The 142,212-nt window shown below is 45.4% G+C and overlaps 10 protein-coding genes across 11 annotated transcripts in view; 2 read left to right on the top strand and 8 right to left on the bottom strand.

Moving 5' to 3' along the window:
* ZPR1 (ZPR1 zinc finger) overlaps positions 1–6,800 on the bottom strand; it is a 9,616-nt gene extending 2,816 nt beyond the window's left edge. Inside the window, exons 1-9 of the mRNA XM_069741659.1 lie at positions 6,585–6,800; positions 4,082–4,243; positions 3,821–3,911; positions 3,676–3,746; positions 2,384–2,470; positions 1,218–1,340; positions 1,083–1,136; positions 491–557; positions 181–251 (exon numbers count right to left, since the gene is read on the bottom strand). Of these exons, the coding sequence (XP_069597760.1) occupies positions 181–251; positions 491–557; positions 1,083–1,136; positions 1,218–1,340; positions 2,384–2,470; positions 3,676–3,746; positions 3,821–3,911; positions 4,082–4,243; positions 6,585–6,710 (852 nt within the window). The 5' untranslated portion in view covers positions 6,711–6,800. The remainder of the gene's footprint in view (positions 1–180; positions 252–490; positions 558–1,082; positions 1,137–1,217; positions 1,341–2,383; positions 2,471–3,675; positions 3,747–3,820; positions 3,912–4,081; positions 4,244–6,584) is intronic.
* A 3,024-nt stretch (positions 6,801–9,824) lies between these two features.
* APOA5 (apolipoprotein A5) lies at positions 9,825–18,616 on the bottom strand. Its single transcript, XM_069741006.1, has 4 exons — positions 18,484–18,616; positions 13,022–13,122; positions 12,227–12,332; positions 9,825–11,382 (listed from the first exon to the last, which is right to left on the bottom strand). The coding sequence occupies exons 2-4, from the start codon at positions 13,068–13,070 to the stop codon at positions 10,506–10,508; spliced, it is 1,032 nt and encodes a 343-aa protein (XP_069597107.1). The 5' UTR covers positions 13,071–13,122; positions 18,484–18,616; the 3' UTR covers positions 9,825–10,505.
* An 8,208-nt stretch (positions 18,617–26,824) lies between these two features.
* Positions 26,825–34,414, bottom strand: LOC138651448 (apolipoprotein A-IV-like). Its single transcript, XM_069741660.1, has 4 exons — positions 34,285–34,414; positions 32,155–32,213; positions 31,086–31,215; positions 26,825–28,790 (listed from the first exon to the last, which is right to left on the bottom strand). Exons 2-4 carry the CDS (start codon positions 32,198–32,200, stop codon positions 27,905–27,907), a joined length of 1,062 nt encoding a protein of 353 aa, XP_069597761.1. The 5' UTR covers positions 32,201–32,213; positions 34,285–34,414; the 3' UTR covers positions 26,825–27,904.
* A 10,659-nt stretch (positions 34,415–45,073) lies between these two features.
* On the bottom strand, positions 45,074–50,597 carry LOC138651531 (apolipoprotein A-IV-like). The gene is made up of 4 exons (XM_069741808.1): positions 50,293–50,597; positions 49,955–50,056; positions 47,804–47,921; positions 45,074–46,145 (listed from the first exon to the last, which is right to left on the bottom strand). The coding sequence occupies exons 2-4, from the start codon at positions 49,998–50,000 to the stop codon at positions 45,221–45,223; spliced, it is 1,089 nt and encodes a 362-aa protein (XP_069597909.1). The 5' UTR covers positions 50,001–50,056; positions 50,293–50,597; the 3' UTR covers positions 45,074–45,220.
* Positions 50,598–52,835: 2,238 nt separating this feature from the next.
* LOC138651530 (apolipoprotein A-IV-like) lies at positions 52,836–62,656 on the bottom strand. The gene is made up of 4 exons (XM_069741807.1): positions 62,495–62,656; positions 62,231–62,322; positions 60,566–60,692; positions 52,836–54,140 (listed from the first exon to the last, which is right to left on the bottom strand). The coding sequence occupies exons 2-4, from the start codon at positions 62,277–62,279 to the stop codon at positions 53,213–53,215; spliced, it is 1,104 nt and encodes a 367-aa protein (XP_069597908.1). The 5' UTR covers positions 62,280–62,322; positions 62,495–62,656; the 3' UTR covers positions 52,836–53,212.
* A 14,788-nt stretch (positions 62,657–77,444) lies between these two features.
* On the bottom strand, positions 77,445–83,184 carry LOC138652069 (apolipoprotein A-IV-like). Its single transcript, XM_069742792.1, has 4 exons — positions 82,985–83,184; positions 82,779–82,869; positions 79,500–79,626; positions 77,445–78,686 (listed from the first exon to the last, which is right to left on the bottom strand). The coding sequence occupies exons 2-4, from the start codon at positions 82,825–82,827 to the stop codon at positions 77,759–77,761; spliced, it is 1,104 nt and encodes a 367-aa protein (XP_069598893.1). The 5' UTR covers positions 82,828–82,869; positions 82,985–83,184; the 3' UTR covers positions 77,445–77,758.
* A 2-nt stretch (positions 83,185–83,186) lies between these two features.
* On the top strand, positions 83,187–93,070 carry APOC3 (apolipoprotein C3). Its single transcript, XM_069742793.1, has 5 exons — positions 83,187–83,226; positions 89,220–89,387; positions 90,001–90,070; positions 91,564–91,693; positions 92,694–93,070. Exons 1-5 carry the CDS (start codon positions 83,209–83,211, stop codon positions 92,791–92,793), a joined length of 486 nt encoding a protein of 161 aa, XP_069598894.1. The 5' UTR covers positions 83,187–83,208; the 3' UTR covers positions 92,794–93,070.
* A 3,683-nt stretch (positions 93,071–96,753) lies between these two features.
* On the top strand, positions 96,754–141,947 carry LOC138651345 (uncharacterized). 2 transcript variants are annotated; one of them, XM_069741458.1, is made up of 5 exons: positions 96,754–96,918; positions 98,277–98,366; positions 135,275–135,337; positions 138,920–139,067; positions 141,296–141,947. In XM_069741458.1, the coding sequence occupies exons 3-5, from the start codon at positions 135,295–135,297 to the stop codon at positions 141,831–141,833; spliced, it is 729 nt and encodes a 242-aa protein (XP_069597559.1). In that variant the 5' UTR covers positions 96,754–96,918; positions 98,277–98,366; positions 135,275–135,294; the 3' UTR covers positions 141,834–141,947. The 2 variants fall into 2 exon arrangements, with proteins under 2 accessions (XP_069597559.1, XP_069597560.1); XM_069741459.1 differs by lacking the exons at positions 96,754–96,918; positions 98,277–98,366 and adding an exon at positions 132,911–132,934.
* Positions 99,158–110,718, bottom strand: LOC138652256 (platelet binding protein GspB-like). Its single transcript, XM_069743023.1, has 3 exons — positions 110,644–110,718; positions 102,626–102,750; positions 99,158–101,534 (listed from the first exon to the last, which is right to left on the bottom strand). Exons 1-3 carry the CDS (start codon positions 110,716–110,718, stop codon positions 99,158–99,160), a joined length of 2,577 nt encoding a protein of 858 aa, XP_069599124.1.
* LOC138651103 (apolipoprotein A-I-like) lies at positions 112,975–117,104 on the bottom strand. Its single transcript, XM_069741097.1, has 4 exons — positions 117,073–117,104; positions 116,761–116,831; positions 114,776–114,920; positions 112,975–114,240 (listed from the first exon to the last, which is right to left on the bottom strand). Exons 2-4 carry the CDS (start codon positions 116,801–116,803, stop codon positions 113,658–113,660), a joined length of 771 nt encoding a protein of 256 aa, XP_069597198.1. The 5' UTR covers positions 116,804–116,831; positions 117,073–117,104; the 3' UTR covers positions 112,975–113,657.
* Positions 141,948–142,212: the final 265 nt, after the last annotated feature.

The following is a 142,212-nucleotide window of genomic DNA, read 5'->3' as shown; positions in this document are numbered from 1 at the left end:
CTCGGATCTGCCTTATGAGCGGCGGTCAGGGGGCCAATAGTAGGGGTTTTATTACTTTAGATGCCGCCGTCAATCAATGAAAGTGGCTAAGAGGCTGGACTGCGGATGGCCCCCACCTCGATCGCAGGTGATCGATGGCTCTAGGAAGAAGGGGAGAGGGAAAAAAAACAAAAAGCTCACCTCGTTGGTCCTATGGCCGCAGGCATCACAGTTTGTGGCCATGATGACGACTTCTTTAAAGTGAGGGATTTCTGAGAATTTATTAAGGACATTGTCCACAAGTATTCACTAGCAATTCTCATTGCACACTCAATGTAGCTTGTTGTAACCCCAGACCACCAGTCATGAGATGACTCCGCTGATCCAGTCTATACAACAAAGCTGAAAAGTCCCCCCCAAAAAAATGTCCCACTGTCTCATACACCTTAAATGCCGGAGAAACTCGGCCTATTGTGCAAGTTATAGGGGGGCATTCAGCGGTAAAGGATACGCACTAATTTCATATTGGTCGCCGCCGGTACATTGCACTCGGGACAGTTAGTCTGGAACTGAAGAACCTGTGAGAAGATAAAGGATTAGCAAATATCTCATTGTATGTATGGACACAACACACACTACATGTCCTAGGAGAGGTCATCATCAAGTCCTCTGACAAACCCTTTAAATCTTTTCAAAAAGGCCATCAATATCAGATCGTGAGGGGTCCAAGTCCCGGCACCACCACTGATCAGCCATTATCAGCTCTCGCAGCAGCTGGATGTACAGTGCACGTAGAGGGGGCTCTGTTCTCAATATTGCAGCTCAGATCCTATTCACTGCAACAGGAGCCGAGCTGCGGCATCCAAGGACAGCCACTACAGTGTCTACGGAGCGGAGGTGATTCAGCTCAGCACATTGTGCAGATCGGCCGCTGCTGACACTGCACAAAGCCGGCGTGGTGTCGGGTACCAGACCCCCGGCGACATTATGAGGACATACAGACAATAGGCAAGCGATATCAACGTCCAAAACAACCCATTGAAGTAAAGGGACTTTCTGGACTAGTACAATAGACGACATTAGTGTGAACAGTATGGTCGTACCTCGTCCTTCAGATCTTCGGGCTTCTCTTCTGAAATCTTCTGGCCGTCCGAGGTCTAAATCGGCAAGAAAAACAAATCAGATGAAATCCTGAAAAGCCGCAACACCACAGCCGTAACGGTAAAGCGGCACGTCACCTCTATTCCTAGCAGCGAATCCTGCTCTGCGCTCCTCCGGTAACGTGTGACCACCAGGGCTTCATCTTTCTGCGGAGCAAATGGATTTTCTATAAAACTGTTCCCAGAGGGGTCATCGATGATCTAGCAAAGGGAAGAAAAAAAAAAGCATGCAGTACAAGTTGTTTTTCAGATTTCTGCACTGCCAGGAAGAGGCAGAGAGGAATACCATTTCCAACACTTGACTTTGGGGGGGCACCGACAATGATCAGAGATGTCAGCCCCGTGTCATCTGCTGTTCTCACCATGAAGAGTTGTGGATGGCTGCACATTTCTCCACTCAGGGTTCCTCTTTATCATGTACTATAATACGCACTTTTTTCCCAAAAAATTAGGGAGGAAATGGGGGGTTGGGCGGGGTGGAGGTGTCTTACAGTCCAAATTAAGCTTACCGTCGGGAGGCGTCACAGGAGGCAGGAGCAGGGTCGCCACTGCAGGAATGGGGCAATGCAAGGCAGAAGAGGAGTCTCCGCTGCGCGCATTGACCTTGTGGAGGGCTTCGAGAAAATTGTGTCGGCACATGCGCAGATTTGCATCTCAGCTTAATGAACAGCAGAGATCTCAATTTGCACATGCGCCAACTCTGGCGCCATTTTACTGAAGATCACCAGTAGATGAATGCGTGCAACGGGGACTCCACTCCTGCCAGGACACCCCGTCCTCTCAGCCCGGGCCCGCAGCATGGCTCCACTCCTGCTGGAAAATGACATAAATGTGACCCTGCTCCACCGCAGACATCCGGGGACTGTAAGACACACCGGTGACCAAAGGCATGTCTTATCCAGATGACGGATTAAAAATACGTTTTCCTCCTCTAAACTTGGGGAGCGTCTTATCCGACTGTTATAAGTGCCAAGTCACACACCCATACAGTAGCCACGTCATTCTTATGGCCCAGCCCAACTGCGGATCTCGTTTTCCAAACTAGTAGTTAATGCCTGAAAATTAGCCCCAACGTATATTTAAAGGGTTACTCCAGTGGTGCTGTTCACTTAAACTGCAAGAGGCTGGGGAACGGTCAGCAGGTGTCACGTACATGTCCGGTTCATGCCGACCATACTCGCCTCCTGACAAGCAAAGTCATCAGCACTGCACATCCCCCAATGTCAGTAAACCATCTTACTTACAAAGGTGAAGGGCGTTTCTCCGTCCTTCAGGGTCTGAAGTTTTCTGATGAACTCCTCAATTTTCTCTGCAACTTGTGCATCCGCTGCCTAGAAGACAAAGCCAAAACCATCAACGAGATGACGTTACAGGGGCCGTATCCTAAAGCACAAAGAAAGGCAAATCCACGTGTTGCAGCTGTGAAGCTGCAGCCAGAGGGTCCTAACGAGCATAGGTAGACGCCACAATCCCCTCCCCCAGCAATCAGCCAGGTATGCCCAATTTTAGGTTACATCAATATGGCGTGGATGTTAGTAACCAGCACTGACAGCCCAATGTCAGGATTCAGGGGTGAAACTTTAATCCTGACAAAGTCCTGAACATGTGACAGCGGCCTTACAGCTCTTTATCTTCAAGAGTGAAAATTCTAACAGTTCGAGACTTTTGTATTGATGTCACATCCTCAGGGGAGAGTCAGACATCAGTATAAGGCTACGTTCACATTTGCGTTGTGCGGGGCTGCGTCGGCGACGCATCGCACAACACAAACAAAAACGCAACAAAACGCACGCTAAAACGCTGCGTTTTGCGACGCATGCGTCCTTTTTTGCCGAAATTGGGACGCAAAAAAAAATGCAACTTGCTGCGTTTTCTGCGCACCACGATTGCGGCCAAAAAAACGCATGCATCACAAAACGCAGCACAACGCATGTCCATGCGCCCCCCATGTTAAATATAGGGGCGCATGACGCATGCGTCGGCGCAGCGTTTCCCGACGCTGCGTCGGGAAATGCTAATGTGAACGTAGCCTAAATCGTGCATGATCGGAACGCAGTGCAAGGACTGGCCGGTGGCTCTCCCGAACCGAGCGGGACATCTTCATTTATATCTATGCAGCTATCACATTGAGTCGGGAGAGCCGCCGGCCAGTCCTTGCTCCGATACAGATGGCCATCTCCTAACGACTTTGTCGTTAGGATAGGTCATCACCATGTGATTTGTGGGGGGATGAACACACCGATCGGCTGATCCCGGCCGAATGCGATAAGTTGTAGTACAGCACAGTGGACATGACCTGGTACTACACAGAAGTCTTCTTTTTCAAATTAATAGGGGGCTTACAAGCAGTACCCGGGCTGTGCTGTGCAGCACTTCTGATGATCGGTGGGTATATCCGGTTCGCACCCCCCACCGATCAGATATTGATGACGTATTCTAAGAATAGGCCATCAATATAAGAGTACCAGTATAACTCACAAGTAAATTCTGCATGTTTCCATCACTTTGCCCCCAGATGGCGGCAGCAGATTCTTACCCGTCTGAGCGGCTGCTCCTGCTGCAGACCCACCACAGTCCTCTCTAGGATCCCTTCGATGGTCGTCAGAGCTGGAAAGAGATAAACCATAAGCCGTGGTACGTGTCATAGACGGCACAGATATACCGCCATATCTCCCACTCACCTCCTTTCTGGGTACAAGCAGGAATCTCAAAGTCAATCTCAGGGATCCGCGTGGTGGCGTAGTCGGTCTTCACCACTTCCCGGTTCACATCCTGGATAGAGAGAGAAGTTTGTTGTTACTTGGGCGCGATCGGATACACCGCGATATCGCCGGTCATTTTGCACCAAATCATTTCCATGTGGTGTAACAAAGAACACCATATCGTGTGTTTTCTATCACTTTTGAGACTATACGTGAACTTGCTTTTCTTCGGCTCCTCACCCTCTTGTTTCGGACGCTCAGCGAGTATCGGACCCCCTGGTCCTGGATCCGGCCAGCGCTCTGGATCTCCGTGTTGCTGGAGCTGCAGGAATCGCACGTGAACGAGCTGACGATGATCTCCTTGAAGAAAGGCACCTTGGTGAGCAGAAGCCGGGTCACTCCCTGCGGAAAACAAGTCCTGCGCGTTATCATCCACGGCGTGACACCTTCATGGTGAGAGCCACACGGGGTCAAAGGGTTAAACGTAGACGTGAGAATCTCCAGAAAGGAAACTGGTCTGAATGAGAAATCCCCCGGTAGCTGTGATGGTCTCTCTGGATGCACAGGGTTAACCCCTTCACGTACATACACATCAGGGTCCACGTGTATGGGCAACGCCAAGGCAGCCGAGGGACTGGAAGACCCCTGACCCTCTCCATTGTGGCCCGCTCATAAAAATCAGCCATTTGCTAGGAGAATGCCAGTTTTACTACATATTGCTGTCCTGCAGCATATAGAGCAAGCGATCAAAGGGGCGAGACTCCCGGGGAATACAGAAAACGTAGCCAAGAAAGGTTTGGGTTTAATTATTAAATATTATGTATCATATATTAAAATATTATGTAGCAATAAAAAAAAAAAAAAAAATCAAATAAAAATCCAATATACTGTATCTGAAAATATTTAGATATGTATCAAAGATTCTGCATATTACATTATTAATTACGGCATGTATCAAATATATAAATATTAATGTATCAAATATATTAAAATATTGAATAAACACGTTTACGCCCTTTAAAAAAAAAAAAACCTGAACATATTCAGCGTCGCCTCAAAGTCCAACCTATAAAAATATAAAAATGAACCCAAATGATCAACCACACAAAAAAAAACCTAATCAGAATTTTTTTATCTCCGCACTTCCTCAAAACCTGCAATAACGAGCGATCGAAGCAACCAGCCGTCACTGCGCCAACAATGGAAAAATACAAGTTACGGCTCTCACAAAGTTATTATTTTTTCTTACAAAGTTTAACTTTTTTCTTGGAAAATGACGGTTGAAAAACATCCGGTGTCAACGCTCCGCGATGCCCCCCGCGTCAACGCTCCACCCTGCCCCCGCGTCAACGCTCCGCGATGCCCCCGCGTCAACGCTCCGCGATGCCCCCGCGTCAACGCTCCGCGATGCCCCCGCGTCAACGCTCCGCGATGCCCCCGCGTCAACGCTCCGCGATGCCCCCGCGTCAACGCTCCGCGATGCCCCCGCGTCAACGCTCCGCGATGCCCCCGCGTCAACGCTCCGCGATGCCCCCGCGTCAACGCTCCGCGATGCCCCCGCGTCAACGCTCCGCGATGCCCCCGCGTCAACGCTCCGCGATGCCCCCGCGTCAACGCTCCGACCTGCCCCCCGCGCCAACGCTCCGACCTGCCCCCCGCGCCAACGCTCCGCCCTGCCCCCCACGCCAACGCTCCGCCCCCCGCGTCAACGCTCCGCCCCCCGCGTCAACGCTCCGCCCCCCGCGTCAACGCTCCGCCCCCCCGCGTCAACGCTCCGACCTGCCCCCTGCGCCAACGCTCCGACCTGCCCCCGTGTCAACGCTCCGACCCGCCCCCGCGTCAACGCTCCGACCCGCCCCAACGCTCCGCCCCGCCCCCGCGTCAACGCTCCAACCTGCCCCCGCGTCAACGCTCCGACCTGCCCCCGCGCCAACCCTCCGCCCCGCCCCCGCGTCAACGCTCCGACCCGCCCCCGCGTCAACGCTCCGACCAGCCCCCGCGCCAACGCTCCGACCCGCCCCCGCGTCAACGCTCCGACCCGCCCCCGCGTCAACGCTCCGACCTGCCCCCGCGCCAACGCTCCGCCCCGCCCCCGCGTCAACGCTCCGACCTGCCCCCCGCGCCAACGCTCCGCCCTGCCCCCCACGCCAACGCTCCGCCCCCCGCGTCAACGCTCCGCCCCCCGCGTCAACGCTCCGCCCCCCGCGTCAACGCTCCGCCCCCCCGCGTCAACGCTCCGACCTGCCCCCTGCGCCAACGCTCCGACCTGCCCCCGCGTCAACGCTCCGACCCGCCCCCGCGTCAACGCTCCGACCCGCCCCAACGCTCCGCCCCGCCCCCGCGTCAACGCTCCGACCTGCCCCCGCGCCAACCCTCCGCCCCGCCCCCGCGTCAACGCTCCGACCCGCCCCCGCGTCAACGCTCCGACCAGCCCCCGCGCCAACGCTCCGACCCGCCCCCGCGTCAACGCTCCGACCCGCCCCCGCGTCAACGCTCCGACCCGCCCCCGCGCCAACGCTCCGACCTGCCCCCGCGCCAACGCTCCGCCCCGCCCCCGCGTCAACGCTCCGACCCGCCCCCGCGTCAACGCTCCGACCCGCCCCCGCGTCAACGCTCCGACCCGCCCCCGCGTCAACGCTCCGCGCCCTTTTTTTGTGACACCCAAACCCCCATTTAAAAAAAAATAAAAATAAAGAAACAGACTCGGTCCCAGCCCCGCGCTCTCCGTCCCCCGGACACTCACGTTCTGGTAGCAGCTCATGCACAGGGACTCGATCTCTGCCGGCTGCTGCTCCTCATCGTCCGCGCTGAACTCCCGGAACACCGGAGCGGAGGAGGCTGGAGCCTCAGAGGCGCGGAGGACTGACATTACTGACGGCTGCGTGCAGCACGGTGCCCGGTATATCCCGTACAGAGAAGGAACGTGGCTGCGAGGTGCCGCAAAGCGAGGAGGCCCACGTGACCCGGAAGTAGCTGTCACCAGCAGCACGTGTGTGACTGATGCCCGGCAGCGCCTCTAGTGGAGAAAGCGGGAAGCGCTCAGTGAAGGGGCAGCCAGGACGTGAAGGTCAGGAGGGGGCTGCAAGCGAAACATGGGAGGGGGTGGAGCTAGCGGACGGGCCCCTCCCGGCAGGACAAACGTGATGCCCCCAATTATGTAGCAGTGTCCTCCATCCTGCACTAATGTCCTCCATTCTGGACCCTTTGGTTTATATACCCCCCATCTGGAGTTCCTTCCTGGTATATATGCCCACTATCCTGGTATATGTGCCCACTATCCTGGTATATGTGCCCACTATCCTGGTATATGTGCCCACTATCCTGGTATATGTGCCCACTATCCTGGTATATGTGCCCACTATCCTGGTATATGTGCCCACTATCCTGGTATATGTGCCCACTATCCTGGTATATATGTGCCCACTATCCTGGTATATGTGCCCACTATCCTGGTATATGTGCCCACTATCCTGGTATATGTGCCCACTATCCTGGTATATGTGCCCACTATCCTGGTATATGTGCCCACTATACTGGTATATGTGCCCACTATCCTGGTATATGTGCCCACTATCCTGGTATATGTGCCCACTATCCTGGTATATGTGCCCACTATCCTGGTATATGTGCCCACTATCCTGGTATATGTGCCCACTATCCTGGTATATGTGCCCACTATCCTGGTATATGTGCCCACTATCCTGGTATATGTGCCCACTATCCTGGTATATGTGCCCACTATCCTGGTATATGTGCCCACTATCCTGGTATATGTGCCCACTATCCTGCTATATGTGCCCACTATCCTGGTATATGTGCCCACTATCCTGGTATATGTGCCCACTATCCTGCTATATGTGCCCACTATCCTGGTATATGTGCCCACTATCCTGGTATATGTGCCCCAGCACCGGCCATCGTTATGCCCTGATAATTATATGTTAGATGGAGAGGAAGATTAGTGATGAGTGAATATACTCGTTACTGGAGATTTCCCGAGCACGCTCCGGGGTCCTCCGAGTATTTTTTAGTGCTCGGAGATTTCGTTTTTATTGCCGCAGCTGAATGATTTCCATCTGTTAGCCAGCAGAAGTACATGTGGGGATTCCCTAGCAACCAGGCAACCCCCACATGTACTTATGCTGGCTAACAGATGGAAATCATCCAGCTGAGGTGAGGAAAACAAAATCTCCGAGCACTAAAAAATACTCGGAGGACCACCGAGCATGCTTGAGAAATCTCCAGTAACGAGTATATTCGCTCCTCACTAACGAAGGTTGGTCGATGACACTAATGTGTGTATATATACAGTATATCACCTCAGAGAGCAGTATTGGGTCACAGGACCCTGGTCCAGTCGCCATGTCTGTTGTCTGTGGCCGCTTTGTGACCTTCCTCCTACCTGCGGGATCTCCAGATCCTCCTGTGATCACCGGATCTGATGTGACGTCATTGTTGCTATGCGGCGTACTCATCACGTCGGCCCTACTAATCAGAACCGGGCCCAGGATACCGGAAGATACCGGGACTTTTTGACCTGAGAAACAATCCTTGCTTCTTTCCTGTGGCATGTGCATCACTTTACAGACGTGCCAAGGTGTATACTGCTGTGCCGACAGACGCCGACTCTGGGACTTTCCTCAAAGCCATATTCACCTGGTTTTTCCATCTTTTGACTAGCACTTGCTTATTACTGTGATATTTTTCTACAACAGAGTATTTTTGACCTCGCTGTGCTCTTTTGTGTCTTCACGTTTCTTGGTGGTGTGTGAACAGGTTCCTACAGACTTGTTCATTGTGCAAGTAGCCCGTGTGTTTCTGGTTCTGATAATTTAAGGGGTTGTTCCCTTTCAACTAAATTGCTCCCCTATAAAAGATATCTGGCGTTGGCTGCAGCCCTGACGTCCCCGTGACAGTGTGGCAGCCGCTCGGTGAGTTAGCGGGACAAACCCACAGAGACGGAGCGCTCCGTTCACAGTCACGCGCGGCTGCCACACTTCCAAAGTGATGTCAGCGCCGCAGCCAGTGTCATAGGTAGCAGCGGCGGAGACTCACCGGGGGACCCGGGGAAGGTGACTACAGAGCAATTTTCCTTTTTTTTATAAGGGAGACATTTAATTTAATTAGGGATCATCTTTATTCTCATTTATACGTGGAAACACAAGAAGCAATGGGATGAAACTGAAAGGGAGAAGATGCAGATTACATATTAGAAAAACTTTTTGACAGTGAGGGGGATCAATGAGTGGCACAGGCGGCCACGAGAGGGGGCGAGTTCTCCTTCAATGGAAGTCTTCAAACAGAGGCTGGACAGATCTGTCTGAGATGGTTTAGTGAGTCCTGCATTGAGCAGGGGGTCGGACCAGATGACCCTGGAGGTCCGTTCCAACACTACCATTCTATGATTCTATGAATTGAAAGAGAACAGCCCTTCTGTTCAGCGCGTTGCCAGCGTGCTCTGCGGCCGTAGCTACTGAACACGGTCTGGGGAGGCGTCTCTGTGGAAATAGATCGGGCTGCTCTAACATGAGCAGACTTGCCAACTCTCACAGAGCATATGAGGTGTATCTCCAATGATGGGAGATACGTAGACGATGTGCATTGTCGTCACGCTAGATCTTTGGCATCTAAACGTAACTTTTGGATACTGGAAACGAGCAGCATGCACCTTTTAAAACCTGGTTATGGTTATGAAAATAAACCAAAAATGTATCTCCTGCACCTCGTCAGGCATGTCTATCAACTCAATGTCTCATGCTCTGCCGTTGTTTTAGGCTGCACGTTAGACACAACTCTCTGCATGTGCTGTGGGAATCGAACATATTATTGAAGCACGCCGAAGACACTTGGTCAGCACCCGAGCATGCTCAGATAACACCTTACCCCAGCATCTTCGCTCATCCCCACTAAGCACCTACTGTGTCTACAGGAGAAATTCACCTTTAATCCAAAATTACTTCCAACGTCAGATCGGCGACCAAGATTACACAACAAGACGTCAATCTTTATTTACAAAGGGCTCGTCCACTTTAAAAGCAGTTGTACAGGATCGGACAACCTTGCTGCCAAGCATTACTTACCTGGTGAATACCCTGCAACACCAGCACTCTCTCCTTCTCTGCTGCTGCTCAATGAACTTTGTTTACAGGGTTGGAACAATGAGATCTAGTCTACAAATGACCACTGCTGCCAATCACTGAGTCCTGCAGCCTCATCTCACATAGTTTGGCATCACTTTAGAGAACAATGATTGGCTGCAGCAGTTATGTGTAACTGAAGAGTGACAGCAGCCCTAGAACAGTAGGGGTTTCAACAGGTAATTAATGCTTATTTTGGTAGTTTAATGCATAACCAGCTTTGGCCCCAATTTTCGGACCACCCCTCTTAACAATATTGACCACATTTCAAGTCCCGTAAGGACTGGTTGGTCATGGAGACTTGGAAGATACAACACTAATGCAGTTCACGAGAGCTTGAAATTCTGATTTTCTGCAAGGACATTCTGGAAAAAACATCTCTCGTCCAAAAAGAGAATGATGGGACAAAAGTTGAGGTTGTGGGTCCCAATATGGGTCTGTATATACAGTATATAAAAGTCAGAGAAGAAATCTAAAATAAGTGCTTTCATTATTAGGAGCCAGGAGTCCCATTTTATGGGGCAGGATCATTTTAAGTTCAGTGATATATCCGTCCACAAAGACTCCAGTTTCTCCTGTATTTCCTCTATCGAAGTCACCGTGTCGTGTAAGTCTGACGTAGCCGGAGACATTTTGGACTTCGTCTCCTCCATTTCCATTTTAATAGTATGGGTAAAGTGTTCAATCTGCATCAGGGTATTCCTCTGAAACTCCTCGACTTCTCTGTGCACCTGAGCCGCCATCTCTTCAACATAAGGAGCCACCGGTACGTTGGGTTGACCTTCAGGAAACCTCTCTCTCAAATTTCGAGGATACGTCACCAACTGTTCTTTCAGTGCATCCAGGTTTTTATGGATTTTCTCGTGCAAATTATTTGCGTTCTGAGTCAATTTACGAGATAATTCTTGTACCTGAGCCGTTAGCTTTTCCTGGGAGGTCAAAGATTGAGGAGAAAGGGTCTCATGGAGTTCTTCAACTGCATGGTGGATCTCTGCCAGGAGTCTTTCGCCCAATGGAATTAGAACTGCTCTTACCTTCTCTGTTTGCAGAATGATTTGGTCTTGGATGTTCTCTGCCAGCTTGTGCGGGACGTTATTACTCATGTGATCCTTGCTCAAGCTGAACTGTGCGACCATCTCCTTTGCGCCCCACTCCAAATGGTGCTTCAGCTCATCGGTGTAAGGCAGCAGACGGTTCTGGACCTGTTCGAGATTTTTGCTTATCTTCTGGTGCGCTTCATCAATGTAAGGGTAAATCTTCCGTTGGATCTCCTGCAGTTCCCTACGGATAAGTTTGTGTAGTCCCTCTGAGTCTTCATACAAGTGCTTCTGGAGCCCGCTCTTCCATGGACTAAAGATATTGCCCACGTAGTTGACGCCATTTTGAAAACTGTTTCTCAAGCCGCTAGACAGGAATAAAGTAAAAGACTCGTATTAATTTCATGTTTCCATTGCAGTAAAGTACATGATTGCAAACAGCTCTAGCCATATTGGCCACTAGTCCGGGAGATGATCCATGTGGCGGCCCAAGTTTTGGCACATAGCCATGGTGTTCAATGGCAACGTCTGATGGCGGAGTATTCCCGCGTCATGCAAGGAAATTTTTGGGGAGCAATGTGTTTTGTGAGGTGTTTGGGAGGTTTCGTCGGCACCCTGGAGACTCTTGGCAGCTCTTCCAAGAGTCATGAACTCTCCATTTTCCAGAATCGTTCTGCATGGGTTGGAAAGTATAGCATAACGGGAACCTGTCACCTTTGTAAACACTATGTAATCTGCAGATAAGTCACGTTACAATGCTGGCCGGCCACCTTTCTGAAAGTGCGGGAACCAAGAGAAAATTAACTTATTTCTTCAAAGGAGCTGCCGGCTTTCAGTCATGGCGGAATGCACAAAGCATCTCCACTTACTATCCAGTGAGCGGCGACTGTAAGCACACCACGGCACTTTGATTGACAGCTTGCTCTGCCCAGATGTCCTACACAGCAGGCTGTCAATCATATTACCAGGGCGTAATAACAGCTGCCACTCACAGGAAAGTGAGCGGTTACTGCAGCCACTCTGTGCACGCCTCCATGACTGAAAGCCGGCAGCTCCCGGGAGGAAATACATTTGTTTTTCTCCCAGTAATTTGACCTGCACTCGTTATCCTTGTCCTTAATTAAAGTTTGCCATCTGAGATAAAAAGGTGTTATATTATTTATTGCCATGTAGCTATGCAGATCATATGTTTTAGTTTCAGATAAACCTACCTGACTTCGGTCACCGGAGTTTTATGAAGGTGCCATTCATTTTTCGCATTAGCCACCTGGCTGAAATAATCCCAGAAGCCATTTCTAGTATAATCAGCCTGGCAACCTGACAAGGAAAAAGTTTTGTTAAAAAGTGGAATATAAACATTTATTTTTCAAAAATCAATAGTAAATTTAAAAATAAGAAACTTTATAATATAAGTTGTCGAAGAAACTCTCTTCTTTCTCCTCCTGGATGGATCTTTCATTCTCAAAGTTCTCGGTTCCACGAGTAAAATGCATCTTCATTGATTACAGACTTTCCTATTACTAAGATAGATGACAGTTGGTGCTCATAGAGTTCTATGGAGAACTGCAGCTGAATGTCTGTGTCTGTCTCTATCTCCTCCCCTCTGCATAGATTCTTGTGAGCACCAACTGTCATCTCCTACCTCAGTAATGGGAGACCTGTCCACCGAATACACATTTTACCCATTGATTGAGAGTGAAAGATCAGTCCAGGAGGAGAAAGAAGCGGATTTCTCTAAAGAAGTTGTATTACATAGTTATTACATAGTTGCTTATTTTCATGAAATATAAATTAAATACAGTATATGGTTATAGATCAGGAGAGACGACTGTCAGTCATTACATGTCTCACACTGGTAACTCTCCCTTTCATTTACAATAAGTGTTGAGTTTGTCTTGTGAGATCTATTTTTTTTTGTTAGTTTAGGAAAGGCTGCACTCTGTACATTCATAAAATTGGCTGTCGATTTTGATTTTTGAAGATAACGCACTGTAATGATAACTTACCAGCTATACCCAAAATCAGCAACAGGTAAAAAACCTTCCCACGTGCCATTTGCGAGCCACCGACTTAAATCTCAATTTCCAAGAATGCAAAATGTAGAAACCTTGTATAAAGATAGAATAGTGTTAGTATAATGTTCATACAGGAAATAAATATATCTTGGTATAATGTTCATGAATATGGAAGCAATGAGGGGGAATACATTTGCTGGATCCTAGTCATGCAGCTAGGTTAGTAATCCATGGCCAACGCTTTGGAGCCACAGATTTGCAATGTCCAGGTCAGTATCCCATACCCGCCAGATGGGAGTCATGGAATTGTAGTGGCCAGGTCAGTATCCCATGCCCGCCAGATGGGAGCCATGGAATTGTAGTGGCCAGGTCAGTATCCCATGCCCGCCAGATGGGAGCCATGGAATTGTAGTGGCCAGGTCAGTATCCCATGCCCGCCAGATGGGAGCCATGGAATTGTAGTGGCCAGGTCAGTATCCCATGCCCTCCAGATGGGAGCCGTGGAATTGTAGAGGCCAGGTCAGTATCCCATGCCCGCCAGATGGGAGCCATGGAATTGTAGTGGCCAGGTCAGTATCCCATGCCCTCCAGATGGGAGCCATGGAATTGTAGTGGCCAGGTCAGCATCCCATGCCCGCCAGATGGGAGCCATGGAATTGTAGTGGCCAGGTCAGTATCCCATGCCCTCCAGATGGGAGCCGTGGAATTGTAGAGGCCAGGTCAGTATCCCATGCCCGCCAGATGGGAGCCATGGAATTGTAGTGGCCAGGTCAGTATCCCATGCCCGCCAGATGGGAGCCATGGAATTGTAGTGGCCAGGTCAGTATCCCATGCCCGCCAGATGGGAGCCATGGAATTGTAGTCGTCAGGTCAGTATCCCATGCCCGCCAGATGGGAGCCATGGAATTGTAGTGGCCAGGTCAGTATCCCATGCCCGCCAGATGGGAGCCATGGAATTGTAGTGGTCAGGTCAGTATCCCATGCCCGCCAGATGGGAGCCATGGAATTGTAGTGGCCAGGTCAGTATCCCATACCCGCCAAATGGGAGTCATGGAATTGTAGTGGCCAGGTCAGTATCCTATGCCCGCCAGATGGGTGCCATGGAATTGTAGTGGCCAGGTCAGTATCCCATGCCCACCAGATGGGTGCCATGGAATTGTAGTGGCCAGGTCAGTATCCCATGCCTGCCAGATGGAAGCCATGGAATTGTAGTGGCCAGGTCAGTATCCCATGCCTGCCAGATGGAAGCCATGGAATTGTAGTGGCCAGGTCAGTATCCCATGCCCACCGGATGGGTGCCTTGGAATTGCAGTGGCCAGGTCAGTATCCCATGCCCGCCAGATGGGAGCCATGGAATTGCTGTGGCCAGGTCAGTATCCCATGCCCGCCAGATGGGAGCCATGGAATTGCTGTGGCCAGGTCAGTATCCCATACCTGCCAGATGGGAGCCATGGAGTTGTAGTGGCCAGGTCAGTATCCCATGCCCGCCAGATGGGAGCCATGGAATTGTAGTGGCCAGGTCAGTATCCCATACCTGCCAGGTGGGAGCCATGGAATTGCAGTGGCCAGGTCAGTATCCGATGCCCGCCAGATGGGAGCCATGGAATTGCTGTGGCCAGGTCAGTATCCCATACCTGTCAGATGGGAGCCATGGAATTGTAGTGGCCAGGTCAGTATCCCATGCCCGCCAGATGGGAGCCATGGAGTTGTAGTGGCCAGGTCAGTATCCCATGCCCGCCAGATGGGAGCCATGGAATTGTAGTGGCCAGGTCAGTATCCCATACCTGCCAGATGGGAGCCATGGAATTGCAGTGGCCAGGTCAGTATCCGATGCCCGCCAGATGGGTGCCATGGAATTGTAGTGGCCAGGTCAGTATCCCATGCCCGCCAGATGGGAGCCATGGAATTGCAGTGGCCAGGTCAGTATCCCATGCCCGCCAGATGGGAGCCATGGAATTGCAGTTGCCAGGTCAGTATCCCATGCCCGCCAGATGGGAGCCATGGAATTGCAGTGGCCAGGTCAGTAACCCATACCTGTCAGATGGGAGCCATGGAATTGTAGTGGCCAGGTCAGTATCCCATGCCCGCCAGATGGGAGCCGTGGAATTGCAGTGGCCAGGTCAGTAACCCATGCCCGCCAGATGGGAGCCATGGAATTGTAGTGGCCAGGTCAGTAACCCATACCTGTCAGATGGGAGCCATGGAATTGCAGTGGCCAGGTCAGTAACCCATACCTGTCAGATGGGAGCCATGGAATTGCAGTGGCCAGGTCAGTAACCCATACCTGTCAGATGGGAGCCGTGGAATTGTAGTGGCCAGGTCAGTATCCCATGCCCGCCAGATGGGAGCCATGGAATTGCAGTGGCCAGGTCAGTATCCCATGCCCGCCAGATGGGAGCCATGGAATTGTAGTGGCCAGGTCAGTATCCCATGCCTGTCAGATGGGTGCCATGGAATTCTAGTGGCCAGGTCAGTAACCCATACCTGTCAGATGGGAGCCGTGGAATTGTAGTGGCCAGGTCAGTATCCCATGCCTGTCAGATGGGTGCCATGGAATTGTAGTGGCCAGGTCAGTAACCCATACCTGTCAGATGGGTGCCATGGAATTGTAGTGGCCAGGTCAGTAACCCATACCTGTCAGATGGGAGCCGTGGAATTGTAGTGGCCAGGTCAGTATCCCATGCCTGTCAGATGGGTGCCATGGAATTGTAGTGGCCAGGTCAGTAACCCATACCTGTCAGATGGGAGCCGTGGAATTGTAGTGGCCAGGTCAGTAACCCATGCCCGCCAGATGGGAGCCATGGAATTGTAGTGGCCAGGTCAGTAACCCATACCTGTCAGATGGGAGCCATGGAATTGCAGTGGCCAGGTCAGTAACCCATACCTGTCAGATGGGAGCCATGGAATTGCAGTGGCCAGGTCAGTAACCCATACCTGTCAGATGGGAGCCGTGGAATTGTAGTGGCCAGGTCAGTATCCCATGCCCGCCAGATGGGAGCCATGGAATTGCAGTGGCCAGGTCAGTATCCCATGCCCGCCAGATGGGAGCCATGGAATTGTAGTGGCCAGGTCAGTATCCCATGCCTGTCAGATGGGTGCCATGGAATTGTAGTGGCCAGGTCAGTATCCCATACCTGTCAGATGGGAGCCGTGGAATTGTAGTGGCCAGGTCAGTATCCCATGCCTGTCAGATGGGTGCCATGGAATTGTAGTGGCCAGGTCAGTAACCCATGCCTGTCAGATGGGACCCGTGGAATTGTAGTGGCCAGGTCAGTAACCCATACCTGTCAGATGGGAGCCGTGGAATTGTAGTGGCCAGGTCAGTATCCCATGCCTGTCAGATGGGTGCCATGGAATTGTAGTGGCCAGGTCAGTAACCCATACCTGTCAGATGGGTGCCATGGAATTGTAGTGGCCAGGTCAGTAACCCATACCTGTCAGATGGGAGCCGTGGAATTGTAGTGGCCAGGTCAGTATCCCATGCCTGTCAGATGGGTGCCATGGAATTGTAGTGGCCAGGTCAGTAACCCATACCTGTCAGATGGGAGCCGTGGAATTGTAGTGGCCAGGTCAGTAACCCATGCCCGCCAGATGGGAGCCATGGAATTGTAGTGGCCAGGTCAGTAACCCATACCTGTCAGATGGGAGCCATGGAATTGCAGTGGCCAGGTCAGTAACCCATACCTGTCAGATGGGAGCCATGGAATTGCAGTGGCCAGGTCAGTAACCCATACCTGTCAGATGGGAGCCGTGGAATTGTAGTGGCCAGGTCAGTATCCCATGCCCGCCAGATGGGAGCCATGGAATTGCAGTGGCCAGGTCAGTATCCCATGCCCGCCAGATGGGAGCCATGGAATTGTAGTGGCCAGGTCAGTATCCCATGCCTGTCAGATGGGTGCCATGGAATTGTAGTGGCCAGGTCAGTATCCCATACCTGTCAGATGGGAGCCGTGGAATTGTAGTGGCCAGGTCAGTATCCCATGCCTGTCAGATGGGTGCCATGGAATTGTAGTGGCCAGGTCAGTAACCCATGCCTGTCAGATGGGACCCGTGGAATTGTAGTGGCCAGGTCAGTATCCCATGCCCGCCAGATGGGTGGCAGTTCCCAGAGCTCCCATCCGATGCTGCTAACATTTGTCATCTGATTGCATCTTTTATGAGGCCTTAAAATCATTGTCGATCAGCGGCACATCCCTTCTTGTGAGTAGAAAGCGTGAAATCTGCAGCACAATCCACAGGTGACACACGCAGACGTCGCTGCTGATTCTCTCCGCACAAAAAAAGAGCAATATGTGAACTTCGCCTTCGAGCTTTCTTCCCTCACCAGTGGTCTCCAGCCCTAATTGGGAGTCACAGTCTGATGATAAACTTCAGATGATCATCGTCCAGAAGGCGGCGGATCAATCTACCGTCCGATCATTCATACTGTTAGCAAAATGCCAGACTAACCTGGCAGGCTAAGGGCACGATGAAAAGAGCAAGTGCAGAGCGCTTGCACAATGTGACGAATAATCAGCTATCAACAGCCGATCACGTCAGACGTATCTAATTCGGGCCATGAGATCTGATATTTGGCCATCGGGAATGATTGATCGTGGAGGACTTTAAAAGGACGGTTGTCCAAAATGGTTAAAAAATTTATTTCAGCTTCAGTAAGATGCAGAGATACAATAAAGGGGGATTTAGACTAAATATATATGATGACTATTGGGACCCCCATTATTCTGTGCTTTGCATTCACTTTGATAGGAGTAATGGACCTCAACTAATCATCTGGCGTTTTTTTTTCATAAATAATCCTTTCCTTTCGTCTCCTCTTGGGGGCGCTCTTCCTACAGTATGATATATAGCACATGGCAGCCGGGGCCCTATATGTTACATTGGGGCCCCATAAGTACAATTATACTGCCCCGTTCTATCATTTATTGCAACGTGCAGAAATATTCCATATTTTAATAATCAATAAAAGCCAATAATTAATCCGACATGACAAGTCGCAGACTTACGGAATTTTTTTTTGATTGATTAAAAAAGAAATGTATTAAAAATTGCTATATTTAAAGTAATTAGATTAAAAAAAAGGCATAAAGTTTATTTCTTTTCCTAAAGTCATGGAGTTTATGACGCATTCTGTGCAACTTTTATTCGCTACGTTTGCCCTGAATTAACCCATTACTTGCCAAATTAGACATTTTCATTTTACGGATTTTTTCAGAAAAAGGGCGTCCAAAATATTCAATTCAGAATGACAACGACGTAATTTCCTATTTTGAAAACATTCGTTTTACAAACACAACGCAAAAAATTGGACCTAATTATAAAAATTATAAAACTCTTAGTTGCTGGAAGCTAAAGATTAGGCGTCCCCCCAAAAAAAGGACATTGGTAGATAATGGGTTAATGATTATTGCATGCTAATAACATAGGATAATGCAACTTTATGGAAGTCTTACCTGCAGTAATTTCTTCCCCGGTCAGTGGTAAATCCTGGAGTGAAGTGGAGATCTCGATGGCTTCACGCTTTCACAGAATGATTGGTGCCGCCTCTTCGTCCGTGGTGTAATCTTATGGGACACACACACGACTATTTGGGCTGTGATGTAATATACGCAGTGACCACAAGGAGGCGGCGCTTCCAGCGTAGCGTGATTTTTTTTTTATTAAATCACTAATTATTTGACATTGATTGATTGAGACAGAAGACAAATATCCTACTCTACACGTGATACTTTTACCCAAAATAAACCATAAAAAAATGTTCAAATAAAAAAAAAACACTCTGATAAAAAAATAAAATAAATAAAAATAAACCATAAAAAAATGTTCAAATAAAAAAAAAACACTCTGATTAAAAAATAAAATAAATAAAAATAAACCATAAAAAAAAGTTCAAATAAAAAAAAACAAAACACTCTGATCAAAAAATACTTTATGTATTCATAGCTGTACAGTATACATACTTGGCATCGGCGCATTTGTATAACCCATACGTTACAGTTCACAACGCTCGATGAATACATTAAAAAATATATAATGTCAGAATTGCTGTTTTTTGTTCGTCTTTTTTTTGTAGAATATGAAATGAACAGCAATCAAGAAGAATCATGGAAACATCAATTCATTCCTCAACATATAAGCATTGCAGCCAAACCTAAAAAATAAAAGACCACACCTGACATGTCCTTTATAGTGCTGCTTACAAAAAAAAAAAAAAACTTGCAAAAAATTAAAGGATTTATCTATAATGAATGCTGGGTTTAGACATGTCATGCCGGTAACCACCTATTGACTCCTTGTGCCCAGTGGACTAGTATTTTGCTTGTTCATTGCGGTGATTAAATGACCTAAGGGCGCAGACGGTCATATAAAACGGACTGCAATGGACAGACTGGCCGGCGGCTCTCCCCACCGGAGCGTGGCAGCTTCATATATTTCTATGCAGCTGTCACACTTGGGTAGGGAGAGCCGCCGGCCAGTCTGTCCATTGCAGTCTGATCTTGTTCTGATTTATAGGACAGCGGCAACATATGCAGAGATTGTTTAACAAACAGTGTGTTGTGGTTGCTGAACAGCCGTGAGACATGCAGGCACAAGGGACTCGAACATAGTTTTCGAGCACGCCGAAGTCAATCGGTTAGTAAACGAGCATGCTCAGATAACACCTTATCCCAGCATGTTCACTCATCAGTAATATATCTATATATTGCAAAAATTGAGCACGTTACTAGAGAAGATTCTGATACATTCTGTCTGGATCACTGGGCGAGGATTCGCACAGCTCTGGGCGAGGGTTCGGACATCACTGGGCGAGGGTTCGGACAGCACTGGGCGAGGGTCCAGACAGCACTGGGTGAGGGTTCGTGTGGCACTGGGCGAGGGTTCGGACAGCACTGGGCGAGGGTTCGGAAAGCACTGGGCGAGGGTTTGGAAAGCACTGGGTGAGGGTTCGGACAGCACTGGGCGAGGGTTCGGAAAGCACTGGGCGAGAGTCCGGACAGCACTGAGCAAGGGTTCGGACAGCTCTGGGTGAGGGTTCAGACAGCTCTTGGTGAGGGTTCGGACAGCTTTGGGTGAGGGTCCGGAAAGCACTGGGTGAGGGTTCAGACAGCTCTTGGTGAGGGTTCGGACAGCTTTGGGTGAGGGTTCGGAAAGCACTGGGTGAGGGTTTGAACAGCACTGGGCGAGGGTTCAGACAGCACTGGGCGAGGGTCCGGACAGAACTGGGCGAGGGTCTGGACAGCACTGGGCGAGGGTCCGGACAGCACTAGGCGAGGGATCGGACAGCACTGGGTGAGGGTTCGGACAGCTCTGGGTGAGGGTTTGGACAGCACTGGGCGATGGTTCGGACAGCTCTGGGTGAGAGTTCAGAAAGCACTGTGCAAGGGTTCAGACAGCTCTTGGTGAGGGTTCGGACAGCTCTGGGTGAGGGTTCGGACAGCACTGGGCGATGGTCCGGACAGCACTGGGTGAGGGTTCGAGCAGCACTGGGCGAGGCGAGGGTCCGGACAGCACTAGGCGAGGGTTCGGACAGCACCGGGTGAGGTTTCGGACAGTACTGGGTGAGGGTTCGGACAGCACTGGGCGAGGCTTTGGACAGCTCTGGGTGAGGTTCAGAAAGCACTTTGCAAGGGTTCAGACAGCACTGGGCGAGGGTCCGAACAGCACTAGGCAAGGGTCCAGACAGCACTGGGTGAGGGTTCGTGCGGCACTGGGCGAGGGTTCGGACAGCTCTGGGTGAGAGTTCGGAAAGCACTGTGCAAAGGTTCAGACAGCACTGGACGAGGGTTCGGGCACCACTGGGTGAGGGTTCGAACAGCACTGTTCCAGGGTTCAGACAGCACTGGGCCAGGGTTCGGACAGCTCTGGGTGAGATTCGGACAGCACTGGGCCAGGGTTCAGACAGCACTGGGCCAGGGTTCGGACAGCTCTGGGTGAGGTTCGGACAGCACTGGGCCAGGGTTCAGACAGCACTGGGCCAGGGTTCGGGCAGCTCTTGGTGAGAGTTTGGAAAGCACTGGACGAGGGTTTGGACAGCTCTGGGTGAGGGTCCGGACAGCACTGGGCGAGGGTTCGGACAGCTCTTGGTGAGAGTTTGGAAAGCACTGGACGAGGGTTTGGACAGCTCTGGGTGAGGGTCCGGACAGCACTGGGTGAGGGTTCGGACAGCTCTTGGTGAGAGTTTAGAAAGCACTGGACGAGGGTTTGGACAGCTCTGGGTGAGGGTCCGGACAGCACTGGGCGAGGGTTCGGAGAGCACTGGATGAGGGTTCAGACAGCTCTGGGTGAGAGTTCGGAAAGCACTGGAGGAGGGTTCAGACAGCACTGGACGAGGGTTCGGAAAGCACTGTGCGAAGGTTTAGACAGCACTGGATGAGGGTTCAGACAGCTCTGGGTGAGGGTTCGGAAAGCACTACAAGGGTTCAGACAGCACTGGACGAGGGTTCGGACAGCTCTGGGTGAGGGTTCGGACAGCTCTGGGTGAGGTTTCGGACAGCTCTGGGTGAGGGTTCGGAAAGCACTGTGCGAAGGTTCGGACAGCACTGGACGAGGGTTCGGACAGCACTGGGTGAGGCTTCGGACAGCTCTGGGTGAGGGTCCGGACAGCTCTGAGTGAGGGTTCGGACAGCACTGAGTGAGGGTTCGGACAGCACTGGACGAGGGTTCGGACAGCTCTGGGTGAGGGTTCGGACAGCACTGGGTGAGGGTTTGAACAGCACTGGGCGAGGGTTCAGACAGCACTGGGCGAGGGTCTGGACAGCACTGGGCGAGGGTTCGGACAGCTCTGGGTGAGGGTTCGGACACCTCTGGGTGAGGGTTCTGACAGCTCTGAGTGAGGGTTCGGACAGCTCTGAGTGAGGGTTCGGACAGCACTGAGTGAGGGTTCGGACAGCACTGGACGAGGGTTCGGACAGCTCTGGGTGAGGGTTCGGACAGCTCTGGGTGAGGGTTCTGACAGCTCTGAGTGAGGGTTCGGACAGCTCTGAGTGAGGGTTCGGACAGCACTGAGTGAGGGTTCGGACAGCTCTGGGTGAGGGTTCTGACAGCTCTGAGTGAGGGTTCGGACAGCACTGGGTGAGGGTTCTGACAGCTCTGAGTGAGGGTTCGGACAGCTCTGAGTGAGGGTTCGGACAGCTCTGGGTGAGGGTTCGGACAGCTCTGAGTGAGGGTTCGGACAGCTCTGAGTGAGGGTTCGGACAGCATTGGGTGAGGGTTCGGACAGCTCTGAGTGAGGGTTCGGACAGCTCTGGGTGAGGGTTCGGACAGCTCTGAGTGAGGGTTCGGACAGCATTGGGTGAGGGTTCGGACAGCTCTGAGTGAGGGTTCGGACAGCTCTGAGTGAGGGTTCTGACAGCTCTGAGTGAGGGTTCGGACAGCACTGGGTGAGGGTTCTGACAGCTCTGAGTGAGGGTTCGGACAGCTCTGAGTGAGGGTTCGGACAGCTCTGGGTGAGAGTTCGGACAGCTCTGAGTGAGGGTTCGGACAACTCTGAGTGAGGGTTCGGACAGCATTGGGTGAGGGTTCGGACAGCTCTGAGTGAGGGTTCGGACAGCTCTGGGTGAGGGTTCGGACAGCTCTGAGTGAAGGTTCGGACAGCATTGGGTGAGGGTTCGGACAGCTCTGAGTGAGGGTTCGGACAGCTCTGGGTGAGGGTTCGGACAGCTCTGAGTGAGGGTTCGGACAGCTCTGAGTGAGGGTTCGGACAGCATTGGGTGAGGGTTCGGACAGCTCTGAGTGAGGGTTCGGACAGCTCTGGGTGAGGGTTCGGACAGCTCTGAGTGAGGGTTCGGACAGCATTGGGTGAGGGTTCGGACAGCTCTGAGTGAGGGTTCGGACAGCTCTGAGTGAGGGTTCTGACAGCTCTGAGTGAGGGTTCGGACAGCACTGGGTGAGGGTTCTGACAGCTCTGAGTGAGGGTTCGGACAGCTCTGAGTGAGGGTTCGGACAGCTCTGGGTGAGGGTTCGGACAGCTCTGAGTGAGGGTTCGGACAACTCTGAGTGAGGGTTCGGACAGCATTGGGTGAGGGTTCGGACAGCTCTGAGTGAGGGTTCGGACAGCTCTGGGTGAGGGTTCGGACAGCTCTGAGTGAAGGTTCGGACAGCATTGGGTGAGGGTTCGGACAGCTCTGAGTGAGGGTTCGGACAGCATTGGGTGAGGGTTCGGACAGCTCTGAGTGAGGGTTCGGACAGCTCTGGGTGAGGGTTCGGACAGCATTGGGTGAGGGTTCGGACAGCTCTGGGTGAGGGTTCGGACAGCTCTGAGTGAAGGTTCGGACAGCATTGGGTGAGGGTTCGGACAGCTCTGAGTGAGGGTTCGGACAGCATTGGGTGAGGGTTCGGACAGCTCTGAGTGAGGGTTCGGACAGCTCTGGGTGAGGGTTCGGACAGCATTGGGTGAGGGTTCGGACAGCTCTGTGTGAGGGTTCGGACAGCATTGGGTGAGGGTTCGGACAGCTCTTCGATATTGTCAATGAGGAATGTTACGGTTGTCAGTGCACAGTCAGACCTCAGGGTTACTTTTGTCAGTCACCCAATCGCCTAACCGGGGATCTACTCTTAAGCCATGTCTGGCCCCTTGTTGGGGATGAGGCATCGCACTTGTCACCATTTTTGTGTACAAACATTGAAAACTAGGGCGAAGTTGACAGCTCCTGAGTTTTATCTCCGCTAGATGATCATTATCTGTTGTTTTCATTCTGTCTACAAAATTCTGTCAACGTCAAAGTCCAACGGGCAGCGATATACCTCCAACTATACAGAACTGGATGATCCTGATTAAAGTTCATCTTCATTGCGTCACAGCCGGCTGCATCTTGCATTGTGTATTGGTGATGTGCACTGAGAGCAAGCTGATTAGTACAAAGGGGAAATCCAGTTAAAGTGATCTTGTCACAAATATATGTGAGAAGACCACCCATTCATACGCCACTGATTTCCAGAAGGAAAATCTACTATATAATTGTCTAAGGGTCACTTCCGTCTTTCTGTCCTTCTGTCTGTCCTTCTTTCTGTCACGGATATTCATTGGTCCCGACCTGTCTGTCATGGAATCCAAGTCGCTGATTGGTCTAGCCAGCTGCCTGTCATGGCTGCCGCGACCAATCAGCAACGGCCACAGTCCGATTAGTCCCTCCCTACTCCCCTGCAGTCAGTGCCCGGCGCCCGCTCCATACTCCCCGCAGTCACCGCTCACACAGGGTTAATGCCAGCGGTAACGGACCGCGTTATGCCGCGGGTAACTCACTCTGTTACCGCCGCTATTAACCCTGTGTGACCAAGTTTTTACTATTGATGATGCCTATGCAGCGTCAATAGTAAAAGGATCTAATGTTAAAAATAATAAAAAAAATAAAAACTCATCAAATACTCACCTTCCGCCGCCTTTCCCGCTCTTTGCGACGCTCCGGTAACCGCTCCAGGATGTTATGCAACAAGGACCTGCCATGACGTCACGGTCATGTGACCGCAACCTCATCACAGATCCTGAGCGCCTGCGCGAGAAGAACCTGCCATGACAACACGGTCATGTGACCGCGACGTCATCACGGGTCCTGCACTACTAACCCTGGGGCCGGAAGCTGCCGAGTGCACCATACACTGGCGACATGACTACAAGGGCTCCCTCGGAAGGTGAGTATATGTTTATTTTTTATTTTTTAACCTGTGACATACGTGCCTGGGCAATATACTACGTGGCTGGGCAATATACTATGTGGCTGGGCAATATACTACGTGGCTGGGCAATATACTACGTGGCTGGGCAATATACTACGTGGCTGGGCAATATACTACGTGGCTGGGCAATATACTACGTGGCTGGGCAATATACTACGTGGCTGGGCAATATACTACGTGGCTGGGCAATATACTATGTGGCTGGGCAATATACTACGTGGCTGGACAATATACTACATGGATATGCATATTCTAGAATACCCGATGCGTTAGAATCGGGCCACCATCTAGTACCCCATAAATGGTTTAAAGGCTAAAAGGATAGAAGCTTAAAGGATAAAATGATTTTACATATGTGTCTACCTATGGTTAATAAAAATGCTTAACTCTCCAGTCTTTATTCTTTTCTTCATTTTTAGATCCTATTATATGTAGTTTACAGCCTAATACACATATGCAGAGTGTCTCTCCCAGTAATATAGGCTGGTTGTGAGCTCTGTGTGTCTCTCCCAGTAATATAGGCTGGATGTGAGGTCTGTGTCTCTCTCCCAGTAATATAGGCTGGATGTGAGCTCTGTGTGTCTCTCCCAGTAATATAGGTTGGATGTGAGGTCTGTGTGTCTCTCCCAGTAATATAGGCTGGATGTGAGGTCTGTGTGTCTCTCCCAGTAATATAGGCTGGATGTGAGCTCTGTGTGTCTCTCCCAGTAATATAGGCTGGATGTGAGCTCTGTGTGTCTCTCCCAGTAATATAGGCTGGATGTGAGGTCTGTGTGTCTCTCCCAGTAATATAGGCTGGATGTGAGTTCTGTGTGTCTCTCCCAGTAATATAGGTTGGATGTGAGGTCTGTGTGTCTCTCCCAGTAATATAGGCTGGATGTGAGGTCTGTGTGTCTCTCCCAGTAATATAGGCTGGATGTGAGCTCTGTGTGTCTCTCACAGTAATATAGGCTGGATGTGAGGTCTGTGTGTCTCTCCCAGTAATATAGGCTGGATGTGAGCTCTGTGTGTATCTCCCAGTAATATAGGCTGGATGTGAGCTCTGTGTGTATCTCCCAGTAATATAGGCTGGATGTGTGGTCTGTGTGTCTCTCCCAGTAATATAGGCTGGATGTGAGCTCTGTGTGTCTCTCCCAGTAATATAGGCTGGATGTGAGCTGTGTGTCTCTCCCAGTAATATAGGTTGGATGTGAGATCTGTGTGTCTCTCCCAGTAATATAGGCTGGATGTGAGCTCTGTGTGTATCTCCCAGTAATATAGGCTGGATGTGAGCTCTGTGTGTATCTCCCAGTAATATAGGCTGGATGTGAGGTCTGTGTGTCTCTCCCAGTAATATAGGCTGGATGTGACGTCTGTCTCTCCCAGTAATATAGGCTGGATGTGAGCTCTGTGTGTCTCTCCCAGTAATATAGGCTGGATGTGAGCTCTGTGTGTCTCTCCCAGTAATATAGGCTGGATGTGAGCTCTGTGTGTCTCTAATATAGGCTGGATGTGAGATCTGTGTGTCTCCCAGTAATATAGGCTGGATGTGAGCTCTGTGTGTCTCTCCCAGTAATATAGGCTGGACGTGTGCTCTGTCTCTCTCCCAGTAATATAGCCTGGATGTGAGATCTGTGTGTCTCTCCCAGTAATATAGGCTGGATGTGAGGTCTGTGTGTCTCTCCCAGTAATATAGGCTGGATGTGAGCTCTGTGTGTCTCTCCAGTAATATAGGCTGGATGTGAGATCTGTGTGTCTCTCCCAGTAATATAGGCTGGATGTGAGGTCTGTGTGTCTCTCCCAGTAATATAGGCTGGATGTGAGATCTGTGTCTCTCCCAGTAATATAGGCTGGATGTGAGATCTGTGTGTCTCTCCCAGTAATATAGGCTGGATGTGATATCTGTGTCTCTCCCAGTAATATAGGCTGGATATGATCTCTGATATGTGATATGATATTTGAGATGATGTAAAATAAAATCACATGCACCCCTCCCCTGCTGGTGCTATTTCAGTGATTCTGGCATTATGTAAAGTGAGCACTGTAATCATTCAGTGGCCGCAGACATCACCAAAATCTTCAGCACCCCGATAGCTATGCCTCCAAATATGGAAAAAATACAAAAAAAAATGAATGCATATTAATTTGAGGAAAGCTTTATTTAAGTTTTATTAAATGGAAAATGATTATATAAAGTAGAGGAGAAAAGGTAATGATAGAAGACTATTTAAATTTCCCACTAATACTAAGTCTCATTGCTGTGGCCTGAGCTGCATATATTAATAACCAGCCACTTCACAGGCTCCGTACTGAAGATTGCTAATGAAAGGCGGCAGCACGTTACATTTTATATACTGTATCAGAGAGAATACAACAGTGTAATTTAGCAAAACCATAAAATGACTTAAAATAATATATAGTAATGTTAGAGCAGTAGTTCTGTATCTAAATAAGCTGGCCAAGGCTGAGTGGCTTCTTGGCACCCTCTGCCACCCATGGACACATGTCCCACCAGCCCTGCACCTATGTGAAGCCCCTGTAGTAAAGGGGGAGGTCACTTCTTCATTCTTACATGTATGTTAGAGACAGCATATATAGAGGACCTGTTTATTCCTGCTGTATTCAATTTTTTTTTAATTCACCATTCGGTTCCAGAAATATAGACCTTTTTAGTTAAAATAAATTACCGCAGGGGTGTGGCTCATGGGATCCTCCGGGGCGTGTCTTTAGGCGTCTCTGCATAATTAGCCTGTGAGACACGCCCCCATTAGTAAAGACCAGAATTGCACTGTATAAAAAGGCCCATATCTCAGGAACCATAAGGCGGATTAACAGAAAATTTGGGGAACAGCAGGAATAGAATACGGCCAAAATTGGGCACTTTTGACCTAAGGACAGGTCCTCTCTAACAATAAAATGTTATGGGAAGATTTGCATTGATGTGTTCACTTGTATGCTGACGACCATGGGTTGACTTTTCTCCATCTGGAGCGCATCGCCCAACTTCAACATGGCTGGTCTGGTCACACACACCTTCATCAGATGCCATGTTGGGGCTGGAGTGTGTTGGCGCAGAACGGAGAAAACATAGGGCGGCAGTATCAGTATACATCTGATCACAGTATATTGGTACGTTAGTTACTTTGCTGTTTCTAGCTCATATGGGACAATAAAGTGACCAACCCCTTTAAGTGTAGGGATCAGATGAGCAGGTTTATGCTGTCACTCAGTGACGCTTGCGTTGGTCAGCAAGGTGCTATTGTTAATAAAGTTGCTGATCGTGTCGAAAATGCTCTTTTCTAGAATATCTTTCTTGTTTTGCAGATTCACAGCTGCAGATCCCTGAAGCAAGTTTTGTATGTTCTCAATGCGGAATACGACTGACTTGGTGAGAGTTTCTCCAAAGGGGGTCATCACCGAATTAAACATTTTAATCTTTTGGCTCAAATCGACCAGGCAGGATGTTACTGTGTATCGGACATTCCGGTAGAGAGAGCCCTTCTTCTCCTTTATCTGACTGATACAAAGACTCATTTCCTTCTCCAGCATTGACGTGTTCTCCAAGATCTTGCTCCCAATCAAGATGACGCTTTTTTTCATCGAAAAGTTCAAGTTCCCCAGTTGTTTCCTCAAAGCGTCTTGCATTTCTTCCGCAAAAGGAGAAAGACTTTGATACAAAGCCGCAACTTGCAGATCGATCGTCTCTTTGACTTTTTCAGTGCATGTTGCGACCGCGCTCCTCAGCGCATTAAGGCACTCCGCCATTCTAACGTCCAGTGTTTGGAAGTACAAGACCAACGGCAACTTCAAGTCTAGACTGAAACTTTTTAACTTTTTGATAAATTCCAAAGTAATTTTTTCGACTTGCGTCTGAAGTTCATCAGCGTAGGGATTGAGCGTAATCTCCAGCTCTTCTGTGGTCTTACTTAGCAGCTTTGTCACCTCTTTGGAATAAGGGATGAGTTTGATCTTCAGCTGTTCCAACTCCAACTGGAGTTTTTCCGAGTCTTTTGTCGCCTGTTCATAGACTGTTTTGGCAAAAAACGAGACCTTGTTCAGTAGTTGTGCGTAGACGCTTTTCTCTTCTTCACCCAATGTTAGAGTGCTGCTGAAATTGGAAGCAAGAAAATGATTTACTTGGAAAAGTGCAAGAATTCTGTTTCCTATGATAGGCAAAAAAGTCTCTAAATACGCCCATACACCAAGGACTAATGTTGGCCGAACTCACCGATATCGACAAGTTTGGACGACACTCGTGCGGCTCATTCAGACGTCCGCGCACCTCAGTCCGAGATCAGATGACTAATACACGGACTGGCAGCGGCTCTCCCTACCCCACTGGGACACTTTGATAGAAATACATGCAGCTGTAATGATGTCACCCTTGGCCAGTCCCTGTGCATTAGCGCTCGGATCAGACCGATGTGCTGTACCTTTTGACCTTGCCCATGTCTATCTCTCCTTCCATGCCAATCTTGTCTTTGTGTTTCCTGATTGCTCTTTGATTTCTGTGTTTGACTTGGCTTTGACTCTGATTTGACTTTGCCTCAGGTTCCTGATACTTCTGCTTCTTGTCTGGTGTTTGACCCTCTGGCTCTCCTCTGACTCTGTTACTGTTTTTTTTTCCTTTGTACTGTGTGACAGTCTAGGTTTTGACTCGGCTTGTTTAACTATTCTGCTGCCACCTAGTGGTAGCTTCGCTGAAGCACTGCAGGTCTGCCCTTGCAGACTTGTTACTTTCCTTCCACTCTGTTGCCATCTGGTGGAAGTTGCAGTTACGTGCATAGCTGCAGCGTGACAATTCGCAAATTGAAAACCTCCAGAAACCTTACTCCAGTCAGGGACTGGAGTCAAATGTACCACAAAAAAATACAACATTTCATGAATCTGTCTAAAAAATCTGATAAGCGATGTTGTTGAGAAAAAATATAAAAAATGAAAGACTCAAAAAAGAAAGACAACTTAGAAATTGACACAAAATGTATAGAGAATAAGGAGCAAATACTAAGGCTACTTTCACACTGGCGTTGTTTTGAATACGTCGCAATGCGTCGTTTAGGGGAAAAAACGCATCTTGCAAAGTTGTTTGCAGGATGCGTTTTTGCCCCATAGAGTAACATTACCGACGCATTGCGACGTATTGACACACGTCGCAACCATCGTGCGACGGTTGCGCCGTGTTGTGGCGGACCGCCGAGAGCAAAAACCGTTAAACGTAACGTTTTTTGCTGCCGACGGACCGCTTTTTCCGACCGCGCATGCGCGGCCGGAACTCCGCCCCCACCTCCCCGCACCTCACAATGGGGCAGCGGATGCGCCAGAGAAATGTATCCGCTGCACCCGTTGTGCGGCGCATCAAACGCTAGCATCGGAATCTCGGCCCGACGCAATGCGACGGGCCGAATTCGACGCTAGTGTGAAAGCCTTAAGCTACTAAAAGGTGTCATGATCCAGGTCCGGGTTTGCTTCTTGCTTTTCTTTCCCTGGCCTGGTTATGGTGGGGTTAAGTTTTCCTGCCTCTTTTTGGTTCCTGGGTGGCTATTTATTGGTGCCATTTCTAGTAGCATTTGTCAGTGATAATGTAATGCACCTGCAAGGCAGTTGCACGCAACCTCCACCAGGGGGCGCAGGTAAGGGGAAACCGGTAGCACTCACCGTGTAGCACCACAGTGCAAAGTGCGGAGCGCCACAAGGAGGTGGCAGAGAAGTTAGACAGTCCGGTCAGCAAAAAACAGGAAGATAAGTACCGGAGGTCACAGCAATGCACGTGGTCAGAGACAAGACAGAAATCGGAACCAGGCGGGAGCATGGGATCCAAAACATGAGACAGAAGATGTAGTCAGGGTATGAGCCAAAGAGTCAAAGCCAGAACGGGAAACGTAGTAACAGACGGAAAGCAGGAGGCGGGGTTCAGAATTCAAGCCGAGTCATACACTGTAGGGAACCACCAAACACACTCTAAGTCAGAGATAGGGAACAGGTCAGGCACAAATACAGGTGGTCAAAGGCAGAAGGATCACTAGGGTATAAGGATCAGTTGCTCAAGCCAGGGACTGGAACTATCACTGACAAATGCTACCACGAGTGGCAGCACTAAATAGCCACCCACGAACCAAAGAGAGGCAGAAAAAGTTAACCCCACCATAACCAGACCGAGGAAGGAAAAGCAAGAAGCAAACCCCCGACCTGGATCATGACAAAAGGCAGCAAATTACTCCAGAGAAGTGGAGAAACAGCAATGATGAATTCGGAGCCCAAATGCAACACACAGATAAACTATAAAGAATAGAAAAAGTTTTAACAAATAATTGGAGTATGCTTCCATATAATGATTGTATACATTGTATCAAGAGTTTCCTTCTACTTGTAAACATTTAGCTGCTGTTACTTTCATCTCACATACTCCAAGAGGCTGCTGAAGTCAGAGAGGGACACTTGTGAGGAGCTGCTGTCCTTGGTGCTGCCGCTCAGGAGGCTGAGGTAAGACAAGAGGGCATCATCCAGTAGTTTCGTGTTGTCATCGACGAGAGAACCTGAGCGAAGAATGACAATCGTTATTTTTATATTGAATTGGCAAGATTTATGTTCAACCATGAGATCAGCGGGGTCTGACGTGAAAGCTCATGAGGGAACAGGATGGTAAAAGTCGTCGAGAAATTGCCCCTTTTACCTTCCCAATAATGTAGATAAAAATAACACAAGTAACTTTTAAAGGGTAACTTAAACCTTTAAAAGATTTAGTTACTCATTAAAGGGAATGTGTTGGGAGGATCAACCTTCCTAAGCCATCTATATGGGCATGTAGGTCCCAGGAAGCTGAATAAAATGATACCTTGATGTATGCGATCCGATGTCTTATTCAAGAGAAATCCATGTTTTTCTTAATATGTAAATGAGATGTTAAGATCTATGGGCCGGGCATAGATCTTCCCGAGAAACTGCTTCTAGAATGCATTGTAAATTAAAGGAGTCGTTACCAATGTGAGACATTTAATGACTCTCCGTCTGCTCCCATGATCTATATGTCTGGTAACGCCCCCTTTTATTTAAGATCCGCTCTAGAGGCAGATTTCTCCATGAGATCTATGTCCCAACCCATAGATCTTAACTCATTTGCATATTAAGAAACACATGGATTTCTCTGTAATAAAACATCGGATCGCAGATATCAAGGTATCATTTTATTCGACTTTCAGTTACCTGCATGCCAATATAAGCGGCTTAGGCGGGTTGATCCTAGTGACAGATTCCCTTTAAGAAGAGATTTAACAGGAAAAGATAAGCTAAAAAAAGAACTAAAGACAGTATTAGAGGGAATTTCTGTGATAGTTAACTAAAAAAGAAAAGAAAAGCCGGGGAATGGCATTACAGACTGTGTATACATATATAACTGTCAATCATTTTTTGGGACCGCCCACAGGACTCCTAAGCCCAGAATGAGAAGTGATTTAAAAGAATCAACAAGGACTGACCTGTGATGATGCTTATAAGAGTGAACGTTACCACTTTAGCCAACATTTTCTTTTATACCCTGTGGAGTGAAATTTTCTCCATTATTCCATAACATTTTATTACAATCACTTGATACCCAGTATCATGAAACACGCATTTTTGCATCAGATAAATGGTTTTTTTTGTGAAAAATTTGCTTAATCCCTAGAATAAGGGTGGAAATACCGGGTGAAGGGCGCTCCCATGATAGAAGATTAAATCAAATTACCATACCAGAAAATAAAAATGTATTGAAAAACACAACCCGTTTCGACTGTATCCAGCCTTCTTCAGGTGTCTCAAACACCTGAAGAAGGATACCCCCGAAACGCATTGTATTTTTAATTTTTTTTTTCTTGTACTTTTTTGGTAAATAACTACATCTTCTATCGTGAGAGCGCCCTTTACCTTGTATCTCCATCCTCATTGGAGGAATTTCCATCAGCACACCAGGTCGGCTGCACATATTGGATTTATTTCATGCATTTATAGGCATTGTTCCCAAATATCCACAATTCCATCAAGTGAGCAAATTCCCTGATTTTAATTTCTCTTTTTAAAATGACTACTCTCAGAAAGTGGCATCTTCTCTACTTTTTCCCTTAAGGGAATTTCACTATTGGTATATTAATTCCTAGAATGTTATGTTTTTTAAATAAAAGCTCAATCTCTTTTCTATGTCTTTGTATGCAACTGCCTCTTCAGAGACTTTAACTCTATAGCGCCTCCTGTTGGAAGCAGCAATTCTACAAGTCACTCTCAATCCTTTAACGAAAATCTCAACACGGTGTTTCGGGGTGTTGTCCCTCATCAGTGCAAAGTATGAGATCTGATTTGGCTACGAGAGAGGCTCTGGATGGAGGTCTGAGGGGTAATGTTTCTCTGTGACTAGGATTGCTGCTACCAACAGGTGGTGCTATAGAGTTCAAGTCCTCTTCCTCTCTGAACAGGCAATTCGCATATTCAGTTTCCAAGAGAAGCATTGCACGGCGAAGCGAATAAGCCTCCTTACATTGGCATGCCATGGCCGCTATGTCTCTCTCCACAAGGAGAAATATTGCCCCTTAGACCTCAGTCTAGAGCCTGTCACCTAGCCAAATCAGTTCTCATACTTTGCACTAATGAGGGGAAACGCCCACGAAACACCGTGTCTGCGAATTGAGATACTGATTTGGCTTTTATCCTAAGTCATATTGCACGACTTGTTAAAGGGTCGATAATGTTTGCTGCATCCAAGAGGTGGTGCTTCTAGTCCTCTTCCTCTCTGAACAGGCAATTTGCCTATTACATTTCCCGGAGGAGCATTGCACGGCGTATAAGCCTCCTTACCTTGGCATGCCAGAGTCGGTATGTCTCTCTCCACAAGGAGAAACATTGCCCCTTAGACCTCAGTCTAGAGCCTGTCACCTAGCCAGATCAGTTCTCAAACTTTGCACTAATGAGGGGCAACACCCACGAAACACCGTGTCTGCGAATTGAGATACTGATTTGGCTTTTATCCTAAGTCATATTACACGACTTGTTAAAGGGTCGATAATGTTTGCTGCATCCAACAGGTGGTGCTATAAATTTCTAGTCCTTTTCCTCTCTGAAGAGGCAATTTGCCTATTACATTTCCCAGAGGAAAATTTCCACAAGGAGACATGTTACCACTTAGCCCTATGTCTTTGCAGAAATACTCTTAAAGGGGCTCTCTACTGCTAACAGCACGCACACTGATTAGCTGTTATTTGCGCGGCAGGCAAGGTGTAAGCAGTGTACGGAGTAAGAACCGCACAGCTCTGTGCGCGCTGTGTAGTCACCAATCCCAGGTACTGCAGATCAGCTCATGTTCAAGTGAATGGGAGCTGAGAGCAATATATACGGAACTGCAACTACAGGTATCAGATGATCAGTGCCGGACCCCATCGTGTCCTTTTCCAAGGATAGGTCATAAACATGACAGTAATGGACAACCCCTTTAAGGGATCCGAGCCGTATATTATCAATGTCATAGAAAAAGGGTAAAAATCCTATAAATAAATGATCAGAAGGAAACTAGAGGAATGTGGTGCGAAATCTATAGGTCCAGTATAACCCCTGACACCCAAGGAAGAGGGTGCGCTCCTTACCTGGTGGCTGCTCGTCTCCTTGTCCGGATTCGGTGTTGGTCCTGTAAGCCGATATTTATATGAGCGCGGACGTCGTCTGGCTGTTGGCATCGCAGCTTGTGTTACAGCGCGGAGTCCCTGACGCGTCTCTGATTTCAAGGTAACGCAGGAAATTTGATGAACTCGAGAGTTTACAAGCAATGAAAAGTCATGAGGAAACAGAATGCGCAATACCGGAATAATGTAACTATATCAAGAGCAGAAAATGTGTAGAAAAGCCCGGTCTTCCTGACCTCGTTCCCCGGGACAAGTAAAAACTACATTGGTGCATATGCCAGTCTAATATGTCCAGGAACTGTTCCAATTCCCTTGCTTAAAAGCATGCCACCCATTCTCTAAATCAGCTTTCTGCCAGCACTATAGGTGATGGAACTTGCTTTCTGTCATTTCACAGCGTACATTCCGTTTGCCGTCTTCCAATAGCTTGCTCTCCTGTCTGCTGGTATGTAGTTTGGCAGACAGGAGAGCAGGAGCAGAGGAACAAAGACCACTTCCAGGAGAGACACAAAGACACCCCGCACAGACTTCCTGTACTAGTTTTATGGTCTCAGAGATCCTAAATCACCTCTAAGATCCTTAAAGGGATGAAAAACTGATTTATACATAAGGATTGTTGTTAAAAGGGTGTTCTCAAGCCCATACATCCAGAAGATATGCCATGAATATAAGCTAAATGTGGGTCTCACCAATGTTATATTGCTCATGTGAGGAGATCTTGAAAGGAGGTTGGGGTTCAAGTCTGTGTGACTGCAGACGTGTGAATCCTCACAACGCACTGGGGAACAGGAGTGGGTGGGCACGTGACTTCTATTATGCAGTCACATGCCAACTAGTCGTGTGCAGCCTTTGCTCAATGCAATTGAAATAAGCGAGGCCAGACACAGTCTAGTCGGAATGTGGCCAGAAATATGCAAATTGCGCACTTGCGGTCACATAACCACCCTTTCCCAGTGCTGACATCGGAGAATCCTGACAGCGCACAGTGTGCGAGCTGTGAGGATTCACAAGCCTGCAGTCACATTGATTGACTGCAGACTTGAACTCTAACCTGAACATATGTTAATGCTAGACTGAACCTACCGTAGGATTAGAATCGTAAGTTTACGGGGAGAACTTGCATGTGTATGGGGGACAAGTTGGGAGGTTAAAGCTGTTTGGTTGACAGGTATCTAAGGTGTGTCCAATAGGAGCTGCAGTACCTCAGAAAGGCCACTGCACAGTGTACGGCGCTGTGCTGTCCCAGATTTGCACACTGTGACCGTCCGGCTATCACTGGAGCTGTCGACCAGTGCTGGAGCAGGATGTCAGATCCCCACCAATCAGAAATTGGTGACCTGTTTTGGACAACTCCTTTAAGCCATGTACGATTTAAGGAAAGCCAAATCCCCCTCTAACAAAATACCATAGAGCCCGAGAAGAAGCTGCTGTAGGCGAAACTCCGATCAGGCTGCTTGGATTATGACTGTCTTGTACATTACACTATTAATATGTTGCTTTTGTGGGAACAGGAAAGTGATTTGGTATCTTTATCTCTTATATGATCATTGCACAGTGATGATGTTTTGATTCTTTGGTGTTGCTGATCACGAGAAAAGGAAGAGGATCGTTTAACAACAATGGAGCATTGGGTTTCTTATTTATTCCTAGGGTATCGCAAGGAGGATTTGGCTTTATTTATAAATTATGATGTTTTATCCCAAAAACATTATTCCAAAGTGATCGTGTGCTGTCTGTCGTCAAGCATAGTCCATTTCTAGCAGAGACTTATTACAGGAAGTGGGGGGAGGGGGTCTTTTTCTGTCCACAGTAAGAAGGGTTGTTATTATCTATGCTCCTATATACAGGATTTCTGTTCAGGTCATTGTCATTGGACAATAAAAGAAGCAATGTATGCTGGAAAAAAGAGGGAAGGCAGTTCCAACACCTATAGTTCTGGCAGAATGCGAATGAAGATGAACTGTCCACACAAAAAGAGAGTGTAGCAAATTACAGAGCAGGAGATTCAGCACAGTTCCTGGACATATTAGACTGGTATATGAACCAAAGTAATTGTGGGAGGCAAGACCATGCTTCTGTATAGGTTTTACGTGGAAGCACAGGAACACGTTTGTACTTTCAAAAAAGTTGTATAAATACATGGAATTATTATAGCTTTTCTGCATGAATCCAATGCTGGTGAGATTCACTTCATTTTAAAGCTTCTCCCCCCCGGCCAAACTTCTCACGTATCAGTGCACGGAGCTGGGCGATGCAATTACTGATAATCGCAAAACATATATTAATTGCATTTTAAGCAGAAAAATCACCTCCGCGGCACGAAGCAAAGTTCAGGTATCCAGAACCGAAATTCATTACAAAGTTGATTGAAGAAAAAGCAAAGACTTAGAACAATAAAAACAGACGCGTTTCTGGCACTATGACTAAAGGCGCTTGACGCACCAGAAATGCGTTGGTGTCTTGTATTGTTTTAATCCGATATCGGCGTCATTTGGAATTTTAACATGTACCAATAAAGAAGATTTTTATGTCCCTGGAGCTTTCTCTTCATCGTTGTTCCGGCGCACACTATGTAACGCCATTGTCACGCTGACACATTGCAGGAAAATGCAAACTCCACTAGATGGCAGCAGAGTGGAGAGGGGGCTTAAATCCTGCTCAGAGCAGATAAGCAGAACTGCAGCGAGGCTACCACCAGGTGGCAGCAGAATAGTCAGACAAGCCGGGTCGATGCCAGAGAGTAACGAAGTACCAAGGGAAATGCCAAACACAGAGTCAGAGCAGTGCCAAAAGGTCAGTACCAGTCCGCAGCAGAAGTACCAGAAGGGAGAGGCAGAATCAGGTCAGAACGAAAGCTGAGTCGATTAAGGTGGAGTCCAAATACACAGTGACACACAAAGTCGGGGTGGGAAGAGAGGAAAGAACAGACACGGCAAAGCCAGCCAAACGCAGCGGGACAAATCAGGGTTTCACCAGAGCCAGCTACACACGCCGTAGGCAGGAAATATAACACATTGCCTGCAGGATGCAGCGCAGAGAAATAGCAGACCCAACACCGGAATGAGGCAGAGAAAGTTAACCCCAGACATGACCAGACCGGGAAAGGAGAGACAAGACCCAAAACCCGGTCTGGATCATGACAGCCATGCTGGCTAATGATAAGAGGAGCCGTGGATGCCGGCAGGTACGAGGCGTCTCACAAGGCTCCTATGGAAAACTGAATAAATAGGCATAATTTATGCAAACAAAAAATCATCATTTTTGGCACAGATTCATAAAAGTATTGTAGGGATTCACGCTCTCAGGTAAGCATAAGGTAGTGTTCACACAGGCAGTGTGCGGTTTGGTCCAAACATGTGCAGTTTCATTGCTTTCATAAAATTCCAAGAGATTAAAAAAAAAAAAAAAAAAAAGCCTTTTCTGGGCACAAAGGTATCACAGCGAATAAACAGTTCATTGATCAGGCACAGAAATGACAGTGCGGGCTCACCCGACCAGATTACAGCCCTTTCTCTTGGAGAAAACTTCATACACAGAAGTGGTACGCTCCTTCTAGTCTCAGTATCTCCTCCACCCTGAGATCCAGCACCAAACAGAAGTGTTCAACTCCATACACAGTTCACAATGAACACTCTGCAGCTCCAACACACAGACTGCTCAGCTTTCCTAGCTGACCCATGCAGTCTCCATTCAGAGCGAGATTCTGGCGTGTCCCTTTCCTAGCTACAGCTCACATTTTGGCTGGTCACTCACCAGCTTCAGCACCCTCGACTCTGCTCCATCCAGCAGACTGACACAAAGCAAGTTACCGTAGGTGCATCTAATCAAGACCTGCAGTGACAGTGACTTTTCTACAGTGTCTTCACCAAAATTCTGGTTTATAGCACTATGATAAGTTGCAAAAATGTTGTGCAACTCAAGGTTAAACAAAAATGTTGCTACTTTGGCCGCTTTGAAGACAATTTGGGCCAGTTTTGCCAAAGCAGGAACAATGGGGACATTACAAACTGTGGCATACCTTATGCCAGAAATCTTACTCCAGTCCTACACTGGAGTAAGATTTATGACGAGGCTCTCGGAGGCACATGCCACTAATTCCTTAAGAAGCGTGAACCTCTTAATTAAGCAGGTGCATCTGACTATGTGATAAATGCCTTGAAGAGAAAAAAAATTAAACTTCAGAATGACATTCTTTTTGGCAATGGTCGCCTCAACTTCCTAAAGAAATTACAATTAAAAAAAAAACTATCAAATCATCGCATGTGCCCCAAATTTGTATCAATAAAAAATGTCAGCTTGCGACGCAAAAACAAGGAGCATTAAAAAACGCCTTTTTCACTTTTGGTTTTATTTCAGGTCATCATCATTTTATTGGTAAAAATAGCATTTTTTTTTTAATAAAGCAGGAGCGGAGGACATGGCTTTCTGACTTAGAATTGCCGACAGTTTAATAAATGTGTTAATAAAAGACGTTTTCAATCGTTCTACGCGAATCTATAAAGCAATGACGTACATGATTAATTTCAGCATTTCACAGTCTGCGGAATATCCAGAAATGCATTTATTTATCTTTTACAATAGTTTTACAATAAACATTTGCGTTTATTAACTTGTCATTTACATGATTTGCATCATTACCCGTCCTCATCACCGGGACAATATTTTGCAGCATAAATGGAATCGGCCGCGTAGTGACCGGTTATACATGTCTGCCCCCTACAGTCTGGACATAGTAACACAGATCAAAAAAGGTGAATGATAAGTCTTTATTTTAGAATGGAGCAAAGGTTTTTCTAAAGTATCATAAATCAAAATGTACGGGCTCCGACAATGAGTTAAACTGTTATTGGTGCATATTTCAATTCAATGCAGGAACTGTCACCAATTTCAGGCCCTGTGGGTTGACATCCCTTCTCTTAAAGTTTGTAGATTATTGCACCACTATTCTGCCAGCACTATAGGAGCTGGAACTTTTCATTACTTTATGTCTGCCCTGAACAGAAAGTCTACTTCTCTATAATGCCTCTATCCAGAAGCAGAGGGACAAAAAAATCCCCAAAACTTCATGTAGAAAAGTAAAAATCTGACCACGTACATAGTGTATACCCGCCATACTTACATATACCATACCGCACATACACACTGTGACACACATATATAGTACATAGTGTATACATGCCATACTTATATACTATACTGTACATACACACTGTGACACACATATATAGTATATAGCCATACTTATACACATATACACTCACTGTGATCCACATACAGGTCCTTCTCAAAAAATTAGCATATAGTGTTAAATTTAATTATTTACCATAATGTAATGATTACAATTAAACTTTCATATATTATAGATTCATTATCCACCAACTGAAATTTGTCAGGTCTTTTATTGTTTTAATACTGATGATTTTGGCATACAACTCCTGATAACCCAAAAAACCTGTCTCAATAAATTAGCATATCAAGAAAAGGTTCTCTAAACGACCTATTACCCTAATCTTCTGAATCAACTAATTAACTCTAAACACATGCAAAAGATACCTGAGGCTTTTATAAACTCCCTGCCTGGTTCATTACTCAAAACCCCCATCATGGGTAAGACTAGCGACCTGACAGATGTCAAGAAGGCCATCATTGACACCCTCAAGCAAGAGGGTAAGACCCAGAAAGAAATTTCTCAACAAATAGGCTGTTCCCAGAGTGCTGTATCAAGGCACCTCAATGGTAAGTCTGTTGGAAGGAAACAATGTGGCAGAAAACGCTGTACAACGAGAAGAGGAGACCGGACCCTGAGGAAGATTGTGGAGAAGGACCGATTCCAGACCTTGGGGAACCTGAGGAAGCAGTGGACTGAGTCTGGTGTGGAAACATCCAGAGCCACCGTGCACAGGCGTGTGCAGGAAATGGGCTACAGGTGCCGCATTCCCCAGGTAAAGCCACTTTTGAACCATAAACAGCGGCAGAGGCGCCTGACCTGGGCTACAGAGAAGCAGCACTGGACTGTTGCTAAGTGGTCCCAAGTACTTTTTTCTGATGAAAGCAAATTTTGCATGTCATTCGGAAATCAAGGTGCCAGAGTCTGGAGGAAGACTGGGGAGAAGGAAATGCCAAAATGCCTGAAGTCCAGTGTCAAGTACCCACAGTCAGTGATGGTGTGGGGCGCCATGTCAGCTGCTGGTGTTGGTCCACTGTGTTTCATCAAGGGCAGGGTCAATGCAGCTAGCTATCAGGAGATTTTGGAGCACTTCATGCTTCCATCGGCTGAAATGCTTTATGGAGATGAAGATTTCATTTTTCAGCACGACCTGGCACCTGCTCACAGTGCCAAAACCACTGGTAAATGGTTTACTGACCATGGTATTGCTGTGCTCAATTGGCCTGCCAACTCTCCTGACCTGAACCCCATAGAGAATCTGTGGGATATTGTGAAGAGAAAGTTGAGAGACGCAAGACCCAACACTCTGGATGAGCTTAAGGCCGCTATTGAAGCATCCTGGGCCTCCATAACATCTCAGCAGTGTCACAGGCTGATTGCCTCCATGCCACGCCGCATTGAAGCAGTCATTTCTGCCAAAGGATTCCCGACCAAGTATTGAGTGCATAACTGAACATTATTATTTGATGGTTTTTTTGTTTGTTATTAAAAAACACTTTTATTTGATTGGATGGGTGAAATATGCTAATTTATTGAGACAGGTTTTTTGGGTTATCAGGAGTTGTATGCCAAAATCATCAGTATTAAAACAATAAAAGACCTGACAAATTTCAGTTGCTGGATAATGAATCTATAATATATGAAAGTTTAATTGTAATCATTACATTATGGTAAATAATGAAATTTAACACTATATGCTAATTTTTTGAGAAGGACCTGTACATAGTGTATACCTGCCATACTTATACACTATACTGTACATACACACTGTGACACACATATATAGTATATAGCCATACTTATACACATATACACTCACTGTGATTCACATACATAGTATACAGTGGGGAAAATAAGTATTTGATACGCTGCCTATTTTGCACGTTTTCCCACCTACACAGATTGGAGAGGTCTGTAATTTTTTATCCCAGGTACACGTCACCTGTGAGAGACCGGATCAAAAAATAAAAACCGGAAAATCGCATTGTAGGATTTTTATATAACTAATTTGCCTTTTATTGCATGAAATAAGTATTTGATATAATAGAAAAACAGAGCTTAATTTTTGGTCCAGAAACCTTTGGTTGTAATTACAGAGGTCAGACGTTTCCTGTAGTTCCTGACCAGGTTTGCACACACTGCAGCCGGGATCTTGGCCCCCTCCTCCATACAGATTTCCTCCAGATCTTTCAGGTTTTGGGGCGGTCGCTGGGCAACATTGAGTTTCAGCTTCCTCCAAAGATTTTCTATTGGGCTTAGGTCTGGAGACCGGCTAGGCCACTCCAGGACCTTGAAATGCTTCTTACGGAGGCACGCCTTTGTTGCCCTGGCTGTGTGTTTTGGGTCATTTCTATGCTCGAAGATCCAGCCACGACCCATCTTCAGTGCTTTTTCTGATGGAAAAGGTTGTTGGCCAAAATCTTGTGATACCTGACCCCATCCATCCTGCCTTCAATACGGTGCAGTTCTCGTGTCCCCTTTGCAGAAAAGCACCCCCAAAGTATGATGTGTCTCCCCCCATGCTTCACGGTTGGGAGGGTGTTCTTGGGCTTTTATTCATTCTTCTTCCTCCAAACAAGGTGAGTGGAGTTTATACCAAAAAGTTATATTTTGGTCTCATCTGACCACATGACCTTCTCCTGTGCCTCCTCTGGATCATCCAGATGGTCATTGGCAAACTTCAGACTGGCCATGGACATGTGCTGGCGTGAGCAGGGGGACCTCGCGTGCCCTGCAGGATTTTAATCCATGATGGCGTAGTGTGTTACTAACAATAATGTTTGAGACTCTGGACTCTGCTCTCTTTGGGTCATTGACCAGGTCCTCCCGTGTAGTTCTGGGCCGATTCTTGACCTTTCTCAGAATCATCCTAACCCCACAAGGCGAGATCTTGCATGGAGCCCCAGATCGATGAAGATTGACAGTCATCTTGTGTTTCTTCCATTTTCTAATAATTGTGCCAACACTTGTTGCCTTCTCACCAAGCTGCTTGCCTAATGACCTGGAGCCCATCCCAGCCTTGCTGAGGTCTACAATTTTGTCCCTTGTGTTCTTAGACAGCTCTTTGGTCTTGGCCATGGTGGAGTGTGATCAAACAGATGCAATTAATACAGGTAATGAGTGCAGAGTAGGAGGCTTCTTGAAGAAAAACTAACAAGTCTGTGAGAGCCAGAATTCATGCTGGTTGGTAGTTGATCAAACACTTAATTAAATTGCATTTTATTGCATGAAATATGTAAAAATCCTATAATGTGATTTGTTTTTAGATTCTGTCCGTCGCAGGTGAACTGTACCTACGATAAAAATTACAGACCTCTCCATTCTTTGTAGGTGGGAAAATTGCAAAATCGTCAGTGTGTCAAATACTTATTTTCCCCAGTGTATATTGTAAATCAGTGGCTTTCACGTCCATGCGGTAAAGAGGCAGTGACCCAGGTTAGTTCAACTGAAATGTCTTTATTTTGGCAACTTACGAAAATAAACTCAAACATTATCCTCCTTTTCACAGCTGGATCGTCCATAACAGTCCGTATCAATCTGTTGCCGTGGGCCTATGCACCATCGTGGATGTGTCAATGGTTTTATATACTCATACTTACATACATATATACACACTGTGGCACACATACATGGTATATACCAATACATGGAAGAGTTACAAACATGCACAATCTACAGGCGCTTAGATTCCAGGCAGAAACGCGTCAGGTTTTTATATATACTTTTTGGGTTCCATTTTTTTATGGATCTTTAATAAAGCATGAACTAATTTTTACACCTTGTGGATGGATGTGCCGCTCAGTTTCATATCCCTGCTCTTCCTATACTATAACATCAGGTGACGCTACTCTACTATAAATATCTGCTGATGTTCATTAGTTTATACAGAATTTAGTCATAATGATCGAATCCTGAAAATACAGGAGGTCCTGGCTCCACCATATATTTACTATTACAAGACCTGTCTGCAGGAGAAGCCTCCTCCTATTGCCCTGTCTGCAGGAAGCACCTCACTCTATGATCCTATCTGCAGGACAAGCCTCTCCCTCTGGCGCTATCTATAGGAGGAGCAGGAGCCTCTCCCTCTGGCGCTACCTACAGGAGGAGTCTCCCCTATGGTCCTGTCTGCAGGAGGAGACTCCCTATATGGCCCTTTCTACAGGAGGAACCTACCTCTAAGGTCCTATCTATAGGAGGAGCTTACCTCTAAGGTCTTGTCTATAGGAGGAGCTTACCTCTATGGCCCTATCTGCAGTAGGAGCCTCCCTTTATGGCCCTATATGCAAGAGGAGCCTGCTTCTATTGCCACTTTCTCAGAATGAGCTTCTCCCTCTGGCACTATCTAAAGGATGAGCCTCCCCTACGGCCCTATCTGGAAGAAGAGCCTGTCTCTATGCCTACAGGAGGAGCCTCCCTCTATGGCCTTATCTGCAGGAGGAGCCTCCCCTCCCACTATGACTCTATTTGCAGGAGGAGCCTCCCCTATGGCCTTATATGCAGGATGCGCATCTCCCCATGGCCCTATATGCAAGAGCATCTTCTCCTCATGATACTTTCTGCAGAAAGAGCCTCTCCCTATGGCCCCATCTGCAGAAAGTGCCTCTCCCTATGGCCCCATCTGCAGAAAGAGCCTCTCCATATGGCTCTTTCTGCAGGGGAACCTCTCAATATGGCCCTATCTGCAGGAGGAGAGTCACTGTATGGTCCTATCTGCAGGTGGAGCCTCCCCTATGGCCCTATCTGTAGGAACCGCTTCCCCTATGGCCTTATCTACAGGATAAACCTTTTTCTATGGCCCTATCTGCAGATGGAGCTTCCCCTTATGGCCCTATCTACAAAACTAGCTTCCCTCTATGGCCCTATCTACAAGAGGAGCCTCCCTCTATGTCCCTATCTATAGAAGGAGCCTCTCCCTATAACCCTATCTGTTGGAGAAGTCTTACTCTAAGGCCTTGTCTGCAGGAAGAGTCTCAACCTATGGCCCTATCTGCAGGACTAAGCTCACCTTATAACTCTATCTGCAGGAGGAACCTCCTCTTGGCCATATCTACAGGAGGATCCTCCTATGGCCCTAACTGCAGGAGGAACCTCTCCCCATGGCCCTATCTGCAAGAAGAGCTTCTCCCCGTGACACTTTCTGCAGGAAGAGGCTCTCCCTATGGATATATCTGCAGAAGTAGCCTCTCCCTATGGCCCTATCAGCAGTAGGAATCTCCCTCTATGGTCCTATCTGACGGAGAAACCTCCTATGGCCCTATCTGCAGAAGGAGCGTCCTCTTGGCCCTATCTACAGGAGGAGCCTCGCCTATGGCCCTGTCCGCATGAGAAGCCTTCCCCTATGGTCCTATCTGCAGGAGAAGCTTCCCACTCAATCCCTATCTGCAGGAGGAGCCTTCTTATAGTTTCATCTACAGGAAGAGCTTCCCCTATGGGTTTCACTTGATTTTCCACGGTTGGACAGTACATGAGTATGCGAGTTAGAGTTATTTGTACCCCATCCATGGTCCCCCTAATTATTTTATTCTGGCTAGATAACACCTTTAGGTTTTTGGACGCGGCATATGAAAACACTACATGCAACGTGCAATCGTTTCAATCTCAGTGTTTATTGACTGCTATTTGTATTTCTTTTACATTTACATCTATTCACATATATATTTCTAGAAATTATGATACAAGTTTGCGTTTCACTATCTGTCTTCACTCTTTAACCATAAATCTTACATTCTAATCTTAGTTTTCTGGATCCCCTTGGGTGATGAAGTCTCGGATCTTGTCTCGAACGTCTTTCTCCAAGTACTCCATCTGATCCTGCATGCTCACTGTGTATTCTCCAAGTTTCTTCTTCATGTCTTTCACTCTCTTTATTAGAGCCTTGTTGAGGGCATCTGCAAAGGGCGTTATCGTCTCCCTAAACTCTCCAATCTTGTGGTCCATCTGCTGGTTCATCTGCGTGAGATATGTCTCCATCGTCTGTTTGGCATTTGATGTATTACTATTTAACTTGGTTCTTAGCTCATTGGCATAGGGGTAAAGTTGGTCTCGTAGTTTCCCAGTAAAGTCCAAGACTTTGCTCTCCATCTGCTCAGCATTTTTCTTCATCTGAAAGTCTATGTTCTCGATCTGTTTGTGAAGCTCATCCTTCACGTCTTCTGCGTAGGGTATGAGGCTTTTATACAACTCTTCCATTTGCTCATCAATATTACTTTTTATGTGATTGTTGATGAGTTTGAGCTGTTTCTCCAGCTGCTCCATGTTGCCATCTATTACACTTTTCAGTTCCTGGGAGTATGGGACCACTGACGCCTGCCAATGGTCAGCATTGTCTTTGATGGTCATCTCTAGGTTCTTCCATATAGATTTCAGCTGCTCACTGAGAACCTGGGTGCTTTCATCTAATTGGGCTTGAAACGCCTTGGCATGTGGAGCCAATTTGACCTGGAGCTCCTCTGCATTCCTGTTCACCTGTTTTTGCACCTCATCCGTATATGGAGACAACTTGACCGCCAACTTCTCCATCTCTTGTCTAACCTGTTCTCTCAGGGTTTGAGAGTCTTTCATCAGTTGTTCATGGATTTGCTTGGCCAAAGGAACCAGCTGACCCACAAATTCATCATCCAAATTGTTTACACTCTTCAGGTTTTCTTCAATGAGAGCACTGTGGAAGAAAAGAATCAATCAGGATAACTCCAGAAACCATCATATTGGTGAAGGTGGAGGCCCCTATACGCATTATAGTGTCAGCGTCAATATTGTGATGTTTGGCCATATAGTAGGGACCTAAGGCTCTAAAGGGTACACAATCCCACTCGGTTCCTTTAAGTTCTGGAGAGGACATAAACTAATTGCAACCTGAGCAATCACATATGGTCCTTGCTTGTAAGGGGGCCCATTTTTACCAGAGAAGAAAAATTAAACTCAATGTCTACTATATTGCACATTCGGAATTATGGTAATGATTTCCATCTATTGCTCACAGTTTTTGGGGGTGCAACACTAGCATTTCATGCTCATCAAATGAGAGTATTTGGAAAGCAATGGGCCAACATGTTGCCCCTGCACAGGGGTTTTGCATCCACCCCAGATTATGATATGTAATTGTCCTTTGACGTTGACATTCCATCATTAAGATAGTAACTTTGATCTCCTAAGTTGCATCTAACGATGGAGAACATGGTCAAGTTACAAAACCCAAGCTGACTCAACCTTGACGTCGGCCAACAAAAATCCAAATCTACTGGATTTCAACACGACCTGATTCACTATCTTTAGCTGTAAGTTGTCGACCAATGTTGTATTATTTTACGGTCAAAGTCGCTGTGCAGCCCCTATCGAATGCGACATCTTAGGGGAAACTGTGACTGATACACTTTTGTAAGATGTGCTCATGGCTGGTGCACTGCATCGGGGGCATCTGCGGTTGGCTTGTACTTTGTTTTGAGGACATCTGCGGCCTGAATATTTTTATGAAAAGCTCAATATTATAGGAATCTCAGGAATTCACAATGTTATTCATAGCTTTATAAAATAAAGACATTTTAGCTGCTCCTCCGAGCGCCCGTTTTTCCAGCGTTGCTGCTAATGTGGTCTCCAACTGATGACTAACTGTCCATTCAGTCTGATTGTCAAGGCTGGGTTCACATAGCATTTTTTCCTACTGTATGTTGAGTGGCCTTGTTGGCGGCTTATGTCCGAACCCCCCACCCTGCAAAATGGGACTCGCGGACAAAGCTATTAACTATAATGATGCAGACGGAGTCACCGTATGCTCGGTCAGGCATCAGTTTTGTCCGTATATGCCTATTGGAGGCAGGCATAAAAAACATAGAATCCCGTTTTAGGGGGTTTGGACATAAGCCCCAATTGGGCCAATCAATGTAGGAAAAAATGCTATATGAACCTATCGTAAGGTGTCTGATTGGCTGCAGGGTTAGGTGAATGATGGACGGGACATCACCCCACCTGAAGTAATGATGTCTGGTCAATCTGTCACATTATTCTGCAGTCAATCCATTACCCCAGGTGGCTGAATAGACCAGATATCATCAGCTCTGGTGCTGCGGGGGTGCAGAGGGGTGCGCAACACTTCTTTACTACTTATAATTCATTCTTCTTTTATACTTTTTCTCTCCAGTTTGGAGTTTGGAGGATAAAATTAATACAACCATTACGAGGCAACCACATTATGTGTTTATATCCAACTCCTACGCCAAAAAAAAGAAATAACTTCTATATCACAAAAGTCCATCTATCCCTAGTCTATGATGCATGAATTATTTGTCTTAGGGGGGGTTCTGTCTTTTAATGTCCACTTACTTAAGCTGTTTACTGAAGTCCGATTGTTGAACCTTTTCTGTAGTACCACCGGCAAGCCGTGAGAGGTAATTCCAGAAAAATTCACTTATCTGGTCACTGGGGACCTTAGCTTGATATCCTAAAAAAGAAAAGAACACATAAAAACCCCAAATAAATGTATGAACCTGCCAAATGGACACATAATGTGATGCAATTTTGCTTAGTTGGTTTTGGACAATGCCAAAGTATCGGTCAGAAACTAATCGTGCAAGAGGAAGTGTTGGAAGACCACTGATTAGATGATTTAACCAATAAATGCTTTGACATTGATGACTAATGGTCTGAATAGGTCATCAATGTCCACAGCACTTTACAATTGAGAGGGGTCTTGGACAGACAAGTTCAGACATTACCAAGTATTTTAAAAAATTCTACAAATTAAACAAGAGTGAGGGTCCTGAGAAATGGTCCAGCCAGACAGAGGTATTTAAGTAAAGATGCATGAGCCGGTCACAAGCCAGTAATTGTATAAGTCCAGATGCAAAGTGTTACTGATGGCAAAGAAGGTGAGGAAACAGATGTTAGGAGAAACCAGATTATGAGGAACATATGAACAGTTAGATTAGTAACGTCATTGGACAGTCTGGAGAAATGTGTTTTTAGGGAACTGTGGATGCTGGGAATTAACCAGACTGTCCAGGGTAAAGTATTCCAGAGACCTGGCGCAGCACAAGAAAGGACTTGGAGACAGAAGTGGGAGGTTCGGATTGTGGATGGTTTTAGTCCTAGATAATTTTCAAAATGAATAGCACAGGTAGGATGGTAGTCGGAGATGACTGAAGACACATATAGTGGTGAAGAACTGTGTATAGTATGGGTAGGGTAGTAGACAGAGATGAGGGTGAACATTTAGGGAAGAGCACTGGGGAGAGCATGGGAACGGTGGTAGACATAGATGAGGATGAGATGTAGGGTGGTGCAGAACTGTGTAGAGTATGGGTAGAGTAGTAGACAGGGAGGAAATTTAGGGAAGGGCACTGTGGAAAACATGGGAATGGTGGTAGACATAGATCAGGATGAGGTGTAGGATTGTGCAGAACTGTGTAGAGTATGGGTAGAGTAGTAGACAGAGAAGGAGGAAATTTAGGGAAGGGCACTGTGGAGGGCATGGGAATGGTGGTAGACATAGATCAGGATGAGATGTAGGGTGGTGCAGAACTGTGTAGAGTATGAGTAGAGTAGTAGACAGAGAAGGAGGAAATTTAGGGAAGGGCACTGTGGAGGGCATGGGAATGGTGGTAGACATAGATCAGGATGAGATGTAGGGTGGTGCAGAACTGTGTAGAGTATGAGTAGAGTAGTAGACAGAGAGGGAGGAAATTTAAGGAAAAGCACTGTGGACAGCATGGGTATGGTGGTAGACCGAGATGAGGATGAGATGTATGGTGATCTAGAACTGTGGAGAAACTAGTGGGTGAGAGAGATAAGTTTATATTGTACTCTGCAGCAGATGGTTAACCAGTGCAATGACTGGCACATGGTGGAGGCATCGGTGTAGCGGTTGGACAGAAATACGATCTTGGTTGCTACATTCTGAATAAATTGGACAGGGGAGAATTTAGTAAGGGGAAGACCCATTAGTAGAGCGTTACAGTAGTCTAGACGAGAATGAATCAGAGCAACGGTAAGAGTTTTTGTAGTTTCAAAGGAAAGGAAACAATGGTTCTGAAGATATGTTTGAGGAGGAGGTGACACAAGCAAGCGAATGGGCGGATGTATATAATCCCAAAACATCGTGCTTGCTGTTTAGGAGTTATGGTCGCAACACACAGAAATGTAAATATCAGATATAGGTAGGTTTGTAGAGGGAGGGAATACAAGGAGTTCAATTGTGATTTAGCACTGCAACATTACAATCTTAAAGGGTTAATCCAGTCTACAAAAATGATCACTTATTTACTGAATAACTGATAATTGTTAGCTTGGTGTGTAGGTTGCAGGTACCCCCACTGATCACCAGGACAGATGTATGTACCCTGATGTATCCTAGTCCTCTCTTGGCCTCAACACTGTGGCCCAAAGGAGTTGGATGGAGAGACTAGGTAACATTCGCCATGACATTCCAGCCATTACCTTTGTGATTGACATGGCACCACCAGTAAATATACTGACCTGTTATGCTCATGGCTAGTACAAGCACTGACACTTTAGCCAACATTTTTTGAGTCACAGGATGGGTCAACGGAAGTTCTAAAAAATTCCAATGACTTAAGACTGCAGAAAAAAAAAAAGTAATCATGTTAGACTTTCTCAAAAGACTCAGCCCTAATTAAGACTCATTCCTCATCACTGAAAAATAAAAAATTTAAAAAACAAGTGCGATCCATAAGTATTGTCATTATCATCTGGTGATTGTTAGATGATTATTAGATTTATTAATTATAGCTAAACATTAATTTAATCTATAAGTTCTCGACGGTGTTACTCCTGGAGAGAAGATTGCTCCTTACCTGCCCTTTGGTGTTTCTGGGTCAGTATTGAAGTTGATGGCTGCCGGTTCTTTTTATGAGTTCCTCTGTGACTCTGGCTATGCTCCAGGTCAGCTTTGTGGGCAGGTCGGATTTACAATGTGGAATCATTGATGTGTTCCTCTTTTCAGAGCGATGTTGGAGGTTTGAAGAGCTTTGTGAGTTCTTGTGTCTGAGTCATAATCACGAAGGAGGAGAAGACCTCCGAGTGGTTTTATTCGCTAGCTGCAGCTGACATCGAAATAACAACCGGACCCCATCACAAATGCTTGTGGTGATGGAGAGACGGGTTATTGCAGGTCGTAGCTGGGAATATACACAATGGCAGGCTTAGAGGGTACAATGGGGAGTCCAAAGAGCTCTTCTATTATTTGTCTGATTTGCATTTGTTAGCCATGGGAAAGTGCTTAGTGGGTCAAGATTACTATAATGTTATTTCCTTTTGGTAAAAACATTGTGGAAACTAGAACAAGGAGTATCGAGCCATTGAGCTGGACGACGGGAGGCATTAACATACCACGCACTCCATTTTTTCCCATTACAATGTCATCTATTCAGCAATCTTCAGGATATCTACCTATAATAGGGGTTGGATACTTATCTAGTAGTACATGCTAGGGTTGAGCGACTTTTACTTTTTTAGGGTCGAGTCGGGTTTCGCGAAACCCGACTATCTCTAAAGTCGAGTGAAATCGGCCGATTATGGCGAAAAGTCGGGGATTGACCGAAACACGAAACCCAATGCAAAGTCAATGGGATTTTTTTTTTTTTTATTTATTTATTTATTTTCTCTCTCTCTCTCTCTCTCTCTCTCTCTCTCTCCCCTCCGTTCCTGAACAGAAAAGCTGGTGTTACACATTGCAAATCGCTACAGCACACAAGCGACAATATCACGATAGGCGTCCACGCCCCTAAGACCTATGTCATCACTCTGCCCACGCTCCTTCATTGGCTGAAAAAATGGCGCCAAGCGCGTCATACTAAACGCGACTTTGGCGCGAAAGTCGCGTACCGCATGGCCGACCCCACACAGGGATCGGGTCGGGTTTCATGAAACCCGACTTTGCCAAAAGTCGGCGACTTTTGAAAATGAACGATCCGTTTCGCTCAACCCTAGTACATGCCAATTTAAAAAAAAAAAAGAGATGAAATCTTCAGGGTGCCATGCCATGCGAAAGCCACAAACTGATATGGGACTTACCGTACGTCTTGTGGTTTTGGGGTAGTCGTCTCTATGTGTTGCGGATATGTGCTTGATATTTACTCTATACATGAAGCCATTGAATAATATACTGTAACATAATGGGGAGACATGGGGTCAGTGGCTGCTCTCGTCCGCAGGCCCGGATGTCTTTAGAAAGACCGCGTCCGCATGAACCAGGGCTCATCCCACTGATTGCCTGCTCTCCTATCCCATCGGGAGAACACTATGCAGACAACACAGGGTGAGGGTAAAACAGTGTGCCAATACTTTATTGAACCACCAACAGACAATAACAATAGGATTTTCTGGATTTTATTTATCCTCTCTATTTATGTATAGTGCCGTCCTTTATTATATAGCGCCCTGTTATGTGGAGCGCCGTCCATTATTACACAGTATCATCTCTTGTCATCTACAGCACCGTCCCTTACATTGAGTATTCTCATTATTTTTGTTGTCCACAGCGCCCTTTCTTTACTGCATAGGCCCCTCTCCTGTAAAATGTAAAATGACTGCTGATGGAGCAGCATCTGACCGGAAGACCAGGGCATCATCCGCATCCATCACAAAAGAAGTTTCCCATGCTCCGTCAGCCATCATTTCAGTTTATATCTGACAAGCGTGGACGATATGTAATAAAGAACAGGGAGGTATAAATAACAAAAATAACGAGAATCTGATATGTAAGGGACAGTGCTGTACATAACAAGAGGGAACTATGTGATAAGGGACGGCGCTATACATAAAGAGAGGGTACTGTGTAATAATGGACGGCAATATATATAATGATAGGAGTAAAAAAAAATATGTACAGTATATCTGTAGCTTGGTTGCCATAATAGGAGGGGGGGGGCCTGATACATTTCTTGCACAGGGGCCTCAAGCTGTCTGTGTCCACCCCTGGGTCAATACTATATAACTTCTGAAAAGCCCCTTTAAGGCATTTTGGCATATTCACAATCACAGGATGCCTTTATAAAAAATTCATAATAGGTATAAAATCCCTTAATCCTAACTTTAATATTTGATAAAACATGTACAGTATCAGAAAAGAAGTCTAGTCGTGCACCATATTGATGAACTCGGTGCCAATTTTTGCACGTTATCTTCACATACAATGGTCAATAATTTGGAGAATTGGTTGAATTTATAGATTATTTGCAACATTTTCTATTGTAAAAAAAACATTTGATGCCAGGTCAGATTAGGTGTACATTGACTAGAGATGTAGACTTGTGTAGAGGGTCACAAGCAAAGTATCAAAACTTTTGGAACTCGGATCCCTGATATCTTCTAACGTAAGCAACCAGGACACAAGACGTATTGTTGCGTTTAATTTTATTCAACAGAATGCGAATAGCACAAAGATAAGGCAATGATGGAAAGATTATGTAAACATCGCAATATTGGAATACTGCACTGGCACAGGTGACAGAAGGGATCTTTGATGTTCAGATTAGCTACAGGTAGATTACCGGATCTGAGCTATTACTATGGAGGTAAACTGAAAGGACTGGAAACAACAAAGAAAAGTCAGAGATGGTTCTAAGCTCGGGAGAGGCTTGGGCTTGTAACGGAGTAAGCCATGTAGACAGAAAATACAACCTCTAGCAATGTGGTAGTGGAAGAGCACCGTTATTAATTGTAATGTTGAGTGGTATCATAGCTGATGACTTTGTTCTTCAATCTTCGGGTAATTCAGTTTTCGGTGGAAATGCCCTTATTGATGAAATCTTGGATCTTGTCTCGGACATCTTTCTGCAGATACTCCACTTGATCCTGAACGCTTACAGTATATTCTCCCAACTTCTTCTTCATGTCTTCGACTCTCTGTACCAGATCCTTGTTGAGGGCATCTGCATATGGGGTCATTGTGTCTTTGAACTCTACGATCTTCTGGTCCATCTTCTGGTTCATCTCGGTAAGGTAGGGCTCCAATGTCTGCTTGACGTTTGTCATATCTCCATCCAGCTTGGTTCTCAGCTCATTGGCATAGGGGTAGAGTTGCTCTTTCAGTTGTCCAGTGAACTCAAGCATTTTGCTTTCCATCTGCTCGACGTTCTTCTTCATCTGGAAGTCCATGTTCTTGATCTGGTTGCGCAGTTCTTCCTGTACATCCTCTGCGTAGGGTTTTAGGTTTTTATATAGCTCTTGGAGTTGTTGATCAACGTTATCTTTGACTTTATCGGTGATGGGAATTAGTTGCTTTCTGAGCTGTTCTACATTGTCGTCTATGGTAGCCTTGAGTTCTTGGGAATATGGGGTCAATGATGACTGCACCTGGTCTGTGTTTTCTCTGATCTTGGTTTCTAGGTCCTTTGTTACAGTCTTCAGCTGCTCAATGAGTGTCTCTGTGTTTTTGTCCAGCTGGGCTCTAATCTCTTCCGCGTAAGGTGCAAGTTTAACCCGAAGCTCCTCAGTATTCTCAGTCAGCTGCTTCTGCACCTCTTCGGTATAAGGAATCAGCTTGTCCTTCAATTTCTCCAGCTCCTGTCTAATTTCTTCCTTCAGTTTTTCAGGGTCTTGAGTTAGTTGGTCATGCATCTGCTTGACAAATGGTACAAGCTTTTGCTGCAGTTCTCCTGCGTAAAGGTTAATGCTCTTCAGGTTTTCGTCAATTAGACCACTGTGGAGAGCAAAAAATAATAATTATAGAACGACCTCTAAAATATAAAAAAAAAATTCTTGTTATGTGCATAAAAGTATTGTGGACACTTCTATGGTATTTTCATGGACTTTGCTTTGACAGAATTAGTAGAGCATCGCCCTTCACTCTCTGTGGCAGTCCCATAGGTATCAATGGACAAGTAGCCCACACGTGTGGACCAGTGGCAAACAATGTGTGGCCATCATTCTGGGCATCGGGGGAAGACCCAGCGGTCAGTGAATGGACCAGTGGCATGACCGTGTGGTCATCACTCTTGTCACTGAGGGAAGACCCAGCTGTCAGTGAATGGACCAGAGGCAAACAATGTGTGGCCATCACTGCGGCCATCGGGGGAAGATCCAGTGGTCAGTGAATGGAGCAGTGGCATGAACGTGTGGTCATCACTCTGGGCATCGAGGAGAGATCCAGAGGTCAGTGAATGGACCAGTGGCATGACCATGTGGTCATCACTCTTGGCACCGAGGGAAGACCCAGTGATCAGTGAATGGACCAGAGGCAAACAATGTGTTGCCATCACTGTGGCCATCGGGTGAAGATCCAGTGGTCAGTGAATGGAGCAGTGTCATGAACGTGTGGTCACCACTCTGGGCACCGAGGGAAGACCAAGCAGTCAGTGAATGGACCAGAGGCAAACAATGTGTTGCCATCACTGTGGCCATCGGGGGAAGATCCAGCGGTCAGTGAATGGAGCAGTGGCATGACCGTGTGGCCATCACTCTGGCCATCGGGGGTAGACCCAGCGATCATTGAATGGACCAGTGGCATGACCGTGTGGCCATCACTCTGGCCATTGGGGGTAGACCCAGCGGTCATTGAATGGAACAGTGGCATGAACGTGTGGCCATCACTTTGGTCATCGGGGGTAGACCCAGCGGTCATTGAATCGACCAGTGGCATGAACGTGTGGCCATCACTCTGGGCATCGGGGGAAGACCCAGTAGTCAGTGGACCAGTGGCAAGCAAAGTGTGACCATCAGTTTGGGCATTGGGGGAAGAACAAGAGGTCAGATACATAGTGTTCAGCAAGTTTTTACCTATTCTTAAGATATGTGATACCTTTTTAGAATGGGAATAACCCATTAAGCAGACAAATTACAAGAAACTTGAAAACTCTTCACACCACAAAAACACATAAAATTAACAACCCATTCAATTAACGGGGTTGTCCAATATCTATTATTAATGTCTAACATCCACAGACACGGACATTCTGCTGCAAGTTCTCCTGTAATAACACTTCAAAATGTAACTATTGTTTGAGGTGAACTTGCAATAGAATGTCAGTGTCTTCTTCTCGCTGCTCCTCAGCCCTCCATAGAACTTTATGAGCACCAACTGTCATTTCTTAGCTCAATAGTAGGAAAATCTGTATTCACTGAAGACAGATTTTAACCATGACATTTTTTAGAGTAAATAATAAGTCCAGGAGGAGAAAGAAACTGATTTCTCTGATTATATTTGTTATAAAATAGTTTTTTATATGTACTATTGATTTATGAAGTAAAAATTAAAATGTTACTTTTTAATAGTAGCACTTAAAAAAATGAAATTTGTGGATTCTGGAAATCCCATTTAAGAAATAAATTAAAATATGTTTTATAAAGCAAAACACGGTGAAAACAAAGAAGAAGAAAATGATGAAATAGTGGAGGAAAGAGCATGTAATAATGATGGACAATGTCAATGTGTAATGAAGGAAAGCGGGAGGCGGAGGAAGAGAACGGAAAAGAAGCAAAATAGCAATACAATAAATAGAAAAGCAATTAGATATTGAGAGTCACAGACAAACACAGAGGATTAACCTTCTGCTTTATGGTCAAGGTCCATCCAACATGTTGACTTTACAAGTCATTGTGATTCCAGGGCTGCAAGGAAGGAGCTCAGGATGGGGGGCAATATACAAGGAAGGAGCTCAGGATGGGGGGCATTATACAAGGAAGGAGCTCAGGATAGGGGGCATTATATAAGGAAGGAGCTCAGGATGGGGGACATTATACAAGGAAGAGCTCAGGATGGGGGGGGGCAATATACAAGGAAGGAGCCCAGGATGGGGGGCAATATACAAGGAAGAGCTCAGGATGGGGGACATTATACAAGGAAGAGCTCAGGATGGGGGGGGGGGCAATATACAAGGAAGGAGCTCAGGATGGGGGGCAATATACAAGGAAGGAGCTCAGGATGGGGGACATTATATAAGGAAGGAGCTCAGGATGGGGGACATTATATAAGGAAGGAGCTCAGGATGGGGGGCAATATACAAGGAAGGAGCTCAGGATGGGGGACATTATACAAGAAAGGAGCTCAGGATGGGGGGCAATATACAAGGAAGGAGCCCAGGATGGGGGACAATATACAAGGAAGGAGCTCAGGATGGGGGACATTATACAAGGAAGGAGTCCAGGATGGGGGACATTATATAAGGAAGGAGCCCAGGATGGAGGACATTATACAAGGAAGAAGCCCAAGATGGGGGACATTATACAAGGAAGGAGCCCAGGATGGGGGACATTATACAAGGATGAAGCCCAGGATGGGGACATTATACAAGGAAGGAGTCCAGGATGGGGGGCAATATACAAAGAAGGAGCCCAAGATGGGGGGCAATATACAAGGAAGGAGCTCAGGATGGAGAGCAATATACAAGGAAGGAGCTCAGGATGGGGGGACATTATACAAGGAAGGAGCTCAGGATGGGGGGCAATATACAAGGAAGGCGCTCAGGATGGGGGACATTATACAAGGAAGAGCTCAGGATGGGGGACAATATACAAGGAAGGAGCCCAGGATGGGGACATTATACAAGGAAGGAGTCCAGGATGGGGGGCAATATACAAGGAAGGAGCCCAAGATGGAGGACATTATATAAGGAAGGAGTCAATGATGAGGGGCAAAATACAAGGAAGGAGTCCAGGATGGGGGACATTATACAAGGAAGGAGCCCAGGATGGGGGGCAATATACAAGCAAGGAGTCCAGGATCGGGCAATATATAAGGAAGGCGCCCAAGATGGGGATATTATACAAGGAAGGAGCCAATGATGGGGTACATTATACATGGAAGGAGTCCAGGATGGGGCAATAAACAAGGAAGGAGCCCAAGATGGGGGACATTATATAAGGAAGGAGTCCATGATGAGGGGCAAAATACAAGGAAGGCGTCCAGTAAGGGGGACATTATACAAGGAAGGGGTCCAGGATGGGGGACATTATACAAGGAAGGAGCCCAGGAAGCGAGACATTATACAAGGAAGGAGCCCAAGATGGGGGACATTATATAAGGAAGGAGTCCATGATGAGGGGCAAAATACAAGGATGGAGCCCAGGATGGGGACATTATACAAGGAAGGAGCCCAGGATGGGGGACATTATACAAGGAAGAAGCCCAGGATGGGGCACATTATACAAGGAAGGAGCCCAAGATGGGGGACATTATACAAGGAAGAAGCCCAAGGTGGGGGACATTATACAAGGAAGGAGCCCAGGATGGAGGACATTATACAAGGAAGAAGCCCAAGATGGGGGACATTATACAAGGAAGGAGCACAGGGTGGGGGACATTGTATAAGGAAGGAGCCCGGGATGAGGGACATTATACAAGGAAGGAGTCCAGGATGGGGGACATTATATAAGGAAGGAGCCCAGGATGGGGCACATTATACAAGGAAGGAGCCCAAGATGGGGGACATTATACAAGGAAGAAGCCCAAGGTGGGGGACATTATACAAGGAAGGAGCCCAGGATGGAGGACATTATACAAGGAAGAAGCCCAAGATGGGGGACATTATACAAGGAAGGAGCCCAGGGTGGGGGACATTATACAAGGAAGGAGCCCATGATGAGGGAGATTATACAAGGAAGGAGTCCAGGATGGGGGACATTATACAAGGAAGGGAGCCCAGGATTGGGGACATTATACAAGAAAGGAGCCCAGGATGGGGGACATTGTATAAGGAAGGAGCCCAGGATAGGGGACATTATATAAGGAAGGAGCCCATGATGAGGGAGATTATACAAGGAAGGAGCCCAGGATGGGGGACATTATACAAGGAAGGAGCCCAGGATAGGGGACATTATACAAGGAAGGAGCCCAGGATGGGGGACATTATGCAAGGAAGGAGTCCAGGATGGGGGACATTATATAAGGAAGGAGCCCAGGATGGAGGACATTATACAAGGAAGAAGCCCAAGATGGGGGACATTATACAAGGAAGGAGCCCAGGATGGGGGACATTATACAAGGATGAAGCTCAGGATGAGGGACATTATACAAGGAAGGAGTCCAGGATGGGGGACATTGTATAAGGAAGGAGCCCGGGATGGGGGACATTATACAAGGAAGGAGTCCAGGATGGGGGACATTATATAAGGAAGGAGCCCAGGATGGGGCACATTATACAAGGAAGGAGCCCAGGATGGGGGACATTATACAAGGAAGAAGCCCAAGGTGGGGGACATTATACAAGGAAGGAGCCCAGGATGGAGGACATTATACAAGGAAGAAGCCCAAGATGGGGGACATTATACAAGGAAGGAGCCCAGGGTGGGGGACATTATACAAGGAAGGAGCCCATGATGAGGGAGATTATACAAGGAAGGAGTCCAGGATGGGGGACATTATACAAGGAAGGGAGCCCAGGATTGGGGACATTATACAAGGAAGGAGCCCAGGATGGGGGACATTGTATAAGGAAGGAGCCCAGGATGTCGGACATTATACAAGGAAGGAGTCCATGATGAGGGGCAAAATACAAGGAAGGCGTCCAGTAAGGGGGACATTATACAAGGAAGGGGTCCAGGATGGGGGACATTATACAAGGAAGGAGCCCAGGAAGCGAGACATTATACAAGGAAGGAGCCCAAGATGGGGGACATTATATAAGGAAGGAGTCAATGATGAGGGGCAAAATACAAGGATGGAGCCCAGGATGGGGACATTATACAAGGAAGGAGCCCAGGATGGGGGACATTATACAAGGAAGAAGCCCAGGATGGGGGACATTATACAAGGAAGGAGTCCAGGATGGGGGACATTATATAAGGAAGGAGCCCAGGATGGGGCACATTATACAAGGAAGGAGCCCAGGATGGGGGACATTATACAAGGAAGAAGCCCAAGGTGGGGGACATTATACAAGGAAGGAGCCCAGGATGGAGGACATTATACAAGGAAGAAGCCCAAGATGGGGGACATTATACAAGGAAGGAGCCCAGGGTGGGGGACATTATACAAGGAAGGAGCCCATGATGAGGGAGATTATACAAGGAAGGAGTCCAGGATGGGGGACATTATACAAGGAAGGGAGCCCAGGATTGGGGACATTATACAAGAAAGGAGCCCAGGATGGGGGACATTGTATAAGGAAGGAGCCCAGGATGGGGGACATTATACAAAGATGAAGCCCAGGATGAGGGACATTATACAAGGAAGGAGTCCAGGATGGGGGACATTGTATAAGGAAGGAGCCCGGGATGGGGGACATTATACAAGGAAGGAGTCCAGGATGGGGGACATTATATAAGGAAGGAGCCCAGGATGGGGCACATTATACAAGGAAGGAGCCCAGGATGGGGGACATTATACAAGGAAGAAGCCCAAGGTGGGGGACATTATACAAGGAAGGAGCCCAGGATGGAGGACATTATACAAGGAAGAAGCCCAAGATGGGGGACATTATACAAGGAAGGAGCCCAGGGTGGGGGACATTATACAAGGAAGGAGCCCATGATGAGGGAGATTATACAAGGAAGGAGTCCAGGATGGGGGACATTATACAAGGAAGGGAGCCCAGGATTGGGGACATTATACAAGGAAGGAGCCCAGGATGGGGGACATTGTATAAGGAAGGAGGCCAGGATGGGGGACATTATATAAGGAAGGAGCCCATGATGAGGGAGATTATACAAGGAAGGAGCCCAGGATGGGGGACATTATACAAGGAAGGAGCCCAGGATTGGGGACATTATACAAGGAAGGAGCCCAGGATGGGGGACATTATGCAAGGAAGGAGTCCGGGATGGGGGACATTATATAAGGAAGGAGCCCAGGATGGAGGACATTATACAAGGAAGAAGCCCAGGATTGGGGACATTATACAAGGAAGGAGCCCAGGATGGGGGACATTATGCAAGGAAGGAGTTCAGGATGGGGGACATTATATAAGGAAGGAGCCCAGGATGGGGGACATTATACAAGGAAGGAGCACAGGATGGGGGACATTATACAAGGATGAAGCCCAGGATGAGGGACATTATACAAGGAAGGAGCCCAGGATGAGGGGTCATTATTACTGGAAGAAGCCCAGGATGGGAGACATTATTACAGAAAGAGGCCCAGGATGGCTCAGTCTATGGTGACGGCCGTCCGCGCATATTTTGGACACCTACTTTAGCTGTTTGCTGATGTCGGATTGCTGTATCTGCTCCACTTTGTCTTTGGTGTTGCTGGACAGCTGGGTGAAGTAATCCCAGAAGGCATCGCTTATCTGGTCAGTGCTGATCTCGGCTTGAGATCCTAGGACAGAAGAACAGATATTAGAACGTCGCAGTCTATTCATCATTCAAATAGAATAATATTGTATAGAGAGTGACCCTCACTTTCATTTTTGCCATACATAAATAATACACAAGACAATAAGCAATTTTGTAATATATCTTAGTAGAAAAATCTGCTTCTTTCTCCTCCTGGACTGATCTTTCGCGCTCAAAATTCTCAATTCACAGGTAAAATTGGAATACAAAAATTCCCCTTACTGAGATAGGAGATGACAGTTGGTGCTTATAAAGTTCTATGGAGAAGTGTAATTGTCATTTCAGTAGAATATCTGGGTCGGCCTCTATCTCCGCCTTCGCCATAGAATTTTAAAAGCACCAACCGTCATCACTGTAATGGGAACATCTGTCTTCCTTGAATACTGATTTTGTAGATTTTACCCCTGAATTGAGAGTGAAAGCTCAGTCTGGGAGGAGAAAGAAGCAGATTCCTCTGATAAGATATAATACAAAATTGATTATTTTCATCTCTACTATTGACATGAGAAATCTTAAAACCCTGCTGTTGTCTTCGGTCAAAAACGACCGACCTTGAACTTCAATATTCTTTAAAATATTCAAGATGCGGCTCTGAAACCCGTGGCCGACCGACCCATCCTCATTTAAGTCAATCAACCACAAGTTTCAGAACCGCATCTTGAACACCCCAAAAAATACCAAAGTTCAAAATCGGTCTCCCCAGACCGAGGACAACAGCCGGGTTAATGATTGTTGATAGGTTATAATTCAGGAGTAGTATTTGGTGGAGTTCAGGGTCTAGAGACCCCTGGAAACCAAGAGAAAGAAAGAAGGGATGAGCTTATATTCAAGTGAGAACAAAGTGGCATATGGAGCCATAAACTTTTTATTAAAGAGGTTCACCAGGCTTAAGATGGTTCATCAATATCAGATCAGCCCCATGCCCCCCATTGAACAGCTGTTTTCAGCTCCACATAGCAGTGATTGGAGTCAGAGCTCTCCAGCTCCACTCACTGAGTGGTGGCCATTCCTGGTTACTGCAGCTCGGCTCCTCTAAACTTCAATAGGAGCTGAGCTGGATCAGTCATCATTATAGTAAGACTGGAAAATCCTTTTAGGCCTATGGTCCTCTCTGCTCGCTCTTGAGAATAAGATGAGCACCTCTGCCCCCTGAAATAAGTGAAGGGTGGTGGTCTCCTGATGTAAGTACCAATCAATCAACTGTACTAAAAAGGGGCTACAACATATTTGAAAAGTTCTAGAAAGTTTAGATATCCTATTATTTATCATTTGAAAAAACCCACATATATCTGAAGTACGAATACATGGTATCGCTTGATGTATATCATGTTTATTCACCCATCAGTGTTTAGCTATGGGGGTTGCAGAGGTCACAACCCAGGGTTTGGTGACTTTAGATGCTTAAATGCCCCTCTACCACATAAGAAGGCAATATTGTGGCACACGGTTCCTGGGATTTCCTCTTAGATTTTGGTTCTGGAACCCCAAGCTCAGATACTATTCACCTAGACATTTACTGACCTGTGATTGCGCACACAACTAGCGCCAGACCTAGGACTTTCAGCAGCATGGTGGTTCTCTGGATAGGTCAACCTTGTCCCAATGATGAAAATCTGCAAGAAATGAAAAAAAAAAAGTTTCAAAAGTAAAGAAATGGAAGGGAAATCATAAAACTGAGGATGGTTTCTGTGCTTGTAAGAAGTGGTAGTTCGCCAAGAACCTAGGATCTTCTACAAGTTCTGCATGTCTCCTTCTTCAGGATGGATGGATGAGATTGCTCCTTACCTGATCCCTTGGTGTTTGGATCTGAGGATGAAGTTGTGCCACTGCCGGCCCTTTATATTAGAGCATCCCTACTTTGGCTGATTTCCAAGGCAGCTTCATGGACTTTAGACCAGATGTGGAGTTCATGACGTGTCTCTGTTTTGAAAGCGATGCTGGAAGTCTGAAAAGCTCGATGAGCAATGATGTGAGTCACAGTCGTAATCGTGATGAAATAGAAGAGTGCTGAGCTCGTGATCTTAACCCAAAAGTGCAGACCATCACTAAAGGTTGTGATCTTTCAATTTCGCGGTCATTGAAGGTCAACTTTGGGTTTTAAGTAAAATGAGGCGCTGAAATAATGTAACCCGTGAGTCAAAGGAAGATCATTTCAGGACTGGTTGGTGCCATTGTCTATGTCCTTTGCTCTCAAAAGGTTTGTGCAACAGCTGATTTGCTGACTCCAGAAGCCAACTTTGCAAAAAAAATTGTTAGAAAGGTCTATTTGATGTGATGTCCTCCATTGTATGAGAAGACCAAGGAGATATTTTTTAAGATTGAGAACTCAAGAAGCAAATTGAAATACAATACATGGGTTTTCTGATTCTGGAAAATCTCTGACCCATGGATATGGTTGGTTCTAAGAAAACAAACCAGGCTTTACTCGCCCTTTCCTGGTCCAGCACTGAATAAAGCAAGAAAAAAGGCTAAAAAGGAGCATTTCTGAGGAGGGAGCAGGGGAAGAAAAACAACAAAACACACACTAAATAGGTATCTTGAATGTGTACAACTTTTGTTAGAGCTCAATCAGCCTGCTGCTACCAGGTCTGGACATCCTAATCAGGTGCCAAAAAAGGAACGCCAGCCGAAGAGCACAGTGAGTCCACACGGGGAAATGGGGAGTTGAAGGATTGAAGCTCCACTTACTTCCAAGGAGGGGAGAAAGAGTCCTATCCCTATCCTATAGAAATCTTTTCTCCCCTTGATATCTGCGATCTGATGTTTTATTCCAGAGAAATCCATACTTTTTTACTCTTTGCCACGACAGCACCCCACTGGAGAGAGGGATCCGCCCCGCAGGAACAGGAAACCTACAGAAAAATAAAAGGGGCCGGTCCGCCTCTCCTCCTATCGTCAACTTCTGACCTAGACTTCTGCAGGACTGTCCTCAGCACGGTGGTCCCCCCCAGGTGATGGTCTTTGAAAGATCTCCAGTGGGGTGCTGTCGTGGCGAAGAGTAAAAAGCCGGATTACTCACCGGTAATGCTCTTTTAGTGAGTCCACGACAGCACCCTCTTACATCCCTCCCTAGATTAATATAGTGTATGCTACTGAGTAAAATTCTTTTAATCATACATAAGCAAATAAGTTTGAAAATGGAATAAATGATATTTGCCTAATACTGGCGGTCCTCCGGGTACTCTGAAATTAAAACTGAGGAGGAGAGGCGGACCGCCCCCTTTTATTTTTCTGTAGGTTTCCTGTTCCTGCGGGGCGGATCCCTCTCTCCAGTGGGGTGCTGTCGTGGACTCACTAAAAGAGCATTACCGGTGAGTAATCTGGCTTTTTCTTAATATATAAAGGAGCTGTTAGGATCTATAGGCCAGACAGAGATCTCCCCGAGAACCTCCAGAGCTTATTGTAAATGAAGAGCGGGCATCACCAGTATAGGACATGTAGAGGGGGCGAGCAGACTTGTCAGTCATTACATAAAAGAAGCAGCAGCCGACAGCACATCAGACGATTTTTGGAGGCACGCTCAAAGTCCACAGACCCAACCGGACAAAAACTCACAATAGAAAAAAGAGCAGCATCTAATCCAGGTGAAGTAAAATGAAGAAACACTTTATTCTGCCATCATACAATGTTTCAGCCAGTATTGGTACTTGACAAAGACCAAAACTGGTCGAATCGTTGCATGATGGCAGAATAAAGTGTTTCTTCATTTAACTTCACCTGGATTGGATGCTGCTCTTTTTTCTATTGCCAGTCATTACATGTGTCGCACTGGTGACAACCCCTTTCCTTTAAAATAAGCTTTGGAGGCAGATTCTTAGAGAGATCTATGTCACGCCCATAGATCTTAACAGCTCATTTACATATTAAGAAAAATGTAGATTTCTGTGGAATAAGACATCGGATTGCAGATATCAAGGTATTATTTTACTCAACTTCCTATGATCTGCATGCCCATATACAGGAACGGGGTCACCACTCGGCACACCTGGGTAAGTGTCGGGGCCTTGAGCAAGCCGGGGGTCCACTCCATGTGGAGGACATCGGCACACTATGGGGCCCATGAGTTGGGGGAACCCAGTGCCCGCGAGTGGGCCCTTCACTTGCTTAGGTCCCCAGCACTTGCCATATTTACCTCTCCCTGTTCCTGTCTTTGCGTGTTCTGACTCTGTGATGTCTCAGGGCAGAGGACGCAATTTTATCACTACTATGCGCCTTCTGCTCCGAGCAGTCACAGTGCAGAGAGCCGGAAGACATCGACGCTGAGGAGTCCGGAGCAAAGCAGCGGCCAGCGAGGAGAGGTGAGTATATGGGGGTTTTTTTTATGTATGAAGCATTATATATGAGGCCCATTATTCTGTATGACGCATTATACGGTGCCATTACTGTATGTAACATTATATGAGGCACATTATTCTGTATGGAGCATTATATGGAGTCCATTATTCTGTATGGTCATTATAATGGATCATTATTCTGTATGGAGCAATATATGGGGGCCTTTATACTGTATGGAGCAATATATGGGGCCTTTATACTGTATGGAGCAATATATGGCGCCCATACTCTATGTAACATTATAGGAGGCCCATTATACTGTACTAGATTGTGGCCCGATTCTAACGCATCGGGAATTCTAGAATATGCATGTCCCCGTAGCATATGGACAATGATGATTCCAGAATTCATGGCAGACTGTGCCCGTCGCTGATTGGTCGAGCCAACCTTTATGACATCATCGTCGCCATGGCAACCATTATGACATCTACGTCGATACTGTGCCCATCGCTGAATCAGAAACGTGGGATTTCTACGTCCTTTATGACATCATCGTCGCTGTGCCCGTCGCTGATTGGTCGAGGCCTGGTGGCCTCGACCAATCAGAGATGCGGGATTTCCAGGACAGACAGACAGACAGAAAGACAGACAGACAGACGGAAAAACCCTTAGACAATTATATATATAGACTAGTTTGGGGCCCGATTCTAACGCATCGGGTATTCTAGAATATGCATGTCCCCGTAGTATATGGACAATGATGATTCCAGAATTCGCGGCAGACTGTGTCCGTCGCTGATTGGTCGAGGCAACCTTTTTGACATCATCGTCGCCATGGCAACCATTATGAGATCTACGTCGATACTGTGCCCGTCGCTGAATCAGAAACGTGAGATGTCTACGTCCTTTATGACATCATCGTCGCTGTGCCGGTTGCTGATTGGTTGAGGCCTGGCGGCCTCGACCAATCAGACGCGGGATTTCTACGTCCTTTATGACATCATCGTCGCTGTGCCCGTTGCTGATTGGTCGAGGCCTGGTGGCCTCGACCAATCAGAGAGCCGGGATTTCCAGGACAGACAGAAAGACAGACAGACAGACAGACAGACAGACGGAAAAACCCTTAGACAATTTCTAACGTGAGATGTCTACGTCCTTTATGACATCATCGTCGCTGTGCCCGTTGCTGATTGGTCGAGGCCTGGCGGCCTCGACCAATCAGACGCGGGATTTCTACGTCCTTTATGACATCATCGTCGCTGTGCCCGTTGCTGATTGGTCGAGGCCTGGCGGCCTCGACCAATCAGAGACGCGGGATTTCTACGTCGATGCTGTGCCGGTCTCTGATTGGTCGAGGCCTGGCGGCCTCGACCAATCAGAGAGCCGGGATTTCCAGGACAGACAGACAGACAGACAGACAGACGGAAAAACCCTTAGGCAATTATATATATAGACTAGTTTGGGGCCCGATTCTAACGCATCGGGTATTCTAGAATATGCATGTCCCCGTAGTATATGGACAATGATGATTCCAGAATTCGCGGCACACTGTGCCCGTCGCTGATTGGTCGAGGCAACCTTTATGACATCATCGTCGCCATGGCAACCATTATGACATCTACGTCGATACTGTGCCCGTCGCTGAATCAGAAACGTGAGATGTCTACGTCCTTTATGACATCATCGTCGCTGTGCCCGTTGCTGATTGGTCGAGGCCTGGCGGCCTCGACCAATCAGACGCGGGATTTCTACGTCCTTTATGACATCATCGTCGCTGTGCCCGTTGCTGATTGGTCGAGGCCTGGCGGCCTCGACCAATCAGAGACGCGGGATTTCTACGTCGATGCTGTGCCGGTCTCTGATTGGTCGAGGCCTGGCGGCCTCGACCAATCAGAGAGCCGGGATTTCCAGGACAGACAGACAGACAGACAGACAGACAGACAGACGGAAAAACCCTTAGGCAATTATATATATAGACTAGTTTGGGGCCCGATTCTAACGCATCGGGTATTCTAGAATATGCATGTCCCCGTAGTATATGGACAATGATGATTCCAGAATTCGCGGCAGACTGTGCCCGTCGCTGATTGGTCGAGGCAACCTTTATGACATCATCGTCGCCATGGCAACCATTATGACATCTATGTCAATACTGTGCCCGTCGCTGAATCAGAAACGTGAGATGTCTACGTCCTTTATGACATCATCGTCACTGTGCCCGTTGCTGATTGGTCGAGGCCTGGCGGCCTCAACCAATCAGCATCGTCGCTGTGCCCGACCAATCAGAGACGCGGGATTTCTACGTCGATACTGTGCCCGTTGGCGGCCTCGACCAATCAGAGACGCGGGATTTCCAGGACAGACAGACAGAAAGACAGACAGACAGAAAGACAGACAGACGGAAAAACCCTTAGACATTTATATATATAGATGGAGCAATATATGGGGACCGTTATACTGTATGGAGCATTATATGGTGCCCATATTATATGTAGTCCATTAGTCTGTATGGGGAATTATATGGAGTCTATTATTCTGTATGGAGCATTATAATGGATCATTATTTTGTATGGAGCAATATATGGGGACCATTACACTGTATGGATGGCTATGTAGTGCCAATAATACTGTATAGATGAGTATGTGGTACCAATAATACTGAATGGAGGACTATGTGATGCCCATATAACTGTATGGTGGACTATGTGATGCCCATAATACTGTATGGAGGACTATGTAATGCCCATAATACTGTATGGAGGACTGTGGCACCAATAATACTGAATGGAGGACTATGTGATGCCCATAATACTGTATTGAGGACTATGTAGTGCCCTTAATACTGTATGGAGAACTATGTGGTGCTCATAATACTGTATGGAGGACTATGTGGTGCTCATAATACTGTATGGAGGACTATGTGGTGCTCATAATACTGTATGGAGCACTATGTAGTGCCCTTAATACTGTATGGAGGACTATACCGTCCGGTTTCTGAGCTATTGGAGAATTTACAATAGATATCACTCACGTAATTTAAGGAGTGAAATCTTTGCCATTGTACTACACCTATATTTCTCTGCCGTATCGGTGCATCATTAATTGTGCTATGTGTTAAAGGGGCCACTGAGACTTTCACCAGGGCCCACGAAAACTTGGAGCCGGCCCTGTCCATACAGACGGTTCAGCAAGGGTGATCCTACAGACAGATTCCCTTTAATTAGTAGGATAGGTGCATAGTACTGGCCAGATATGCACAAGACCAGGAAAGTGGCCCATGGATGCCTCTTCCTAGCACCTTTCACTTCCCAATGCGTGAAATCCCAGCAGCCAATCTCACACTTACAATCTAGTAAACGGAAGCTGAATTCTGGTTATTTGGGGAAGCAAAGCTTATCTCAGGGATGGTTGCCCGTGGGATTTTGATGAACACATTGGCCACCATGTAATGCTGGATTTTCCCTGTTGTGACACTTGTTGTCTTGTTTCTTCTCCAGTCAGTGTTTTAGCACAAAATGACTGTACAAACGAAGCACTGGTACTCAGAGCTTAACTTCCCACCTTAATTGGCTCCTGAAAACCCAGAGCTGCCGATCAATTAAGAGGAAAACGGAGATAAAAATGGAAGCACGATGCTTATAATTCTCCAATCCATAGAAATCCAAATAGTTATTGACAGAGAGCGATATGAACACGCAGAGCAGGTTGTGCAGGTGGCTGTGTAGTAAGGTCTGTATGTAATATTGTCCACATGACAAGTGCAGCAAAAAATGATGTGTTGTCAATTGTGACTAGAATTGCTCTTTACCCTGCTCAGGTTCACTTCTTCCAACTAGTTGTACTTTTACCTGTAATCCTGTAGTCCTATCACCCCTCCCGCAAATATTATTGATTTGTATATTCATTGCCATCGTGAATACTTACACGTCACAAAAATAACTGCTAATGTTACGTTTGCGCACAACTCGGCAGCAGATCATCAGACCGTCTTATGTCTTTATATACTGTATCTGATCCTGTCTATATTCTTAGATAAACTGTGTATTTAGAGAGATTTTCCTTTTGGCGCAAGTTGTCCTTTTAAAAAAAAAAACATATATATATATATATATATATATATATATATATAGATATACTGCTCAAAAAATAAAGGGAACACTCAAATAACACCAACAATGGTGGTCTGGTTTTGGAATGATACTCAAAATCAAAGTGGAAAATCAAATTACAGGCTGATCCAACTTCAGTGGAAATGCCTCAAAACAAGGAAATGATGCTCAGTAGTGTGTGTGGCCTCCATGTTCCTGTATGATCTCCCTACAACGCCTGCGCATGCTCCTGATGAGGCAGCGGATGGTCTTCTGAGGGATCTCCTCCCAGACCTGGACTAAAGCATCCGCCAACTCCTGGACAGTCTGTGGTGCAACGTGACATTGGTGGATGGTGCGAGACATGATGTCCCAGATGTGTTCAATCAGATTCAGGTCTGGGGAACGGACGGGCCAGTCCATAGCTTCATTGCCTTCATCTTGCAGGAACTGCTGACACACTCCAGCCACATGAGGTCTGGCATTGTCCTGCATTAGGAGGAACCCAGGGCCAACCGCCCCAGCATATGGTGTCACAAGGGGTCTGAGGATCTCATCTCGGTACCTAATGGCAGTCAGGCTACCTCTGGCGAGCACATGGAGGGCTGTGCGGCCCTCCAAAGAAATGCCACCCCACACCATTACTGACCCACTGCCAAACTGGTCATGCTGAAGGATGTTGCAGGCAGCAGATCGCTCTCCACGGCGTCTCCAGACTCTGTCACGTCTGTCACATGTGCTGAGTGTGAACCTGCTTTCATCTGTGAAGAATACAAGGCGCCAGTGGCGAATTTGCCAAACCTGGTGTTCTGTGGACGTAGATCTGGGGATTTATTATGATGGAATATAGGCTGAACTGGATGGACAAATGTCTTTTTTCGGCCTTACTAACTATGTTACTATGTTACTATGTGGCAAATGCCAAGCGTCCTGCACAGTGTTGGGCTGTGAGCACAACCCCCATCTGTGGACGTCGGGCACTCAGACCATCCTCATGGAGTCGGTTTCTAACCATTTGTGCAGACACATGCACGTTTGTGGCCTGCTGGAGGTCATTTTGCAGGGCTCTGCCAGTGCTCCTCCTGTTCCTCCTTGCACAAAGGCTGAGGTAGCGCTCCTGCTGCTGAGTTGTTGTCCTCCTATGGCCCCCTCCACGTTTTCTGGTGTACTGGCCTGTCTCCTCGTAGCGCCTCCAGCCTCTGCACACTACGCTGACAGACACAGCAAACCTTCTTGCCACAGCTCGCATTGATGTGCCATCCTGGATGAGCTGCAGTACCTGAGCCACTTGTGTGAGTTGTAGAGTCCGTCTCATGCTACCACGAGTGTGAAAGCACAACCAACATTCAAAAGTGACCAAAACGTCAGCCAGAAAGCATTGGTACTGAGATGTGGTGAGTGGCCCCCACCTGCAGAACCACTCCTTTACTGATGGTGTCTGGATAATTGCCAATAATTTCCATCTGTTGTCTATTCCATTTGCACAACCGCATGTGAAATTGATAGTCAATCAGTGTTGCTTCCTAAGTGAACAGTTTGATTTCACAGGAGTTTGATTTACTTGGAGCTGGATTCTGTTGTTTAAGTGATCCCTTTAGTTTTTTGAGCAGAGTATATATATATATATATATATATATATATATATATATATATACTGTATACAGTTAGGTCCATATATATTTGGACAGAGACAACATTTTTCTAATTTTGGTTATAGACATTACCACAATGAATTTTAAACAAAACAATTCAGATGCAGTTGGAGCTCAGACTTTCAGCTTTCATTTGAGGGAATCCACATTAAAATTGAATGAAGGGTTTAGGAGTTTCAGCTCCTTAACATGTGGCACCCTGTTTTTAGAGGGACCAAAAGTAATTGGACAATTGACTCCAAGGCTATTTCATGGACAGGTGTGGGCAATCCCTTCGTTATGTCATTCTTAATTAAGCAGATAAAAGGCCTGGAGTTGATTTGAGGTGTGGTGCTGCATTTGGATGGTTTTGCTGTGAAGTAAACATGCGGTCACAGGAGCTCACCGTGCAGGTGACACAAGCCATCCTTAAGCTGCCAAAACAGAAAAAACCTGAGAAATTGCTACAATATTAGGAGTGGCAGAATCTACAGTTTGGTTCATCTTGAGAAAGAAAGAAAGCACTGGTGAACTCATCAATGCAGAAAGACCTGGGCGCCCACGGAAGACAACAGTGGTGGATGATCGCAGAATAATCTCCATGGTGAAGAGAAACCCCTTCACAACAGCCGACCAAGTGAACAACACTCTCCAGGAGGTCGGCGTATCAATATTCAAATCTACCATAAAGAGAAGACTGCATGAAAGTAACTACAGAGGGTTCACTGCACGGTGCAGCCACTCATAAGCATCAAGAAGAAAAAGGCTAAAAAACATCTAAAAAAGCCGCACAGTTCTGGAAGAACATTCTTTGGACAGATGAAACCAAGATCAACCTCTACCAGAATGATGGAAAGAGAAAAGTATGGGGAAGGCGCGGTACAGCTCATGATCCAAAGCATACCACATCATCTGTAAAACACGGCGGAGGCAGTGTGATGGCGCGGGCATGCATGGCTGCCAGTGGCACCGGGTCACTAGTGTTTATGGATGATGTGACACAGGACAGAAGCAGCCGAATGAATTCTGAGGTCTTCAGAGCCGCCATACTGTGTGCTCAGATCCGGCCAAAGGCAACCAAACTGATTGGTCGTCGTTTCATACTACAGATGGACAATGACCCAAAACATAAAGCCAAAGCAACCCAGGAGTTTATTAAAGCAAAGAAGTGGAATATTCTTGAACGGCCAAGTCAGTCACCTGATCTCAACCCAATTGAGCTGCATTTCACTTGTTAAAGACTAAACTTCAGACAGAAAGGCCCACAAACATACAGCACCTGAAAACCACCGCAGTGAAGGCCTGGCCGAGCATCAAAAAGGAGGAAACACAGCGTCTGGTGATGTCCATGAGCTCAAGACTTCAGGCAGTCATTGCCAACAAAGGGTTTTCAACCAAGTACTAAAAATGAACATTTTATTTCAAAATTATTGAATCTGTCCAATTACTTCTGGTCCCTTTAAAAACAGGGTGGCACATGTTAAGGAGCTGAAACTCCTAAACCTTTCATCCAATTTTAATGTGGACACCCTCAAATGAAAGCTGAAAGTCTGAACTTCAACTGCATCTGAATTGTTTTGTTTAAAATTCATTGTGGTAATGTCTATAACCAAAATTAGAAAAATGTTGTCTCTGTCCAAATATATATGGACCTAACTATATACATTAGATACATAGTCAGTATAAGACTTAGGTGTGGCCTAAGTTCAGTAAGTGCAATGTTTCTGTCACATTCCTCCCCGTGCTCGCTCCTCCTTCTGCTGCTGCTTCTGTCGCCAGATGGAGACACGCCTATACCGTGAGTGACATGAGGCAACAGTGCAACAACTCTGATTTCTGAGTCTTGTGGAAGAAATTTTGGGGATAAATCCTAAGTTCTCAATACCTCTCTCCTCTGAGCCTTAGTTAAGGCTCTCGTCATATATATTCCCAGATCCCTGTCTCCATTGCCAGTTATAAGATTTAACCTAACCTTGGTCTGCTCCCTACATTGCTCTTGCCTAACGAGTTGACTCCTGTTTTTGATCTCTACCCATATTTAGTCTATTCTTTTGCCTGATGATTCTGTTATGATCTTAGACCTGATGGTATTGACTCGGCTTCCTGCCAGCCTGCTCTATCAGCCAGCAGCCACTCCATGGACCCAACCAAGGAGCCCCTCTGAAAGATCAGATTCCAGTATAGAAAAGACATCATATTTCAGTAGTGGTCTTGGAGACTGGTCTTGGAGACGTGACTACAGCTTTTGTCCCCGCCGCTGGGTCCGGTCTTAAAGGGGATGTCACTGTGGCTGCGACCCGGTCCGTGGCCCTGGGCGCCCAATTAAAGTGAAAGGTCTTTAAAGGAATTTGTAATGTATATTGTTCGTGATGCCACCAGCGGTATTCGGTCAGTAGGGACTGACGCTGCTTAAAGGGGTCCTCTGGGGTCATGTTGTTGCAGCAAGATGGTGAAGCGGGGTCCCCACGGCTCCCAAGGTGTGTGGCAAAGATGGTGTATGCCGACGAATAAGTGGAGGACCAGGTGTAGGGTAGTTGTAGTCAGGCCGGCTTGGAGGCAATAAGGGATCCCACTTCAGATGAGGTCCGTAAGCCTTTCCTACTTGTGCCAGATGGCTTAAAGCTTGCTGACAGGGTCCCCTCTCTCCTGTCCTAAGACATATGTCTGTACGATAGGCAGTTTGAACCTGTTTATAGGATCTCTTAGATGACGCGGCTCTTAGGGTTACTGCTTCACCTCAGACTTGTTACAGGCAATTGACATATAGTACTATGCCCTCCGGTTCTGTCGCGCGTCCTGGAGAACAACATGACCTCGGGCTCCCGGTACCCGGCTTCTGCGCTCTTGCTCTAAGGGTGTCCTTCCGCTGTTTCCCTCCTAGGGTCCTTTAGTCCACTGTCCATCTTCCCTCTAAGCTCCTTCACAATTCAACTCTCTTTCTGCTTTGCTTTCCTGGGGTATCAGCTCCCTCGTGGCTGCTCGGCCCCCACGTCTGCTCCAGACGTCCTTCCACTCTCCTCACTCCTGTACAATTCGCTGGCTCCTCCTCCAGACCAGGATACATATAGCTAAGGGACGCTCCCCTGAATCTGAGTTCAGAGCTTCCCCTCCTGGCCTAGATTCAGATGTTTTGAATGTAAGTGCCTTACCTGATAGAAAGAATCCCCCTTGCCACCAAGCGTGACATCACCCTCCCAAAAGGGAAGGCAACATCACTGCAGCAACCAGCTACCTGGGGTGCTGCACTGCCACAGTCACTGCTTCTGTCAGCTCATTCACTGAAATGAGACATCATCAGTGGGGGGTGATAGCAGAAGAGCAAGTGACTGCAGCGCTGCCCCACAGCTTCTCCTACCAGTCAACCTTAAACTAATCATCATCAGTGAGTGTTTCTGCTTTCACTTACCCTGCTCCTATCACCACCCCCTGATGACATCTCATTTTAATGAATAAGGCGGCTGGGAAAGAAGTGATGACTGAAAATGGATGGCTAGGCAGAAACAGTGACTGAAGAAGTGGAGACTGAAGATGCAGCAGCTGGGATAGAAGTAGTGACTGTAGAATTGGCAACTGAAGATGCAGCAGCGGAGGTGTAAGTGTGGCAGCAGAAACAAGAATTGCGATCACATCTCCATCATCGCTACTGAAACATCTCATCATCAGGGGAGGACAGAGACAAAGTTGTGGCAAGTGACCTCTGCTCCATCCCCTGATGATGTCCTGTTTCAGGAGGGGTGATAGATGCCGCAGAGAAGTCAGTACGAGGCCATCCTCCTATGATGTTTCATTTAGTCTCTCCTCCATTGAAACTTCACAGAAGGTACCAAAAATTAAAACAGATAAAGGAATTAGCTGTATAGGAAGAATAGTAGGGAATTGTAAAATAAATCAATAGGGGATAACGTGCTGCTTTCTAGGGTCAGGCCGCTAGGTTTGGAGAATATTTGTATTTTTGTGACTTTTTTCACTTTGTGTTTGAAGGAATCCAAAGTCATGGCTCTGACCAATCAGATTCACCAGAGTATATCAAATGACACACTCGACTAATCAGCTGCTCGATCCTGTATTTAAAGAGGTCCGAACCTCTAATGAATGAGCGTCCATTGTGCCGTCCGTGTAATACTTAACGGGGGCCTGGGATCAAGCAGTACTGGTGAGATCCGTGGTCTGTGTCAGTGTGCCATCCGTGTGTGCGTATGTGACGTCCGTGTGCACTCCGTGTGTCCGTGTTTGCTGGCAGTGTGTACGTGTGTCCATGTGTTACACCTGTGTGTCGTCCATGTGACACTTACCGGCACCAGGGAGCAGCATGAACTTTACCACTTGTTCCCAGGCACAGGTACGTTTTACACTGATGACACACAAATGTCATCCGTGTGTCATCAGTGTGCACGTGCGCAGCATGCACTTTGTGCTGGACAAATAAAACTGACAAATGGATGCGCGGTCCGAGTGAAAAACGTGACATGTGCGCACCACCACTGAACACAATGGGTGTGCGTATGTCCGTATATGCAGTCCATAAAAATGAACAACATACAAACATACCAGATGGACGCGTGAAGGAGGCCTATTGGGCTAATTCCATCTAAGAATAATCCCCCTCCATGACCATCGCCAATCGAGAGAATAAAGGTCCTCTGACCCCCATTCACAGACTTCCAGACCCTGATTCTATATTCATTAAATATCCCAGAAATGATAACTCGGTGAAAGCAATATATTTACAAGATAACTTTTTCCATGTAGAATCATTCTATGCATAAACTGTATGACCATTTCCATATACAGACGTTGACTTTAAGCCCTTAAAGGGGTTTCCACAATTAGAAATACATGACTGTTTTTTTTCCAAAAACAGCTTCTCCCCCATGTATACGTTTTGTCTAATATTGCAGTTCTCCATTGATGCAAAGCTCAGTTACAACACACAACCTGTACCGACATGTGTCACTGTTTTTGGAAGAAGACAGCCATGTTTTGTTCCAATCATGAACAACCCCCTTAAGAACGTCACCTATTACGGCACAGATATACATTCCATTGGTTTTTTTAAGTTGTTATTGGCCAATACATTTAAACAGAAAAAAAAAAACAGGAGTATAATGTGGTATGCATGCAAAATATAGGAGCTTGTTCACACTGCCCAATAAACAGACAAAACCTAAGATAAAACTAAATGAACATATACCCTGCTGTAAATAAAATAAGTAGCATCAAAATGGAATATAAATTACATAGGGTACTTAGCAAACACCGTTTTTGATGAAAAAAAATCATAAAAGTCATCCCCCCAGCATCAAGGTGACCCAAATCAGGACAAAATATGTTCATTTTGTTTCTATAATAGGTTTTGTCTGTTTACTGACCCGTGTGAACATGCTCCTATATTTTGCACCAACTTATACTCCAGTTGAATTTTTTGGGTGATTTTCAGGTTTCTGCACTCAGTGCAGGTAAGGGTGTGACCTCCTTTTTTTAGCTAGTCATTATTTTTACATAGTGCCCAATGGCTGGGTGTCCATGTTCCGGACGGGTCCTGCTCGGTCCTTATTCACATTGATGTCATTTTGACACGTGGTAAGGTTTTAATACAAGAGGATAGGACCGACCCGATATGAGTACACCTTGTCGCTGGTGGGATGGCTTTTATGCTTCTTTTGATCAAAAAAGGTGTTTACTATGTACTCTATCGCACTTACTTACAGCAGGGTATATGTTCACTTATTTTCTATCTTAGGCTTTTTCATTGCATCTAAACAGTCAAACAATTGGAATCAAAATTATCGCCAAGTTCAGCCGTTACAATGCAAGAATATTTGATGTTCACCACTGGTGGCATGGGCATAGTACAGTGCCTACAACATCACCGAGCTGTAATAGTACACCTGAAGGACCCGTACACCCCTATGTACTATTATAGTCCAGAAAGGTGTAAGAATAGTACAGAAACAAACCCTAAAACTCATGTGTGGTTGTATCCTAATATATGGTTGCTCATCTTTGGATATTTTGAGATGTTTAATGACCGTACAGGTGGTTTCACATCACAGGCATTCACCTTTCAAGTACCAATTCCGATGTCTGGACTGGTGTCTGGTCTCATTACCTGAAATTAATAGCCTCACATGTTTATGAGACTACTGAATTTGGGTGGGGAGATCTGTGGCCAGTCCGTACAACGTTGTTTGTACTTGGACCATGATTGTTGGACTTGTGAGACCTTCTGCTTTAGAATGAACGAAGTAAATTGATGGCCACCTTAACAGAAGCCTGGTGGACTCTATTTAGGTTGATGGGGTCCGTTTTGCATCACGTGTGAGATGAGAAACCAAGAACTGAGAGCTCACCATGCTTGTTTGAAGATACGAAGCCGGTAGATGCCAGATCCCGCTGGTGAAGCACAGCAAACACGCATAGGAAAAGAAGTGGTAAGGCACATCCACCGGGTAAAATCGGAATCTTTCTTGAAACATCATAGTAAGTATTACTAAGGGCATTTATTGTGCCAGAAACGCATCAGTTTTTTTAACATGTTTTTTGGATGGATCCTTTTGTTTTAAAGATGTTTCTATTAAAGATTTTTTTGTTTGACCCAGTGGATGTGCCGTTCCACTTCATTTCCTCCGTCTTGCATCATTCCCTACCACGAGTTCCATTATTCTGCTACTAATACGGAACAGAATAATAGAATTCTGAACCCTGGTGAGAACTTTTATTCCGAATCATTGACATAAACGCTTTGTGCATTGCTCTGTTGCATTTTATTTACCAGAAGTAAAAATAAAAAATACTGAAAACATTAAAGGACAAAAAAAACAGACATCGGATAATGCAACACCGTATTGGGAGTCAGCAAAGTTATTGGTCGTAATACTTAGAAATCCATACATTTTACACGCACTTTGAAACAAAGTATGTTATGAATTTAGGACGGTGAGGGCTAGCTCAATAACGATAGTGAAAGCAGAATATAATTGCTTTAAGCTTGTAAGCCAATGTCCTATGTGTTAGTGCGACGTTGTTCAGTTGGCAAAAAGTCAATGAAATAGCATCTAATTTTCGGTGGAAACTCCCTTGTTGATAAAATTTTGGATCTTGTCTCGGACATCTTTCTCCAGATACTCCACTTGGTCCTGTACACTCACGGTGTATTCTCCCAGCTTCTGTTTCATGTCCTCCACTCTTTGTACAAGTGCTTTGTTGAGATCATCAACAAAAGGGGTCATTGTGTCTTTGAACTCTACTACCTTCTGGTCCATCTTCTGGTTCATCTCGGTCAGGTATGGCTCTAACATCTGCTTGACGTTTGTCATATCTCCATTCAGCTTGCTCCTCAGCTCATTGGCATAGGGGTAGAGTTGCTCTCTCAGCTGCCCGGTGAAGTCCAACATTTTGCTCTCCATTTGCTCAACATTCTTCCTCATCTGAAACTCCATGTTCTGAATCTGCTTGCGCAGTTCATCTTGCACGTCTTCAGCGTAGGGTGTTAGGCTTTTATATAGTTCTTGGAGTTGTTGGTCGATATTTTCTTTCACTTTTCCAGTGATGGGCTTCAGTTGCTTCCTCAGCTGTTCCACATTGTTGTCTATCGTAGCCTTGAGCTCTTGAGAATATGGGGTCAGTGAATCCTGAACACGGTCAGAATTTTCTCTGATCTTGGCTTCCAGATCCTTTGTTACAGACTTTAGCCGCTCACTTACGATCTGAGTGTTTTTATCCAGCTGTGTCCGTAGCTTTTCTGCATATGGTGCCAGTTTTATCTGAAGCTCCTCTACGTTTCTGCTTAGTTGCTTGTGCACCTCATCAGCATAAGGAGACAACTTGACCTTCAGCCTTTCCAGTTCCTGTCTTATTTGCTCCCTCAATTTTTCAGAATCTTGAGTTAGTTGCTCATGTATCTGCTTTGCAAAGGGAATGATCTGTTGCTGGAGTTCCCCGGCATAAAGATTGACGCTCTTCAGGTTTTCTTCAATTAGATCACTGCCAAGAAACAAAAGGACTTAATTACTACAAAAAGCAGTCAATATCAGTAGTGATTCCAAGTTTTTTACCATAAGGAGATGACCTCAGTCCAATCCTTTCCCGATGACTAACATGTTACATGTGAGACTACATGTATGGTCAGATACACATTGCCGTAATAATAAACAATTGGTGGGGATTTCTGAATCTAGACCAACGGATGATCACCAGATCTTCTTCTATTGTTTAACAGGTGGTCTACTGTTCATGAGACAACCCCTTTTAAAGGGGTTGTTTAAGTAGAAAAAAAAATATTTAAAAATGTTCAATATTGAAATGCTTGCAATTTATCTTCTAATGTCCCATTATCTTCACCAGTCAAGGGCCTCAAACTTTACTTCCGCATGGGGTTCAACAAGAGTAGAACTTCTTGAGTTGTCATGTGACCAGTCATGTGTATGAAGAGGGACGGATGGCTGACTGATCATTCTAATATATAATCTAGCAACCTTCTCCTTCATGGCTGATGAACAGATTGAGAAGAAGGCTGAATTAGCTACTGAATTGAAAGCCAGTCACCCCAATTCTTAGACATAACATGCCAACATAGAAAACAATCCTGTTTCAAACCCAACGTAGAAGTGGAGCTGTCGAGACCCAGGAGCATTTCCAAGACCAGGACAATGGTGGAACTTGTATGATAAAAATAATTGCATATAGCTAAATGTGAAACGGATCTCTATTCTTCTAGTTGGTCAACCTCTTTAATATTGTTCCTTATAGTAATCTAAATTCATAGGGACTAGACAAGCTCCGGCACTGCTCACTTACTTCAGCTGTTTGGTGATGTCCGATTGCTGGATTTGCCCCACTTTATCCTTTGTATCTGTGGACAGTTGGGTAAAGTAATCCCAGAAAGCATCGGTTATCTGGTCAGAGCTGATCTCAGCTTGGGATCCTGAAAAAAAACAATAGACATAGACACTGAGGAGATCTAAAGATAGAAAGAAGTTCTTATTTTGCATTTTAGTGTATACAGTCATAATAAACATATCTTAATAGCGTTAGTAATATCTCAGCATGTTATCAACAATCCAAAGAATAGGCGATTACTTGTCGATTTCTTGGACCCTTTACCGATCCCACAAGTAGGACTCTGAAGTGCATTACTATTTTACTCATTCTATATGGGACTGCAAGACATAGACAAGTGCTGTACGGATCTTTCTATGGCGGTCTATAAGACAATTAATGGTGCGGTGGAGTACATGCTCAACCGCTACTCTAGTCATAAAGCTCCAATCTTGGAATCGAGAAGGATTCCAAAGGTGCGAGCTCTAGTGATCAACAAGTTATCACATTCCTTATAACTTCGGTGATAACCTACTAAGATGGTATTCATCCATTAAGTACATTAGAAGATTATTCCGTTCTAGACATGAGTTTTTTTTAAAGTGAAGAACGAAAAATTTTTACAATTCATACTCCATCCACCACTCTTCATCCTCGATGATCTGCACAACATGAGGAACAGGATCCCTCCTCAGATATTTGGCTAGTTTGCTTGTGTATGTGTGTGTCATCTCATAAACTGATCAGCAGGATCAACAGGATCCCTCTTCAGATATTTGGCTAGTGTGGGTCACTGATTAACTGCACAGCATTAGCAACATGATCCGTCAAGTCAGCTCTAGTCCTCAAGAACCACCAACAGATCATGTTTTCAGGATCTGTCTACAGCAATGTTACCCAACTCTAGTCCTCAAGAACTACCAGCAGATCCTGTTTTCAGGATCCATCTACAGCAATGTTACCCAACTCTAGTCCTCAAGAACCACCAACAGATCATGTTTTCAGGATCCGTCTACAGCAATGTTACCCAACTCTAGTCCTCAAGAACCACCAGCAGATCATGTTTTCAGGATCCGTCTACAGCAATGTTACCCAACTCTAGTCCTCAAGAACCACCAGCAGATCATGTTTTCAGGATCCATCTACAGCAATGTTACCCAACTCTAGTCCTCAAGAACAACCAGCAGATCATGTTTTCAGGATCCGTCTACAGCAATGTTACCCAACTCTAGTCCTCAAGAACCACCAGCAGATCATGTTTTCAGGATCCGTCTACAGCAATGTTACCCAACTCTAGTCCTCAAGAACCACCAGCAGATCATGTTTTCAGGATCCATCTACAGCAATGTTACCCAACTCTAGTCCTCAAGAACAACCAGCAGATCATGTTTTCAGGATCCGTCTACAGCAATGTTACCCAACTCTAGTCCTCAAGAACCACCAGCAGATCATGTTTTCAGGATCCGTCTACAGCAATGTTACCCAACTCTAGTCCTCAAGAACCACCAGCAGATCATGTTTTCAGGATCCATCTACAGCAAAGTTACCCAACTCTAGTCCTCAAGAACAACCAACAGATCATGTTTTCAGGATCCGTCTACAGCAATGTTACCCAACTCTAGTCCTCAAGAACCACCAGCAGATCATGTTTTCAGGATCCTTCTACAGCAATGTTACCCAACTCTAGTCCTCAAGAACCACCAGCAGATCATGTTTTCAGGATCCGTCTACAGCAATGTTACCCAACTCTAGTCCTCAAGAACCACCAGCAGATCATGTTTTCAGGATCATTCTACAGCAATGTTATCCACTCCCGTCCTCAAGAACCACCAGCAGATCATGTTTTCAGGACCTCCTTAGTATTGCCCAGATGATGGAATTATCACCTGTACAATACTATGGAAATCCTGAAAACATGACCCGTGGTGTCTCTTGAGGACGGGAGTTGGGGAACACTGCTCTACAGATATCTGCCAAGCGCATGCGTCACCTGTAAACTCCACAGCATGAGCAACGGGATAGTTTAGGACATTTAGTTGTTTTGCGCTATGACACTTGCATGGCAAAAAGGATATAAGGAATGGCTGGAAGATAATTTACTAATAAGTAAAACATATATTACAAATATTGCATATAAACCTGATATTCTGGTGGAGATGAAAACATGAGCAGAAGATTCTGATGGTGAAAGAGATGTGGCTGACATTTTACATGGATTCTATGAGACAGCAGTAAAGGGTTTGTCTATGTTGTGTGTTTTTTTCAACATGTGTTGGAGATATGATTTTGTGCATTATCGTTAAAGTATTTTACAGTATAAAGGGTTAGCTTACACTGGCATATATTCTCTCATGCAAGACAATCGGGCCGATTGTGCTAATAACACTCAACTCAAACTTTGTCAGAGTTTGAGCCAAGAGTGATCCGATTCTATGGCAGGAGAGAATCCCAGCACAATTGCTAAGAAGATGGAGAACTTAATTTCTCCATCTTCTTCATTGTCTCTGTGAGCGTACATCCGACTGCATTCTGATGTTTTACTCGCAGCATGCTGAGATCTGCTCTGCCCCATAGAATAACACTGGCCAGAGGGCTATCCGATAAAACATTATATAGCACTCGGCCATGTTATCTGCCAGTGTGAGCGCACTCTTATAGTGTAGTATTAATTATTACAGATTGTCTACCCCCTTGTTAGCGGAACCTTCCTCACAAACTGCACAGTAACCTATTCTCAAAAATGCATGTGACCAGACCTGATCAGCAGAGGCGTAACTTGTAGATCATGGACCCCAATGCAAAAGCTCTAACGGGCCCCCCAACTATTGCAAGTCCTTATTACTAATGGTCTTTCATATGGGCCAAAGACACCTTTTGGGCTCCCTAGGACCCAGGGATCAGGTGCGATTGCAGCAACGACATCTATTATAGAGACGTCCCTGCTGACCAGTCTCCTCCAATCGAAAAATAGCTTTCCCGTGTGCAGTGCTTTTCAATTGGAGGAGGCTGATTGACAGGTCTGGTCACATGCTCCTCCATCAGCGGCCATACTGGGGGTAAGAAATCTGTGCTGTCTGTGATGAAGAAAGAGAACCCGCAATACTTATTTATTAGAGTCGCAAAGTCGTGTCCTCAATACCTTTTGTTAAAATAAGGCTAAAGTGGACACCCCCTTTAAGTGTCAATATATATATATATTATTCTCATCCTCCCATTAGACAACTACAGATCATCCAGAACCACACAACCGATACTGACCTGTGATTGTGCACAAAACCAGTGCCACCACTGCCACCCTCGCCAACATGTTGACTCTTTGGATGGGGCCAAGTTTCCCAGACGTATAAAACTATAGAAAGAAAGGGTGGTGATGAGTAAAAATGAGCTGCCCTTCTATTAATCCCACCAGACCCCCTTCCATTTTTGGGGTTTTGGTTACCCCTCTCTGCCCCTAGTTTTCTTACCTGATCTCCGGGTGTCTGACGATGATGAGTAGAAACCACGAGCCGCCCTTTATAGTAGACTATCTCTGTGTCGCGGCGGCGGCGGGGCTTCAAGGCAACGTCCTGGACTTTAGATCACCTTTACAACGTGGAATTCCTGACGTGTTCCTATTTTCCGAGCGATGCTGAAAGCTTGATTAGTCCTGTAAACCCTGGACACTGAGTCACGATGATGGACGGTGGTGATGGCGGTGGAGGAGCAGGTTGGGGGGGGGGGCGAGTGAATATTTGTTTTTGTTCGAAAACTGCTTAGTTAACACACAAAAAAAATAACAAGTGTCCATCCTTACAAAACGCTCCTTGTCTGTGAGCCCGAGGTTATTTTGGGTCACATCTGTGGACATTCACAATAACAAGGGGCACAATCCGGGAAAAAGATTCTAAAGCATCAGCCTGAATAATCTGTTTACTGATGGAACGGGGTCAAAAAAAAATAAAACTCTACAAATTGATCACTTTGTCCTAATAGAATACTTGGAATTACTTTGTGGTCTGTTCTGGTATTTGGAAGAATACAAAGTTAATTGACAATCCCGGGAACTGAGAAAATATTTGCTAGACATAAATCCACGTGAAGGGTTTATGATTTTGATCTCATCACGATAATTAATTTTGGCTAGGAAAGGTTCAATATAACGGAATTGTGTCGGCTGCAGCCCATCATCGGCGGCAGCGCTCAGCCGCTCAAGTGTCATAATGTAATGAGAATGCCCGGGATCACAGGGCTCGGAGCGGCGCCATCCTCTGGGAATTGTCCCGTAGGGATATGCTGATACCGGTGATGATTTAGCATTTCATCGACATTAAAGGGATATTCTAGACTGCAAAAATTATCATCTGCCCACTGGATTCAGTGTTGGACCCTTTACCGGGACATCTGCTGCTTTTTGTGAGCACCAAGAGCCATAAGAAAACTTATGGAAAGGGATTTTATAAAACAATTTCAGGTTTTCGATATCCTATCGACACCAATTGGACCCAACTGGTTTTTTTTACGCATTCTATTCTGCTGTGAAAGTTAACTTTAATGATAACTTAATAAGTGCATCCATCTTTATAGAGTTGATAACCAAAAAGCAACGTCCTGAAACTGAGAAGGAACTTTATGAATCCTCGTCAAAAAATTCAAAACTTCTCAAAAATTTGGAGGTTCAGCTCAGTGTCTGTTCCGAAAATTCAGCAAAGAGATTTATTGAGAGAGCATATTCTTGGAGTATCTTCCAACTGCATTTTTTTTTTCCCCGTCGGTGAAAAACATCCATTTTTCAAGAAGAAGATGCATCCGGAAACTTTCCCGTTTTCGTTTTGAAAATCTAATGTGAACAGCAAGTCATTTTTCCATGGAATTAAGTACGTCCTTCCTTTTTAACGTTTTGTCCGATCTTTATTTGCACAAAAAAATGCAGGAAAATGATGCAGTGTGAACATATCCTTAGGGAGTTTTTTTGGGTGGCTGTTCAAAAATGACGAGCTTTCTAGTAGAAACCACTGCAGGAAATGCTACTTTTTTTAGCTATGTGGACAAGGAGTCAACTCAACGTTTTCAGGAGCATTTAGAGAGTTCCTGCCCAGTTTCCGCCAAGTTTCTCTACAAACTCTGTGTGCACATAGCCTTAGGCTACGTTCACATTAGCGTTGCGCCGCCCTGCGTCGGCGACGCAACGCGCGACGCACGGAAAAACGCGCGCAAACGCGCGCAAAAACGCGCGCGTTTTGCGACGCGTGCGTCGTTTTTGACGAAAATCGGACGCACAGAAAATGCAACTTGTTGCATTTTCTTGCGTCCGACGCTAGCGTCGGAAACGACGCACGTGGCGAAAAACGCCACCCAAAAAACGCACGCGTCCCCTATGTTAAACATAGGGGCGCGTCGCCGCTGCGTCGCCGCTGCGTCGCCGACGCAACAGCGGCGCAACGCTAATGTGAACGTAGCCTTAGGGAGTTTTTGGAGAAGTTTTTTGTTTCTTAAAGCAGTTTTGAAAAGTTTTTAAAGCTTTTTCTTTTGCTGACTTTTGATTGGACACAGCACTTGCTATCATTGGCGCTGGAACATGCTACACCAATGGGAAGGGAAGGGAGACGCTCTGAACTGATACATCCTACGGCCATCATCGGTGGTGAGTGCCACAAAATATATGGCTCTAGGGTTGAGCGACCTTTACTTTTTTAGGGTCGAGTTGGGTTTCGCAAAACCCGACTATCTCAAAAGTCGAGTCAAGTGAAATCGGCCGATTATGGCGAAAAGTCGGGGATCGACCGAAACACGAAACCCAATGCAAAGTCAATGGGTAATTTTTCTCTCTCTCTCTCTCCTCCGTCCCTGAACAGAAAAGCTGGTGTTACACATTGCAAATCGCTACAGCGCACAAGCGACAAGATGGCGATAGGCGTCCATGCCCCTAAGACCTATGTCATCACTCTGCCCACGCTCCTTCATTGGCTAAAAAAATGGCGCCAAGTGCGTCATACGAAACGCGAAGATCACCGACTGCATGGCCGATCCCACACTAGGATCGGGTGCCAAAAGTCGGCGACTTTTGAATTTGTCCGATCCGTTTCGCTCAAGCCTATATGGCTCTATAGATGGATAAAAGAGCGACCAACTTTCCTTCCATTCGACAGATTAAAGACTCATTGGGGGACATTTTAGCATCAATATTGCACCCTCAAGTCCTGACAATATCATAGAACCCTATAACATTGGTAGTTGGAGGAGTAAAATCCGCTGGCCCAGGACTTGAGGCTGTAATACAGATACTTTTTGGTCTGAACAAGGTCTAACATCCATTCTCAGCTAAACAAACAGCAATTTAGTACCTGCAGATGTGATCTTGACTTAGACTTTTATTGCCCCCTTGCATAGGAGCAGATGGTGAGCACATGATTGCCGGATTCTGTAGTAAATCTGACCGGAGAACCTTTTTTAGGCTGTCAATATGGCATTTGGGGCTGCAGTAGCCTGGTGTGAACTTTGTGGTAACGGTGATCACTTTTATGTCTAATTTTCTAAAATAACATAAAGCGGAATAGATGATATTGTATCGTTGGTTCATATTCCTGGACTATGGGGCTTTCCGTGCCATATACGTGGATCTGAGCCATGTCAGGTTATGGACGGACTGAGATAAATATGTTGTCAGCACAGAGTCTTATCTCCATGTAGTTAGAAGCTGTGATGTGTATCCCATACCAAAGTCTGCTCACCTTCCATCAGAGCAAAGTATCTGACGAAAACAGAAAGTTCAGATTAACTCCGACATCATAAAATGTGTATAAAATCTAGACATGGTGAAAATCGATTTCCAGGACCCAGTCCATCAGCCACGTCAATGATCTGTGGTCGCCGGACAGGAGCTGTGAGAACCTCCTAGTACCTGGCAATATCCGAGGCTCTTCTTTTGAGTAGCCAACATGTGCCCAGGTCGGGTAATCAAAAAAAGAGCGTCAGATGTCAGGAGTTTGGAGACAGCTCTTATGGCTCCCATCCAGCGACTATTATTGACATGGTTGATGGACCAGGTCCTGGGTATTGATTTGCACCAACTCTAATGAAAATGCCGTAAATCAAATGGCCAGGTTCACATTTGTACAATCCTCCACACTGAGCACTTTGGGTTTTTTGTCAAAATCTCCAAACAATCGGATTCAGCTGTAACCCCTGATGAAGCCTCAATGAAGACATTCAATATTCAAAGGGGCAGCCGGAATCACTTTGCACTCCGTTTGGCCTCAATTCTCATGATGACCATTGGGTTTTTTTAGGTGGACATAAAAGACTAGGGTAGACTATGCTTTTTTGTCCACCTAAGAAGAGGGACACTGCTTGAATGGAAGACAAAGTGACTCCGTCAGCTCAATTAAACTGAATGGCTTCATCAGGGGTTCTGACTGGATATTGTTCTCAGGGAATTAGATGGAAACCCCCAACGCAACAATGTATGAATGTGAGCCTAGCTTTAGACCTTTACAATATGGTTTCCATGCTAAATCACTCTAATGGGAACCTTATATCAGCCATTTAGAACGTATACTCAAGATATGTCATAAATGTCTAGAGATGCAGGTCCCATCTCCGGTACCTATTGTTAGAATGGTCCTGACTTGTGCTCCTGGGAATGTATAGGTGGCTGCGCATGTGCAACTCTCTTCATTCACTTATAAGGGAGTTCTGACAATTCTAAGCAGGCGTGCAAAAATGAGGTATAACAATTGAAAATTCAGTAATTCACCTTTTTAAAGTATTTTTCCCCAAAAAAAACAAGTTACATTATCCCCTGTAGCTCCATTCTGAACAGTATGAAGGTGTGCATGCGCGGCCTTTTCTCCTTTCATTGTTCATGGCTCTGCTGAGGGTTGCACACCACTATTTCCATAAGTCCCATAGGCAACGATTGGTGCAGAGGTCAAGCAGGTGCATCTCCACTATATCCGTGATATGGCTGCAGAGCCCCGTTCTCAGGGTTTCCGAGCTCCAACCTCAAAATCACTGGGGGGTCCCAGTGGTAGGACTCCTAGTGATCAGAAAATTATCCCCTATCCACAAAATACTTGATTTTGGGGGAGAATCATCCTTTAAGAAGCCTACTTACCTGCAGTCCCATGTGTCGCAGTTCCTGCTTCCTTCAAATTAACCCAGCGTTTTGTATAAAGAAATATCTCCATCTGAAATCTTTAAATCTGACCCTGGAGGGATTTCATGAAATACATGATGCCCCCTTACACCTCATATGATCCCACTGTAGAGATGTAGTTAGGTCCTTATTCACCTTGGGTAACGATTCACTTTGCTACTCTAACTTTGTAATCTAAAAAAACTCTGGCCAAAGCAGAGTACCATGGTGGTGACCATCCTGGCACCCAACAACTGGAGGCACATACCTCATCTGGCCACCAGATCTTGTCAAAGAACTACAGAAGAGCTGGTGGCTTGTATTGATGATGCACCACCATAGTTTTTGGAACCACATCTAAGGAGGGAAGATTTCTGCTGGTCCCAATGTAATTGGGCACGGTCAGATTTCCAGATATTATTTTTTGTAACCGAGAGAGAAGCCACAATAACATTCTGTCTCCATCCCGTATATCTTAATCTTTTGATCATCTGACTCCTTAAAGGACCCAAGGTAGCCAAGATGGTGGAACATCCCATTTGGTGAGCCATGGAAACAAAGACTTTTGCTTCAGCGCGTCAAACGCGTACCAATGGACAACTGGATGCATGGACCCATTTCACTCATGGACCCACTGTGCAGATTTGTCGTAGAGCTATAAACCAAGGACCGGAATCTATGGGATTTTGCATTCTTCAACCTTGACCACCACCAGGGCATGCAGACATGTTGCTGCCCTCAGTAGTCTCCATTTGTGACAGCTAACATGTAGACAGCAGAAGAATCCAAGTTGCGGTACTGTGGCAGCTGGCGTGAATGTGGTCAGGCAGACCAAAGTTTGGGGTTGGCAGAGTTGTGCCATATGCAAAGGAATGGAGGTCCTGAAGATAAAGTAGGATATAGACTAGAGAATATGATCATCATCATCGCTGTCCCCAATGAGGCTCACAGTCTACTTTCCCTACCAGTATGTCCTTGGAGTGTAGGAGAAAAATGGAGAACCCGGAGGAAACCCATGCAGAGGAAAGGGGAACATACAAAGTCCTTGCAGATGTTGTCCTGGGTGGGATTTGCACCCAAGACCCCAGTGTAATAGAGCTACCCACTGGGTGATATTAGCGTGCACGGACTCTGAAAGAAACCAGGAGCCCTTGACATCAACAGGTGAAGTGTCGCGATGATGGAGGACAACAGTGGTCAGAAAGAGGAGAGGTGACCCAATGAATCGTAACCCATATATATACAACATATGGAAAGACGAGCCCCTTCCTTATGCCATATTACAGCATGCGGACCTCCCAAGCGTGGGATCCCATGCTTTATATCAGATGGCCATTTAGTTGCAATGCTTCAGGTGATTTTTACATTAAAAAATGTAAAATAACAAAACATTGTTGTGCAAATTACCATTTTCTTGTGATTTCTTACTTGTATATATTTTTTTTCTTTTTGCAAAATGTTCCCAAAACCCCGGAACCTCTTTGTCTAAAACTTGCAGAAATCTCAGCAAATATCGGCACCTATACAGGTATTGGCTCTGAGATTATTTCCTATCAGTTGATCCTTTCCTATCTCTTCGACACCAGAGTCAGCAGTTCCAGCGCACGCTTTCTGATCTCGCTCTGCAACCTTCACCCCTTCTCTGCACACCGTTCCTCCTCCTCCCTCCCTTCAGCAGACGCAGCCTATATAACACTAGCACCAGTATATTGGACCAAGAGACTGGACTGAGATCGACGTGCTGTATTGAACTGGTGAGTTCCCCTTTAAATCTGTGCCAATAATTGTCCTATAAGAGGAGTTATGTTAATAAATTTGGGTTCGGACGGTACCAGCATTGTGGATCAGATTTTACAAAATCTTCAAAAATCTCATCCATACGATGCAAGAAAAAAAAAATCTGCGCTGAAATTGACTAAGTTCTGGATTTTTAACTGCAGATTTCACTTTTTGCAACTCAACAAAATCTATTCAATTTGGTGCTGATTTTCCCGCTGTAAATTTTGTAGATTAATTTATTCAGGTACCGGTCAGCAGTGCCGTAGATAAGCCCTAGGGACCATCAGGACCCACTCGGGACTGACATAAGGCAGATTTGCGTGTACAAAAGTCGCTATTGCAGTAGAAGTATGGATGAGATTTAAGAAAGATCGCAAAAATCTCATTCAAACTCTGCAGAGAAAATTTTAATTGCTGATTTCATCCTTTGCAACAAAAATCTGTAAGATTTGATGCTGATTTTGCCGCTCTGGATTTTGATGCAAATTTTTTATTTTCCCATATGTTAAAAATCGCTAACAAATCTCCACTTATATGTTATATTTTTGTGTTTCATTTTATGATGTTTTTCTTTTTTTTTTTTCACAGGTCCGTCATAATAACCTGAACATGAAGCTCCTGGTGATCTCTGCTCTTCTCGTCCTTGCAGTCTGTGCAGGTGAGAACTTCTTCCTCTATATTGCAACTTACAGAAAAGTTTTGTGGGTGACTAAACTTTTACATGTTTTTTTGACACGTAAAAGCCAATAAAAAGTATTGTTGATCCATGTGGATAGTTGTGAAGCGCATAGAATGTGGAGTACCACCTCCGAGGATCGGTAAAACCCCCGAGCATAAGCTGAGTGTTTTGAGTGTTGGGTTTGGATCCAAAAACCCCAGACCCCCACCGATCAACATTACTTTACAGGGGCTACAACCTATGAAGAAATCACGTAAAAGTTCAGTTACCCTTTAATCTGACTATTTACGTGCTCCATGTTCCTGCCTCGCTTGCATCCCCTAATAACCCTTTGTTGACTTCCTCTTGTCGGACTGTGACTCACGAACCCTCATCTGTCTTTCCTAATGTTGTACACAAAGTTTTGCAATCCAGAAGTTGATTAACGTCTGAGGTCTGGAGGGAAGAACATTGGGGCTGACTTAGTAGTAATGTTGTCGGGATAAATTTTCTAGATCTTTCTGACCCATCTTCCTCCTAAGACTGGACCCTCTTTATAAATCTATTCCCTAAAATACCACTATTACTTTTGGTGCTAGTTTTTTTCACCATAGACTTCTATGGGCAGCCTAAGATGCTATTTTTGCACTACATTTTTCTGCGCGCCCAGAAACATAAAAGCATGCACCAATCACGCCATAAACAGTACAGATGGGTATTAAAATTTTTGGTGTGGACACATCCAGAAGACATGTAAAAAAGCATTTTCGCTCCATAAATGCATCCTTAGTATATCAAACTGATGGAACAATTGACCGTGGATGAGCAGAACTGCTGGATCCGATATTTAAAGGGGTTGTTCTACTATATACATTCATCATCTAATGGCAGCATAGGTGAGAAATGTATGACCGTCGGTGGTCCGATCACCGATCCTGAGAACAAGGGTCCAAAGTCACCAATTATGAATAGAGCGATGGAATGGGAACAGAGTGGTGGTCACGCATGGTCACTTCTACTCTATTCACACAGGAGACTTTGGTGTCCCGGTTCTCTGGATGGTGAGGTCAAACCCCTAATGATCATACATAGATGGATGTTGCAAGTATCCCTAGAACGTCAGCCATGTATTTCTTGTCTTCTTCAACTCATTTGGAAAAACTCTTGGTGTGTCAGTCAAGTCAAAAGTTTTCATCGGCAGAGATCACAGTGAGGAGGGTGATTTCTATGAAGCGTATCTTCAGTGGGGGTCTCGGAACTCAGAATCCCACCGATCAAAACTTGATTTATCCCTATGACACGTGAAAAGTTTTTTTTTTTTAATAAAAGTTTCTCCAACTATGTTAATGGCTACCAGCCAAGGGGTTGTGCATTTTGAAGGAAGGAAACATTTTGCCTCTTTTCCAATGTTCTTTCTTAACCCATGTAACCCCTAATGAACTTCTTACCACAACTCTTCTGCTTTAATTGTTCTTTTACTGTTCTGATTCCAGTCTCTGCGGAGGAGGAAACCTTCCTGTCATCGACAATCAACTATGTGCAGGATTTGGCCAGTGAGGTTGCCACCAAAACAACAGACGCTTTGAACCAAGTAAAGGAAATGCCCCTGGCACAGCAGGCAATGTAAGGATATTTTGGATATAAGACGGACATGAGAGCACACATACCTCTTGTTTAGGTTTCTCCCCTTTGCCTTCCCCCTGAATGTGGATTGGGTTTGGGGGTGTATGGTCTAGAAAAGTTAGGGGAAGCATTGCCTTTTTGGAGGCTGCCAACTCTTCGGGGAGCCTTCTGGACTTCCAGAAGAGCTGGGAACTATGACTTAGAACTTATGAGGAATCACAGTCTCCCTTTAGTATTTAGGCCCCCAAAGCAGGTCAATTTCAACCTTAAAAGAATGGAAACATATGACCCAGGCTTGTCACCTATAACCTTCAACCGAAAGATAAAATCAAAATGGTTCCTGTTCCTTAGAGGTGGCAATGAGTTGGACTTTTGGTAAGTTGGCTAAGGGTGATGTGGCTTTAGTGCAGGGCTACCAAAGCTGGGCCAAAAATGTTTCCTTATTCAGTCATGTCCCATGTATCCCAATATACCTCCACTGCAGGTTTGTGTGAGGATTTTGTTAGATTTGGAGCTTGGTACGTCGTAAACTTTGGGAACGTGGCAATCCAAATTCACCGTCACCTGATATTGAAAATGGCACTCCACCAAGGAGATGTCAAGGGGTTCTCTTTGGCATTGATGGTTCAGCCTTATGGTAGGTCATCAATATCAGATCGCTAGGGGTCGACATGGCACTTGATCACGGTGACCAAAAGTGTACGGAGTTGGAACATTACAGCTCCGTACACTGTGCAGTTACCATACCCAGGTATTGCAGCACATCTCCTTTTCTTGCGTACACCATATGTCATAGCAGGCAGTTGATATCGAAGTCTTGAAAAACACCATTAAGGGAGAGGGGGTAGAAAAGAAATGGGGGCACTAATGGCAATTTTTTTAGTTTCAAGTTTTTGCTTGGACTTCAAAAATGGTTTGGATCTAGCGTTGGCCAATGCTCTTCCTTCACAGACTTATAAGTGTGAACCCTGCTTGACTGTTCTGTCCTTTATTCCTTTAGTGGCATGTATGATTCTGGATCCGAGTACGTCAGCTCTTTGTACGCCTCAATTTTCGACACAGCAATCAAGAGATGGGAACAGCTGAACAAAGCCTTCTAATGTGACCCAACGAGCAATCTCTACAAGCCGAGGGGTTCCTGGCAAGCACCTCTACATGTACAGCGTATGTCGGAGAACAGGGAATGTACCAGTCTGGCCATTACATATGGCATAACATGGAAAATGTTATTTTTCTTAATAAGTTCGGTTGCAGGATTGTCCGCCAATAAACCGCACTAGCTACTATGCTGCTGTTTCTCCGATTTGCTCTGCATTCAGTTTTTTGGATGTTTTTTTAAAGGATGTCTTTTTATAAATAAAGTCACAGTGACGGCAACTTCTATGGCATTCATTTATTTAGCTTAAAAGGGTCATCTAGCTGAAAAAAATGACATATAGATGTATTTAAAATATCTAGCTTACTAATATTCTTTAATTATCAAAAATGAATTGATCTGAAGATATCTGCTTTGGTCCTGGGCCCCCGCAGCTCCTCTTCCAGCCAATAGAGATTACTGTTCCCAGTGCTGTGTGATGGGAGTCGGCTAATTCTGCCTATGCAGTTGGGTCTGCAGCAAAAAATACACAAAAGTAACTGTATAGGTACTCTCTAAAAATATTTAGACATACTTTTTTCATCTGTACAACCACTTAAGATGTCAATGTGTAAACAGCGACTTTTTGCAACTGTCCATTCTATCCATTGTCTGCCATAATCGCTCACACAAAACTCTCCATTACAGTGCACAAAGGAGGAAATTAAATTTTCTGACCCTTGTAACAAAGACCCCAATTCGTGTAGAGAGATAAAAACCCACCCTCACTTCCTGTAAAGAGATAACGACCACCCTCCCCCACTACCTATAGAGAGATAGAGACCCACCCCACTTCCTGTACATAGATAAAGACCCTCTCCCACTTCCTGTAAAGAGATAAAGACCCACCCACACTTCCTGTAGAGATATAAAGACCCTCCCCCACTTCCTGTACATAGATAAAGACCCTCCCTCACTTCATGTAAAGAGATAAAGACCCGGCCCCACTTCCTGTAGAGGGATAAAGACCCTCCCCCACTTCCTGTAGAGATAACAACCCACTCCCCACTTCCTGTAGAGATAAAGACCTTCCCCCACTTCCTGTAAAGAGATAAAAACCCACCCCCACTTCCTGTAGAGAGATAAAGACCCATCCCCACTTCCTGTAGAGAGATAAAGACCCACCCCCACTTCCTGTAGAGATAAAGACCCTCCCTCCACTTCCTGTAAAGAAATAAAGACCCACCCCCACTTCCTGTAGAGAGATAAAGACCCACCCCCACTTCCTGTAGAGAGATAAAGACCCGCCCCCACTTCCTGTAGAGATAAAGACCCGCCCCCACTTCCTGTAGAGATAAAGACCCTCCCCCCACTTCCTGTAAAGAGATAAAGACCCACCCCCACTTCCTGTAGAGAGATAAAGACCCACCCCCACTTCCTGTAGAGAGATAAAGACCCGCCCCCACTTCCTGTAGAGATAAAGACCCTCCCCCCACTTCCTGTAAAGAGATAAAGACCCACACCGACTTACCGGAGAGAGATAAAGACCCACCCCCACTTCCTGTAGAGAGATAAAGACCCACCCCACTTCCTGTAGCGATAAAGACCCGCCACCACTTCCTGTAGAGATAAAGACTCTCCCCCACTTCCTGCAGAGAGATAAAGACTCTCCCCCACTTCCTGCAGAGAGATAAAGACCCACCCCTGGTTCCAATAGAGCAATGGTGGCAAACCTATAGCACACATGGCAGAGCCAGAGTCCTCTCTGTGGGCACACATACCAGGCTCGGGAGATGCTGCTGTCTCCTGTGATATCCGCATCAGCTCCAGTGCCTCCTGCTATGTTCCCACAAGACCTACTGTCTCCTGTGATGTCTGCTTCAGCCCCAATTTCTCCTGCGATGTCCACTCCAGCCTCACTGTCTCCTCTGATGTCCGCATCAGCCCCAATGTCTCCTGCGATTTCCGCATCAGCCCAATGCCTCCTGTGATGTCTTCACCAGCCTCAATGCCTTCTGTTATATCCGCACCAGCCCCACTTTCTCCTCCAATATCCACCCCAGCTCCAAAGCCTCCTGCGATGTCCCCACCAGCACCAATGTTTCCTGCGATGTCCACACCAGCCCCAATGTTTCCTGCAATGTCTGCACCAGCCCCAATGTCTCCTGCGATGTCCACACCAGCCCCAATGTTTCCTGCGATGTCCACACCAGCCCCAATGTTTCCTGCAATGTCTGCACCAGCCCCAATGTCTCCTGCGATGTCCACACCAGCCCCAATGTTTCCTGCAATGTCTGCACCAGCCCCAATGTCTCCTGCGATGTCCACACCAGCCCCAATGTTTCCTGCGATGTCCACACCAGCCCCAATGTTTCCTGCAATGTCTGCACCAGCCCCAATGTCTCCTGCGATGTCCACACCAGCCCCAATGTTTCCTGCGATGTCCACACCAGCCCCAATGTTTCCTGCAATGTCTGCACCAGCCCCAATGTCTCCTGCGATGTCCACACCAGCCCCAATGTTTCCTGCGATGTCCACACCAGCCCCAATGTTTCCTGCAATGTCTGCACCAGCCCCAATGTCTCCTGCGATGTCCACACCAGCCCCAATGTTTCCTGCGATGTCCACACCAGCCCCAATGTTTCCTGCGATGTCCACACCAGCCCCAATGTTTCCTGCGATGTCCACACCAGCCCCAATGTTTCCTGCAATGTCTGCACCAGCCCCAATGTCTCCTGCGATGTCCACACCAGCCCCAATGTCTCCTGCGATGTCCACACCAGCCCCAATGTTTCCTGCGATGTCCACACCAGCCCCAATGCCTCATGCGATGTCCAAACCAGCTCTCATGTCTCCTGCGAGGCTCGCACCAACCCCAATGGCTCCTGTAATGTCTTCAACAGCCTCAATGTTTCCTGCGATGTCTGCACCAACCCCAATGACTCCTGTAATGTGGACCCCAGCCCCAATGCCTCCTGTAATGTCTGCACCAGCCCCAGGTTAAATTGACGTGTTGGCACTTTGTGATAAATAAGTGGGTTTTGGGTTAGCATTTGGGCGCTCAGTCTCTAAAAGGTTGCCACCACTTCAGTAGAGAGATAAAGACCCCCCTACTTCCTGTAGAGACGGAAAGCCACTCCCCACTTCCTGTAGAGAGATAAAGCCCTGCCCACACTTCCTGCAGAGATATAAAGCCACTCCCCACTTCCTGTAGAGAGATAAAGCCCCGCCCTCACTTCCTGTAGAGATATAAAGCCACTCCCCACTTCCTGTAGAGCGATAAAGCCCCGCCCTCACTTCCTGTAGAGAGATAAAGACCCCCCACTTCTTTTTAAGCGTTATAGACCCGATCCAACTTCCTGTATTAAGACAAAGCCCTGCCTTCACTTCCCAAAAAGAGACATAACCCACCGCTCTTTCTATGGAGAGACAACCACCTGTCCCCACATGCTGTAGAGTGACAAAGATCTCCAACATTTCTTATAAAGAAACAAAATCCAACCCCAACTTGCTGCCAGCACTTCCTATACAGATATAAAACTGCCCTTGCTTCTTTTAGGAAGACAAATACCTGTAATGTTAGCAGACTGGAAATACCTAGTGGTCGGAACTTTGTAGTAATTTTTGGGCTTTGCATTTTGTTAGTTGTTGCATTGGCCAGCAACTGAGCCTAAAAATACTGAAAAGAAAGTGACCATTTAAAAAAAAATGTCATGTAATGCTTCTGCCACCAGGTGGAACTCCTGGGAAGTTTTTTGGCTCCAAAATAAAATATCAATAAAAGCTATGAAGAGGCTGGAGGAGGACGCGGTGCTGGGTGGGGAATAGAGCTGGAGTGACAGAGGGTTCAATTCAAGCGCTGATACTAAGTAACGGAGGGGCGGACTAGACATGTAAATGTATTTCTGAACGTGCCTTTGATAGAGCTATACAGTATGTCTATATAAATAGTTTGTGGAAGGGGGAATCCTGCTGACAGATTCCCTTTAGGAAAGAAGGATTGTGTAACTCTGGAGTGTACAGCTTGTTGTTTGCTATACAGCTTGCACACACTACTCTGAAGCTGACCAGATCGCTATATGAGCGAGCTTCAATGCCCGGGTTCATCTCCGATGCTGCAGAGGCAGATCTACCTTCGCTTGCAGCATTAGTGAGTGGCATGTTAACTATTTGTTGCAAATATACCTGCTGCAGATATTGAAGTGTTGGCAGGAAAAATGCAGCATAAAATACTTGCGTGTTTGCTGCGTTTTTGATGCGTCTTTCCCTATTCACTAGAATGGGTATAAAACGCTGAAAGAATTGACATGCTGCGGACAGGAACCTGCCTCAAATCTGCAAGGAAAAAAATGTGCAATGTGTAAATGAGGCTTCAGGAATCTCATTCACTTTGCTGGTACTCACGGCCGCCATCAGGGCATTACTGCCCTGACTGGCGTATGGGGCCCGGTGGGCAGAGGGGGCCTGCATCGGGCCCGTCTCTGTAATAGTATGCAGGTACTGAGTGTGTCACCACGGAACAGACAAACCAACAGTTTCTCAGGTTCTCCTTGCAGGGAGGAAGCAATGGAAAATAACTAGCAATAAAACAGTGCGAAAATATGGGAGTCAAACAGTGTAACAGAAGTAAGCAAGATTTCTTGAGAAAAGAACACTTATCAGTCTGATGAGGACTTGCTTGAAGGGTCGTCTTCTCCAACGTAGGTGCCGAGAAACAGCGGCACTTGTCGTCCCTCTGTTGTCCGTGGGCTGAGTAGTCTCTAGGAGCCCTCTGCCTGGGGTTTCGGGAGTTAATGTTATATGCACAGTCTTTAGCTTTGACAGCACATCCTGCCCCGGGAAAACAATGGTCAGTTTATTATTAAGTCTCTCACCAGGAATCAGGGGCTCTGCACTGTTAAGTCTCTCACCAGGAATCACAGTGTCAGTACTGATACCACGGGTACCAGGGGGTCGCAGTTTCTGCACGGGCCAATGCCCACACCTGTCCACGAAATAGCCTTGGAGTAAATTGTCCAATTACTTTTGGTCCCTTTAAAAACAAGGGTGGCACATGTTAAGGAGCTGAAACTCCTAAACCCTTTATCAAAACATTTATTTTAATGTGGATACCCTCAAATGAAAGCTGAAAATCTGAAGTTCAACTGAATCTGAATTGTTTTGTTTTAAATTCATTGTGGTAATGTTTATAACCAAAATTAGAAAAATGTTGTCTCTGTCCAAATATATATGGACTTAACTGTATGGCTGGAGCCAGGAATGAGAGTCACAGGGCCAGGATGCGGATATTATTACCATAGAGGCTAATTAAGGGATATTATTACTGCAGTGATGTATTTATTTTATTTTTTGAGGATACTGTTTTAAATGGGGGGGGCAGTCCTGTTACTGCGCAGAGCGACACTAGGTCGCCTTTTTTTCTTCATCCTGTGTAGTACAGAAGTTGGGAAAAAATTAAGTAATGGGTTCTGCAAGCGGAGCTCTAGATAACTATGTTATTTCCTGCAGAGACGAGTCCTGGCTGGAAGAAGTGATGGCGGGCTGTGCTGGATGAAGATGGAAAGCAAGGCTGAAGGACTTCACCAAGAGATGTCACTGGTGAGTTAGCGTGTTACCTGTACACAGACACTGCATACTAAGTACAGATCTCCTGTGTATAATGGCACTTATGGTGATAGTATTGTGTTGTTTTTTTTTATTAATGATCAGTATTCAGTCACTATGTGGTGGTAATATGTTGTCCGGCCAAGGTGTAGCGGTATTTGTCCCTTGTATGTGCTATTATTTGGTCACTGTGGTGGTAATATGTGGTCTGGTCATGGTGTGGTGGTAGTTGTCCTTGTATGTGGTATTATTGGTCACCATGTGGTGGTAATATGTGATCTGGACATGGTGTGGCGGTATTTGTTTCTTGCATGTGGTATTATAGGTCACTATGTGGTAGTAATATGGTGTCTGATCATGGTGTGGTGGTATTTTTTCTTGTTTGTGATATTATTGGTCATTTAAAAATTGAAAAATAAATAAAAATATACCTAAATTGTATTGGATATTTTAACAAATGTTTAGTAAGTTACAGTAGAGTAGAGTCCGGCCAGAAGAGTCTACCTTGTCTTGGTGGTGGATTAAAAAATCTTTTGGCCAAAACAAAAGCTGCAGGCCATGTTTGTGGTGATGGGAACTGTAAATGTGTGATTGGTGAGGATGTGGTGCAGAAGTGGAGTTTTTGCAAGAGAGCGCAGTGGGACTGTGGATGGTACGAGGAGTGGAGGCCCAGCTGGGGTGGAGCCTGGGTGGAGTCTCAAGGGGGGCCCCGAAAATTTTGCCTAGGGCAGTGATGGTGAACGTTTTAAAGACTGTGCCCAAACGGTAACCCAAAAGCCACTCATTTATCGCAAAGTGTCAACATGGCAATTTAACCTGGGTCTGGTTTGGACATTACACAAGGCATTGCGGCTGGTGTGGACATCACAGGAGGCATTGGGCCTGGTGTGATCATCACAAAAAACATTGGGGCTGGTGCGGAAATCACAGGAGACATTGGGGCTGGTGCAGATATCAGAGGAAACAGTGGGGCTGGTGCGGACATCACACGAGGCATTGGGGCTGGTGCAGATATCAGAGGAAACAGTGGGGTTAGTGCGGACATCACAGGAGGCATTGGGGCTGGTGCAGATATAAGAGGAAACAGTGGGGTTAGTGCAGACATCACAGGAGGCATTGGGGCTGGTGCAGATATCAGAGGAAACAGTAGGGTTAGTGCAGACATCACAGGAGGGATTGGGGCTGGTGCAGATATCCGAGGAAACAGTGGGGCTGGTGTGGACATCACAGGAGGCATTGGGGCTGGTGCAGATATCAGAGGAAACAGTGGGGTTAGTGCAGACATCACAGGAGGGATTGGGGCTGGTGCAGATATCAGAGGAAACAGTGGTGTTAGTGCGGACATCACAGGAGGCATTGGGGCTGGTGCAGATATCAGAGGAAACAGTGGGGCTGGTGCGGACATCACACGAGGCATTGAGGCTGGTGCAGGTATCCGAGGAAACAGTGGGGTTAGTGCAGACATCACAGGAGGCATTGGGGCTGGTGAAGATATAAGAGGAAACAGTGGGGTTAGTGCGGACATCACAGGAGGCATTGGGGCTGGTGCAGATATCAGAGGAAACAGTGGGGCTGGTGTGGACATCACACAAGGCATTGGGGCTGGTGCAGATATCAGAGGAAACAGTGGTGTTAGTGCGGACATCACAGGAGGCTTTGGGGCTGGTGCAGATATCAGAGGAAACAGTGGGGCTGGTGTGGACATCACAGGAGGCATTGGGGCTGGTGCAGATATCAGAGGAAACAGTGGGGTTAGTGCGGACATCACAGGAGGCATTGGGGCTGGTGCAGATATTAGAGGAAACAGTGGGGCTGGTGCGGACATCACAGGAGGCATTGTGGCTGGTGCAGATATCAGAGGAAACAGTGGGGTTAGTGCGGACATCACACGAGGCATTGAGGCTGGTGCAGATATCCGAGGAAACAGTGGGGTTAGTGCAGACATCACAGGAGGCATTGGGGCTGGTGCAGATATAAGAGGAAACAGTGGGGTTAGTGCGGACATCACAGGAGGCATTGGGGCTGGTGCAGATATCAAAGGAAACAGTGGGGTTAGTGCGGACATCACAGGAGGCATTGGGGCTGGTGCAGATATCAGAGGAAACAGTGGGGTTAGGGCGGACATCACAGGAGGCATTGGGGCTGGTGCAGATATAAGAGGAAACAGTGGGGTTAGTGCGGACATCACAGGAGGCATTGGGGCTGGTGCAGATATCAGAGGAAACAGTGGGGTTAGTGCGGACATCACAGGAGGCATTGGGGCTGGTGCAGATATAAGAGGAAACAGTGGGGTTAGTGCGGACATCACAGGAGGCATTGGGGCTGGTGCAGATATCAGAGGAAACAGTGGTGTTAGTGCGGACATCACAGGAGGCATTGGGGCTGGTGCAGATATAAGAGGAAACAGTGGGGTTAGTGCGGACATCACAGGAGGCATTGGGGCTGGTGCAGATATCAGAGGAAACAGTGGGGTTAGTGCGGACATCACAGGAGGCATTGGGGCTGGTGCAGATATAAGAGGAAACAGTGGGGTTAGTGCGGACATCACAGGAGGCATTGGGGCTGGTGCAGATATCAGAGGAAACAGTGGGGTTAGTGCGGACATCACAGGAGGCATTGGGGCTGGTGCAGATATCAGAGGAAACAGTGTGGTTAGTGCGGACATCACAGGAGGCATTGGGGCTGGTGCAGATATCAAAGGAAACAGTGGTGTTAGTGCGGACATCACAGGAGGCATTGGAGCTGGTGCAGATATCAGAGGAAACAGTGGGGCTGGTGTGGACTTCACAGGAGGCATTGGGGCTGGTGCAGATATCAGAGGAAACAGTGGTGTTAGTGCGGACATCACAGGAGGCATTGGGGCTGGTGCAGATATCAGAGGAAACAGTGGGGCTGGTGTGGACTTCACAGGAGGCATTGGGGCTGATGCAGATATCAGAGGAAACAGTGGGGTTAGTGCGGACATCACAGGAGGCATTGGGGCTGGTGCAGATATCAGAGGAAACAGTGGTGTTAGTGCGGACATCACAGGAGGCATTGGGGCTGGTGCAGATATCAGAGGAAACAGTGGGGTTAGTGCGGACATCACAGGAGGCATTGGGGCTGGTGCAGATATCAGAGGAAACAGTGGGGCTGGTGTGGACATCACAGGAGGCATTGGGGCTGGTTCAGATATCAGAGGAAACAGTGGGGTTAGTGCGGACATCACAGGAGGCATTGGGGCTGGTGCAGAAAATCCATAAAAAACGCAGCAAAAACTTGTGTGTTTTATGCTGCATATTCTTGCAACAAATACTTAATGTGTGCACAAACCCCGACTGTCAATCTTCAAGAGCAGACTGCCCTGTGTCTTGCATAAAGCCAGGAGGCTGAGGAGCCGTGTGCTCCCAAAGATAAAATCATTGGATAAACTCATTAAAAGTTTCATTTTGGCTAATTTGTTTTTATTCCCTTCCCTTTTTTTTAAGAACCATAACTTTTTTTTTCATTCTTCTGCCTTCATCACCGCACGAGGGCTTGTTATTTGCGGGACAGGTTACGGTAGGTAAAAGCAATAATAAATTAATGACTGGTACCTCCATATACAAATGATATAATGCGCTGACATGTCCATGTTTCCTCCGTGATAGTGTGAATAACACCCTGATATCACAGAGGACATATTTATGACATTATATGGCCCTCATCACAAGCTTGCCACATATCCATGAGTCACACAGGCCGGTCAAGGTCCGCCGTCAGTTTCTTCATGCTGACCAAATCTCTTTCTCATGACTGGATGTCAAAATAGCTTTTTATATATTTTATTTTTAGGTTTGTGTCTAAATATGTGATAAATAACCTTCTGTATAAAGTGGCAATTGGGTCGTGATCTATCTCCAAGTTCAGCAAACTTTTCTCCAAACTTCTAAAAATGCCATTTAGACTTTTGATTTAAAATATAATATTTTTTTTTAAGGGGACGTTCCCTCCAAGAATTTTTTTCATGTGGATTTTTGGAAAGGATTCTGCTCCAAAATCTACACTAAAATAAACACTTCAAATTATTTTTTGAATGAGACTACTATTAATTTTAATAGGAAAACAAGCCCGTAGGGCACATAGTGCTGTTTTTTCCCAAGTTTTTTTTTTTTCGACATGGGAAAAGGAAGCAACATATCAATTTGAGGCTTTCTTACTTAAGTAAAAAAAAAACATTACAAATTTGACCATGGAATCAATGGAAGCAAAAATGCCGACACAAAAAACGCAACCAAAAAGGGTCTATAAAGTTTTCGGACGAGGGTTTTTCAGCCAGTGGTTGTCTGTTTTCCTTAGGCAGCTTTAAAGGAGGTTCTGCCATCGTTCTTGCATTCTTCCAGGCGACTTTCACTTTATTCTGTTAAGAATGAGCATGTTACTTCATTTAACCACTTGAGAGTTTACGAACCCTGAAACTGTTAAAAAATATCGACATAAGACGAAACTTGCGCACAGCAATGCCATTTTGACATTGCTGTGCTTTATATTCATTTCATGGGGAGCTTTTTCAGTGCATGGGTGATCACCATTTTCACAGCAAAGGTACTCAACTGGCCACAGTGGCCTATGGGGTGGTACCCCACCCTATTAAAACTACCAGCAATTTTTTGTGAGTTGCAAGTTATCACTTGATTTACTGCTTGATTTGTGGTGCTATACGTCTCTGCTCTCTTTCCCCTTCTCCTCCCCATGATTTTGAACTCAACTTGCCTAACTTTGCCTTTGTCTATCCTCCTCGTATTTGACCCCACCTATTCCCCTGACTACAATTTTGTCTCCTGATTGTGACACTGGTTCAGTCCATCCAATTTCTGTGCCAGGTGATTTGAGGACTCAGGCTAGCACCTACTCTGTGGACACAACCCAAGGGGGCCCCATTGTAAGTCCAGACAGTTGTATAGTGGATAAAGTGTGAAGCCAGGGCACTCCTGAGACCTGCTAACGCCAAAACTGTCCAAGGTTGCACTTTTGAGCCCATCGGAATCCCTCCCTTTGATGTGGGCTACGGTGCTGAGGCCACATCTTTCCCGGCACATGTCAGCTGTTTTGAACAGCTGACATGTGCCTCTAGCAGCCGCAGGTTAAAACGCGATCCACCCGCTGCTGTTAACCTGTTAAATGCCGCTGTCAATCTCTGGCATTTAACTCCGGTAGGAGCATCGCCCGATCTATCAATATAAAAAAAATTAACCTGATCGGCGTAATGAGAAAAAATGTTTAAAACCCCAGAATTACATTTTTTGGGTCGCTGCTACATTGCAATAAAATGCAATACCGCGCGGTCAAAAGATCATATATACACCAAAATGGTATCAATAAAAACATCAGCTCGGTGCGCAAACCGGCATCATTTTTTTTTTAACAAAGTTTGGATTTTGTTTTCACCTCTTAAATAAAAAAAAGACCTAGACATGTTTGGTGTCTGTGAACTCGTAATGACCTGGAGAATCATAATGGCAGGTCAGTTTTAGCATTTAGTGAACATGGTAAAAAAAAAAAAAAAACAAGCCTGGGATTGCACTTTTTTTGTAATTTCACCACCCAATCATGTTGGTCAAAAGTACAACTTGTCCCGCCACAAACAAGCCCTCACATGACCATTTTGATATAAAAAAAAGTTATGGCTCTGGGAAGAAGGGAAACAAAAAACGAAAACGCAAAAAGGAAAAATATCTCCGGTAGTTAAGGGGGTTAAAAAAAGGGGGGGGCCTTTGTTTTCACATTTACCATCTTACATCTAATTAATGAAACTAAACTGAAATTTGTTGGACTATTGCTTTAAGATAAAGGAGCCAACGATAAGACATTATTGTATTACTGATACGGCTGGTCATGCTGGTCATGACAAATCTTGTTTTTCTTGATAACTTGATAACGTATTAATAAATACCTGATTACCTGAACTGTATGTAACCTACTGAGTTTTTCAGTGTTTACCAGTTTTTCTGAGTTTTCTTCACAAACGTATTTATATGGTTACAGACAGGGCCGAACTGGCCATCTGGCTGTTCTGGCAAATGCCAGGTGGGCTGCTCCAGCCGTGCTGTTAATACTGTAGTATCCCAATTAGTGCTGAGCGAGCATGCTGGGATAAGGTGTTATCGGAGCATGCTCGAGGGCTAATAAAGTATCTTCGGCGTGTTCGAATACTGTGTTCGAGTCCCCGCGACTGCAGTTCTCGCGACTGTACGACAGCAGCAACACATGCAGGAATTGCCCAACAGACAGGCAATCCTTGCATGTATCGCCTTATCCGACCATGCTTGCTCATCACTAATCCTGACAGGACGCCGACACTATTAACAATTCTGATGGAGCACAGAGCCGCAGACTACATCACTTACTCAGGCAGGCCATGGGACAGAAGAGGAGACGGACGCTGCAGAGGACAAGGAACCAGGATTAGGTGAGTATAAGGATTCTTTTATTTTTGGAAGCTGTGGGGGAACATCATGTTATATGACGGTTGTTTGGGGGCCATCATACTATACAGGGGATTGTTTGGAGGACCACCATACAGTATAGGGTGCTTTTTAAGGGACTATTATTGTATTGTATTATTATAAGGAGGTACATAGTCATTATTATAAGGGGTTAAGGGGAGCATTATTGAAGGAGGCACAGGGGAATTATTATAAGGTAGCACAAGGGGACATTATTACTGTATGGTGATGTATAGCTGTAAGAAAACAGGGGAATTATAAGGTAGCAAAAGGGGACATTATTACTGTATGGTGCTGTAAGGGGCACAGGGGAATTATTATAAAGTAGCACAAGGGCACACTATTACTGTATGGTGCTGTAAGGGGCACAGGGTAATTATTATAAAGTAGCATAAAGGGACAATATTACAGTATGGTGCTATAAGGGGCACAGGGTAATTATTATAAAGTAGCACAAGGGGACATTATTACTGTATGGTGCTGTAAGGGACACAGGGTAATTATTATAAAGTAGCACAAAGGGACATTATTACAGTATGGTGCTATAAGGGGCACAGGGTAATTATTATAAAGTAGCACAAGGGGACATTATTACTGTATGGTGCTGTAAGGGGCACAGGGGAATTATTATAAGGTAGCACAAGGGGACATTATTACTGTATGGTGCTGTAAGGGGCACAGGGGAATTATTATAAGGTAGCACAAGGGGACATTATTACTGTATGGTGCTGTATAGCTGTAAGAAAGCACAGGGGAATTATTATAAGGCAGCACAAATTGTGGTTTGTGTACAGGTGGTAGAATGTGAGGAGGGGGCTGGAAAAGCGGTAAAGATGTTTCTGTGTAATATTTTACAGGGATGAATTATGAACGTAAGAAGAGGTCTTGGCGGTCTGGGCCAAATGCAATGGAAAAAAGAAAATGAACAACAATCGGCGAGACATCACTGGTGAGAAGCTGCGCAGTGCACATATATGGTCTGCAGAGCACTGGTGTAGACCTGATATTACCATTATGCGGTCACTGCATGGTGGTGAAATCAGTCCTAGTACAGTGGTTTTGGTTAGAGGGGTTGCCCAGGTTTGATGTTAAATTCTGTAGTCACTCTGTGTGTGACCCTGTGTATGACTCTGTGTGTGACTCTGTATGACTGTCGCTGGGTTACTGCGACAGTGTGGAGCCCGAAGATCGCAGCATGTAATTGCTCCTACTCCAGCGCTGAGAAGAAGCACTTCACCTTCATTTTAAATGTGTTTATTTCTTCTGGAAGAACAGGGGCTAATCGGCCATGTTAGAAATCTCTGTGCTCACAGCTGAGCTTGGTTAACCACTCCTTTCCCCTTTATAATCTGGGCTCTGTTAGTAATCCTTGTCAGAGCTAGCATTTGCTGCATGGCTAATGGTGGGAGTGGAGCATATATGAGAAGGAGAGTTGGAGGAATTATCTGTGACTGTTGATTGGTTTGTAAGCTTGGTAATTCCTTATCCTTCTCTATTTTGGTTTGTTTCCCTACCTCCACACCCCTGTGACTCTATGTATAACTCTGTGTGTGATTCTATGTGTGACTCTATGTGTGACTCTCTGTGTGGTCGGAAGTGTGGAAATCCAATACAAGGTGTGACTCTGTGTGTGATTCTATGTGTGATTCTATGTATGACTTTATGTCTGGCCGGAGGTGTGGAAATCCTATAGTGTATGTGTGGCACCCCAGGAGCTCGTGTACCACAGTGGTGCCGCCTTCCTCTCCTCTTGGGGAGGGTGGTGCCATGCCTGGAGACATTGGGATCCCTTTGGCAGGTAAATCTTGCACACAACATATTCTAACTCCAGGCCAGGAGGGGAAGCGCAAAACCCTGTTTTAGGAGAACTTCCCTGGTTTCCATCCTCGCCTGGAGGAGGAGTTAGTTCAGTCTGGAGCAGACAGTGAAGGGAAAGGCGTGATTAGAAGCTCAGAGAGGCTGCATAGGGCCTCCTGTGAGCCAGAGCACAGAAACCGGGCACCGGGAGCCCGAGATTGTGGATATCTGCAAGGTCCACAGTAGAACCTGAGGGCATAGGGCTGAATGTTAATTGCCCATACCATACCTGAGGTGCAGCAGTAGATAGAGCCTGGAGTCACCGTGTTAGAGACCCCCAGCAGAACAGCTCAAGCTGCCTACTGTGCAGGTTCTGTCCCAGGACAGGAGAGAGAAAGGGGTACCTTGCCAGCAAACCATAGGTAGCAAGGTATCAGAAAACCAGCGCATAGAGGAAGGCTCCCAACCTGACCAGCCAAGGGAGATTACTACTTGTTTTCAGGCTGCCTGGACTCCTTCTGTACCTGTTGCCTGTACCCTGGACTGAGGCTTGTCACCATGCAGCATGTGCACAGCGTTTTTTGTTTCCCATAGGTTTACATTGTAATGTAAACTCATGGGAAACTGCTGCGGACTTGCAGCTGCAGAAACGCTGCGGATTAGCAGCGTTTTCCGCATTGTGTGCACATACCCTAAATCTGTGTGATTTTATGTGTAATTCTATGTGTGATTCTATGTGTGACTCTATGTGTGGCCGGAGGTGTGTTAATCCTATACTGTATGTGACTCTGTGTGTGAATCTGTGTGTGACTCTGTGTCTCTGTGTTTGTGTGTGAATCTGTGTGACTCTCTGTGTAACTCTCTGTGTAGTTGGAAGTGTGGAAATCCTATACTGTGTGTGACTCTGTGTGTGACTCTGTGAATCTGTGTGTGATTCTATGTGTGACTCTATGTGTGGCGGGAGGTGTGGAAATCCTATACTGTGTGTGACTCTGTGTGTGAATCTGTGTTTCTGTGTTTGACTCTGTGTGTGAATCTGTGTGACTCTCTGTGCAACTCTATGTGTGATTCTATGTATGACTCTCTGTGTAGTTGGAAGTGTGGAAATCATATACTGTGTGTAACTCTGTGTGTGAATCTCTGTGTGGCCGGAGGTGTTGAAATCCTATACTGTGTGTGACTCTGTGTGACTCTATGTGTGGCCGGAGGTGTGGAAATTCTATACTGTGTGTGACTCTGTGTGTGACTGCGGACTTGTGAATTCTCGGTGTGTGCATCTGGATCGCCCCCAGAGTAAGGGCAATGGGGTACTCGGTATCGGGTCCTTCAGTTCCCTCAGCTGGGATGTCACAGTGGCCCGACCCGGACCGTGGCCCTATGAGGGGTGCCCAATAAAAGGGGTAGAGTTTGTAGATAACGGTAGTGTTCGTGACGCCACCTGTGGTATTCAGTCAGGGTGACCGACGCTGCTTAGGGGTCTGCTGGGGTGATGGAATGGCAGCTAGATGGTATACCTTCCCACAAGTGAAGTATATCCCCAGGGCTTCCCAGAAGTGTAGATGGTGATGGTGGATGATGTAAGGCGCGGCAAATAACGAGGACACAGTGGGTGCAGTCTCTTTATCTTTACTGAAGGCTTCAGCATCCACAGTCCAGGGTGCCGGATGACAGGGTAGGCAGAGTCCGGCCGGTCTGATGGCAATTCCAGAGTCCCCCTATCCAGGTGGAAATCAGTAGCCTTCCCCTTGCGCACAGTAACACAGTAGGTCCCTATGTGCATTAGCTCCCACACTCTTGTTACTCTTCTCTCGGTCCCCCAGATGGATAGGACCAACCCGTATGACGGTGGTGGCCTGAGGCTATTTTATAGGGACCCTAGCGTCACCCCTCCTCTGCGTTGCCACCTTGTCTGCTTAGGTTCTTAGGTCGGGCAGCCAACTTGGAATCGACTGTCTTGCCGGTCTCTGAAGTAAAGCGTAGAGTTTATTACTCCCTCGGTGTTCCGGCTACCGATCTGCGCTCAGTGGGAGGCAGCCTGCTTCTAGCTGGTCTCCCACTGGTGTTTTACTCCTGTTGCTGCGACTTCTGTGCTCACTCACTACGGCACACTTCCTTTCTTGTCCTTTCCTATGAGGCTGCCGCATGGGTTGCAGGCACAGCTCCATATCCTTCTTTCCTTCCTGGGCCGAGCCCAGTCTGTACCTCTCCTGCTGACTATCTCCTTCTCCCTCCAGTCAGAACTGCCTAACTTCCTAACCAAACCCCCAGTTTTACCCAAGTGTGAGGAGTGGCCTAATAGATAGAACCTTTTGCTCCCCCTGGTGGCTGGCGTGTGAAGTGTGTTTGTGGCTGTGATACCTGGCAGGGTGAACTCCATCAGACGTAACATCGCTCCCCCTGGTGGAAGAACGACATTACTGCAACGACCAGGACTCTGGGGCGCTGCACATCGCACGCTGTGAGGATTCTCTGGTGTCAGGAGCAGCCGATCATGTGACCACAAATATGCGATTTGAATTCATGCGTTCCTGACTAAACATTCGCTGCCGCGCTCAATACAAGGCAATTTACCAAAGCAGAGCATGTGCAGTCGGAATGTGGCTGGAGGAGTGGAAATCTCATACTTGTGTTCACATGACAGCCACTCCCAACACCGGCAGCGGAGAATCCTGAGAGTGTGTGCGGTGTGGATTCAGAAGTCTGAAGTCACATAGACTTTAACCCCTTTACAACCTTATACATATCTATATGTCCCGGTTGACTGGTACTTAACGACCTTGGACGTATGAATAAGTCATGGTGGTCGCCCACGCACAGGGGCTGTGGGCGCGCGATCGCTGCCAGGTGTCAGCTGATTATGCTAAGCAGTACTGTACTGCCATATATAGGGTATTTCTATATGCAACAGAAATTTTGGGACAATTTTGGTGCCATTTTTGCCCATTTTTTACTGTGAAAATTTAAAATCTGGGGCTAAGAACAAAATTTTGGTGGTAAAAATGTAATTATTTTTTTTCTTCACTGCTCAATGGTATACAGTTCTGTGACCCACCTGTGGTGTCAATATGATCACTTCACTGAGAGGTGTAGCTTATAAAATGGCATATCTTATGGGGGGTTGCTGTTCTGGCACCTCAGGGGCTCTGCCAATGTGGCATGGCACCCTCAAACCAGTCCAGCAAAATCTGAACTTCAATATGGCAATATGGCACTTCTTCCCTTCTGAGCTTTGCACTGTGCCTCAAAAGTAGTTTTCTACCACATAAGGGGTATTGGCTTACTGAGGAGAAATTGCATAACAAATTCTGGGTTTCATTTTCTCCTGTTACCCTTGTGAAAATAAAAAATTTTGAGACTAAAATACCATTTTTGTGGCAAAAATTTGATTTTTTTTTCTATTTTCACAGCTCTACGTTATAAACCTCTGTGAAGCATCTGGGGGTTCAAGGTGCTCATCACACATCTAGATACATTCCTTGACGGGTTGAGTTTCCAAAATGGGGTCACTTGTAGGGGGTTTCCACTGTTTAGGCACATCAGGGGCTCTCCAAACGCGACATGTCACCAGCTGGCCATTCCATCAAAATCTGCGTTCCAAAATGTCACTCCTTCCTTTCTGAACCCTGCCGTCCCCCCAAACAGTAATTTTTAAATACTCATTTTTTTCCTTCCACATTCTAAAAATTCCTGTGAAGCAAATGAAGACTAAATAAAGTTCTTGAATGTGGTTTTGAGCACCTTGAGGGGGGCAGTTTTTAGAGACCCCTCAAAGTCACTTCAAATGTAATGTGGTCCCTAAAAAAATGGTGTTTCTTAAAGTGGGTTTGCCAGAAAATCTCATCGGGTTCGCCCACCTGGAAAAGACATTGTGTGCAAATACCCGTAGTGCAGCCTAATGGCAGATCTACTTAATGGACAGATCTGGTTCACATTTTAAACCACCAGAGCTGACAATAGAGATGGTTCCCATTCTCCAATCAGATCATCGGAGACCCTTGCAGAGAAATTACCTTTAGATCATGTCGCAGACCACAGTGATTAAATGTTAAGGTGCCATGATCGGAGATTTCCTCATCCCTGGTCATACTCGGGAGACTGCTCTAAGTACAGAAGTGTTGAACGAATGATCCTTATGGTGCTTAAATCCATCAACCCCCATCTACAACTTACTTTGGAGGTGGTAGTGGCCTCCTTACTTCTTGGGCACCTGTGCGGATGCATAAGTTGCACCAATGGTAGGCTCCATGTTCATGGTATAGCCATGGGCGCCCAGACGAGTCAGTTATACCCAGAGTTTTTACTTATCTGAAGAATGGAGCTGTGGGCCATCTGTGTTCTACTGTATGATGCCTTCACGTTGGCACCTTATAATGGAACTAATACATCTCCATAATACAGTATCTGATGGAGCAGCACAAAAGTCTTATACTACATACGTACCATATTGAAGGCGTACTGAGGTACAAGTTGGCTTCATGGACTGCTCCAGATGCCCTAATATGCATGATGGATGTTGAGTGGACCATACTACATCCATGTTTCTGAGCCTCAAAGAGAGCCTTTCATCACAAAACAAATGTGCAAACCAAGCACAGACCCTCGGGCACTCTTGCCGTGACTGACCAGTTCAGTGTACCATTCCCACCTACTTATCTTTCATTTATCTCCTCCCTCTTCTTCCTTGATTGATAGTCCAGACTTTGCCTGAGCCAGTGGAGGGTGGAGATATATGATAGACTGGAGATAGGCGGGAAGGTGCACCAAACTCAAAAAGAGAAACAGACAAGGTCCTAAGAAAGGGGATCACCACAACAAGGATATGGCAAAAAAATATATACACAGCTTTATTGAAATATATATACAAACAAGGGTAACAAACACATAGACATATAAAAACACTTAAAAAGCATACAAATGCTATACACAACAGCCCCTAATACGGCCGTACCCCACATAGGACTCGAGTCATATACACATAATGTAATAACCTAGAACCAAATTGCTCATAGAATGAAAGAAATAGGCCAAGCTACCTAGGCACTCCCCTGGGTACTACAAATGGAAACAGACCACTGATAGTGTGAATGCAAAATAGCAAAAGTATAAAGCCCACATAGACATACAAATCCCTGCACTACAAGTGCTAGATAAGGGACACACATACACAAACCTGCCTAGCATGTAGAGACGACAGGTGTGTACAAAACGGTACATAAATGTCAAGCAGCAAAAAGTATCAGCATAGTGCCTCAATAGCATGTGACCAACAATCTAACATGCCACTATACAGAAAAATAGCACCAAGATAGTATAAGCTGTAGAGATAGCATATTACCCAGGGCACATAATGCCCAAGCCTATAGCGCCTGGAAAAAGAGTCCTAATGTGGGCTACAAGGAGACCCAACGCGTATCGCCATCGGTACCCCTGACGAAGCTGCCCGGTGTGGTGGCGATACGCGTTGGGTCTCCTTGTAGCCCACATTAGGACTCTTTTTCCAGGCGCTATAGGCTTGGGCATTATGTGCCCTGGGTAATATGCTATCTCTACAGCTTATACTATCTTGGTGCTATTTTTCTGTATAGTGGCATGTTAGATTGTTGGTCACATGCTATTGAGGCACTATGCTGATACTTTTTGCTGCTTGACATTTATGTACCGTTTTGTACACACCTGTCGTCTCTACATGCTAGGCAGGTTTGTGTATGTGTGTCCCTTATCTAGCACTTGTAGTGCAGGGATTTGTATGTCTATGTGGGCTTTATACTTTTGCTATTTTGCATTCACACTATCAGTGGTCTGTTTCCATTTGTAGTACCCAGGGGAGTGCCTAGGTAGCTTGGCCTATTTCTTTCATTCTATGAGCAATTTGGTTCTAGGTTATTACATTATGCGTATATGACTCGAGTCCTATGTGGGGTACGGCCGTATTAGGGGCTGTAGTGTATAGCATTTGTATGCTTTTTAAGTGTTTTTATATGTCTATGTGTTTGTTACCCTTGTTTGTATATATATTTCAATAAAGCTGTGTATATTTTTTTTGCCATATCCTTGTTGTAGTGATCCCCTTTCTTAGGACCTTGTCTGTTTCTCTTTTTGTGTATGCTCATATGTCTCAGGTCCTGGTGGTATCCCATGATCCGTGGTGCCCCCTTTCCATTATATGCAAAGGTGCACCAAACTGTTTGACTACATCAATGGTGCACCGAGGGCCTGTGCTTGGTTTCAACATTCATTTTGAGCTGACAGACTCCCTTTTAAGGGTTGTTTTTATAAATTTAGAGGACAATTTATGTCATAAATGTGTAATGGATGATAGACAAAAAATGAATCAAGAAGGTCCTTGCACTCACACCGGTTTTTTTTTTATTAAAAAAAACTTGACCTGTTTCAGGTTGCAGAAACTTTGGATGGGTTGAAGCGCATCTAGGTTTGTTAAATAATAGAAATAAGTAAAAACCTGTTTGAGTGTCGGGACCTTCTTGATTTCGCATTGTCTACTCTTCTATGTGCACCACCACTATCAGGGGAGTGCCAATCACTTTGGATTACTATGACGGTCAAACGATCGGCCCTGCTGTGTGCTGCTGGGCATGCATGATCTGTGAAAGTTATTGGAACTCACTTACAAATCAATAGAAAGATATGTGCATGTATGGCCATCTCTCCACTGACAGTGGCACGTAATAGGACCCCGATCCGGCAATGGATACAGGTTCCACCGCTGCATCTATCATACTTTTATGGATATCTTATGGATATGCCATAAATGTAGAATATGAGAAGACCCCTTTACGTGGTTAATTCTTATATTACCTAGCTTTGCTTTATATGTCACCATAGGTTTAGAAAATCTAAATATCTTATAAACCAGTGATCCGGTATTTGCATAGATGAAAGTTTGAATGAAGATTTTATTAAGACATAGATGGATTTACAGAAACATTACAATTTTGACAATTGTAAGTCAATAGTGTTAGTAATCACAATGACATTTCTTCTTTGGTTTTCTCTTCAGTGGTCTCTACTCCTCTTCGGAAAGCGCTTTTTTCAGCTCCTTAAGGAACTGCTCCACTTTTTCCTGGAATTCTTGGCCATCTGGAAATTTACTTTTCAGATTTTCAAGATGAGGCTTAGCCTTTTCCTTCAGAATCTCCATATTCTTATCCATCTCTTGCTTCAGCTCCTTCATATCTTTCTCAAATTCGCCTTGTAAATTGGCACGGTATTTCTCGTATTCCGCATGGACATCGTCCACGTAGGGTTGCACTTTGACGCGTAGCTTGTCGATCTCCTCGCGCAGTTTGTCACGACCTTCTTCTGCGATGCTTTCCAGACTTTCAAAGAATTTGACCACATGCCTGGATATTCCGCCGACGAGATCAGTTCCAACAGGCACGACTTTTTTTACAAATTTCTCAAGCTGGTCTTCTAAGGCGTCATCGAACTCCTTCAGAATAGGGACAACGTTCTTCCTGAATACCGGGAACTTTTCATGAAGCTGTTCGTCGAATTTCTTATAAACTTCATCGTAGTAACTGTCTACAGCTTTCTCCAGTTTGTTTAAGTGTTTCCTTGCCGAGTCCCACCTCTCTTTGATCTGATATCTGGGAATTTAAAAAAAGGAACTTAGTCAACTCATGACTACTAGGAATTGTAGAAGGATTTAGCACATTTGGCATTGAAGGCATTTTCCCACCTCAACCAGCAGCCAAAGATGACAGGGATTACAGAAACACCCAAGAAGACTGTTTCCATAATCTCAGCCATCTCTGACCACGGCTAAGATGGAAGTACCCCTGTAACTTATGTGAAAATATCTTGTGACTACGCTATTTCTCTCCGACACCCCCCTATAGCAAACTCATAAATCTGTAACTTTGGACCTTATGTTACATTGTTAATGAGGTATTCTCATCTCGGTCATCGCATATACTGGATATGGACAAATGTCTGATAGAGGCAGGTTTCATGCCTCAAGAACGAGGTCCAATCTCAAGCTATTTCCTATCCTTCTCCATAGAACCCCATTCTCGTCATAGGTGCCAGTCCATCAAACGTTTATGGCATGTCCCCTTTAAGCGATTAATAGTTATCATTTTTTTACATTAATTTTCACAACAATTAAAGTAAATGTCTTACTCTTTTGCAATGGAGGCATAATCCATGTGTTCGAAAAGACTGAATACTATGGCGAAACTATCGTGCAGGATCTTCTCCAAACCTTTATCATTCGTTTCTTCTTGTTTAGGTTCATCGTTTTGCCAGAAGTAGCGGCCCTGTGCCCCTGCAAAACAAAGACAATGTGCAATGAGCTAACCCCTGCAAATACGGCGCCATGACTAGCAAAGGAGGGTCCGCTTAGGACTTGGCTTTGTGAGTCAGAATGCAAAGCTATTCTGGGAATTTGGGCTCCTTAATGAATTACTCTCAACTTTGCAAATGAATAGCCTCCCTTCATTGCTAAAAGTTTCTGGGCACCGGCTGGAAATGGATATCAGCAACTTACTTCTGTCTTTGTTCTGGACAGTTTGTATGTCTACATGTGGGCTGCCCTTTGGAAAGTGGCTTGTACTAATATTCCCATATATACAGTCCGAGCTGCAAAAATATAAGCAACGTTTTCACTGCAACAGTAATGTTTGGTCAGATGAATCTTTGGGCTGATTCAGACTTCTGTGCAAATCGATCCAATCACAAGCCGCAAGTCACCGACTAGCCGAGGGTCTCCCTACCGAAGGTTGACAGTTTCATGAATTTCTATGAAGCTGTCCCACTCAGGATGGGAGACCCGTAGCCAGTCCGCGCATTGTGGTCCAAGATCGGACCAATTTGCATGGATGTTTGCATGAGCCCTTAGTGTAATGGTGCTCTGTCAGTGGTTACCTGGCAGCTCTAAAAATGGCTGCAATGGACAGGCTTAGCACTATCCACTCCATTTACAAGATCCCAGGGGTAACCCTGGCCTGAACCTTTTATGCTATGTACAGAGATCTGGACCTGCACAGGGGTCCCTGGGTTAGAGCCACGTAGTAGACTGCTGGCCGGTGGTGCAAGCTGGCAGGAGTGGTCAGGTCGCCAGGTTGGAATAAGGAGAGCAGACAACGTTCAAAATCAGAAGACAGTAAAGTAGTCAGTAAATGGGTTGAGGTCAGAACAAGAAACTTACAGAAAAAGCAGGAGATGAGAAGAAGAAGCAGCAAATAAGACTAAAAACTAACCACATCTGGCAGCTCCCAGCAGTAAGCTGGGAGCTTTAATATAGTGCAGTGCTGTCCGTTTGGCCGAAGCAGGGAGACAGCGCATACATCCGTACTGACAGACTACAGGTTCCAACAACCCTAATCTTGGTGGCTGGACAGAGCCTGCATCACCCAGAGATTCTGGTCCTTACGTCTCCTCCTTCAACATTGCTGCCTGCAGTTTGAACGTGGAGTCGCCTAGTGACATTGCAAGAGCAGGACCCAGAGGAGATGTGATACTTAAAGGGGTATTCCCATCTCCAAGATCCTATCCCAATATGTAGAAGGTGTAATAATGAGAATATTAACAAATACCTCCAATTAGAAATTTAGTATAGTTTTTTTTTATTTGCTATATCTCTTTCCTCATGTGCAGGTATTGCAGGACCTTAGGCATCCATGGTTACGACCACTAGCAACTAGCTAACTGTCACTTTATCAGTGGACGTAACCATGGATATCTAAGGTCCAGCAATGCATGCACATGCGTAAAGAGACATAGAGAATCAGAAGAACTATACTGCATTTCTAATTGGAGATATTTGCTAATATTATCATTACTACAACTACTAGATACTGGGATAGGATCTTGGATATGGAAACACCCATTTAAGAGCTGATCATCAGAACCAGACTAAGGGGGATCATCAGAACCAGACTAAGGGGGATGATCAGAACCAGACTAAGGGGGATTAGCTGATGTAGCCCCTGTTATACGAGGGTTAAATGTGCACGCTTTGTGTGGCTTAGCCGTTCCACCTGCACTTACAGCTCCAGATACACATACCTTAAGGGTTAAGAATAGATACATAAGAAGATGCCAAGATTACTCAGATAAATGTTCCCGTTTCACTATTAATACCATTGTCCTAAGAGTCCTCTTACCTGTGAAGAAGAGCAGGGCTACTGAGAGTAGCAAAGCTTTCATGATTGGGCAGAGTCTTCAACACGCCAACCTGCAATCGACATGTTCAGAAGTGAAATATTATCCGTAACGTGTATCCTCTCGTCTAACCCCAACACACAAGTGCAATTTGGCCAAAAGATTTGCTGTCAGACGAACCCCAGGTTTATTAATACATTAATAAAGTTGTCTCTGACCAATTGCAGATTTTTTTTTCCAAAATCTTTCCACCAATATATTAAAATAAAAATATCAATTCCAGTAAAGGAGAATAACATAAACGGGTAACTTACAGGTTTGCCAGGGTCAGGATGTTGTGTGAGCTGCAGTTTCTCATCGCCTGGCATATATATAGTGATTCCGCCACTGATGGGCACCCACCCAATCAGATTATAAAGACACGTTTAATACAAAGTTCAAAAATTAAAAAAAAAAAACACAGGACACAAACTCGGACCGAAGATTAAAGCAGGAGGGGACGCCAAGAGGAGGGGGCCAAGAGTACGACACGTGGGGAATGCGGAGAGTTTCATCTCAGGTGTTCTTAAGACGCCACATCTTTACACTTCTGCCATATGCAATTCGTAGGGTCTGCAATTCATGTTTCCATCTCTTCTTCAACATTCGGGGACAATCTATTGTTGCTCAAACTTTCTGAGCACTGGCTAGAATTATAAATAACCACATACACGGATACAAAGTGTCCAAACACACCACTAACGAAAAGAGTGTTGAAAAAATAACAAATTTTATTTAGAATATAATAAATAAGAAGTACAGTTATATGTAAAAGTTTGGGCACCCCTATTAATCTTAAGCTTAATGTTTTATAAAAATTGTTTTTTTTTGCAACAGGTATTTCGGTTTCATATATCTAATAACTGTTGGACACAGTAATGTTTCTGCCTTGAAATGAGGTTTATTGTACTAACAGAAAATGTGCAACCTGCATTCAAACAAAATTTGACAGGTGCATAAGTATGGGCACCCCACCAGAAAAGTGACATTAATATTTAGTAGATCCTCCTTTTGCAAAAATATCAGCCTCTAGTCGCTTCCTGTAGCTTTTAATGAGTTCTTGGATGAAGGTATTTTTGACCATTCCTCTTTACAAAACAATTCCAGTTCAGTGAAGTTTGATGGTCGCCGAGCATGGACAGCCCTCTTCAAATGATCCCACAGATGTTCAATGATATTCAGGTCTGGGGACTGGGATGGCCATTCCAGAACAGTGTAATTGTTCCTCTGCATGAATGCCTGAGTAGATTTGGAGCGGTGTTTTGGATCATTGTCTTGATGAAAGATCCATCCCCTGCGTAACTTCAACTTTGTCACTGATTCATGAACATTATTGTCAAGAATCTGCTGATACTGAGAGGAATCCATGCGTCCCTCAACTTTAACAAGATTCCCGGTGCCGGCATTGGCCAAAAACCAATTTTTATAGACCATTAAGCTTAAGATTAATAGGGGTGCCCAAACTTTTTCATGTGACTGTATGTATACTAACATTGTGTATCGTATGGTTATACCGTAAGATACAGTGACTGACAAAAATTAGCACTGGTCTTAAAAACCCTTTAATGAAAATTATTTGGTTTTGTATGGAAGAAAGGTGAACCCTCAGAATCAAGTCCTCTGATGGGCCCAATGTTTCTCAGTCTCACACTGGTGCCAAGCACTTTTAGTCCCATTCCTTACTACAGTCTCTCTTTGTGGGTGCTTCATCTCACAGCCAAGCTCTGTAATATTGTGTATAGCAATCTTGTGCTCTCCTGTTTTCTACTCATACAACACATAAGTCCCTCACACTCATGTATTCTTCACTTTCAGGAATTAGTCTTTCAGCTCCACCCACACTAGATATCCTCATCCTTTCTCAGTAACGGCAGTGTGATGCTAGCCACAGCTTACAGACATACTGTGAGGTGGGAAAATCAGGAAGTCCGAGGTCAAAAGCCAGGAGGGTACGACATAAACAGAGGGATTTGGCAAAGGCGCGGTCAGGTCACAGTCCGGGGTCATCATTCCGAGAAGGTAGCAGATCAAAACAAAGAGGCTAGGCAAATGGATGGTCAAAGGCAAATCCAAGGTCAGTCAACAAAGATCAAAATGCTAGTACTAAAACAACAGAGCAAACACACCTCAAACTGAGTAGAGCTACAACTGGCAAAGATACAAGACAGGAAGCCAGCTTAATAGCCTTGGAATCATTTCAAGCAGGAGACACTGGTAGGAAAGCCAGTGCACTGAGAGGAGGAATTGTGACAAGAAGTGCTTGCGCTTGAAGGTTTGCCGGTCTCCCTCACCTGAGACAGACAACAAGACAGCAGTACAAGCAGATGCTTCCTGCTTTGCTCCTCTGTGGCCTTTACCATATTACTGGGGTATCACACCATAAATAGCAAGTTTTACTCAGACCAACTTCTAGCTAGCTACGACGCAGATATTTCCTGCTGAGTTACACAGTTATCTGCACACACAGCAGGCTGTCCGTCTGCATGTATCAGACATAGTAACATAGTAACATAGTTAGTAAGGCCGAAAAAAGACATTTGTCCATCCAGTTCAGCCTATATTCCATCATAATAAATACCCAGATCTATGTCCTTCTACAGAACCTAATAATTGTATGATACAATATTGTTCTGCTCCAGGAAGACATCCAGGCCTCTCTTGAACCCCTCGACTGAGTTCGCCATCACCACCTCCTCAGGCAAGCAATTCCAGATTCTCACTGCCCTAACAGTAAAGAATCCTCTTCTATGTTGGTGGAAAAACCTTCTCTCCTCCAGACGCAAAGAATGCCCCCTTGTGCCCGTCACCTTCCTTGGTATAAACAGATCCTCAGCGAGATATTTGTATTGTCCCCTTATATACTTATACATGGTTATTAGATCGCCCCTCAGTCGTCTTTTTTCTAGACTAAATAATCCTAATTTCGCTAATCTATCTGGGTATTGTAGTTCTCCCATCCCCTTTATTAATTTTGTTGCCCTCCTTTGTACTCTCTCTAGTTCCATTATATCCTTCCTGAGCACCGGTGCCCAAAACTGGACACAGTACTCCATGTGCGGTCTAACTAGGGATTTGTACAGAGGCAGTATAATGCTCTCATCATGTGTATCCAGACCTCTTTTAATGCACCCCATGATCCTGTTTGCCTTGGCAGCTGCTGCCTGGCACTGGCTGCTCCAGGTAAGTTTATCATTAACTAGGATCCCCAAGTCCTTCTCCCTGTCAGATTTACCCAGTGGTTTCCCGTTCAGTGTTATGGCTGGCAATCAGGCAACACAGCGTGCAGTAATCAGCGCACATACAGAGATCTGGCAAAAACCCAAAACAATAGGACGAGCTCTGAGACGTGGAATCTCTGTAGACTGCAGTACCTGAACTGTCCTCACACAACTGGAAGCAGCAGTGGATTGCGCCTATCACTACCTATGCAACTCGGCACTGCCTGAGGAGCTGACTAGCCTGAAGATAGAAATACAAGCCTGACTTACCTCAGAGAAATACCCCAAAGGAATAGGCAGCCCCCACATATAATGACTGTTAGCAAGATGAAAAGACAAACGTAGGAATGAAATAGATTCAGCAAAGTGAGGCCCGATATTCTAGACAGAGCGAGGATAGCAAAGAGAACTATGCAGTCTACAAAAAACCCTAAAACGAAAACCACGCAAAGGGGCAAAAAAGACCCACCGTGCCGAACTAACAGCACGGCGGTGCACCCCTTTGCTTCTCAGAGCTTCCAGCAAAAGATAATAACAAGCTGGACAGAAAAAACAGAAAACAAACTAGAAGCACTTATCTAGCAGAGCAGCAGGCCCAAGGAAAGATGCAGTAGCTCAGATCCAACACTGGAACATTGACAAGGAGCAAGGAAGACAGACTCAGGTGGAGCTAAATAGCAAGGCAGCCAACGAGCTCACCAAAACACCTGAGGGAGGACGCCCAGAGACTGCAATACCACTTGTGACCACAGAATTCACAACAGTACCCCCCCTTGAGGAGGGGTCACCGAACCCTCACCAGAACCCCCAGGCCGACCAGGATGAGCCACATGAAAGGCACGAACAAGATCTGGGGCATGGACATCAGAGGCAAAAACCCAGGAATTATCTTCCTGAGCATAACCCTTCCATTTGACCAGATACTGGAGTTTCCGTCTAGAGACACGAGAATCCAAAATCTTCTCCACAATATACTCCAATTCCCCCTCCACCAAAAAAGGGGCAGGAGGCTCCACAGATGGAACCATAGGTGCCACGTATCTCCTCAACAACGACCTATGGAATACATTATGTATGGAAAAGGAGTCTGGGAGGGTCAGACGAAAAGACACCGGATTGAGAATCTCAGAAATCCTATACGGACCAATAAAACGAGGTTTAAATTTAGGAGAGGAAACCTTCATAGGTATATGACGAGAAGATAACCAAACCAGATCCCCAACACGAAGTCGGGGTCCCACACGGCGTCTGCGATTAGCGAAAAGCTGAGCCTTCTCCTGGGACAAGGTCAAATTGTCCACTACCTGAGTCCAGATCTGCTGCAACCTGTCCACCACATAATCCACACCAGGACAGTCCGAAGACTCAACCTGTCCTGAAGAGAAACGAGGATGGAACCCAGAATTGCAGAAAAATGGAGAGACCAAGGTAGCCGAGCTGGCCCGATTATTAAGGGCGAACTCAGCCAACGGCAAAAATGACACCCAATCATCCTGGTCAGCGGAAACAAAACATCTCAGATATGTTTCCAAGGTCTGATTGGTTCGTTCGGTCTGGCCATTAGTCTGAGGATGGAAGGCCGAGGAAAAAGATAGGTCAATGCCCATCCTACCACAAAAGGCTCGCCAGAACCTTGAGACAAACTGGGAACCTCTGTCAGAAACAATATTCTCAGGAATGCCATGTAAACGAACCACATGCTGGAAGAACAAAGGCACCAAATCAGAGGAGGAAGGCAATTTAACCAAGGGCACCAGATGGACCATTTTAGAAAAGCGATCACAGACCACCCAAATGACAGACATCTTTTGAGAAACGGGAAGGTCAGAAATGAAATCCATCGAAATATGTGTCCAAGGCCTCTTCGGGACCGGCAAGGGCAAAAGCAACCCACTGGCACGTGAACAGCAGGGCTTAGCCCTAGCACAAATTCCACAGGACTGCACAAAAGCACGCACATCCCGCGACAGAGACGGCCACCAAAAGGATCTAGCAACCAACTCCCTGGTACCAAAGATTCCTGGATGACCGGCCAGCACCGAACAATGAAGTTCAGAGATAACTTTACTAGTCCACCTATCAGGGACGAACAGTTTCTCGGCCGGACAACGATCAGGTTTATTAGCCTGAAATTTCTGCAACACTCTCCGCAAATCAGGGGAGATGGCAGACACAATGACTCCTTCCTTGAGGATACTCGCCGGCTCAGATAACCCCGGAGAGTCGGGCACAAAACTCCTAGACAGAGCATCCGCCTTCACATTTTTAGAGCCCGGAAGGTATGAAATCACAAAATCAAAACGAGCAAAAAATAACGACCAACGGGCCTGTCTAGGATTCAAGCGCTTGGCAGACTCAAGATAAGTAAGGTTCTTATGATCAGTCAAAACCACCACGCGATGCTTAGCACCCTCAAGCCAATGACGCCACTCCTCGAATGCCCACTTCATGGCCAGCAACTCTCGGTTGCCCACATCATAATTACGCTCAGCAGCAGAAAATTTCCTGGAAAAGAAAGCACATGGTTTGAACACTGAGCAACCAGAACCTCTCTGTGACAAAACCGCCCCTGCACCAATCTCAGAAGCATCAACCTCGACCTGGAACGGAAGAGAAACATCAGGTTGACACAACACAGGGGCACAGCAAAAACGACGCTTCAACTCCTGAAAAGCTTCCACGGCAGCAGAAGACCAATTAACCAAATCAGCACCCTTCTTGGTCAAATCGGTCAATGGTCTGGCAATGCTAGAAAAATTACAGATGAAGCGACGATAAAAATTAGCAAAGCCCAGGAATTTCTGCAAACTTTTTAGAGATGTCGGCTGAGTCCAATCCTGGATGGCCTGAACCTTAACCGGATCCATCTCGATAGTAGAAGGGGAAAAGATGAACCCCAAAAATGAAACTTTCTGCACACCGAAGAGACACTTTGATCCCTTCACAAACAAGGAATTAGCACGCAGTACCTGGAAAACCATTCTGACTTGCTTTACATGAGACTCCCAATCATCTGAGAAGATCAAAATGTCATCCAAGTAAACAATCAAGAATTTATCCAGATACTCACGGAAAATGTCATGCATAAAAGACTGAAAAACAGATGGAGCATTGGCAAGTCCGAACGGCATCACCAGATACTCAAAATGACCCTCGGGCGTATTAAATGCCGTTTTCCATTCATCTCCCTGCCTGATTCTCACCAGATTATACGCACCACGAAGATCAATCTTAGTAAACCAACTAGCCCCCTTAATCCGAGCAAACAAGTCAGAAATCAATGGCAAGGGATACTGAAACTTAACAGTGATCTTATTAAGAAGGCGGTAATCAATACACGGTCTTAGCGAACCATCCTTCTTGGCTACAAAAAAGAACCCTGCTCCCAATGGTGACGACGATGGGCGAATATGTCCCTTCTCCAGGGACTCCTTCACATAACTGCGCATAGCGGTGTGTTCAGGTACGGACAAATTAAATAAACGACCCTTAGGGAATTTACTACCAGGAATCAAATCGATAGCACAATCACAATTCCTATGCGGAGGAAGGGCATCAGACTTGGACTCTTCAAATACATCCTGAAAGTCCGACAAGAACTCTGGGATGTCAGAAGGAATGGATGACGAAATAGACAAAAATGGAACATCACCATGTACTCCCTGACAACCCCAGCTGGTTACCGACATAGAGTTCCAATCCAATACTGGATTATGGGTTTGTAGCCATGGCAACCCCAACACGACCACATCATGCAAATTATGCAGTACCAAAAAGCGAATAACTTCCTGATGTGCAGGAGCCATGCACATGGTCAGCTGGGCCCAGTACTGAGGCTTATTCTTGGCCAGAGGTGTAGCATCAATTCCTCTCAACGGAATAGGACACCGCAAAGGCTCCAAGAAAAATCCACAACGTTTAGCATAATCCAAATCCATCAGATTCAGGGCAGCGCCTGAATCCACAAACGCCATGACAGAATATGATGACAAAGAGCACATTAAGGTAATGGACAAAAGGAATTTGGACTGTACAGTACCAATAACGGCAGAGCTATCGAACCGCCTAGTGCGTTTAGGACAATTAGAAATAGCATGAGTAGAATCACCACAATAGAAACACAGTCTGTTCAGACGTCTGTGTTCTTGCCGTTCTACTTTAGTCATAGTCCTGTTGCACTGCATAGGCTCAGGCTTACTCTCAGACAATACCGCCAGATGGTGCACAGATTTACGCTCGCGCAAGCGACGACCGATCTGAATGGCCAAGGACATAGACTCATTCAAACCAGCAGGCATAGGAAATCCCACCATTACATCCTTAAGAGCTTCAGAGAGACCCTTTCTGAACAAAGCCGCTAGTGCAGATTCATTCCACAGAGTGAGTACTGACCATTTTCTAAATTTCTGACAATATAGTTCTACATCATCCTGACCCTGGCATAAAGCCAGCAGATTTTTCTCAGCTTGATCCACTGAATTAGGCTCATCGTAAAGCAATCCCAGCGCCTGGAAAAATGCATCAATATTACTCAATGCAGAATCTCCTGGTGCAAGAGAAAACGCCCAGTCCTGTGGGTCGCCGCGCAAAAAAGAAATAATAATCAAAACCTGTTGAATAGGATTACCAGAAGAATGAGGTTTCAAGGCCAAAAATAGCTTACAATTATTTCTGAAGCTCAGGAACTTAGTTCTGTCACCAAAAAACAAATCAGGAATCGGAATTCTTGGTTCTAGCATCGATTTCTGATCAATAGTATCTTGAATCTTTTGTACATTTACAACGAGATTATCCATTGAGGAGCACAGAGCCTGAATATCCATGTCCACAGCTGTGTCCTGAAGCACTCTAATGTCTAGGGGAAAAAAAAGACTGAAGACAGAGCTAAGAAAAAAAAATGATGTCAGGATTTCTTTTTTCCCTCTATTGGAAATCATTGAATAGGCTCCTTGTACTGTTATGGCTGGCAATCAGGCAACACAGCGTGCAGTAATCAGCGCACATACAGAGATCTGGCAAAAACCCAAAACAATAGGACGAGCTCTGAGACGTGGAATCTCTGTAGACTGCAGTACCTGAACTGTCCTCACACAACTGGAAGCAGCAGTGGATTGCGCCTATCACTACCTATGCAACTCGGCACTGCCTGAGGAGCTGACTAGCCTGAAGATAGAAATACAAGCCTGACTTACCTCAGAGAAATACCCCAAAGGAATAGGCAGCCCCCACATATAATGACTGTTAGCAAGATGAAAAGACAAACGTAGGAATGAAATAGATTCAGCAAAGTGAGGCCCGATATTCTAGACAGAGCGAGGATAGCAAAGAGAACTATGCAGTCTACAAAAAACCCTAAAACGAAAACCACGCAAAGGGGCAAAAAAGACCCACCGTGCCGAACTAACAGCACGGCGGTGCACCCCTTTGCTTCTCAGAGCTTCCAGCAAAAGATAATAACAAGCTGGACAGAAAAAACAGAAAACAAACTAGAAGCACTTATCTAGCAGAGCAGCAGGCCCAAGGAAAGATGCAGTAGCTCAGATCCAACACTGGAACATTGACAAGGAGCAAGGAAGACAGACTCAGGTGGAGCTAAATAGCAAGGCAGCCAACGAGCTCACCAAAACACCTGAGGGAGGACGCCCAGAGACTGCAATACCACTTGTGACCACAGAATTCACAACAGTTCAGTGTGTAATGGTGATATTGATTCCCTCTTCCCATGTGTATAACCTTACATTTATCATTGTTAAACCTCATCTGCCACCTTTCAGCCCAAGTTTCCAACTTATCCAGATCCATCTGTAGCAGAATACTATCTTCTCTTGTATTAACTGCTTTACATAGTTTTGTATCATCTGCAAATATCGATATTTTACTGTGTAAATCTTCTACCAGATCATTAATGAATATGTTGAAGAGAACAGGTCCCAATACTGACCCCTGCGGTACCCCACTGGTCACAGCGACCCAGTTAGAGACTATACCATTTATAACCACCCTCTGCTTTCTATCACTAAGCCAGTTACTAACCCATTTACACACATTTTCCCCCAGACCAAGCATTCTCATTTTGTGTACCAACCTCTTGTGCGGCACGGTATCAAACGCTTTGGAAAAATCGAGATATACCACGTCCAATGACTCACCGTGGTCCAGTCTATAGCTTACCTCTTCATAAAAACTGATTAGATTGGTTTGACAGGAGCGATTTCTCATAAACCCATGCTGATATGGAGTTAAACAGTTATTCTCATTGAGATAATCCAGAATAACATCCCTCAGAAACCCTTCAAATATTTTACCAACAATAGAGGTTAGACTTACTGGCCTATAATTTCCAGGTTCACTTTTAGAGCCCTTTTTGAATATTGGCACCACATTTGCTATGCGCCAGTCCTGCGGAACAGACCCTGTCGCTATAGAGTCACTAAAAATAAGAAATAATGGTTTATCTATTACATTACTTAGTTCTCTTAGTACTCGTGGGTGTATGCCATCCGGACCCGGAGATTTATCTATTTTAATCTTATTTAGCCGGTTTCGCACCTCTTCTTGGGTTAGATTGGTGACCCTTAATATAGGGTTTTCATTGTTTCTTGGGATTTCACCTAGCATTTCATTTTCCACCGTGAATACCGTGGAGAAGAAGGTGTTTAATATGTTAGCTTTTTCCTCGTCATCTACAACCATTCTTTCCTCACTATTTTTTAAGGGGCCTACATTTTCAGTTTTTATTCTTTTACTATTGATATAGTTGAAGAACAGTTTGGGATTAGTTTTACTCTCCTTAGCAATGTGCTTCTCTGTTTCCTTTTTGGCAGCTTTAATTAGTTTTTTAGATAAAGTATTTTTCTCCCTATAGTTTTTTAGAGCTTCAATGGTGCCATCCTGCTTTAGTAGTGCAAATGCTTTCTTTTTACTGTTAATTGCCTGTCTTACTTCTTTGTTTAGCCACATTGGGTTTTTCCTATTTCTAGTCCTTTTATTCCCACAAGGTATAAACCGCTTACACTGCCTATTTAGGATGTTCTTAAACATTTCCCATTTATTATCTGTATTCTCATTTCTGAGGATATTGTCCCAGTCTACCAGATTAAGGGCATCTCTAAGCTGTTCAAACTTTGCCTTCCTAAAGTTCAATGTTTTTGTGACTCCCTGACAAGTCCCCCTAGTGAAAGACAGGTGAAACTGCACAATATTGTGGTCGCTATTTCCTAAATGCCCAACCACCTGCAGATTTGTTATTCTGTCAGGTCTATTAGATAGTATTAGGTCTAAAAGTGCTGCTCCTCTGGTTGGATTCTGCACCAATTGTGAAAGATAATTTTTCTTGGTTATTAGCAGAAACCTGTTGCCTTTATGGGTTTCACAGGTTTCTGTTTCCCAGTTAATATCCGGGTAGTTAAAGTCCCCCATAACCAGGACCTCATTATGGGTTGCAGCTTCATCTATCTGCTTTAGAAGTAGACTTTCCATGCTTTCTGTTATATTTGGGGGTTTGTAACAGACCCCAATGAGAATTTTGTTACCATTTTTCCCTCCATGAATTTCAACCCATATGGACTCGACATCCTCATTCCCTTCGCTAATATCCTCCCTTAAAGTGGACTTTAGACAAGACTTTACATAGAGACAAACCCCTCCTCCTCTCCGATTTTTACGATCCTTTCTAAACAGACTGTAACCCTGTAAGTTAACTGCCCAGTCATAGCTTTCATCTAACCATGTCTCGGTTATTCCCACTATGTCAAAGTTACCTGTAGATATTTCTGCTTCTAGTTCTTCCATCTTGTTTGTCAGGCTTCTGGCGTTTGCGAGCATGCAGTTTAGAGGATTTTGTTTTGTTCCAATCTCCTCACTGTGGATTGTTTTAGAAATGTTCTTACCTCCCTTCTGAGTATGTTTTCCTGGGTCGTCTTTGTTCGAGTCTAATGTTTTTCTTCCCGTCCCCTCTTCTTCTAGTTTAACGCCCTCCTGATGAGTGTAGCGAGTCTTCTGGCGAATGTGTGTTTCCCAGGTTTGTTGAGGTGTAGTCCGTCTCTGGCGAGGAGTCCATCATACCAGTAATTCACACCGTGGTCCAGGAATCCAAATCCTTGTTGTCTGCACCATCGTCTTAGCCAGTTGTTTGCATCAAGGATCCTGTTCCATCTCCTGGTGCCATGCCCGTCTACTGGAAGGATAGAAGAAAAAACTACCTGTGCATCCAGTTCCTTTACTTTCTTCCCCAACTCTTCAAAGTCCTTGCAGATTGTCGGTAGGTCCTTCCTTGCCGTGTCATTGGTGCCAACATGTATCAGAAGAAATGGGTGGACGTCCTTGGAGCTGAAGAGCTTTGGTATCCTATCGGTCACATCCTTGATCATCGCACCTGGAAGGCAGCATACTTCTCTTGCAGTTATGTCCGGTCTGCAGATGGCTGCTTCTGTGCCTCTCAGTAGTGAGTCTCCCACCACCACCACTCTTCGTTGCTTCTTGGCTGTACTTTTTGCTGTCACTTGTTGCTGTGTGCCCTTTTCTTTTTTGCTTGCTGGTATTGCTTCATCCTTAGGTGTGCCATCTTCATCCTCTACAAAGATTTGATATCGGTTCTTCAGTTGTGTGGTTGGTGATTTCTCCATGGTCTTCTTGCTTCTTTTGGTCACATGCTTCCACTCACATGCTTCCACTCATCTGCTTTTGGAGGTTCTCTGACACTTTTTGCACCTTCTGTGACCAGTAGAGATGCTTCTGTTCTGTCTAGAAAGTCTTCATTCTCTTTGATGAGTTTCAAAGTTGCTATTCTTTCTTCCAGACCCCGCACCTTTTCTTCTAAAAGGGCCACTAGTCTACACTTCTGACAGGTGAAATTGGATTCTTCTTCTGGTCGATCTGTGAACATGTAGCACATGCTGCAGCTCACCATGTAGGTTGTCACATCTGCCATGTTGCTCCTAGATCCTGCTGACTTGCTGTGTGTTTTCCTTCTTGTGTAATCTACTCAGCCAAGCTCTCTTGCAATAATGTCCTACAGGCAAAAATTTTCTGTCATGAAAACAGAACCTTCAGTGGACAATCCCATGATGCTCACTGACCTACTATTAAAAGAACAAAAGGCAATCCTTTCTCTTGAGTGGTGCCTTAGACCTCTAAACCACTAAACAAGGCAATACGTTAATAATAACTAAACTTTGGCAGCTTGGTAGCACCTCTGCTGCAACAGGATCAATGCTAATATGTAGTAACAACAATGTCCTTGGCAGTTCAGAACATAACATGGTGCAGTGGTTAGCACAGCAGCCTTGCAGCGCTGGAGTCCTGGGTTCAAATCCCACCCAGGACAACATCTGCAAGGAGTTTGTATGTTCTCTCCGTGTTTGCGTGGGTTTCCTCTGGGCACTCCGGTTTCCTCCCACATTCCAAAGACATACTGATAGGGAATTTAGATTGTGATCCCCATCGGGGACAGTGATGATAATGTGTGCAAACTGTAAAGCGCTGTGGAATATGTTAGCGCTATATAAAAATAAAGATTATTATTATAACAGCACAAATCCCCCATGCTGGCTGCGGAATAATAACACACCATGATACTCAAAGATGACTTCTCCCCAGTGTTAGATCAAACATCACAACAGTACGGTAACCTGTGTATACTATACATTCAAAATACTATAATTATGAAAATTAATAAAGAAAAAGCTGGGAAATTTTTCATTTTTTCCTGCACATTTCTTATATTAAATCTTCTCTTAAGAGGTCTCGGAACATTTTATTTTGCATCTCGTATCAATTATTTCAAGGAAAAGTTTTCCACTTCCTATCATTATGCCAAAGTCTATAGAAATTGCTAACATTTAACATAGATTAATCCAATAAATTCAAAGGGTTGGAGCTCCATTTGGCATATGGATTTATTCATTAATCTGCACTTCGAGTTCAGTGAAATGCATTAGGTAGCGCTCAACGGAAAATGTATTCAGAGACATCTATTATACATTATTTTCAAAATTGCAATATGACATGGAGGATTCAGACCTCCTAGTGGGGCATATTGAGCCCCAAACTACTATATTTTATATATAATTCAACAAGTTTGTCAAGTTCTTTCCCTTCGCCTATAGGCTACTTCCAATTTTAGCTATTAATATTTGGGAAATTAAGATGACATGTGTGTAGGCTAGCGGTACCTAAAGGGGTTGTGTCCAACCCCAAAGTGAAAATAAAAAAAGCCTATACCATTTAAAGGGTTTATCCCAATAAAAACATGTCTCACCTATCTGTGTAGCAAGTCCCTATTTCACAGAGCTATGAATGGAGCCTCACAATCTGTGCATCAGTGTGCATAACCTGCAGACTAGAGCTCCGCACGCACATTGAGCAGGTGGGGAGCTGCAAGAATCAACATACTGTTCTAGTAATCATGTCATTCTTACTGCACAATGAACGCCCCCAAAAAATTAAGGTAAGGAGAAATAGTGGGGGGGGGTGGTCACCATTTTTCCTCATTTGGATTTTGTTTTTTTTTCCTATATTTCAGTACATTGTAGGACAAAGTGAATGTTGACTTTCAAAATTGCACCTCGTCCCGCAAAAAAACTACTGTGTGTGGCTGAAAAAATAAAACAGTGATGGCACTTGGAAAAAAGGGAGGAAAAAGCAAATTCGGAAAAAAAAATTAGCTTCATCCTTAAACGATTAAAATACACAGATGGGCACATCTTTTGACACTTTATTTAGAGTCCAGATGTCAATCAAAACTTTTATTGACTTAACTATTGCTTAAGAGACATCATGCATAAAACCAGAAACTTTTTTTGTGTAGGTAGTTCTAGATTGTTCATTATTAACCTTTAAATAAGTAAAGCGACTTGTTTCCTTGCTCTCTTTCGACATCCACTATTTGGTTTGTAGGCAGAAGCTAAGCTTCGCCTACGTGATTATCAATACAAATTACACAATATGTTATTTTGGCCGCAGGGACAGATTTTTTTTTTAAATTTTTATTGTGGCACAACAGTAAAGATATGGTGATACCCAGACCTTGTAAAAGATTCCTAATTATTTACTTTTTTTTTAATATTTTTATATTTTTTTTTGTGTATAGGTAAATAATCATTAATTTATTTTTTTCCCCTCTCTGCTTGATACAGCTGCAATATCAGCTCCGAAACTCATTTAGCATCTTTTTATATGTATAATATATGTTACTTTTACTTTTCTAATCATCTAGGCAGCCTTATTTTTATCTTGTGCACCTTGATCCTCATGACCGCTAATGGCAAAGATTGACTGCAGTGGTTACATGAATGATGGGCATGAATCCATCATTGTAGGGCTCTTGAAGAATTCTCCCGAACTTCGATTCAGGCAGATTTGCTCAAATAGGGCCTGCAAAGTCAATTCTCTGACAATATTTTTTAATTTTTCCTTGACACAGCCATCTGAGATCTTGTTTGTTGTAGGACGAGTTATTGTTCTGATTGATGTCATTTACAATTACCATACGATTAGAAAAATGGGAAAAAAATCACAAAAGCAGTGAAATTGTAAAAAAAAACAAAATCACCATTGCACTATTATTTTTTAGGTTTCATTTTTGCCAGCGTTTAGTAAAAAATGCCCTGCTAACGTGAATCGCTGGGTCAGTATGATTGTGCTCATACCAAATCTATGTATTTTTTTAAAAATAATTTAAGGATTATAAAAAGTAAGTGATTTAAAATAAATAAATAAATAAATTCATTGTGTTGGCATCTTTTGTGACCCATAACTTTTATTTTTTATTTTTTCACCAATGGAGCTATGGGAATACTTTTTGCTTGGCTTCATAGACGCGCATAGATGGCAGCCGTAGGGGTCTTCGAAAAAATTCCATCTGCCCATTGCAACGCATCGGTACAATTCGGCCTTAGACTACTATACGTCGGGCCGACGTACCGACGCACGTTGTGAAATTTGTGCACGACGTGGGCAGCGGATGCAGTTTTTCAACGCATCCGCTGCCCATTCTGAAGTCCAGGAAGGAGGGGGCTGAGTTTCGGCCGCGCATGTGCGGTAGAAAATGGCGGACGCGACGGACAAAAAAGTTACATTGAACTTTTTTTGTGATGACGGTCTGCCAAAACATGATGCATCCGTCGCACGACGGAGGCGACGTGTGGCCATCCGTCGCAATCCGTCGCTAATACACGTCTATGGGCAAAAAACACATCTATGGGCAAAAAACACATCCGGCGAGCACATTTGCAGGATCCGTTTTTTACCCAAAACGACAGATTGCGACGGATTGCTAAAAACGCAAGTGTGAAAGTAGCCAAATCGGTGCGCAACCCTGATTGTGCCACTTAAATGGTGTGGTCAGTGATTGACAGTGGCATTTAAACGGTTAAACTACAGCGTTCGGTGCTAGCTGTTGTTAGTGGCAGATGTTGGCTGTACAATACAGCTGCCACCGGTCAAAAGTGGAGTTAGCTCAGATCTGGACCCACCCCCGAAATGCGCCATCCATGAACGGTGGATGTTGGGTAGAAGTTTATGGTTATTTTAGTATTCTGTGTAGTGCAAGACCCGAGAGGAGTGTATCGAAGAGAACATCCATGTGCCATTGAATGTCCGGTTCCCCACCGATCTGGTAGTCATCATCTGTCCGGCGGAGCACCCCTTTACGTTAGACGTCCAATCTCTATATAAAAGCATGCCTGCCCTCCTTCTCAATCCTTCCGTAGGTGTATACGCCGTATTCCATGTCTGTTACATAAAACTTCAATCCTGACCTGATACTAACTCTACCAAGTATTTACCTTTCTAATCGGTAGGACCGTCCTGCCAGCTCTCGAGTTGGGCACGTGCCCAATCTAACAGTGGGTGTTCAGATGACCGCCTATAAAAAGCTGGGGACAAAGCCCCCGTCACGGCATTGATTAGTCTCTGACAGGTAAGATGATGTCTGCATTGCTCCAGAATTATTAGAGAATGTTTTATGATGGGTAAGAGATACAGTTTTTGTTTTTGTTCCAGGTGCTAAAAAATTTAAAATGTGCCCTTTGTTGTATTAAATATAATTGTGTAGATAGCATAAGAAAATCTACGGAGTGTAGAAAGGCAACGGGGCTGAAACTTGTTGGCCATGACTGACCCCTGAATACACGTGTGTTTTGTTCAGCCAATGTCGGTTCCTCCTGACCACCTTATTTTTCTGGATGCTTCTTTCTGTTGAGTGATTGTGTGCTTTCAGTGCAGGAAGGGGAGTAAGGTGACGGCAGACAGCGATCAAAAGGATCAGGAATTGTAATCTAATATGCATGACCATTTTGTTCCCCATCATCATCTGTCTTAAGGTACCTTCACACTGAACAACATTACAACGATAACGATAGCGATCCGTGACGTTGCAGCGTCCTGGATAGCGATCTCGTTGTGTTTGACACGCAGCAGCGATCAGGATCCTGCTGTGACATCGCTGGTTGGAGCTAGAAGTCCAGAACTTTATTTTGTCGCTGGATCACCCGCTGACATCGCTGAATCGGCGTGTGTGACGCTGATCCAGCGATGTGTTCACTTGTAACCAGGGTAAACATCGGGTTACTAAGCGCAGGGCCGCGCTTAGTAACCCGATGTTTACCCTGGTTACCCGGGGACTTCGGCATCGTTGGTCGCTGGAGAGCTGTCTGTGTGACAGCTCTCCAGCGACCACACAACGATTTACCAACGATCATGGCCAGGTCGTATCGCTGGTCGTGATCGTTGGTAAATCGTTTAGTGTAATAGTACCTTAAGAAGAGTCTGGAGGCTCCCATGTAAACGAAAAACCAATTTTTTTACATAAGGTGCACCTTAAAAATGAACTGCTATAAATATATATCTAGTTTTACCTGGTGTAAATGCCGCTGTTCTTCTGATTCCGGTGCCGTTTTTCTTTTGTTCCTGCGCCTCTCCATTCCTGAGTTATGGCCCCCTCTTCCCAACATATCAATCTAGTCTTTTTTTATGTTATTTAAATACATTTTTATTAAAAAAAAATTTAACTGTTTACAAAAAGAAGACATTAGGGTAAGTCAGGGATCAGTATTAATGTACAGATCTTGGGATAGTAGAGAGGGAAAAGTAAAGAGAGGAGAAGGGAGAAAAAGGAGGGACAAAGGAGAAAGGTAAACGAAATGTTAAAAAGAAAGATACAGTTGTTGTGCAATAACTTTACAACAACATCGGCACTACGAAAATTACAGAACACAGAAAAAAGCTAGACTGGCAGGTTGTTAGCCTGAGAATTTTTCCAAAAAGGTAAGCCATGGTTTCCATTCCAATAAGTATCTATACTCGTAAGAATTGTGTAATGACGTTTTCTCTATTATATATATATATATATATATATATATATATATATATATATATATATATATATATATATATATATTTATAGTGTAGGAATGGAAGCTCGTTTCCAATTTAAAGCTACTGAGAAAACGTGCATTAGAATAAATCTAGATTGTGAGTTGATCTGCTCTATTTCTAGAGGAAGAAGAGCTAATTGTGGGGTAATTATCACGTTGCAACCAGTAACTTTTTTAGCTTTTTTCCAGTTTTCAATAGGAAATGATTTCATTAAATCTTTTTCCCATTCGCTTATCTGTGAACATTTTTGGAGACCATAATCCTGGTGGAATATTCTACCGATCTTTTTGGTTTTTCCACAAAGTGTCGTTGTTGGGATCGCAAATTAAATTCCCAATATACTCAGGAAAAGGGGATTTAGAATCAAGAAGTCCCCTAATAGTTTCCCTCAGTAATATAGAATATATCAAAGCAGAATCAGGAACTTTATATTTTAGTTTAAGTTGTATAAAAGGAAGAAAATGATTCCCGTCGTGTACATTGTTAATTAATTTTAATCCAAGTTCGTTCCAGGATAGGAGGATAATTTAGTTAGTTATGATATTTATTATCTCCAAAGGTAAATTGTTTAGTTGGTCATACCTAGAAGTTTTATTTGGAATATTTGCAAACTTTATCCAAGCTGAGAGGGACACAGAAATAGTTTCTGCACCTATCCTATTAATTAGACGTGGCCGTCAAAGCAGCAGATTTTCTCTCCTCCCAATATGTAGGAGGTGCAGAATCGCCCTTTTAGGGTACGGATCCAAAAAATTTCCCAAAGGAATAAATGTCCGACAACAGCGGTGCCCAGTTCCGGCATACACACATCTCCCTGTATCTGCAGTAGATCTATAGGGTTTAGTATGACGTTTTCCTCATCATATTTTTGTCTTTTCCGCAGGTGTAAGATAGATTCTCATCATGAGACTCCTGGTTTCATCATTGTTCCTCTTGTTTCTCGCAGGTATGACAAACTGTGGTCTGTAAAGCAACCTTAATATAATAATCCTCTTCCTGGCCCCATGGCGTGGACCGATGATAGTTATGGGTAGCTGTATTCAAACATATGCAAAAATAGGAATATTTAAAATTCCTCAGTATCATTATAGGGCTCTTCTGCTTTCTAAAAACTTTTCTCCAAACTGATTTACTTGCCCTCCCCAGGTCCATCGCTGATCCCTCCGCCACTATTCCAAGCGTCTGATATTGTCCCGAGTTACATTTATGGTACAGCTGCCCCCAAGTTACACACATAATGCATCCACCCCCGATTTACACTTACATTCATGCCCGAGTAACACATATATGGTACATCTACCCCCAAGTCACACATATGGTACATACACCCCTGAGTAACACATATGGTACATCTACCCCCAAGTCACATATATGGTACATACACCCCCGAGTCACACATATGGTACATACACCCCCGAGTAACACATATAGTACATACACCCCCGAGTCACACATATGGTACATACACCCCCGAGTAACACATATATCTACCCCCAAGTAACACATATGGTACATCTACCCCCAAGTAACACATATGGTACATCTACCCCCAAGTCACACATATGGTACATTCACCCCCGAGTAACACATATATCTACCCCCAAGTAACACATATGGTACATCTACCCCCAAGTCACACATATGGTACATACACCCCAGTCACATATATGGTACATACACCCCCGAGTCACACATATGGCACATCCGCCCCTGAATTGCACATATGATATGTCCGCCCTCAAGTTACACATATGATACGTCTGCCACTTAGTTATATGTATAATGCATCTGACCATAAGTTATACATATGATACGTAAGTCCCTGGTTTACACTGAATTCTGCATCCGAGTTGCACATATGGTACGTCCGCCCCTGGTATACACATTTGGTACATCTGCCCCTAAGTTACACATATGATACGTTCGCCTCTCAGTTACACATATGGTAAGTCCGCCCCTAGTTACACATATGATACCTCTGCCCCCAAGTTACACATATGGTACGTCCACTTCTGAGTTACACATATGGAACGTCCGCCTCTGATTTACACATATAGTACATCCGCCCCTGAGTTACACATATGGTAACTCCGCCCCCTAGTTACACATATAGTACGTCCGCCCCATAGTTAGACATATAGTACGTCCGCCCCCTAGTTACACATATAGTACGTCCGCCCCTGAGTTACACATATGGAACATCCGCCCCTGAGATACACATATGGTAACTACGCCCCCTAGTTACACATATAGTACGTCCACCCCTGAGTTACACATATGGTACGTCCGCCCCATAGTTACACATATGGTACGTCCGCCCCCTAGTTACACATATGGTACGTCCGCCCCATAGTTACACATATGATACGTCTGCCCCTGAGTTACACATATGATACGTCCGCCCCTGAGTTACACATATGATACGTCCGCCCCTGAGTTACACATATGGTACGTCCGCCCCCTAGTTACACATATGATACGTCTGCCCCTGAGTTACACATATGATACGTCCGCCCCTGAGTTACACATATGGTACGTCCGCCCCCTAGTTACACATATGGTACGTCCGCCCCCTAGTTACACATATGATACGTCTGCCCCTGAGTTACACATATGATACGTCCGCCCCTGAGTTACACATATGGTACGTCCGCCCCCTAGTTACACATATGATACGTCTGCCCCTGAGTTACACATATGATACGTCCGCCCCTGAGTTACACATATGGTACGTCCACCCCCTAGTTACACATATGATACGTCTGCCCCTGAGTTACACATATGATACGTCCGCCCCTGAGTTACACATATGGTATGTCCGCCCCCTAGTTACACATATGGTACGTCCGCCCCCTAGTTACACATATGATACGTCCGCCCCTGAGTTACACATATGGTACGTCCGCCCCTGAGTTACACATATAGTACATCCGCCCCTGAGTTACACATATGGTACGTCCGCCCCCTGAGATACACATATGGTAACTACGCCCCCTAGTTACACATATAGTACGTCCGCCCCTGAGTTACACATATGGTACGGCCGCCCCTGAGTTACACATATGGTACGTCCGCCCCCTAGTTACACATATGGTACGTCCGCCCCCTAGTTACACATATGATACGTCTGCCCCTGAGTTACACATATGATACATCCGCCCCTGAGTTACACATATGGTACGTCCGCCCCCTAGTTACACATATGGTACGTCCGCCCCCTAGTTACACATATGATACGTCCGCCCCCTAGTTACACATATGATATGTTCGCCCCCTAGTTACACATATGGTACATCCACCCCCTAGTTACACATATGGTAACTACGCCCCCTAGTTACACATATGGTACATCCGCCCCCTAGTTACACATATGGTACATCCACCCCCTAGTTACACATATGGTACATCCCCCCCTAGTTACACATATGGTACATCCACCCCCTAGTTATACATATGGTACGTCCGCCCCCTAGTTACACATATGATACGTCTGCCCCTGAGTTACACATATGGTACGTCCGCCCCCTAGTTACACATATGGTATGTCTGCCCCCTAGTTACACATATGGTACGTCCGCCCCCTAGTTACACATATGACATGTTTGCCCCCTAGTTACACATATGGTACGTCCGCCCCCTAGTTACACATATGATACGTCTGCCCCTGAGTTACACATATGGTATATCTGCCCCCTAGTTACACATATGACATGTTTGCCCCCTAGTTACACATATGGTACATCTGCCCCCTAGTTACACATATGGTATGTCTGCCCCCTAGTTACACATATGGTACGTCCGCCCCCTAGTTACACATATGATACGTCTGCCCCTGAGTTACACATATGGTACATCCACCCCCTAGTTACACATATGGTAACTACGCCCCCTAGTTACACATATGATACGTCTGCCCCCTAGTTACACATATGATACGTCTGCCCCTGAGTTACACATATGGTACATCCACCCCCTAGTTACACATATGGTAACTACGCCCCCTAGTTACACATATGATACGTCTGCCCCCTAGTTACACATATGGTATGTAAGTCCCTGGTTTGCACATGAGGCACATCCACGCCCCAGGTGAGGTGACACATATGATATGTCCACCCCTGAGTTTCGCATATGGTACTTCTGTATCCTAGTTACACATATGATACGTCTGCCCCCTAGTTACACATATGGTACATCCCCCCCCTAGTTACACATATGGTACATCCGCCCCCTAGTTACACATATGGTACATCCCCCCCTAGTTACACATATGGTACATACACCCCTGAGTTACACATATGGTACATCCCCCCCTAGTTACACATATGGTATGTAAGTCCCTGGTTTACACATGAGGCACATCCACGCCCCAGGTGAGGTGACACATATGATATGTCCACCCCTGAGTTTCGCATATGGTACTTCTGTATCCTAGTTACACATATGGTACGTCCGCCCCCTAGTTACACAAGTAATACTTCCACCCTTAAGTTACATGTATGTCCTGCTTTTGTTGCACTTTTTCTAGGAGCTTATGGTGCTGCCATTGGCAAAGAGAATGAAGAAAAACAACCAAAACTTACATTAAGGGAAGCTATGAAAGCTCTGATGCATGATTCAATGGTGATTGGTGTGGAACTGGTGTCCACCTGGGATTCCTCAGAGGATGACAGACTGTAAGATGATTATGTAAACATTTTTTGCTCACACTATTATATTATTTATAGCATTAATATTATTATAATTTATTATTATTATTATTATTATTATTATTATTATTATTAATAGTAATTATTATTATTACTTTTAGCATTATTATTATGTATTAATATTTATTATTCTTAATAATATTATTTATAGCATTAATAATATATTATTTTATTTATAGCACTATTAATTCCCACAACACTTTACGCCACTGTCCCCATTGGGGCTCACAATCTAGATTCCCTATCCGCATGTCTTTGGAGGGTGGGAGGAAATGTTGTGCAAATGTTGTTCTTGGTGGGATTTGAACCAGGAACCCAGCACTTAACCACTGAGCCACCATACTGCCCAATTTCTAGGACTGATTTGCATCTTTTTTGCACCATTTATGTGAACCATCAGCCAAAACAGAGGAAGCATTAATATATTACTCTACATATGTGGAAATAAAGTATGGTGTGGCAAGTTGTGCTACTTATTTTATAAGAAATGTATAATTTTTACTAGCCTTTTGTTCTTTAAAGGGAACCTGTCACCCCCAAAATCGAAGGTGAGCTAAGCCCACCAGCATCAAGGGCTTATCTACAGCATTCTAAAATGCTGTAGATAAGCCCCCGATGTATCCTAAAAGATGAGAAAAAGAGGTTAGATTATACTCACCCAGGGGCGGTCCCGGTCCGGTCCGATGGGTGTCGCGTCCGGTCCGACGCCTCCTATCTACATCAGATGATGTCTTCTTCTGGTCTTCACGCTCCCTTTCCGGCGCAGGCGTACTTTATCTGTCCTGTTGAGGGCAGAGCAAAGTACTGCAGTGCGCAGGCGCTGGGCCTCTCTGACCTTTCCCAGCATCTGCGCACTGCAGTACTTTGCTCTGCCCTCAACAGGACAGACAAAGTACACCTGCGCCGGAGCGTGAAGATAAAAGGAGGACGTCATCGTAAGAAGATGGGAGGCCCCGGACCGGACTACGACGCCCATCAGACCGGGACCGCCCCCCTGGATGAGTATAATCTAACCTTTTTCTCATCTTTTAGGATACATCGGGGGCTTATCTACAGCATTCCAGAATGCTGTAGATAAGCCTCTGATGCTGGTGGGCTTAGCTCACCTTTGATTTTGGGGGTGACCGGTTCCCTTTAATGGTTCATAGTATAGACCCTACCTTTCCTAATCTCCTGGAAGATTTCTGCAAAAAAGGGGAGACTTTCTGAACTTATGGAAAAGTCAGCAAATAGCCAAGGTCCCAATGAAATTTGCAGGAATGGAGCAAGTTTTCAAGGACCCCGACATTTTGGAGAGACAGCGAACCCAGTGATGGGAGATGGAGGTGGAAAATAGGAGAGGGATGGATATGGATGGGACATGGTTATGCTGTCTGCTCAGTGGTACATCTCCAAAATGCCAGCCATGTAAAATAAGTGGTTAACTCATGAGGACTTTTATTAAACGGCCTTTGGCTCGATCTCGAGCCATGGCAACTTGATGGATGAACAATCTGTAGGAAGATCGATCTTCTGCAAGCCTAGATAGGTCCACCAGGGTCTTCTCTGCCATTATCTTGATAGTATCAAGCCATTGGGTTGTTGGTCTTCCGTCTTTGCCTTGTCTCTTCTGTTCTTCTGACCAGGATGTCCTTATACATTACTTGCCCATAATCGGACTTTCCCCCATGCAGGTCCTAAATTTATGAAGCAGAACCAGTCTGCTATCTCCATTGGACCAGCCACATCCATGTATTATTAGGTCAGCTATTCCTATGCTATGGATTGTCTACAGTGGCCATTGGCCAGACGTAGCTTTTCCTGGAGGTACCAAATTCATAATTTTGGAAATATTGAGAGTCTGAGCATTTGCACACCCAGCAATCCGCAGATTGGGGCTTTGCAATCTCACATGGAGCATGTGCAACCTTCTCTCCATTTATTGTCTATGGGACATCAGAGATAGCCAAGTAAAGCGCTTGTCTACTTCTCGAGGTCCCATTGACAATGAATGGAGATGAAGTGGAGCATGCTCAGCACGGTTAAGTGGCATTTCAAGGATATAGAGACCCAATCTTGAGATCATTGGGGGCTTCAGCAGTCGAACTCACAGCAATTAGCAAGTTGTCCCTAGCCCCTATCCAATGGACACGGCATAATTTGTCTTTTTGGGAATAACATTTACAATAGTGTATTTTTCTCCCATTCTCTTACAGGGCTGTATTGGGAAAACGAATTGAAACAATAAAGAAAAGTTATATTAACTTAGCTTATAGCAGCTCTGTGCACCTGGTAGAAATCGTTAAGGAGGTGTACAAGGAATTCAATGAGACCTACCCAGTCTACAATAATAAAGTAACTCCTCTTTTGGGAGCTTTTGCCATCCAAGCTGCCAGCCAAGTACGTCTACTTGTAGAGGAAATCAAGCCTACTTTTGAGAAATTTGAGGAGCAGATGAAAGTACATCAGAAGGCCTTCTGGGAAGTTGTACTCCCTCTCATAAAGAAAAATACCAAACCGATAATCGAAGCTCTAAATTCCAGTCTGAAGCCCTATATCGAAGACGTCCGCAATGAGGTAGCGAATGCAAAGGGCAAAGACGAAGTTGAAGCGCCATCTGATCAGGACCCTTTGATCCGTACCATGGAAGAGAATTATGAAACTGCTGAGCGCATACAAAAAGTCTTCATGTTTGACAAGGACGAGTGGAAGAACTTTTTGTCTCAACTGGAGCTCTTCAACACCAACGCCTAAAGATACATCCAACTGGCAAAGCCATGGAGAGAGCCGCCATAGTCGTAATTGATAACAGCGGCGGGGCTGTAATGAGTATTCTCTTGTTAAATTTGTAATAAAAAGGATTTTACTAAACACTTTGTGTTCTGAATTTTACATGTCAGGCAAAAAGCATCAGAATTCATGCGTCTGGCAAAAGTTTCTTCCGATGCTCAGTGTGCCTCCTGGACCCAGTGGGATATGCCAGGATGCGGGGAAGCGCTCCCGATTTCTGGTGCATCTGTGTAGGACAGAGGTACAGTGGAGTGGATTACAATGATGGAGCAGGAATCCCTCAGCTCCCTTCTCCACCATTAAGCTTGTAGACTCTCTGCCATCTTTTTTTATTTATTAGTCA

Source organism: Ranitomeya imitator, chromosome 10 (assembly GCF_032444005.1).
Source record: "Ranitomeya imitator isolate aRanImi1 chromosome 10, aRanImi1.pri, whole genome shotgun sequence".
In the NCBI taxonomy this organism is placed as follows: domain Eukaryota; kingdom Metazoa; phylum Chordata; class Amphibia; order Anura; family Dendrobatidae; genus Ranitomeya; species Ranitomeya imitator.
This window is presented reverse-complemented; position numbering and strand designations above follow the sequence as displayed.

Excerpts from the sequence above, each read along its gene's own strand:
- LOC138651103 (XM_069741097.1), bottom strand. The coding sequence starts at position 116,803 with ATGAAAGCTTTGCTACTCTCAGTAGCCCTGCTCTTCTTCACAG. Across the intron at positions 114,921-116,760 it reads AGCCCTGCTCTTCTTCACAG|GGGCACAGGGCCGCTACTTC; the intron begins GTAAGAGGACTC and ends TTTGTTTTGCAG. Across the intron at positions 114,241-114,775 it reads TATGCCTCCATTGCAAAAGA|ATATCAGATCAAAGAGAGGT; the intron begins GTAAGACATTTA and ends TTAAATTCCCAG.
- APOC3 (XM_069742793.1), top strand. Across the intron at positions 90,071-91,563 it reads CGTCCTTGCAGTCTGTGCAG|TCTCTGCGGAGGAGGAAACC; the intron begins GTGAGAACTTCT and ends TTCTGATTCCAG. Across the intron at positions 91,694-92,693 it reads CCCCTGGCACAGCAGGCAAT|TGGCATGTATGATTCTGGAT; the intron begins GTAAGGATATTT and ends TTATTCCTTTAG.
- LOC138651530 (XM_069741807.1), bottom strand. The coding sequence starts at position 62,279 with ATGCTGCTGAAAGTCCTAGGTCTGGCGCTAGTTGTGTGCGCAATCACA. Across the intron at positions 60,693-62,230 it reads AGTTGTGTGCGCAATCACAG|GATCTCAAGCCGAGATCAGC; the intron begins GTCAGTAAATGT and ends CTTCTGTCCTAG. Across the intron at positions 54,141-60,565 it reads GACATCAGCAAACAGCTAAA|TGGTCTAATTGACGAAAACC; the intron begins GTAGGTGTCCAA and ends TGCTCTCCACAG.
- LOC138652069 (XM_069742792.1), bottom strand. The coding sequence starts at position 82,827 with ATGTTGGCGAGGGTGGCAGTGGTGGCACTGGTTTTGTGCACAATCACA. Across the intron at positions 79,627-82,778 it reads GGTTTTGTGCACAATCACAG|GATCCCAAGCTGAGATCAGC; the intron begins GTCAGTATCGGT and ends GTTTTTTTTCAG. Across the intron at positions 78,687-79,499 it reads GACATCACCAAACAGCTGAA|TGATCTAATTGAAGAAAACC; the intron begins GTAAGTGAGCAG and ends GTTTCTTGGCAG.
- APOA5 (XM_069741006.1), bottom strand. The coding sequence starts at position 13,070 with ATGGCACGTGGGAAGGTTTTTTACCTGTTGCTGATTTTGGGTATAGCT. Across the intron at positions 12,333-13,021 it reads GCTGATTTTGGGTATAGCTG|GTTGCCAGGCTGATTATACT; the intron begins GTAAGTTATCAT and ends TTTCCTTGTCAG. Across the intron at positions 11,383-12,226 it reads ACTCCGGTGACCGAAGTCAG|CGGCTTGAGAAACAGTTTTC; the intron begins GTAGGTTTATCT and ends ATTCCTGTCTAG.
- LOC138651448 (XM_069741660.1), bottom strand. The coding sequence starts at position 32,200 with ATGTTGGCTAAAGTGGTAACGTTCACTCTTATAAGCATCATCACAG. Across the intron at positions 31,216-32,154 it reads TCTTATAAGCATCATCACAG|GTTCTCTCGTCGATGACAAC; the intron begins GTCAGTCCTTGT and ends TTCTTCGCTCAG. Across the intron at positions 28,791-31,085 it reads GACTTCAGCAGCCTCTTGGA|CAGCACTCTAACATTGGGTG; the intron begins GTATGTGAGATG and ends TTCCAATTTCAG.
- LOC138651345 (XM_069741458.1), top strand. The coding sequence starts at position 135,295 with ATGAGACTCCTGGTTTCATCATTGTTCCTCTTGTTTCTCGCAG. Across the intron at positions 135,338-138,919 it reads GTTCCTCTTGTTTCTCGCAG|GAGCTTATGGTGCTGCCATT; the intron begins GTATGACAAACT and ends CACTTTTTCTAG. Across the intron at positions 139,068-141,295 it reads TCCTCAGAGGATGACAGACT|GGCTGTATTGGGAAAACGAA; the intron begins GTAAGATGATTA and ends ATTCTCTTACAG.
- LOC138651531 (XM_069741808.1), bottom strand. The coding sequence starts at position 50,000 with ATGTTGGCTAAAGTGTCAGTGCTTGTACTAGCCATGAGCATAACAG. Across the intron at positions 47,922-49,954 it reads ACTAGCCATGAGCATAACAG|GATATCAAGCTAAGGTCCCC; the intron begins GTCAGTATATTT and ends TTTCTTTTTTAG. Across the intron at positions 46,146-47,803 it reads GACTTCAGTAAACAGCTTAA|TGCTCTCATTGAAGAAAACC; the intron begins GTAAGTGGACAT and ends TTTCTTCCACAG.
- LOC138652256 (XM_069743023.1), bottom strand. The coding sequence starts at position 110,718 with ATGACCAGGGATGAGGAAATCTCCGATCATGGCACCTTAACATTTAAT. Across the intron at positions 102,751-110,643 it reads GTCTGCGACATGATCTAAAG|AATAAAGTGAAAGTCGCCTG; the intron begins GTAATTTCTCTG and ends CATTCTTAACAG. Across the intron at positions 101,535-102,625 it reads AACTTTATAGACCCTTTTTG|CCCCAATGCCTCCTGTGATG; the intron begins GTTGCGTTTTTT and ends TATCTGAACCAG.